Below are 121,896 nucleotides of genomic sequence, written 5' to 3'. Positions count from 1 at the left end.
CTTGAGCCTGAAACTTTGCTTACGGAAGACATACGTGCCACAGAACAGAAGTGGAAGTAGAAATCCAAACTCGTACATGCTACTTTCTACAGATACTAGCGAACCTGGCGGTAGCGAGTCACTTTTTTCCACGAAAACACACGAACGCATACGAATGCACACGAAAGCATGTGAAAGCTGCTATGCGATTGGCAGCGAGCGTTCTACTTATATTGCTGTTATTTTCTTCTATGCGAAAACCTTTTCAAAGAAAAATAAAAACAAAAAAGACTCTGTTACCAGTTTTGATCGCCGAATCGTTCGGACTTCCACTTCTGTTCTGTATACGTGCACTTGCTGTATTTGAACGAAAGGTTATGCCGACTATTTTTGGCGGAGTACAAACGGAAAGCGGCGAGTGGCGGAGCTGTATGAACCTAGAGCTACCGGCACTACTTGGGGAGATTCCCATCGAGCATCTGGCGTAAGTTGGGAGGCTACGGTGGGCGGGTCACTTCGCAAAGATGATGGAAGACTGTGAAGTAAAATCTGTTCTCTTCAAGAAACCCACTGGCACCAGGAGTAACGGGGTCCAATGTGCTAGCTAGATGATTCGACCAGGTTGAAGCCGACCCGGGCGTGTAGAGACGCTTAACAAATTTGCGACGAGTAGCCCACGATCGAGTACAGTGGAAAGGAATTCTGATACTCTAAGAGCCACCCCGGCTCTCTGCTGGCAGATGTAAAGTAAGTAAGCTTGCTTATTCCATTTGGAGTGCCCCAAGGCACTATCCGAGGATCGTTAATTTTCGTACTTTTTGTGAACATTATTGGTTACTGGATCAAATCTGCGAAATTGTTATTTCATGTGAACCAAAAAATCTTCGGAACTATTACTTTCGGTCTCAATCGCGATACTTTTGCAACGTGATATAAATTATCTGTTGCATCGGTACCTCGCAAACGGTATGGAAGTGAATGGATGGAAAAGTCTTAGTTTCGCCAATATTAGAAACGCATTAATGAACTTAAATTAGTTCTGCTCTAAAGACTGTAAACAACAATATATACCGTAAACGATGAACAAAAATACAGTTTATCATACAATTCATCTCTTCCTTACTTCCAAAATGACAGCTACTCATACCGCCTCGTCGTTTTTAATTGCTCTAATCCTAATAAGTCTATTTTCGGGGGCTCTGTCTGCTTGTTTTTAATTTTCTATATGTACAAATTTCCCTATCTATAGTACAAGGACATCACAAATCACTTACCCGCTTGACCGGAGAACCACCAGCACCATCGTCATCATCATCATCATCATCAGCATCGGTGCACCCTTACCGCCCACCGACCCGTACACCCATATGGCGCGTCCGTCGCAGGGTGTGCCGCCGGCCGCACAGGAGCCGCTTGAACGCGTGCCGAAACTCCGGACTGAAGATGGTGTAGATGATCGGATTGAGGGTGGAATTGAAGTAACCTAACCAAAGGCAGACGCTGGTTACGATCGGGCTGATATCGCAACCGGTGCACGTCGGCAGCAGGATGGCGATAATGAAGAACGGCAGCCAGCAGCACACGAAGGCCCCGGTGATGATGGCCAACGTTTTGGCCGCCTTCCGTTCCCGCTTCGAGTCCGTCGCCGCCTGGGATTTTTTCTTCATGATCGACGGTTTGACCGACGAGCAGGAAGCTCCCTGCGACGGGTAGGCCGTGGACATGTCCGCCGTCGGCAGGTCGGCCTCGATCCGGTCCCGCTCGATACCGTTGCCGAAGCTGGCCTTCTCCGGGCTGGTGTTGGCCGACGACACGTTCGTGAAGGCCGTCGTCGTTTCGCTGATCGTCGGCAGCGGGCGGCCGATGACTGCGACCACGGCGGCCGCTATGCCGCCCGAACCGCCGACCACGTTCGCCGTCGGGCCACCGATCGCGTTCGGCTGCGTTGCGTTTACCTTCCAGCGGAAACCAATCGATGTTAGTGCCATACATGAAGCTTTTGCCAAGGGTTCAGGATGGGTCTGAGCAGCCTAATGGGGCACGTATACAATATATACGCACTTAAAGTGGGATGTCACAGGAGGCTTGTTTGTTGTTTGTTTCGTTTTTTTTTTTTGCAAAGTGAGCGAAGTTTGGCGAGTGAGTTGACGGGTGAGTTGGTGGACACAAATGAGTAAGTGAGTGAGTGAGTGAATGATTTACAGTGTAGACAGGACAGTTAGTGAAATAGTTATAACAGTGTGGTGCATAGTGTGGAGTGAAATAAACTTCAGCCAATATGAGAATGAGTGTTCGGTAAATGAGATGAATTGTAAGCATTTTGCATGCTTTCACGTTTATAACACAGATGTCACTACATGCAAGAAATAACACACGAACTAAGTGGGGCGGAATAAATTCCACTATGCAGCAGTTTCCATATAAACAATATTTACAGCAGTAGAAACAAAAATGAAATTAATATCAAGTACAGCTTTTGAAAGCGAAATAATTCAATAAATTAAATTTATACAATGAATCCTAGGTTCACCGGTAAGTAAAATATTAATTCACAGCTCAAGTTTCATTACAAAGCCATAACGAGATGAGATAACGAAATTAGTTTTATATTCATTTTAAAACCATTGTTCAAAATAACTATTCAATAACAAAATATGATATCATAAATAATACTGACGGTGTAATACAGTTTTGTTTCGGCGCCCTGCTCGAGCAGAGTGGGCACGGATGCCTTGGAAACATATGTGTGACACATCGGGACACCATATTTTCACTCATTTCGAACAGCATCCAGCTCCGGTGGGTGTGCAGAGCATTGCATTACGTTACGACGATGGCGCGGCTTCCAGCAGCCGGTGAGTGGTAAAATATGATTTATGCGTGTTTTATATTCAATGATCGGGCTTTAATGGTCTCCCGAGGCTCGGCTGTACAGAACATTCACAGCACAGGAAATGAATACTTTTTTTTACGAGCAGAGCTACCGACCGGATATGGGCGGGTGGTCGGAAAAACAGCTACAGAACGACTCGTTCACATTGTTTACTGGCGCGGTGCATTTCATTTAGGTATGAAGAAGTGATGATGGATGTGTGTAAAACATTTTCACACTTCCCCCAGCCAGTAGTGTGGCGCGGGGCGTTAGCCTAGAATGTTCGAGTGCTGCGCTTGATTACTGGCCAACCAGCTGGAAATTTTCTGAATTGGTTTTAGCAATTGATTAACCAGAGGGAAAATGTGGAAATGAAATTGCACTCATTGTTTGTGTTTTTTTTGATGAGTAATCCAAGCATGGACTAATTTCACATTTTCAAGTTTTTATGACCGTGGAATGTATTGTTCAAAAATAAAAATTTAAGTGACACTTATAAAAAGCGGATCATAAAGTTATTCAAAGCAACATCTGTTGTTAAAATAAAAAAAAATTGCCCATAGCATTATTTATGGATGGATACTAACAGCCGTTTTTTGACAAGAGTAATGTCAAACCGGTTGAAATCATTTTCAAGAACGAGCAAAGCTCAATTTGATTATTCTATTTATATAACCTTCAAAGGAAAAATGTTCGAAATACACCTACAAGAGGAAAAAGCAACACGAAACAGTATTTATATTATTTGTCAGTATCGTTGACGACAGAGTGTTAAAGTTTATCTGAACAGCAAATTAATACCATAGATTTGCTGCCCATTTTCACGTACATTTACTTTACACGCACATGAACTTCGCATTCAGTACTAGTAAACAGTGACTGTGAATTGAAAAAAAGTAAAAAGTGAACCAACTTGAATAATTCATTCTCAAACTGCTGAAAGCTATAATTATGACGACAATGTTTTCCGACCATCGAATATAGCAAGGAAAATAAAAATAGGAGAAAAAAAATCACCAAAGAAACAACGAGAATCACTTAAAGAAAATTGCCCTGGGGACGCGCTTCCGCAAAAAAAAAGTTTACAGGAAGCTCTTTCTCGAGATGATAGATTCTAATATAATAAGCTCTACGGTAATGGAGAAGGAAATTGGGGAGAAAATTCGGTAAGTGAGCAAATAGAAAAAGGGAACTCCCGCCTGTTCGGTTTCCGCATTCTGTCGATGGTAAGTTTATTATTTCGGAAAGGGATTTGGGGCTCTAATTTTGTTAATTCGATGTAGGTAACTACAACTTGAGAAAATATTTCCAGCATTGTAATGGAAAATAAACCACTCACAACCTGTCTGTCGTGTCATCCAGGATGGATGGGACTCTCCGAGAACGAGATTCGGCTGGCATAAAATCTAATTGAATTCGTCCAAATTTTGCACCAAAACGTTGCACGGCTAGGTGACTTTCGTTTCAGTACATTTTCCCCCAAATTTAGCACCCATTTTGACCGTGGTGCTGTGCAGCTGCTTTTCGTTGTTTTGTCATACAAACTTCTTCCTGACCGAGCAGCCAGCCAGTCAGCGCCAGCGGAGGCTCCTCATTTAAATCTAATTTGGACCGCTGCGCTGCCGGTTGCGTAGAGCAAACGACTTTTTTCGCTTCATGCCACATTAAACCATAATTGTAGTCCATCATCACCGTAACAACCGGTACGGGTGGTGGTGGCCGCAGAATGTCCGTAACATTTTTGACATTTCGGCCATTTTTTCCTAGTACCGCCTCCTTAGGCGCGTTTTCAGCGAGCCACGGTTTGCGATGATGAAGTGATCCATTTTATTACGGCAAAAAGTAACTTCTTTCACTTGCTTGTAATTCTCAGGATTTTTTTTCAGAGCAAAACCCGAGATTCAAGCGAACGATTTTGTTCCTGTCTCGCCATTGGCTCGACCGGGCGGCAGAGGCTAACCTGTCAAACGGCAGATTATTACGTAACGAGCTTGGAATATTTTGATGCCAGGTTGAGCGGAAGGAAAATTTAATAACTTTGTTGGTTTGTTTGACAATAAAATCCACGGAAAACGTAATTGGAAAAGAACAATAAAGATTTCGTTACAATCGTTGTCATGTCCCACTGATCCGGCTGCTGCGCCATGCTACGTACCTACCATAATCGTCATCGTTTCCATAACTGCGCGCAATTTTCACCTCTAAGCATTTTATTGGTCGCTTTATAATAACTGCCTATCGACCTAAAACGGTGCGATTATTTTGGTTGCTCCCCGAGGGGTAACACCGTTTGTGTTTTGAATATTTTCATATACTCCGTGACATTTTTCACTAAACCACACCGATTGATGTACGCCATAGTAATTGCCCGAAGGGCCCTCTTTTAGGAACTTAACATTGAATAACGCAATTTTTAAGCACGTTTCTAAATCCGCAGGTAAAAATTGTTCCAATTTTGACACAACGAACATTGGAGCCCACTCCTGACATACACACACGCCTGCACGTGTAGGTTTACTTTCTTTGGACTCGACAAACGAGTGGGTATTCCCAGATCGTTGATCTTCAAAGAAGCAGCAGCAGCAGCAGCAGCAAATGGCCGTAAATAATCCTGCTCTAAGCTTATGTTCAACAATGTTACCCGCCTTTCCTGGTGTTGAGACACAAACACGCAGGTAAAGTGACAGCATAATCCATCTAACAGTGTGCACAATGGTGGTTCGGTATTATAATTGAACAAGGATAAATTTCTAGCATCTACGGATTAACTTCCAGACGGTTGGTTCGTTCAAATATGGTGTGCCACTATATAATAAAGGACGTTTCTTGCGGTGCGTCGGCTAAAAATAAAACGGATACTTTTTATTTCAATCAAAATGCCAAATGAAATGTTCATAAAGGATTTTAAAATAATTCAAAAATATACATGTTGGCCCTATTATTAAACCTAAAAGCTGTCCTTATCACTACTGAAGACGGCAAGCTAAAATTAACTAAATCAACTTATCTATAACTTAGACTATTCTTGCGAATTAGGTTATAGCTGCCACTTACAGTAACAGCACCAGCATCGTACAGCGCTGGTACCGAATACTGATCAGAAAACCTTAACGACTGAGATTATAAGTAAAGGGAACTTAACGTGAGTCTTTAAAAACTAAATATTATTAATTTAAAGGTCAATTAAAAACTTACAGCCTAAGACAAATGAATCAGTAAAATTGCATTTGTTATATATGCACCGTAGGAAAATTATATTCACCTGTTACTGGAATGTTTGTTTTATTTACCCCCGGTCGGAGAATAATAATTTTGGAAGTCCTTTCCCGTTGAAACCCACTTTTCAACAAACTCTCAAATAATAGTTTTTTATAATTTGAAGCTGTACACATAATAGTTTTTTTTATTATTCATAATAAATTTCATGTTTCGAAAATTGTAATTATTGGTTTCTACCTTTTTGCAGCCCTTTTGTTTTAAAAATTAGTAATGTAATATGAACACAAAATAATTGTGATTAGTGACGTATAAATTAGTCACAATGGTAACTCGTAAAAAATTTACATTGAATTTTGTAGTAGAAACAATGCGTCTACTACAGTTTTTATTGTGGACATTGAAATTCATGGTAAATTTATTGTAAGTGTCCCAAATTCAAAATTTATTCACATTTTTGTTTCTTGTTTTATGGAACAGAATTGGCCACAATAACAAATTTCGTCACAAATTTAATGCCTTTTTTAAATGTATTTTTTTTGCTTAAAAAATTACCATCAAAAGATGATAACACTTATGGTAAATGAAAATTTTTGTTTGCCCAAAAAATTGATTTTTTAATGTTAAGATACTAAAAAACCATCATTTTTTTGGTAGAATCTCCCAAAACCATGAAAATTATGGTAGACTTTTAGACTTTGGTTGGTAGACTACAATAAGTTTGATGGTTTGGTTACCTTTTTCGACGATAATTTTTTTTACTATATTTTGTATCCTGCTGTTACAATATTTGTTATCTTCGTGTTATTATTTTTTTCCGAGAAGACATTTTCAATTTCTTTATAGACTTATTATCGAAAGTGTTATATATAGTGAACTAAGAAATTTATTATACATCGCAAAAAGGCACATAATGCTATTAAAAATAAAACAATTTTGAAATTTTTTAATTAGTCCTCACTTTCCATCAAGTCAGGAACCTCAATCCGACATCCACAACAGTTCAATTGCTTTTATGTAATGTATTCTTAAGCTTTTTGTGCTAACATAATAACTGCTATATATCAAAATTGTTTGATTTTGACGAATCTATTTGACAATCTACGAAAACTAGGCCAAATTTAAGTGCAAATTTTAGTCCAAATTTCTGTTCAAATTCTAGCCCAAATTCCAGTCCAGATTCCAAACGAAATTCCAGTCCAATTCCAGTCCAAATCCTAATAAACTTTTCCGTTCAAGTACGAATCCAAATTGCAGTTTAAATCCAAATCAAATTTCCAATCCAAATTCTAAAGTAAATTTCAATCACAGCTTGAATTCAAATTCCTGTTTTAATTTCAGTTTGAATTCTAATCCAAATTCCAGTCCAGATTCTGTTCCAAATTCCAGTCCAAATTCCATTCCAGCTTCTAATCCAAATATCCGTCCACCCGAATAAAAATGTATAGCAAAAAAACATTAAATTTCACTGTTACAAACATTGAAAAACTTCGAAAAACCACATTGAAACAGTGAAAATCTTTGTAAAAGTTACACTGAAGTTACCATGAATATCACTGTTTTCACAGTAAATTTTAATGGAAACCGCCAATTTTACAGCGAATAAGGGGGTGATTAAGTGATGTAACACTAAATTTTTCGGCTTTTTCCCATACAAATAAAAACCAAAAACAGTAAAATTTGTGGTACATTCACTATAAGTTTTACACTGTTTTACAACGAAGTTACAATGAAATTTAAGATAAGTTCTGCAAAAAAATTGTAGGCTTTCGGATTATTAGGACAAAATAAAACCGGCTGATTAATTACGGTATTTCATGTTTTTGAAAAGGTATGATGACAATGAATTTGATAGGCTTCGAACTATTATGATTTTCGAGCCGCATTCATCGCTCATATTAGGAAAGTATTAGAGGTCAGTACACCTACTTAAACAAATTCCGCTTTTTCCCATTTACGCCTTATCTCTATCTGTTAGATCCTATCGACTCTTTATTTCATTACTGTCTTCTATCGTTCCCTCTGTCAATTGTAAACACCCTTATTCTTTTTTTCGTTCGAACATTCATTCGAAAGTTAAACCGATTCGTATTCTTGTTTTCGTTCGAATCAATTCGAACGTTCGAACGCCCCCTTCCTTTTGCTCATACGAATATGAGAATACTGCTTCCCGATTCGTTCGAAGCAAACTATTCGTACGAATGCAGGATCCGGCTGTAAACAAGAATAAAGGTGAACATCTACCGTTATAAAAACTTAATTATATGCCTGACACCTCATTCGATGTCAAGACGTACACAACGAGGTTGGTCTATTCCATAGGAACGGAGTCTATCCCCGAACACCCGCGTTAAGAATCGCGGCTAATATGTTGACAGACGAACAAATAAGTCGCAAGCGCCTGCAAAGTGTCGTCGTCCCGTCAGTAAAACGAATTAGATTAAACTTCTGGCTCGTCGGTTTCTACAGTAGACGGAGGAAGAGACACAATTTGTGTCTACAAATAACTCAACCTGTCAAGGATTGGACCTTAGATAGATTATTTCCTGCTTCGAAACAATTTGCATTGTTGCCGAATTATATGAAAAATTTTCCAAGAACGGTACAGTGAAGTTACAGCATAAAGTGTTGGAAACAGTAAAATTCATTGTAATCGTAAAGTTTTTACATTAATATGAAAAATTTTCTAAGAACGGTACAGTGAAGTTACAGCATAATGTGTTGTAAACAGTAAAATTCATAGTAACCGTAATGTTTTTACATTAATATTCGTTATGCATTTCTACCCGGGCAATTACAGTCTAAAATGTTATTCAAATTATAGTGTAAATTCCAGTCTACATATGAGGGGTCAGTCCCGTCGTAGTGATTAGCATTCACGGCTCTCACGCCGAGGACCCGGGTTCAAATCCCAACTCCGCAGAAGTCACGAATGACCCAAGCTGGTTAAAGTGACTATAATCTAACAAAAAAAGTCTACATATCAGTCCATATTGCAGTCCAAATTTCAATCCCAATCCTAGTACAAATTAGACATACCAAATCCAAATTCCAGTCTAAACTCGAATCCAAATTCAATTCCTAATTTCAGTCTTAATTCTAGTTCAAAATTCAATCTAAATTTCAGTACATAATTCAATCCGAATTCCAGTCAAAATTCCAATTCCGATTTCAGCCGAAACAGCGAAGCAAAGCAATGCGAAGGTGCTGCATGCTGTTGTCGTAACTTGACCGTCTGTTTTTTTATTCGACAGACTTCGTAACTGGATGTTAGAGTACAGGATCATTGCGGGGCAAGTGAAGCATTGAATGACTTTAACGATCTTTCCGTGATTCTAACATACATCGTCTAGACCAGCGTCGTACTTCGGGCCAAATGGGAGTTCTTCCGCCGGAATTTAAGTCCAAAATCCATAAGGGGTTCCAATACCAATTTCGGTCCAAATTCTAGTCCAAATTTCAGTCCCAATTCCAGTTCGAATTCTTGTACAGTTTTAGTCCAAATTCCAGTCCAATGGCAGCCCAAATTTCAGTCCAAATTCCAGTCCAAATTTCAGTCTAAATTTGAGTTCAAATTCCATTCCGAGTTTATATCCAATCATAAGCCCAATTTGCAGTGCAAATTTCTGTACATATTTTAGTTTGAAGTCCAATCCTAAGTCCAGCTTAAATTTCAGACTAAATTGCAGTCTGATTTCCAGTCCAGATTTTAGTTTAAAATTCAATATAAATTTTAGTGCAAATTACTCTCCAAATTTTAATCCAAATTCCAGTCCCAAGTTTACTTCACATTTCAATCCTAATTCCGGCCCAAATTCCTTCCAAATTTTAAGTCCGAATTCCAGTGCGAATTTTTGTCCAAATTTCTGTTTGAATTACTGTCTAAATTTCAGTCCAAATTCCTAAATATGAGTCTAAATTTGAGTTCAAATTACAGTCCCAATTCTTATACAATTTTTAATTCAAATTCCAGTACAATTGCAGTCAAATAACTGCAAATTTAAGTTCAAATTCCGGCCCAAATACCAGTCCGAATTTCAGACCAAATTTCAGTGTAAATATGAATTCAAATCACCAGTCCGAGTTCATATCCAATTGTTAGTCCAAATTGGATTCGAAATGCCTGTCCATATTCTAGTTTAAAATCCAATCCTAAGTCCAAATTTCAGAATAAATTCCAGTCTGATTTCCAGTCCATATTTCAGTTTAATATTCAACCCAAATTTTTGTCCATATTCCAGTCCGAATTTCTGTTCAAATTACAGTCTAAATGTTAACCCAAATTTTAGTTCAAATTCCAGACAGAATTTCTCTCCAATTTTTAGTCCAATTTCCAGTGGAAGTTTCAGTCCAAATTACAGCCCAAATTCCAATGCAAATCTGAACACAAGTACAAATTTCCGGTTACATTTTTGTCCAAAAGCTAATCCGAACTCTTGGCCAAATTTCAGTCCAAATATTAGTTCAAATTCTGTCCTAGCTTCGGCTGGAGATATACTAAAATTGGAAAGATACAGAATAGATTTGCATGGCCCCTGCGCAAGGATTAGTCCAAATTTCAGGCCGAATTTCTGTCCAAATTCTAGACCGCTTTTCAGTCCAAATTCTAGTCCAAAGTTTAGTCAAATTTTGGTTTAAATTCCAGCGCGAATTCCTGTTCAGTTTTAAGATTCAGGTCCTGTTCAGGTCCAGGTCCAGGTTCAGGTCCAGGTCCAGGTCCAGGTCCAGGTCCAGGTCCAGGTCCAGGTCCAGGTCCAGGTCCAGGTCCAGGTCCAGGTCCAGGTCCAGGTCCAGGTCCAGGTCCAGGTCCAGGTCCAGGTCCAGGTCCAGGTCCAGGTCCAGGTCCAGGTCCAGGTCCAGGTCCAGGTCCAGGTCCAGGTCCAGGTCCAGGTCCAGGTCCAGGTCCAGGTCCAGGTCCAGGTCCAGGTCCAGGTCCAGGTCCAGGTCCAGGTCCAGGTCCAGGTCCAGGTCCAGGTCCAGGTCCAGGTCCAGGTCCAGGTCCAGGTCCAGGTCCAGGTCCAGGTCCAGGTCCAGGTCCAGGTCCAGGTCCAGGTCCAGGTCCAGGTCCAGGTCCAGGTCCAGGTCCAGGTCCAGGTCCAGGTCCAGGTCCAGGTCCAGGTCCAGGTCCAGGTCCAGGTCCAGGTCCAGGTCCAGGTCCAGGTCCAGGTCCAGGTCCAGGTCCAGGTCCAGGTCCAGGTCCAGGTCCAGGTCCAGGTCCAGGTCCAGGTCCAGGTCCAGGTCCAGGTCCAGGTCCAGGTCCAGGTCCAGGTCCAGGTCCAGGTCCAGGTCCAGGTCCAGGTCCAGGTCCAGGTCCAGGTCCAGGTCCAGGTCCAGGTCCAGGTCCAGGTCCAGGTCCAGGTCCAGGTCCAGGTCCAGGTCCAGGTCCAGGTCCAGGTCCAGGTCCAGGTCCAGGTCCAGGTCCAGGTCCAGGTCCAGGTCCAGGTCCAGGTCCAGGTCCAGGTCCAGGTCCAGGTCCAGGTCCAGGTCCAGGTCCAGGTCCAGGTCCAGGTCCAGGTCCAGGTCCAGGTCCAGGTCCAGGTCCAGGTCCAGGTCCAGGTCCAGGTCCAGGTCCAGGTCCAGGTCCAGGTCCAGGTCCAGGTCCAGGTCCAGGTCCAGGTCCAGGTCCAGGTCCAGGTCCAGGTCCAGGTCCAGGTCCAGGTCCAGGTCCAGGTCCAGGTCCAGGTCCAGGTCCAGGTCCAGGTCCAGGTCCAGGTCCAGGTCCAGGTCCAGGTCCAGGTCCAGGTCCAGGTCCAGGTCCAGGTCCAGGTCCAGGTCCAGGTCCAGGTCCAGGTCCAGGTCCAGGTCCAGGTCCAGGTCCAGGTCCAGGTCCAGGTCCAGGTCCAGGTCCAGGTCCAGGTCCAGGTCCAGGTCCAGGTCCAGGTCCAGGTCCAGGTCCAGGTCCAGGTCCAGGTCCAGGTCCAGGTCCAGGTCCAGGTCCAGGTCCAGGTCCAGGTCCAGGTCCAGGTCCAGGTCCAGGTCCAGGTCCAGGTCCAGGTCCAGGTCCAGGTCCAGGTCCAGGTCCAGGTCCAGGTCCAGGTCCAGGTCCAGGTCCAGGTCCAGGTCCAGGTCCAGGTCCAGGTCCAGGTCCAGGTCCAGGTCCAGGTCCAGGTCCAGGTCCAGGTCCAGGTCCAGGTCCAGGTCCAGGTCCAGGTCCAGGTCCAGGTCCAGGTCCAGGTCCAGGTCCAGGTCCAGGTCCAGGTCCAGGTCCAGGTCCAGGTCCAGGTCCAGGTCCAGGTCCAGGTCCAGGTCCAGGTCCAGGTCCAGGTCCAGGTCCAGGTCCAGGTCCAGGTCCAGGTCCAGGTCCAGGTCCAGGTCCAGGTCCAGGTCCAGGTCCAGGTCCAGGTCCAGGTCCAGGTCCAGGTCCAGGTCCAGGTCCAGGTCCAGGTCCAGGTCCAGGTCCAGGTCCAGGTCCAGGTCCAGGTCCAGGTCCAGGTCCAGGTCCAGGTCCAGGTCCAGGTCCAGGTCCAGGTCCAGGTCCAGGTCCAGGTCCAAGTCCAAGTCCACGTCCAAGTCCAAGTCCAAGTCCAAGTCCAAGTCCAAGTCCAAGTCCAAGTCCAAGTCCAAGTCCAAGTCCAAGTCCAAGTCCAAGTCCAAGTCCAAGTCCAAGTCCAAGTCCAAGTCCAAAGACGGACACCCGAAGGTAGGGAAAGACGGACACAAAGATTCCGTATTCATTTTGCCTAACAACGATTTAAATTGCAAATACTTGCATATTATACATGTAAAAGTATCCAGAAGTCATTTAACAGTTGGAATAGGCCAACTTTTAGAAACGATTAATTCATCACCAATTAAAATATTGAAGATTATAAAAGGGAACCATTTTATTTCCTCGCTCAAAGGGGGAATTGGGTAAGGGGTTTTTCCAAGCCAATTCTTTCCTAAATACATGATGAAATATGTTAATCTTTCTTAATACTGATAATTCGTCGGCGCGTGACACCTTTTCGCGAGTGTCCGTCTTTCCCATATCAAGTGTCCGTCTTTCCCGCCCATGCGCAGAAACTCTGATTTATACATAATGTTTATAATATTAAAAAAAGTATAAATTTTGGAAGAAATTTTCTAGTACACGCTGTAACTTTATTAGACAGAGACTTAAAGTTTCAGTTTGTATGAAAATTGCAATCAATACAGTTATATTTGAGTAGATATTGACTCTTGACCTTAAGGTGTCCGTCTTTACCGCCCTTCCCCTAGATAATAACTAAATGCAGCAAGCATGAACTTCATGCAAGAGAATATAGAATATCAGCGCCCTGTGATATTGTAACAAACTGATATTCACGTTTGAGCAGTGAAAATCAATAAAAAAAATTTGAATAACATCGAGTTATTCAAATATTTTTTGTTGACAAAATGGTGTATTGACGATTGAAAATTTAGTAAATTTAGATTCAGACATATGAACATCGAAATTGGTTTACTAACATAAACAAAGTTGTCGGCAAATAGCATTTTCCGAAAACATATAATTGAAATTTATGAAATTCCTCTTCCAAGCACTATTTAGGTAGAAATAACGTAGCGTTGGTATAATTCCATTACCAAGTTCCCACTGTATCGCACAACAAGTAATGAAATAAAGTATCAGCTCGACTTTCGCGAAAGAAACGTATCCTTGCCAGTCGAAACAAGCAACGTCATCGTGCCGTGCCGAAGCAACTAGCAACAAAAAGGTAAAGCTTTCTAATTGAAAGCCTTGTTGATGATAATGAATGAGCAGCAAATTTTATGAATTCCCGGCCCAGCCTTGAGATTTGCCTCGCGATGCGATGCAACGAGTGTGTGTGTGTGAGTGTGGGTGTCTTCATTTTCGGATGAATTTGCGCAGCATCCGTGAAGTCAACCTTTCCATTAGGCCCGGGAAGCAACGAATCGAAGGTGTAGGATTTTACTTCGCGCTACAGAGTGTTACACCGGGAGATCCACGATCCGAGATAGGATTGTATAGAATAGTTGAAATTTTTTTCAGCAGAATCCTTCGTTTCGTCGCTATCTTCGCTTGGAAATCTCGGTGGTGGCTACCTGCACGTAGTGTAATCACTAGCTGGGCGCGCTAGTCTTCGCGTTGTTTTGTAAGGGACAATCAGCTTTATAGGAGGTATTAATTGGACGGAAGCAATTTCGCTTTTGTTTCCCACCGGAGGGTGAAGCAGCTGATTGCAATCAGGCCACGAGGATTAAAGAGCTATCGTAGAGGCTTTGTAAAGATGGGTGGGAGAAAATGTTTCAGAAAATGTTGGAATAAATTTGTTTTTTTTTTAAACACAGGTTCAAGTTATCAAATGGTTATCAAATTAACATCTCGAAACAGAAAACAACTTGAAACAGAAACACAATCGACTTCGAGAATTGATCAGCAAACACATTTCCATTATTAGCTCGTCACAGTAAATTCAATTACTTTCAATCGCACGTGAGTGTGACACTTCCCACAAATCGCAATCTCTGTGTTTGCTAGTTTACTAGGTACGTACATACTACATAGGTATGTATTTGTTTGTTGATTGCTGGCTGGGCTGCTGGTTAGTGCAAGACTAAGTACCGGCGGTTGTTGCAACTGACACTCACCGTCAGGTCAGGATCCTCTCTCGGTGCAGCTTCATCAATCAAGCTTGTCTGTCCTTCCCACCTTGACGCATATTTGTTTTGACACCCTGCCCAGTGTTGATTTATCGTCTTCCTCCAGGTTGAGCACTTGCGTGTCAGCGTAAATGAGTAAGTGTATCATCATGTACTAAACGTGTCTAGGATCTATCTATGGAAGGTATAGGAACAGCGCTGCTGCTGCGGAAATGAATCCTCCAGTCTAGTGAGTCGGAAAATTTCTATTCAACTATAGCAGACAACGGCAAAGCACCATCCTCCATTATTGGAGTTCACTTTCGATTGCAAGACAGAAGGCATTAATCTAAATCGAAGGTGTGGTTGGAGAATTGATATAACACGTAATGGCACAAACGCAGAAATAAGCTCTTTCTGGGTTAATGGAAATTCATGACCGAGGAAGTGTGTCACAGCGTTTAACACCGTTTGCCATTAGACAAACTATCGTTAATTGCGAACTGAAGCGAAGGATATTTACGGTGCCGTTTATTTTAATTGAAGTTGTCGTCATCCAATAGCATAATCGTCGGTTTATCGCACTAACGCGAACTGCTAGCTAGCAGAATAATACGAACAAAGTAATAACTCCAATTAATTCTGTTTGTCGCATTCTAGCTGTGTGCTCCTCCTATCCTGGAGCGAAGAAACATACGTTTCAACAGTTGCAAATGGAGTGACCTTTCGACTTTCCAGCTCACAAGGGTCAACCATCACACGTACAAGTGCGCACCATTAAACCATCGTACGAACGTTATATTCCATTTAGATCGAAAATTGAAAGTCAAACCTCAACTAATTGCTAATTGAAAGCAGAGAAGATACCGATCTGCAGATAGCATGCAGTCGGTGCTAACAACAGCCAGTGCACGGACATTGTTTCCTGCATTCCAGTTCGATGAAGGGAAATGCAAGGATGAAACCACGGAGGAGCATGGATATTCTAACGTTTACTAGGTAGTTAGTTGGTTTGTTGGTCGGTTCGTAGGCTGACTGGCTAGCTGGCTGGTTGGCGAAGAGCCGTTTGCCTGCTACTGGCCAGTTTCAATTTCGCTCGCTTGCAAACCGTTGTTTGTTCGTAAGAGGATTAGGCAATCGAGGCGACAAAGCATGAAATTGATGCATTCGGAATTCATTTTGAATGAAATATCCGCCTTTGTAATAGTGTGTAGGCGAAAGGCGGCTTATTGGTATGATTCGTACCGATTTAGAGAGAGAGAGAGAGACAGAGAGCTGCAGGAGTACATACTGGATATGGGTTTTATAAGTTTTCACTTGGTTGAATTGAACCAGATATGCACAACCGAGTTGGAAGAAGTGGACTGCATCATGCATAGGTTGAAAGTTCACTCTGAGCAACTGATGACTTAATCTTCCTGTTGTGCAGATTATTTGTGGTTATTTGATTGCATTTGCATAAACTGTCTTCATTGTGAACTCTCTGTATCGGAATTCCACAGTTTTAATAAAATTTAGATGTGCATAGCAAGTTGATATTTTTATTAGCATTTTAGATGTGTTGCTTGAAATACCTGGTTCTGGTCGTGAAGTTGTTAAATATATTCTCGTCTTCACTTCCTCTAACCAATGTTGCTGAACGAACTGCTGCGTTTGTTGGCAGTGCTGCGGTCGATATGCGTGGACATCTGATAATGGAGTAAGTGAGCGACGGTTTGTGACCGCTTCGACCGGGGTGAGAATCGTTGTCATGTCCTCGAATTTAAGTTGTCGTTGACACAGAAACCGAATGAGTGACATCTTTGCAGACTTCACGGCAGCTTTCCAGAGGCCACCGAAGTTAGGCGTACGCGATGGGATGAACTTCCACACGATGTAATGCCGGGAAGTTTTATTGTTTTTTTATCTCTGCCAACTAATCATTCAACTAGTTATATAGCTCTCGACGACGGTTGCTGATACTCTGGAAGGCCGTTAACTCGACGAGATACGAAGCGTCGCAAAATGCCTAAGAAAGTGACAATAGTGAGATCTCCTAATGCTTATTGGTGGATCTTCTGATAATACGAGGTGAACGGTCTTTGAGCTAAATCACACGAAACTGGCGAAGTAGGTTTCTGTAATGTTGCTTTACGATGTACGGGCTCTAGGTAGATCGCGCCACAAATCAACTCCGGTGACAGCGAATCTATCAGTGAGAGTTGTACGAGACTGTGTGGTTTAACAAGATAGTTCTGAAGCTGAGACTAGGTTGCTTCGGAAGCAGCAAATACAAATGCCAAATGTTCTCAATTCCATTTGAACACCAACTGAACGTGCATCGTCCTCGAAAGCGCACATTCATCGAGTGCGGGGTCTAACCCGAAGTCTACGGCCTCTTCCTGGTTCTCTGCTGATAAAAATCTACGGTATTATTTCGTCGGGCATTCTGGCCACGTACCCAGCCCACCGCAGCTTGCCGGCCTGGATACTTGATACAGCTGCGTCTGCACCACATTCCATTTTCTATATTGCCACTAAGTATTGATCACAGAATTTTACACTTAAAAACCCAAAGTAGCGTCAATCAGCTTCCTTTAGCGTCCACGAGTCATCTCCGTAAAGGGCTACCGGAAGGATTAGTGTTCTGTAGAGCAACAGTTTTGTGTGCACATGTCACGAACGCACCACTCTAGAGCACAGTAGTGTAGTTGAAGCGATTGATATATGACTAAAACAAGTCGTAAATACATTATTTCAACTAAATGTGGTAGAATTGTGCTACTTGGACAAGATATATGAATTCCCTAACAACTTCATATCGTTCCGCATCCAGTTCCACCTCGGCACCAACACCACTTGAACTCCCACGTTCCCTGCCTGGAACTATGTACTTCGTTTTAGCGGTGTTATTGGTAAGTCCCAATCTAGTTGCTTCTCGCCGCCAATCTTGCCGTATAAAAGGCCTAACGTCATCCGTGAAACCAAGAAGCATGTGAGATTTCATGATGATAATAGTAATTGGTTTCGTCGAAAAACCATTTCCTAGCAATATCTGCCACAGCTCACTTTGTTGACTGAATCGTACGCCGCCTTAAAGTCCGGAAACAGATAATAAGTCTGCCACTTATACTGCCGTAACTAGTCTAGTAACTGACGCAGGGCAAATGAGGCCATCCAACCACTCCTCCGGCATTTGTTCTTCACCCAGATCCTGACGATGATCCGGTGAATTTCTTCACACAGCCGCTCGCTCCCTGCTTTTAGTAGTTCACCCGAGATACCCACCAGCCATACCGTTTTGCATCAATGAGCTGACCTTCACCTCCTCTTGCGTTGGTGGTTGCACAGCTTGACCAGCGCTCGCAATTCTTATTCTGTTCCTACTGATCTCCATGTTTATCTCTCTTTTTAACACGGTCTGGAAGTGCCCCTTCCACCTGGGTGCAATTGCCGTTTTGTCAGTAAACAGGTTGCCAGCACCACCATTGCACATTGCAGGCATGGAAAAATACCTCGCCATTTTGTAGAAAGTTGGTTACCGTCATCCGGGGCGAGATTGTGCCAAAAAAGCACATATTTTTGTTCTTTAGCTCAGTATACACACAATTTAGGAACTAAGTTGATTTCAAACCTGTCAATATATACTAAATTGTTCAATTAACAACTACCGTAGAGATGGTTTAGTTACAATGAAACCTAATTTTACTGGAAGTGCATGAACTTTGGCACAATCTCACCTGTTCAAGGGGGTGACATTGTGCCAAACACATAAAGTTAGGCTAAAACCCTAAACAATGAACATTAGCATGTTTATAAACAATACACATAAATATCAGTATAAAGTAGTTCAGATGGGGCCGTCCATGAACTAAGTGGACTATTAGGGGCAGGGGGTCGGCCAAAAACAACGCATCATACAAAAGGTATGAACGAAAATAACCCGTAGAGGTCTGAAATAACTAAAAATGAGTTCGTAGTCAATTGACAGCCTTTATATAGCCAGTAGCGTTTCTAGGGTTAACAAGGGGGAGATATATGTAGGGGTGTATCCTAAGGGGGCATACCTATTTGATCATTTAACAAAAGTATCCATTACTTCGTTCGAAAACCCGCGGCCGCAGAACATATAGCCTTCCCCACCCTCCTCCCCCTCCTTAAAACTGGCAGTTTATACACTAATCTCAAGTTTTTAGTCTTGACCTTGGAATGAGGTCATACATATATTAATATTTTTTTGAAACGATGGTTCTACAATTGATGAAGGGGCGGTAGGGGAAAGAAATGGAAAATTTTTTGGTGAAGGAGGAGGGGGAAGAGCGGAAAGGAAAGGGGGGGGGGGGTAGCTATGCTTGACAAGTAGTCATTTTGACTCCTACCTTTTGTCCAATGCTGGAAGGTGCATGAGTCGAATCAAGCTGTAATCTGAGATTACAACCGGATTCGAACTCACAACACCCTCCAGGGCATGTGGTTCGCTGGTACTTGTACCTTTGAACCATAGAGGCGCTGGACAAAAGGAGACCGCTTGTTGTCAAGTATAGCTACCAATACCCCCCTCCCCTTTCCTTTCCGCTCTTCCCCCTCCTCCTTCACCAAAAAATTTTCCATTTCTTTCCCCTACCGTCCCTTCATCAATTGTAGAACCATCGTTTCAAAAAAATAGTTTATACACGGTATAATATATTCGTCTTATATTAGAGTGTTTATTCAAAGTATCTGAAATTTCCAGAGAAAAAGTAAAAATTAGTTTAAATTATTTAGCAGACCTATGGCTGTTTGCTCCAAAATGGATGATGCAATCTAATCTGTCAAAATATTGTGCTCAATAGTAAAGAATGTGAGTGTGCTGGTGTATACTGACGTATTTTTGTTGTGTATGTGAAATCCACAATTTGGATCGATCATTATGGCTTGGCACAATCTCATCCCCGTGAAGCTCGAAAAGTACAAAGTTTCGAAAAATATTATTTTCGTAATCAAAACTTATCCAACGCGTAATAACCTTTCAATACATTGTAAATGATTAGTTTATATACCTTCAAGATAACAAGATGATGCGATTTCTTGTTTAGGTTGGTTTATGCGGGACATTTTTTACAATCGTTATTTCCGCGTATTTTTGATCGCGAACTTTGAAACCCTGTTTAGGCTAAATAGTTTGCTAATATTATCTGTGTTCCATTCTAAGTTATGAATAAATATGTTATGTTCATCATCATTTTGAATTTAGGTCACCAGTTTCTATAGATATAATAAATTTTCACAAATAAACATTTTTGGTTTTTGGCACAATCTCACCCCGGATGGCGGTAATCTTTTGACATTTTAGGAGTGAATGCTGAGGGGGAGTTGGATATTTGTTTTCATTCGTGCCTGGTGAAGCGTAATAAACTGAGCTACTTTTAAGCATAAAATAGCCTCATTTCAAACTTTGCCCACAGATAATCAGACAGGACTCTTGCGTTAATTCCATCGTCCATGCAAAGACGCTCATTTTTGAAAAAGCATGTGTCGCTACATGGCAGCTCTCGAGTGTTACTTCGAGTGTTCAGTTTAAAATCCTACAGATGGTACAAATGTTGTTTTGCAATATATGTACATGGCAGAGGATCTAACAAACTTTACAAGCAAAATACACGGTGTTAGGTAGCTTGGTGCAAATATTTTAGGGGCGAAAGAGGACCACATTTGACGATAATAGTCCTTCTACGCATATGGTCAAATCTCAATCATTACAGAGTTATTAAAGATTTTTAGTTTTCAGTGCGATTTGTCGTTTACAGTGCACCCCTGTTAATTTGAACGATTGCTCATGCAAACTAACGGGGTTAGTTTTTAATTTGAACATCTGGCATCCCTAAGAATCCCCCCTTCATAAGCAAACGATGCTATGTTGATCATGACATTTGAACCATTTTTAATTTGCACGTCATGCAAACCAACGAGGTTCAAATAAAAAGGTTTCAGATTGAAAACGATAAAACGAAGGGGGGGTCCACGGTATTAGCTCTAGTACAAAATGTTTGCTAACTAGCTCAGTTCTGTTGCTTTCATTCAAAAGCTGAGAAAATTTTGTTTAGTAGTTTTTTAGAAACAAGAAACCTTGAAATAAGTGTTTATCAAGGCGTTTTCATAAATTTTTCCTAAAAATCGAGATAAAGTTGATTGGTTTTATCTTCCAATTTAAAGCGCTGGTACCGTTCTATAATTCGTTCTTTGACGTGAAAGACCTATCTCATTTAGTTTCGTTGAAATTTAATTTTAATCGTATCGTTTTGGGTGTTGAATTGCTATATATGAAAATGGCACGAGTTCATATATTGGGAGCTTTGCCCAAAGTTAAACGCGGTCTAAAGGAAACACCGCACTAGAACTGCTGCCGGTATGTTGTAAACAAACGTGTTGTTCACATAACTGTGTAACCAAAAGCAACTAAAACTTTATGTTTTTCGTGTAAGCGATCCGGCAACTATGAAAGAGCATTTCATTTTGAGTTGCGCGGTGAATAACTTTCAATGAAACTCACAATATCACGCATAGCACACTAGATCACCGCGTGCGACAGACACGGCATGATGCGTATGAAAAACAACAACGAATTAGACTTATCGAATCTCTCTAGGACGTTTATGACAACGTATCAAAATTATTGCAGTATTAAAATGAATTCTCCGGTAGAACTCGCGGCCATTCACCTTCGCTATGGCTTCACTAATTGTGTAGTAACGACTGGCCGGCAGGACCATGGTTGTTGCTGTAGTTATTTTTTATATGCATCTGACCGTGTCCGTCGCACGCGGTGATCTAGTGTGCTATGCGTGAAAAGTTAAAGCCGGAAGGTTTTCATGGGCAGTAGTTTTCAATACAAAATTTTCGCAACTTTCGAATGAAAGTAACAGAATTGAGCTAGCTAGCGTAGTTTTTGTACTAGAGCTAATTTAAGGCAAACAGAACCGAAAACTAAAAATGTTTAATTACTCTGTAACGATTAAGGTATGACCATATGCGTAGAAGGATTTTTTCTTCTACTATGGTCCTCTATCCTCCCTGAAATATTTGCACCGAGCTACCTAATACCCTGTATATTTTCAAGAAAACAAAGCTGGCAGGCTGATTTAGTTTTTTATCTTAACAAGCTTTATTCTTTATAGCTTTCTCGAACAAAGCAAACAGCTTCGTTAGATTATAGCGACTTGAGCTTATAACCACAGACTAACAGACGTAACACTGAAGCTGCATTCCTTCACTAATAAAAATGATCATTTCAAATGTTCACTTAAGCCAAGACTCAAACAACAGTCGCTGCGCGAGAACGCCGCTCGCTTGCGCTGGCGCTGTTGTCAGATAATATCCAAGTAAATTTATAGCATTGCTAAATTTATAGCAAGCTGCTTTGCGTAGCGCGAGGACTGCACCAGGTGATGCTGGTATTTTTTTAGGGGTGTCATTGAAACGATGTTTTGTTATAAAATTTGTTCGAAGTGTTACGCCTGTTAGTCTGTGTAACCTTTCTTTAAAAGAGGTTAAAGTTAAGCGATTGTTGGTATTGAAAACCATCTTAAAAGTATAATAAAACTTAAATTACTCGGGCAAACCTCCAACATTTTGGAAGTAAAAGCTGAGGGATGCTGCGCGTGTCCGGGGGGACTTACATGTTTCCGCTCGAGCCTGTTGATGTGAAATTAACTGGGGTACTTTTTGGCACAAAATAGCCTCATTTCATCATGTGTTTCATCGTTTGGAAACTTTGCTCACAGACAATCAGGATTTTTTTTCTAGGTGCCGTGTCAGTGCGCCAGTGCTTATCCCTTTCAGAAACTAAAATTTGTCTTGAAACTGCCAGGACAAAAATTCGACGAAAAAAGTCATTTTGTTCAGATTTTTTTCTCGGACTCCCAGGCTATACCTAATTAAAGGAAAGAAACCTCTCTTTTCAAGCATAACTGCCGAGTTTTCCTGTCGATCCTTGTTAGTAAAACAAACCATGCGAAATGCCGAGGTTTTCATCATTAATGAATGTTTTTCCTTTTGAAGTTTATTTTAGTTTTGAAACATTTGGCAATCAAATTGTTTTGTTTCAGGGTTATGTACACAGTAACTCAGCATTGTAAAAATAGACGACGTAGGTCCCTTGTGTACGTTAAGTTTATAGAGCTAAACATGTTTTCATTAAATTGAATTGAAAATCGGACATTCCAAACACGGTATAAAAAGAAAGTAATACGAAAGCACCGTTTTAAGTTATTAGTATAATATCAAAAATCACTACGGATTATTGAATATTTATCTAGTAAAAGCGGCAAAGTCTCGCCACTTAGGGATTGGCGGTGGCGTCCTCTGAGAGTTGAAAGTAGGTTGAAATTATATAATTTTTCATTCTTTCACTGGGTGCAAAGTTTCTCCATTTTTTTCTTTCGTTCTATTATCTTTCGCTTTTACCAGTCAGTGTTGAAAATGTTCTTAGAATGAACCGGGATTATAATTTCTTCTCAACCGAAGCAAGCTGAAAGGCATTATATACGATTCGTATAATACGAGTTCTTGTTTTCTCGTCCTGTCGCCCTATCGGTCGGGTGGCCGACTTACAACAGAGTGCACCCTTTCATTCTTTCGTCGGTCGACATCCTCGAAGTCGTCTATATCGTTTTACATGGATGGAAAACAGTTTGCGATGATGACCCGCTTTCGTTCGAGTCAATCGGTTTAATTTTCTTCCCGAGATTGTGTTCTTCCCTTCTGTTGGGAATGATATAGAAGGTACGATATGGACGCAATTTAAGTAAAGGTTTTTTTTTCTTCTTCTGAAAGCTTCGGTGCTGCAAGATAGAAGAGCATGATAAATGAGCGCTTTATTGAAGCTGTTCCGTATCGGATGAATGGCGTTTGCCCAAAAGGTAAGGGAGTTCAAAATGAACGGAGAAAGCACTGTTTGATGGAACAAATTGTTTTTAATGAGGGCAATCTTGCCTTCTTTGAGTTAGGGATGTTAAGGATAAGCTAAAGACCTAGGTTAGTAGATAGTTTCGTCTTTAGTTTCGATGCGATTAGCTGTGCAAATAAAGGAAATATTTACGACAGATCCTAATGTACATAACTTTAAAAAAGAAAAAAGGCAAATGCTCCAATGTAGAACGTACCCCACAGTGGTAGTGTAAACTGTGGAAGAACTATCCGATTAAGCTCCTGGCAATCCCCTATGGACAGTACTTTGGAAAGTTTTCTAATTCCATTGTTCTCACAATGCAGTTTGGTTTGTGTTAAATCCCGTCGCTGACGTGGCGCAGGAGGGTCGGGTTGGGTCGGAAAAAGTTACAGACTGTGGCAGATCCTGGCGCAAAATACCTACTACACTTTGCTGGAAGGGTCATCACTTATTCCGCACGGAAGTCACACAATGCTTACTCGTTAGCAGCGGATGATGAACAGGCAGCGGCTCTCGGTGCAAATGTGTATGTTTAGCTGGAAATGATAATTTCCAGAACTTCTGGAGCTCGCACATTTCTGTGCGCTTCCGGCAGTACCACGTTTAACGCCAACAGCTGATTTGCCTGGATTTGTTTCAAATTTCGGCACGTACGTCAGTCAGCAATGTAACAAATTTTAACTTCCCGCTGTGATAGATGAAACCAATCTCGTACGTAGTAATTTGTTTGAGTTTTACTCAAACTATGCATTGAAATTCCTCAAAATGTTGGGAAACAGATTATTTTTGGGTGAAATATTTACCTACTACAGTGGTGCAGTGTGGGTCGTGTGGTCAAGTGTCACTACGGTGTCGGGTGATTTAAACCCTACTTTTCTACCAACCAACATTCGAACTAGAACTTGTTTTTAGTGTGACTGATGGGTGCTGCTGTGTATTACAATCAACTTCTGTGAGTTCCACAAACTAAAAGCAGTTCACGTCCATTACTGTGATTTCCAGCACCACTTACGTACACACAAACATACAGTGATTACTGTTTGGTTTCTGACAAATGCAAAGAGCTACTTTGCATTGACAAAAGACACGTATGAGTGTGAGGGGGCTGCTGCTGCCGGGCGGAGGAGGAATAAACACAAATGTTAAGGAAATGGCAGAGGAAACGAAAACCGGAACCGTAAGGAGGATCACGTGAATATTCAACGAAAATACTTACTAAAGGTTTTGGTATCAATTGCACAATTGTTTTGCCCTGTTTTTGTACGAAATGATAAAAAAGTAGATGAGAAAGATATAGTTTCGAAACGGTTGAACGCCGATAACAACTACAAAGAACTGTGTAAGATAAAAGAAACATTATTGCTAAGTTAGTTAAAACCATTTGTACAATGACAATTATGATATCTGAAAACAAAAAAAAAAAAAAAAAAGAACAGGACATGCGAGAAAGAAAATTTAACAACGAGCTAACGACACGACTAAGTATGATTCAGTTAGAAGTTTTAATTCAAAATGAGATAATGGTGGAACCAGCAAAACGGGGAACAAAAAGAAAAAAACTAGTCACAGCGGAAAACTTTGTTGCCAATTCGGAGTTTATTCTTTCCTCAATCCGCGCGATGTGCACGTGGACGTGGAAGAAAAACACAAAAACGGCTACGTACAAATAATCATTAGATAGGAAAAAAACCGAGGTGGTAAGTTTTCCGCTGAAACAGAAATTTAACTCGCTTGATTGTTGGAATTAGTTTTTGTGCCGTAACGGGAAAAAGATGCATTTAGTGGGAAAAGTTAAATGACAGCAAAAAAAATGCTACACTTTCATCGACGGGAAAGGATAAGTTTGAAGAGAAGTACAATAAAACTCGACAATGAGCACGACATTCGGAAGCGAAATTGTAGAGCAGAAAAAGTAGTAGCAGAAGAAAAACACCGGGCTTTGACTGTGGTGCGCGCTCTGCTAGCAGGCGACACTTCGGCTTGGTTTTGGGGGGAAATGCGAACAGACGGATCATGATACGGGGAAACGAGGGCGGGGGGTGAGGATAGTTACCTGCTGCCGTCGCCGTATCCTTTTCCGGGCCGCTAGAAATATCCGCCAGTAGAGGAACAGTATCACCAGCAGCGGCACGTAGAAGCTAGATGCGGTGGCAAATATCTGATAACCGACGTCCTGCGACACGATGCACTGCAGATCCTGGTAGACGCGGGATTCCCACTCGGGATCCTTCCAGCCGAGCAGCGGCGCAATGGAAACCAGCACCGACAGGGTCCAGATGACGATGATCATGTACCCGATCCGTCGGGCCGTCCGCTGGTGGGCATAGTCGATGTCCGTCACGGCCCAGTACCTGTGTGGGTGGAAGGTGTGAACAAAGATAACAATCAGACACGAGTTTATGGCAGCATTTAGATTCAAATAGTTTGCAGTCGACTTAAAACAGAGGAAAGCGAATTTTGTTTATTTGCTTCAGCATGAAATTCCTTCCGTTCGTTTCCGTTCACAAAAACAGCATATTATTTTGTACGAATAAACATGGTACCATGTAAACTACACTTCAAAGAATGTTTGCCCAACTGAAGAGAACCAGTAAAGTCGAAAATTCCGTGTTACCCATCTCTTAGTATCAGGATAGCAATAAATATTCTGTCCTGATGGCACATGCTATCGATACACCGAACCACATTGGAGGACCCTTCAGACTTTCCAATTTTGCTGAGGTAGTGCTAGTTGGTGTACTTTTGGTTGCTATCTCATCGGCACATCCTAGAAAAGCCTGCTAGTAGCTTCAAGTAGCTTCGGCATTGAAAAGAGGATGTTTAATGTTTCAAAACTAGGTACAGGTTTTTTTCCTTTCAGATTCCCTATTGAAAGGCTGTTCAACTAACGAGACCAAAATCGGAACGAAACGGATCGAATTTCCAGCCGAAGCTGAAAGCTTCGGTTTAAAGAGTGCACGCCGATCTTAATCATCGAACCGACCGACCGGCCGCCCGACAGGATAAAAATCATTCAAAGCAAAAACATATTCACTCGCTTCGCTTTAGTATATCGCATGACGATTTGCATGTGCTTCCTCATTTTACTCGGAAAACTCGTTCAAAAATCGTACGTACATTCAATTCAATATAAATGCAAATCCGACGAGTTTGCCGAGTGTCAATTGCAGCGATCGCACACCATCTTGCTGCTGATGCAGAGGCAGGTACACGTACAGGTACCTACAATGCACACGATTTGCATCGTGCACTATCTGACTGCGGGCATACCTGCATGCTCGGTCGGTAGGAAAGCCAATATATTGTGCAATCGAAATTCGGTAGCACCGCACAAGTGCATGTAGATGTCACAGCTCTTCCGAAAAGGTTCGAAATTAGTTGACCGAATCTCATTTCCTGTTGGTTTTTGATATGTCCTTTATTTAGCAGCTGTTTGCCAATCAAGAGGAATGTTTCGGTCAATGTTCGTTTAAACATTATTAGGTATTGGTCCTGTAAAAGTAAGGGTATGTGAAATCCTCTTTCTATTTTTGGAGCGTAAATTCTAGCTTTTATTTGATGGAAAAAGGTAACAAGAAACATGAAAGCATTGGCTCGAGATATAAGCTAAGTCGGGGTAACGTAAGATCTCATAAAAACCTTCTGTAGCTACGTAGCAAAGTTGCCTTGAGTTCGCTGCATAGAGCGCTAAGCAGCTTCAAAGAAAACTGTCAAAAATTTATAAATTAGCGCTTTAAGTTCTATTTTTATACTTTTCTATTTTCTACCTCCGCCTCCTTCTAACTTCTGAATAGTTGGTTCATGCGATTAACATAGACCATACAAAAAAATTCTATCTAGCACCTACCGCTGCTGGATTTGAATCCGGGCGTTCCGCGTTGCAAGCCTATTCTGATGCATTGCGCCATCTCTGACGCCGCTAGTGAGTTGTTTTTTAGAGTAAGTTAGTTTCGGCGCTGTGGTAAATGAGAAATTAGCACATCGAGTAAAATCGATGTAAATCGCATATTCTAGCAACGGAGCAATGGTATGCATCTAAGACACCGAAAGGAAGTACTCGAGTTCAAATCCCCCCGAGATTTGGTTGGTTGCTGCTGGTGTGTGGTAAGTTACAATTACTTAATATTTATAAAATCAGAGGCGAATGCTAAAATATGCAAAGCCTCTATAAAAAAAATTATAAAAAAATATTCTTCTGATGATCTTTCATTAAATTAATTAATTGATTTTGGTTATCACTATTAACCGAAATTAAATGTCTTAGTTTAAATGGGAAATGTTATGAATCTACAAAACAGGAAGAACTGGGAAAATTCACCCAATCTTTTTTATTACCTTTGTTATACTATAACAAAGGTTTAAAAATTGGTCGAAAAACACGAAGTTGACACATATACCAATCGATAAGGTACGACGAATTGAGCAATGTGTGTGTGTGTGTGTGAGTGTGTGTGTGTGTGTGTGTGTGTGTGTGTGTGTGTGTGTGTGTGTGTGTGTGTGTGTGTGTGTGTGTGTGTGTGTGTGTGTGTGTGTGTGTGTGTGTGTGTGTGTGTATGTGTCTATGTCACGCTTGACTTTAGTCGTCTGTTTCTCGGAGATGGCTGAACCGATTCGTTTGCCGGACAAAAATTACGTGACATGATTTTCTCCGGAATCGCTTAACCGATTTCAACAATTTTAGTATCAAATGAAGGCTCTTGCTACTGCAAATTTTTTGTGGAGAGTTTTATCGCAAACAATCAAGCGGTTCAAAAGTTATGCTTAAAAATGTGCTTTTTCAAGGTGTCAATTAGTCGAACGTATCTCAGAGATGGCCAAACCGATTTATGCGCTATTAGTCTCATTTGGTATGTAATATAGCCTCATAGAATGCTATTGATTTGTTTTTTGATTGGATGTTTAATTTGAAAGTTATGAAAGTTATGAGCAGTCGTGTACAGCATAAAAAAATTTACAATTATTTATACCGTATTTAACCAGATAATTAATCAGATTTCAATTATTTTAGTATCAAACAGGAGGCCTTAATGCTGTGAACATATCTGCTAAATATTAATAGAATTGGCCTTACCAGTCAAAAGTTATTTGAAAAACATTGATGAAATTATTTAAGCAAACTTTACTGACATGAACCAAACAGAAAAAAACGCGATCATGTGCTCTAGCGTAAAAATGCTTAATTTTCCAGGTGGTGTGTCTTTGGAAAAGTTTATTTAAAAAATCTAGCGCAACTTTTTACACTATTAGGGTAACCGTAAATCTACCTATTAGGGCGATACAAATTTTTGTTTTTTTAAATGCTCCCAAAAAAGTACAATGTCTCCACAAAAGTTATAGAACACAGTAAAATAAGTAACTTTGCTGTACATAGTAACTATCTATCTCTTACTGGTTGCGAAGTGCAACGATTTTTTAAAAAATGCAGCGAAAATTAAAAAGTTGAGATATCGAAAAGCGGTTACGTCAGAATTTATTTAGATAAGTAATTTTTACAAATCAAAAATAAATCACTCAAATCGATCCTCTAAGATACTGCGATACACGCACAGTCGCTGAAAACATATGATTTCGAGGAGAGCGCGTTTAAACTATTGTATAGCACTGCTTTTCCCTGATCCAACAGTTTTACTGTAAATTCTCAACGAGACCACGTACCGAAAAATACTATGGGCTCAACATTTCTAAAGATAAAAGCCTTCTGAAAATGCAAAACAAACAAGTTTTTCGATTTTCCAGTGAGGGTGAGGGTCCCCCTTCAGTTTCTGAATTCAGCTAAAGTACAACATATGACATCTTTAAGTACTCAAAATTGCAAAAGTAGCTCATTTGTTGACATATAAAGTGTCCAGGGTTACATTGGCCACAGCTGGACACATTCTAGGAACGTGCCGAATACATCCAGGAAAACGGACAGTTGCTCACTTAAACCAAACCCCAGAATGTCACCCCGCTATTAACTCAAAATAACAAATTATACAAAAAAAAAGGAAGACATTTTTTGATTGCTTTGGAATATTATACAAATTTATCAGTATATTACATAGACATGCATATGTATTGATGATAACTATCATAGTGTAATCAAAAAGTTGAGTTCCGAAGGCGTGTCGAATTCTAACTCAAATGACAAATGAGATGGTATAACAAAGGTTCCTTTCACCACTAGGTGGATTAAATCGGGTTTTTTAAGTTTCTTTTTGAGCTGAACAGTGTTCCATATAGCGACTTAAGCGAACTTTCTAGTTCTGTTAGAAGTAGCTTTGTATTCCCTTCGAAGTTTAATCGTCAAATACGAACTTGAATGTACGGTTAATTACTTAAAAATTAAGCTGAATAGAGTTCTATTCACGATCATTTTGTTGGCTGAAAAAGCCAAAAAATCCCCTTTTATAGGAACTTTTGGTTACTTGGGACTGTGTTTGTCTTTCAAACAGTCAGTGTTATGTTACTGTTATTGTGTGACTAGTGAAAATTGATTAAATTTACGCAATATTACATCAGTGTGATAACAATATGATTGAAATTTTGCGTTAATATTGGAAGTTACCTAGATTCTGCTATGGTATGCTGAAGTATATTAGGACTGCAGGCAGAACTATTTTTATCAGGATCCATACTTTACTCTTGTCAAGCTGCAGCTACTAAAACTGCAGGAAGAGAAAGCCTTTAAGGGGAAACCGAAAGTGGCTCAAAGATGGCTGGATAAATGGCTACCATTCGAAGCATGTATTGTTTTGCGCCTTAAAAATGTATCTGTATTGGCAGAGCACGCTTTCGCCACGGAATCAGTGCTTCCAGTGCTGTTTTAATTTCCTAAAACTTGTCATTCCATTTATCGATCTGCTATATATCAACAAACGTTCAGCAAAACATAATTGCTAATGGAAAATAAATTTAACTGAACATATCGATCATTACGTGTTCATAAAAGTGACCAATGTATAATTTGGAATTAGTTAATAGATATTTGGTTACGCATATATTTCGTTGAACTAGCGATTTCCGAAAAAGCAGCAACACAGTATCAAACTTTCGTCACATCAATGAGCTTTTAAAGAGCTTTCAACTTTTGCCGCATCGATGAGCTTCGAATGAAGTAAACAAACAAAACGCAAACGCAGGAATCAAAAACGCAATCCGATGCAAGCGGATTAATTAAACATCCTAGTGATCCTACGCATTATTCAGTTGCTGCTGTTAATTTTGATTGAATCGGAATGCTTTGATAAAGAAAACAAACCCTTTTTCGGGATGTTTGTAGTCAGTGCGGTTGGCTGCGGATCAGCTGTTTATGTTTGCAAGCTCCGCTATTTGACCAATACTAATGCAATATTCAAATAAACGTTTAGGTTTTTAACGAACACATGAGATGTACAGTACAGTGTTTGTCGCACTAACACAATAACGTTAGCCACTTTCGGTTCCGCCTTAAGCGTCGGCTTATGACAGAGCAGAAGGAGACGGAGAAGCATAAACTATTTCAGGACAAAAAGTACTGGATCCTGGAAGAACTAGCTAGTACTAAAGGATCTAGTCCGTGCTCCAGCAGCAGTTTCTCAAGCAACTGCGTAGAAAACTAGGAGTCTCTGGGACATTCACTGCTTAATTCTGCCGTGGATATACAGCCTTGTAAGATAATGATGGTTCAGCAAATGCGGAACCATCATTTGTTCCATCGCCGCTGCTTAACCGAGAGTCGCACCAGTGAAGTTCACGTCGATCCCTAGAATGGAACTAGCTGCTACATCGAGAAATTCTGGGTTGGAGTCCCAGTGCCACGAACTAAACCCAATATATTTTTAGCCGCAGATCGAAACTTGCCCAGTATTCAGTCTTACATTGTTCGCCCCAAACGCTCCTCTGCTTTAATAAAAAAAAATAGCTGCTACAGTTCTTGGGGCTTTTAGCTCGCACCGTTGAAGAAACACTGTCTTGCTGAATCTGCAGAAAAGTATACTGGTTAGATTCCAGAGATGTTCTCTGCCTGATCTACTCTGACCCTCGTTTGCTACAGTTCATACCTGGGCCATCGAATTAGTGAGACCGTCGAGATTTCAGAACCACGTGAATGGGTGATGGGAGCCAAGCACGTTGAACTACATCGACGATGCCAATAAGTGAAGCAGCTTACCAGATATATCCTCCGATCATCCATGGTTCAAAGGAGCCGACTTTCTCTGGGGTGTGGAAGAAAATTTGCCACCAATACCAACCATGCATGAGTGGGTCAACCGATAACGAACTGCGCCCATAATTTCTGGATCATTTCATGCATTGTCGGAACCTGTCATCGATGTTAGCAACTACTTAAGCAGGCAGAGACTTGTCAAAATTACTGCACTTCTTCATCGCTTCGTTTATAACTGTCGCCTCAAGCACGCCATGATAATATTTCGCACGGGACCACTTACAGCCAGTGACCTGCTCATGGCAGAGCACTCGTTTATACGGCTCGCACTTTCGTTGCTTTCCAGAAAATTCGAAATTCGGATTAAAGAACAAGTACCGTTCTGAAAACAAGCTCGCACCAGCACCACTTTTCTAATAGCACACTACCACCACCAAAACCATGAAATCGGTATAAACGAAATACGGCAGAAGTACCACATCGCCTAGTCCGCCGTTCATGGCAGATCTTCCACCATCTCGCCTCGCTGCCTTCTCACGATTGTTCACTCATACGAGAGCGGACTACTTCGGGTCGATCGAGGTCGTCGTAGGGCGAAGAATCGAAAAGCGTTGGGAAATGTTAGCCACCTGCCTGACGGTGCGAGCAATCCACATTGAGGTTGTGTATTCGCTAAGCACAAGTTCAGGCATCATGGCGATCCGCAATTTCACTGCTACCCAAAAGATATACAGTGACCGGGGCGCAAACTTCGTGGTTGCAAATCGTGAGCTGGGGCAGCTCAAGGAAGCCATCAATCAACGCACCAATGTCGCTGCCATGGGCGGTAGCTGGGAGCGACTCATCCGCACCGCTAAAAATAACCTCATGGCAGTCTGCTCCACGAGATGGTCATCTGATGAGGTCCTTCGCAACCTGCCATCGGAAATAGAAAATACTGTCAACACACGTGCCGATGGATGAGGACTCGGGCACTGACGCCGAATGATTTTTTACTCGGTTCGTCTTACAGCTCGAAACCTCTTAGTATTCTCGATGACAGTTGTGCCATCGTCCGACAGAATTGATGCACGTCGCAGGTTCTAGCGAACCAGTTTTGGAAACGCTGGGTATCGAACTACCTGTCAGAACTTACTCGCCGAACTAAGAGATTTTGTCACTCAAAACCGATTGCTGTGAGCGACATAGTTGTCATTACCGATAATAGCATGCCCCGTAACTGCCGAAGGGGAAGATCATCAGTACTAAGTTCAGCAAGTAATGCATCGCAGCATGCGAAGATCTTACGATTTCAATAATATAGCTCTAAGACAGCGTTTCCCAAATGGGGGTTCGCGAACCCCCGGGGGTACGCCAAAATTTCAATTCGCTGCAGAGTAGTATAGGGAATTTCGCCAAGGGGTTCGCGAACCAAAATAGGTTGGGAACCGCTGCTCTAAGATGTTTTACATACAAGAGTCATAGTCTGAAACTGAAACAAATAGTTTTTATGCTCACATTGGGTTTTATCTGAATAAAAATATTAGCTTCATTGTGCTGATTCTAAAGATGAGCAAAGTAGCTCTTTTGTGTGAGTGGCTCTGAACCGTCCACTATCTGCCGCGAATCGATTCAAATGAGAGGCACGTTGATATCGCGACGAGCAATCGAATCGAGCATTCGAATCAAGCTGTCCAGTCGAGTTAAACTGTCAAATCGAGCAGTTAAATCGAGTATTGTGGTCGAGTAGTTACAAATTGAGCATTCGGGTCGAGCAGCCGATTCGATTAATCGAATCGAGTAGTCGAGTCGAGCAGTTCAGTCAAGCGGTTAAAGCAGTTAAAGCGGTTAAAGCAGTTGAGTCGAGTAGTTGAATCGAGCAGTTGAGTCGAACAGTTGAATCGAGTAGTCTAGTCGAGCAGTTGAGTCGAGTAGTTGAATCAAGCAGTCCAGCTGAGCAGTCCAGTCGAACAACCAAGTCGAGTAGTCTAGTCGACCAGTCTAGTCGAGCAGTCTAGTCGACCAGTCCAGTCGAGCAGTCTAGTCGACCAGTCCAGTCGAGCAGTCTAGTCGACCAGTCCAGTCGAGCAGTTTAGCAGTCGACCAGTGAGGCGACTGAGAATAGAACCCATTACTATGAAAGCATGACGAGCTGTCAGGGGCCTGTTTTTAGTTATCGATAAGCCTCTTATGACGTCCTGTCAGAGACATGGTTTTGGCTACAGACAAACCTCTTATATATAGATTAGTTGAGCCCGAATCTTACGATACGGAAAATATAAATGTCTGTTCAGGATTCAGAAAACTGCGGATACATTCCATTGGCCAGTGGTGGCGTAGACGTTCTTTGTATTAGTTCTTTGAGTTCTTATATTGCATAATATAGCTCTAAGATGTTGTATATAAAAGGGTCATAGCCGGAAACTGAAACAATTAGTTTTTTGGTCGAATTGGATTTTATTTAACTGAATAAAAATATCTCCACTGTGCTGATTCTATAGGTGGGCAATATGGCTCTTTTGTGTGAGTGGCTCTGAACCATCTGCCGCAAACCGATTCATATGGTCGGTGGTAAATCAGACCGGACCAGGGGTGACATTCCGATTCTCGTTTCGAGTGATTTTGGTTCGAGACGCCCATTTGTTTAACGTGGTCGAAGCGAACCAAAGTTACTCGCAACGAGATGCGCAATGTCACCCCAGGTCGTGCAGTCGAGTGGAACCGTCAAGTCGAACAGACTAATCGAGCAGTTGAATCAAGCTGTGCAGTCAAGCAATCCGGTCGAGCAATCGAGTCGAGCAGCTGAATCGAGTGGTCGAGTCGAGTAGTCAAGTCGAGCAGTGAAACCGAGCAGTCATCGAGTAGTTTAATCGAGGTGTTAAGTCGAGCTGTCTAGTCGAGCAGTTGAATCGAGTAGTCTAGTCGAGCAGTCGAATCGAATAGTTTAGTCAAGCAGTCGGGTCAAGCGGTTAAGTCGAACAGTTGAGTCGAGTAGTCCTGTCAAACAGTTTATTCGAGCAGTTGAGTCGAGTAGTCCAGTTGAGCAGTTGAGTCGTGTAGTTCAGTCGAGCAGATAAGTCAAGCTGTCGAATCAAACAAAAGTCAAGCAGTTGAGTCGAGCAGTGAAATCGAACAGTCTAGTCGACCAGTTAAATCAAGCTGTCCAGTCAAGCAATCGAGCAGTTGAGTCGTGCAGTCGAGTTGGGCAGTTGAACCGAGCGGTCCAGTCGAGCAGTTTAATCGATCAGTTAAGTTGAATAGTCCAGTCGAGCAGCTAAATCGAGTAACCTAGTCGAGCAGTTAAGTCTAACAGTTGAGTTTAGCAGCTCAATCAAGTAGTCCAGTCGAGCAATTGAATCGAGCAGTTAAGTCGAGCTGTCGAATCAAACAGTTAAGTCAAGCAGTTGAGTCGAGCAGTCGGGTTGAGTGGTTAAGTCGAGCAGTCTAGTTGAGCTGTTGAATCAAGCTGTCCGTTGAGTCTAGCAATCGAATCGAGTAGTCTAATCGAGCAGTTGAATCGAGTAATTGGGTTGAGCAGTTGAGTCGAGTAGCCGATTCGAATAGTCAAATAGAGTAGTTGAGTCAAGCAGTTCATTCGAGCAGTCGAGTCGAGCAGGTGAGTTGAGTAGTCCAGTCGAGTAGTGCAATCAATCAGTTGAGTAGAGCGTCGAATCGTGCAGTTAAGTCGAGCAGTCGGGTCAAGTAGTAAGTCAAGCAAATGTGTCAAGCAGTCGAATCGAGTAGTTAAGTCGAGTAGTCCACTCGAGAAGTTAAATCGAGCTGTTCAGTCAACCAGTCAAGTCGATCTGTCCAATCAAGCAGTTGAGTCGAGCAGTCGAATCGAACATTTCAGTCGAACAGTTCAGTTAAGCAGTCCAGTCAAGCAATTAAACCGAGCAGTCTAATCGACCAGTCCAGTCGAGCAGTCTAGTCAACTAGTTGAGCAATCGAGCAGTCCAGCAGTCGACCAGTGAGGTGACTGAGAATACAACCCATTACTACTACAGCATGACGTCCTTTCAGGGACCTGTTTTTAATTACCGATAAGCCTCTTATGACGTCCTGTCAGAGACCTGGTTTTCGGTACAGACATAAGCCTCTTATATAAATAAATTCTAGTGCTATCTCTAATTTGCAATCCCAACTTAACCCATTATGACCCAGCGTATGATATATCATACCTCGTCTTCAAAACCTGTTTACTGCTGAATTTCAATAGTTAGCATTGTTAATATATCACTACAAGAGAGATAAGACATCAATCAGATGTGTTTGTGATATAATTTGTCAGTTTTTGTCATTTCATCTGTATTTTCAGCAGTGCAAAGTTGTGACAAATGGCGGAAAAAAAGTTGAAAAAATGGCGAAAAAATTTTTGTCTCCAAAACGCATGGAAAAGTCTACATTTAGTGACGAAACATTACCTGACATGTAAATTAGTATTTATATGTAAATTCTATCACAAAATTCGGTAAGAAATCTGGAAAAAACTTTGTAATTTGTTTGTTTGAAACAGAGCCTATAAAATATTTAACCTGCGATATTTTGGCCTTGAAAGCATTCCAAATGATGATTTTGCGTTTCCCGATACATTCGAGCCATAATATAATAGATTACAGAGTTTCACTTCATTTGGTCCAAATTTAGGTATACCCGGGTCATAATGGGTTAAATTTCCTAAGTAGTTTCATTTAGGTAGGCCACGATACCGAGTCTCGTGATGGGGCTACCATCTTTAGTTCCGAATCATCATGTCTCTTTATTCAGCCGCCCGCTCTGGATCAAACGCTATCGTAAGCCGCTCCTAACCTGGAATACAACCGCGTACATGGTTGAGGAATCATCAAGCCATCAAGAGCCGTTTCTGACATGGGAATAGACGCTCAAGGCTGGCAAGCCGATTTCTCGTTACTCTCTCAACATCCGCACGAGTTCCTCTTTCCCTGTCGGTATACGACCTTAGTTTTCATCGTGGTTGGTTACCTGAACCCCGCCAGGATTGCTCGTATTCCGGCCGATACCATGAGGAGGTAGGTGCGATTGCTAAATTGGAAAAACTCGATGTCAGTAACAGTGAGTTTTGATGGTTCAATTCCTATCTCGTAGGTCGTAAACTGATTGTGACAGTTAAAGGTGTTCAATCAAATGCATTTCGGGACACGCCTGGAATCCCATGGGGTAGTAATTTGGGACCGTTGTTCTTCAGGTCAACCACGTTCCTAAAGATCCTCGTTGATCCTACGCCGACGATCTGAAGATTTTCTAGGGGATTCGATTGAAGGTTGATGCAATATGCCTTTAACGAGAGCTTGACACCTTTATGGATTGGTGCAACTTGAGCTGTTCTTAAAACGCCGACTTAAACGCCCGTCCAACCCAGTCGAGGCTACGTAGGCTACGTTAACCATAGTCGCCCCGACGTCGATAGAAGTTGAGTCTTCCTGCTTTCGGATTCAAGTAGGCACCCATGGTTTGGTGACGTTATACCGTCTGACGTGTCTTTAAGTTCTAGTGGCGTCACCTTTTTGCCGTATTCGAAACATACCCTGCTCACGCAAAGTACGCGTATCAATTTATTATCAAAATGTGTGGGGATTGCGATCAAAAGTAGATAACTTTTTCATTGCAGTGGCGGAATAGAACTCTGGCAGGATTGTTTTCACTATAACGTGTCTCGGTTAGAAATTTTGGTTGATTGTAATCAATCGGGTTTCGTTTGAAATTTTTCCGCACATACACTTCCGGTTAGATAGTTTGTAATTGAATCCTTTGCGCTAAACTGCAAGGTATAGAGGCTGATCGTCTAGAGACTCATAGAAAGCATTTGGACATTTCCTAAAATCAGTACAAAGTGCAACCCTAAGTACTCGTTTTACAATCAGAATCAGCAACTCTCAAACACCTTATCCTTAGCTTTGCTTCAAATATTCATCCTCCATCTACAGCTCCTGAAGTCCACATTTGACTATTGTTCACTAAAAGCCCCTGTCATTTGCTAAGCTAATGACCATAACAACCCTCATCAGTTTTATCATTAATCCACAAACTTTTCAACTACTACAAAAGTCACATCTATCCAGAATGTCGTTTTTTTCCATCTCAAATTTGCCCTTTTCTCAGCCACAAAACTCGTTAGTGGAAAATCACTCACCCGCTCACCAAGCGCTCAAAGTTTCAGCTTCCATCAAGCTTGCTGTTGTTTTAGGTACCATTTTGCAGCAGCAGCTGCTGCTGCTATCGGGCCGTGAAAATACATTTTCATCTTTTATCGGCATCACCTGAGCTGACTGTAGCGGCCCAGTCAGAGAGCTCGAAGGAAAGACAGTAGCAGTACAATAAATTGAGTTAGTTCTTTCTGACACGGAAAGCTTTTAGAAATGATTAATTAAATTCCGCTGCAAGAGCTTAAGCCATAAAGCTGAACACCGGATGCTGCCTAGTTCTCCCGGGACGGGGGCAGATGCGGTTCCTTCCATCAGCAGCAAGCAAGTATGAAGCAACTTTTATATTTTCAGCACGGTTAGTTGCTTTTTACAGTTTGTTTGCTACCCCTTGGAATGTGAAGAAGCAGAGTTCTCATTTTGTCGGTTGCTGTTTTTCTGAGTAAACCGTCCGGCCCCATCCGGCCACGAGTGACATTTGACGCTCGCTCTAATTCAATGTCCTTGTGCTTACGAAATTAGAGAAAAGTTTGTTTTCGGCCAGACTTTTTGCCTGAGTCAAATCATCTAGTACATTTGCTGGATTACAAACGTATTATTTAGTTGGATCAGTTCAGCTGTTCAATTTATCTGAATTTGAAAGATTTCACCAGCAAGGGAAAAGTTTTCCAAATACAAATCTAATTATGTTGATACAGGAAATACTGTTGTCAACATCAGGAATAGCCAAGATACTCCAAAGGAATAATTAAATTCGACGGAAGTTCCTTCTGCATTTCAGCATCCAGGCTCAGTACCACAGTAGCAACGGTCTGGCACTGACTGGTTCCAACGGGTTCCTGCTTGGCTTCGAGGCGGCAGCCGAAGGAATAAAATCGAACCGTACGGTACGTACAACTATCGACGGAAGAATGCGAAAAGTTTTCCTGTTTGCTAGCGTTATTATAGTTGCCGCTTCCTGTCGTCCCGGCGCGTAAGGCACTCGTCCGGGTTGCTCCGGGTTCTGACCGAGGCCGAACTTTATTCTTCTGGAGACGACTTTGTGCTCGTGTGCTTCGAAGCACCATGGCAATGACAGTCCATGCGGCGGAATCAGCTTCCCGGGATTACTTCCGGAACAAAGTTAACCGGTTTTGCATAGTTAAGCTTGATTGGAAATTGTTCCAGCACCAGCAGAGCAGTACGGAGAGGGTGGAGCTAATACAAGCTGCAACGGAATGCATGCGGAAAAATTGCGGTATGCTTCGGAATGAATCATTGCTGGCTGTCAAGTTCGATGATTGTTTTTATTTTCAGTAAAATTTGCTGATTAAATCGTTCTATTGGAATCCTTTATGATAAATATCTTTGTATTGTGGCATAAAGTTTTATTTTCAAACGAAAGTAAAATTGCGTGAAACATAATACCACTGTGTTCAGCGAGTAAATTGCAGGTGAATTCGATAAAATATTCTTCTGTTCAATTGTTATTCATACTTGATGATTATTGCTATCGGCTGCAATAAAAAGTGATGTCATGCGAAATGTGCATAATTTTAACATTGCGGTAGGGCTGTATTTAATTACTCGTGTAACTTTAGAGGCTTGTCTTGTAATTACATGTGTCCTAGCAAATGGAGACAACAAGCTAACTATATTAATTGTGACACTTAACAAGAATGCTTTCAAGCAGAATTAGCAAAGCACATTTCCCTAGACGCGTTCATTGCAACTTGAATACAAATCCTGTTCCATGTTCTGTCAACCAGATACAGTTAATACGTACAATGACAAACACACCGGCAAATAACCAACGCTGTACTGAATAAAACACATTTCAGATTCTGTTTTGCATTCGATTCAGAAACGCTGTTGTGTTGCAAATGTTGGAACCAGAGGCACGCACAATGTTTCCATTTGCCGGATGTTGATTTTTTGTTATGCTACGTCAGTCACAGTTGATAGTGCTGTGCGCAACGAATGACATTCGGAGGAACTCCTAGTTGTTGCTGACTATGTAACAAGTTTTTATTTCTGTCGTAAGAATATCAATTCGTTCTAGATCTAGAGATTCTTTTAGACCGATGCCTGTTTCGTACAGAATAATTATAGAAATTTAGAATAGATGAGAGGATAAGGGGTCACCTGATTCTTTCATACGTATTGCATTGTCATCGGCAGTCTCTTCACAACTTTTTAAAAGTCATTAATAAATGTCATTTTTGTAGATTCAACTCATTGAATTCATTTGGATTGGACATGGAATTGGATTTCGATTGAATTTGGATGTGACTTAGATTGGATTTGGATTGGATTTGAATTGGATTTTTATTGGACTAGGATTGGATCAGGATTGGACTTGGATTGAATTTGGATTAGGATTGGATTTAGATTTGGATTTAGATTCGATTTGGATTGAATTAGTATTGGATTTTGATTAGATTTGGATTGGATTTAGATTGGATTTGGACTGGATTTGGATTGGATTTGGATTGGATTTGGATTGGATTTAGATTTGGATCGGATTTCGATTAGATCTGGATTGGATTTGGATTGAATTTAGGTTTGGATTGGATTTGGATTGAATTTGCAATGAATTTGGATTGGATTTCGATTGGATCTGGATTGGATTTGGATTAAATTTGGATTGGATTTGAATTGGATTTTGATTAAATTTGGATTAGGTTTATAAATCCAATCCAAATCCAGTCCAAATTCAATTGAAATCCAATCCAAATCCAATCGAAATCCAATCCAAATCCTTTACAAATTCAATCCAAATCCATTCCAAATCCAACCCAAATGAACCCAAATCTCATCGAAATCCAATCCAAATCCACCCTATGGATTGGATTTGGGTTGGATTTGGAATGGATTTGAAAAGGATTTGGAATGGATTTGGATTGGATTTGTAATGGATTTGGATTGGATTTGTAATGGATTTGGATTGGTTTTGGATTTGGATTGGATTTCGATTGTATCTGGATAGGATTTGAATTGAATTTGGATTGAATCTGGATTGGTTTTGAATTGGATTTGGATTGGATTTAGATTGGATTTGGTTGGATTTTATTGGATTTGGATTGGATTTGGATTAGATTTGTAATGGATTTGGATATGGATTTGGACTGGATTTCGATTGGATCTGGATTGGATTTGGATTGGATTTTATTTGGATTTGGAATGGATTTGGATTAGGTTTAGATTAGATTTTTATTGGACTAGGATTGGATCAGGATTGGACTTGAATTGAATTTGGATTAGGATTGGATTTAGATTTGGATTTGGATTTAGATTGGATTTGGATTGAATTAGTATTGGATTTTGATTAGATTTGGATTGGATTTGGACTAGATTTGGATTGGATTTGGATTGGATTTGGATTGGATTTGGGTTGGATTTAGATTTAAATTGGATTTGGAATGGATTTGGATTTGGATTTGGTTTGGATTTGGATTGGATTTGGATTGGATTTGGATTGGATTTGGATTGGATTTGGATTGGATTTGGATTGGATTTGGATTGGATTTGGATAGGATTTGGATTGGATTTGGATTGGATTTGGATTGGATTTGGATTGGATTTGGATTGGATTTGGATTGGATTTGGATTGGATTTGGATTGGATTTGGATTGGATTTGGATTGGATTTGGATTGGATTTGGATTGGATTTGGATTGGATTTGGATTGGATTTGGATTGGATTTGGATTGGATTTGGATTGGATTTGGATTGGATTTGGATTGGATTTGGATTGGATTTGGATTGGATTGGATTGGATTGGATTGGATTGGATTGGATTTGGATTGAATTTAGATTGGATTTGGATTGGATTTAGATTTGGATCGGATTTCGATTAGATCTGGATTGGATTTGGATTGAATTTAGGTTTGGATTGGATTTTGATTGAATTTGTAATGGATTTGGATTGCGATTGGATCTGGATTGGATTTGGATTGGATTTTGATTAAATTTGAATTGGATTTGAATTGGATTTTGATTAAATTTGGATTAGTTTTGGATTGGATTTATAAATCCCATCCAAATCCAATCCAAATTTAATCGAAATCCAATTCAAATCCAATCCAAATCCATTACAAATTCAATCCAAATCCATTCCAAATCCAACCCAAATGGATCCAAATCTCATCGAAATCCAATCCCAATCCACCCTATGGATTGGATTTAGGTTGGATTTGGAATGGATTTCGATTAAATGGATTTGGAATGGATTTGGATATGGATTTATAATGGATTTGAATTGGATTTGTAATGGATTAGTAATGGATTTGGATTGAATTTGAATTTGGATTGGATTTCGATTGGATCTGGATTGGATTTGGATTGGATTTGGATTGAATCTGGATTGGCTTTGAATTGGATTTGGATTGGATTTGGATTAGATTTGTAATGGATTTGGATTTGGATTTGGATTTGGACTAGATTTCGATTGGATCTGGATTGGATTTGGATTGGATTTGAATTGGATTTGGAATGGATTTAGAATGGATTTGGAATGGATTTGGATTGGGTTTGGATTGGATTTGGAATAGTTTTGGATTGGATTTGGATTGGATTCCGATTGGATCTGGATTTGGATTCGATTTCGATTAGATCTGGAGTAGATTTGGATTGGATTTGGATTTGGATTGGATTTGGATTGGATTTGGAATGGATTTGGAATGGATTTGGATTGGAATTGGATTGGATTTGGATTTGGAATGGATTTGGTTTAGATTTAGATTGGATTTGCATTGGACTTGGATTGAATTTGGATCGGATTTCGGTTAGATATGGGTTGGATTTGGATTGCACTTAGGTTTAGATTGGATTTGGATTTGATTTAGAATGGATTTGGATCGGATTTCGATTAGATCTGGATTGGATTTGGATTGGATTTAGGTTTGGATTGGATTTGGATTGGATTTATAATGGATTTGGATTGGATTTGGATTGAATTTGGATTGGATCTGGATTGGATTTGGATTAGATTTGGATTGAATTTGGATTAGATTTGGATTGGATTTGAATTGGATTTGAATTGGATTTAGTAACGATTTGGATTGGATTTGGATAGGATTTGAATTGGATTTGGATGAGATTTGAATTAGAATTAGAGTTAATTAAATTGATTAGATTTAAATTTGATTTGATTTAGATTTGAGTTTGATTTAAGTGAAAGATGGATTTGGATTGGATTGCATAAGGCTTGGATCACGATTGAACTAGGATTAGATTTAAATTGGATTTATGTCGGATTTGGATTGGTTTTGATTAAATTTGATTTGGATTGTATTTGATTTCGATTTCGATTGGACTCATTTTGATTATTAGTTGACCTACGTGATTATTCTATTTTTAATTTTATCTCTACGTCTTAATGTTGTTATGGATATATACCCTCTTAATATGCCATGCTATGTATAATACCAAAGGATGAATGTAAAACATGAACACAATTTCGATATCACAGCATACCAGAACATCGAAACTTAATCGAGTTGATCTGAAGCAAATTATAAAAAATTTCCGATATCAGCTTCGCGCGATAAAGCATTGGTACTGTCCGGATCGAAATCCAACCTACCTGTCCAGTGCGATTGCTACCAGATGCAGTATGGACGCGGTGCAGCACAGCACGTCACTGGAGGTCCACATGTCGCACAGATCCGCTCCCAGTCGCCACTCGTTCGATACCTCGTACACGGCTCCGAGTGGCATCACCAGACAGGCCACCAGCAGATCCGCCACGGCCAACGATAATATCAAGTGGTTGGCAACGCTTTGCAGGTTCCGTTCCAGCAGAATCGCCGCTATAACAAAAACATTTCCTACAATAGAGGGAGAGAGGAAGAGAAATTCGGTTTTAGAAACAGATGGTATTATCGTTGCACGGAATAAATGTGGATTTTAAGCTCTCCGCTTGCATTCTATTCTTCCAAACTAATTTAATGATGTATCAAACACATTGCTTATGCCAGCTGAATAGATCCGTCGCGTTCCCAAATGGATTGAAAAACTATGTAAACAACCGCAATCGGCTGTCATCGAACAACATCGGAAAAGGATCTGGTCTGGCATCGTTTCACGCCAAAGCGACACATTTTCCTGCGCGCGTGCTTTGATTGATTACCGTCCAATTTAAATTCACAAAGTCTGCCGTTCGGATTTTGGGCAAAACCGAGAGCCATCCATCTTTGTCGTCGGTTCGCTTGTCCCATACGGCCGGCTGGGTTGGTCGTCCGTCCGTCCCGCCGGTCGGTTTGGAACTACATACCTATACCTACTTAGTACAGTGTTGATGATGACGGTGTTGATCTAATGTGAGTGTGCTGTGCTCGTGCTGGATGGAGCCGAAATTAATCAAAACATTAACCAGCCTGGCAGTAATTTATCTACTGTGTCGAGAATGCGACGAGCAGACCAGACCGGACGGATGGACAAGGACAAACCGGTGTGGTGCCGTCACAGACGGGACAGTTTATTTGATGACTTTATTATCACCGAAAACAGCAGCCCCAATACTGACGGATGAAGTCGTTGTGCTATGATGAATCGACCGGTTACAGAGAAAAACAGTGCCGGTATTGAATTGGTACCCAGTTGGTTGGTAAATATATTCACGGAAGTCGGCACATCGATCCGGAACGACTTTAATTTAGGGTAGAGAATCTATTTTAAGCAGTCTAAGCGGATCACTGATTGTTTTACCTTATTATAAGCGTTGGGTTGACTAAGTAGGGAATATCAGCACTCCAATCTTCTTGTTAATTTTAGTTCTTCAAGTTGTTAATAATGGAAGTCACTATTGAAGTGCCGAAACTAATTTTAATCAGGCGGAATACATTTTGATCACCATGGTGCCTTCTTAAGCAGTCTTGAATTATACTAATGCATAGCAAACTCAATAAGGAAAAAATAATTATGGACATATGAACCACTTTTTCACCATTGGAAATTTCAGTAAATTTAAGCGTGTAGGGTGCTATATCTCTGCATATTAGCGTTGGTAAGAGGAAATGCTTATTAACTTAGGGACTATTGGTTCGTTTAATTATGCCTAATTATTTTTATACATTATCCATCTAGCTTCCTCCATCTACTAACAACAATTCCTTTTCCGAAATACTTGTGAAGATGCAGAGGATTCCCTGGTCTTTAGTAGCAACAAGTACAAGTAGAGTAACATTCCTTCCCATCCCACCAGGACCCGCATTCGGACGTGGCTGGCGTCGGTATTGATCAGCATGCAGGGACCTGATAAGGATGCACAATGAGGAATAGCATGCTGTCCCAAGTCGCAGTGCTTTTTCCAGCCATCATTTTGCAATTTTCATCGGTCCTGGTCAATAACGGAGTAGCAGCTATGCTATGATTATGCTTCTGCTGATTGGAAATTTCAGTTATTAATTATTATTATTCTTCATTTAAGAGGTTTTCAGCCTGCGACTTTGGTCTGTATACATATCGAAATTTGCCAGTTCACCCAATCAAGCATTCTTCGCGACAGACACTTTCTCCCTTTCCAAAAAAGACAGTTAATACAGTGTTTGTGTGAATTGCGTCTACTGTCACTGGCGTACTTAGACTCAGGCACACTGGGGCACGTGCCTCATCTTATCTATGAAATTTAATCTAAAACAAAATAATTTTTATAACTTAGCAGTCAGCTTACGAATTTACCTAATTCAAAAATTCATATCTCATGAACCAAACAACGTGCCACCCGAGCCAAAAAGTTCTGATACCTGAAACAATGTAGAGCATACCGTTTTTTCATGAAAATGTCAGTAAATTTTCTGAGCATATTCACAGATGGATTACCGATGGGCTTACTTTGAAGGGTGATCTTCTGCTGCTCTCTGGAAAAAGAAGCAAAAAAAGTAAAGCGAGACAGAAGGAGAAAAAACCGAAAAAGCGCGGAGGAAAACGGGATAAACATTGGACAAACGAGATAGAAAAAGAAGAAAAACGCGAGAGAGAAAAAACATAAATAATGGCATGAAAAGAAAGAAAAACGAAACAGAATGGGAGGGAAACTAAAATAAGTGGAAAAGAAGAAAACGGGAAAGAAAAGCAGGGAAAACGAGGCAATAAACAAGGAGGCTGGACAGAAAAAGATGAAGGACGGAAGAAAAAAGAAGAAAAACAAGAGAATAGAAGGAGTAGTCATAAAGAAAACGAAGAAAAGGAGAAAAAATAAGGATAACCCGAACACAAAAGAAGAAAAAACGGGACTAAAAATGGAGAACAAACCGGACAACAAATGGTCGGTGATAAATCAGACCGGACCAAGTCACAAAATTTAAAAAAAAAATGAGTTACTGACTGCAAACGATTAAGAAATTTCTAAGCTACAAACTATTTCTTCTACAAACAGCCAGAGCTATGAGAATGATTGATAGCTATAAACCATACAGAGCCGCAAACTTTGAACGTGTTTTTCTCGAAATCAGAGTTTTGTCACTTGGTTCGGTCTGACTTAACACCGACCAAATGGAGAACAAACGGGATCGAAAAGAAAACAGATTATGGGAAAAAGAGTAAGAGTAAGACGGAAAACAAAAACAAAGGAAAACGACGAAAACAAAGACACTATGAAAAAGGAGCTAAAAAGCTATAAAAGACGAAAATCGAGACCAGAAAATGAAAAAAGGTCGAAACGGGACAGGAAACGAAGAGAAATAGTGCATAGAAAGAGGACACTGCGGATAGAAAAAAGGAAAAACGAATGAGAAAAAGAAGCAAAAATGAGATGAAAAAAGAAATATGGAACAATAAACAAGAGCAAACAAAGAGGAAACCAAGATAAACCATAAAAGGAAACCGATTGAGGAAACAAAGAAAACGAGAAAAAGTGGTTTTACGAGATATAGAAGTAGAAATATAGTAAAAACGGGAGAAAAAGGCAAAGCCTTGGGCTTAAACGTCCTTTCTAAGACTCGACCCTTCTTTATCGCCGGCAATTAGAGTTACAGGGTTAGTGCGAAAGTCCTACTGACTCTATCTAGCAGCATCGTCTAGCCGAGAATCGAATATACGATGACTGGCTTGCTAGACCAGCATCGAACCTCGACACCAGCTAAGCGGTTAATAACGAGAATATTAGACAGAAAAAGAGGAAAAGCGATGGAGTTTCTGGTGCGAAGAATGATAAATTTGATGACACACTCTTTCGGTTGGTACCCAAATGTTTTTACAATTACCGTCAGTGGGGGAGCGTATGTGTAGGGTACTGTCGTTATCGTCGGGCCACTGCTATGGTCGGGCCATCACGATTTTACAGTTTTAGTAACTCATGATATCTATGATACAACCATTGTAAAACTTCTTACTGTGATAGCTAACTTTTCACAATATTGTGAGTTTCAATCGTGTATTCAAAACACCCGTACAGATTTCGGTTACTAAATATTACAAAAAATGTTCTCCAGGCGCAATGAACTTTTCTTCAAGAAATGATTCATGAAATGCAATTATCGAGATAAATTTTGAAAATGTATGATGTGTGTTGTGCTGCACATGAAGACTATAGAAAAATCCCCTTCAGTGAGGTGTTTGGGAAGGCTAAGGTGAAATACTAGAAAAGCGCTATTTGTAAAGGTCGGGCCACTTGAGTAGTCATGGTTGGGCCACCATAATTTTAAGCGCAGAAGCGCAATAATCGCTAGAGAAAGTCAGTAACGTAAAATGTGATGAAATAAAGCAAAATTAATACGATAAAAATCTAGATCTTCTTTGTTTTTTTTTTTTCATTGTAGTTGTACGTTTCGGAAAAGGCGATTGTAGCAATATTAATTTTACAATATCGCCAAAATTTTGCAAAAATGCAATTAAAAATAGGGTATTTGTACCTATATGAGCCGTTGTTCACGGAATCCATTCTTTTCTTGTCTCTATATAGAATTTCAATACGTATGTCTTAGATTTTCTGCGGTGGCTCAACCTGTACAACATGGCCCGACTATGACAACATTTTTTGTCTTCACGTAAATGCCTATAACTTTTTTATTTTTCAAGCAATCAGTTCAAAACTTTCCGGAAATATACATTATTCTTAGACCTTTGCAACGATGTATTTAGATTTCAAAAATTTCTTTTGAAACGAAAGTTATGGGCGAATTTTAAAGCGTGGCCCAACCACGATGACACTCCCCTACGTGTATGAAATGGTTAAAACTGGAGGGACAAAATTAGATATGAGACTTTCTAATATAAGGGCGGTAGTAGTTTGATTGCAAAATCATTTGGCTACCAACCAATAGAGTTTGGGTTGCACATATCGAAATTTCCCAGTTTCATCTAATTTATCATTCTTCGCACCAGAAATTCCTTCACTTTACAAAACATAGTTTACATTAGACCGCGACAAAAAAAGAAAGACAGTAAAAACGGACTAAACGAAAAAGAAGACATGGAACGAACAAAAACAAAAACAAAAACGAGAGATAAAAAGGAAAACCGTAGGGGAGACGCGAAAAATGAGACAAAACAAAATAAACGGAACAGAAAAGACGGGAAAACGAGGCATCAAAAAGTGCAAAAACGAATTAGACAAAGCCGATGAACGAGAAACAAAGGAAATAAAAAGAATCAGAGTAAGACGAAAACTGGAGATGGAAAAAATTATGAAAAAAGCGAAAAGACGGAAAAAGAGAAAGAAAGTTTCAAAAAACGAGTGAAAAGATGTGGGAAAAGTGAACCGGAAATAAGAAAAAATGCGACACGAAAAGAAGAAAAACGGGACAGAAAAAAAAGAAAAATGGAAAGTATGTAAGAGCAAAAACCAAGAAAGCGGACGGTAGAACTAAAAATGGAAAACGACACTGAAATAAACGGAAAAGAGGTAAAACGAATGAGAGAATAAGAAGAAAAATGTCAGTTCTAATTAAAACTTTCCCGTTTAATCTCGTATCCATGTCTGGTGTGGAGTTAAACTTCAAGTTCAAATTCAAGTCTAATGTAATGTCCAATACCAAGTTCAATATCATGTTCTATTGCATATCCGATTTTTGGTCCGATTTCAAGTGTAATTTAATTCCAATTTTAGGTTCAATTTTCGGACAATTTTAAGCTATGATTCTAAATCAAATTTTAATTCTTATTTCAACATTAATTGCAAGTCTAATTCAATTTCAATTACAAATAAAAACATCAAATTCTGGTTAAATTGCGATTTCACGTCTAATTCCAAGTAAAACTGCCACTCCAGGTATTTCTAAACGGAGTTCCAGTTTTAATTTTAAGTCCAATTTCTAGTTCAATATAAACTAATGTCTCAAGCGCAAAGTCCGATTTCAAGTCCAATTTCAATTCTAATTTATAGTCTAGTTCCAAGCCTAATTTCTAGTCCAATGTCAATTTTGTTTTTAAATATAATTGCACCCGAAAGTCTGGAATTTTCACTAGATACACTAGTATCTATGATTAAGCGAATCAAGATGATGTTCTTATCAAAATGTTCTGAAAATACGAACAAAATAAAATTTTCAATTTTTGTTACTAGTCAAGTTGCGGAAGTACAACTTGTAGACTCTTGATCAGCTTGTGGACTTTAAGGCGGCGTACGAATCAGTAAAACGAAATGAGCTGTGGCAGATAATGCTAGAGTTATGCTTTTCCGACGAAACTAATTACGCTGATTCGTGTGTCGCTGAATGGTACGCTCGTGACGTGTGACAAGGATGTAAGCCGTGAAGGGAAAAGACGAATTTCAGCCGCGGATTCTATGGATTACGTAGCCAGCTGAAATCCTGTAGTTTTTCAAATTCGCACAAAACTGGCGTTCTACAGAATTCAAATCCACTCGGTGGCCTTCTACGGACATGAATCATGGACGCTTAAGTAAGTTGATTGACGAGTACCTGGGAACTTGGTACTTGGCGCTTGGCAATGGAAAATGGAGTGTGGTGCAGACGCATGAACCACGAGCTGTATCACGTATACAAATATCTTGATATAATGAAGGTAGTACAATGTGACAGGCTGCGGCGGGCTGGGCACGTGGCCAGAATGCCCGACGAGAGAGTGGCCAACACTATTTTCAGCAGAGAACCAGAAAGAGCCTGTAGACTTAGGGGCAGTCCCCGTACTCGATGAATGTGCGCTGTCGAGAATGACGAGAAATACATTCAGTTGGTGTTCGAGGGGATTAGAGAACGGCAGCCCTGGACCGGCAGTACTGGAGGACCATAATTCGTTCGGTGCAGGATCGATAACGGACCGTCGCCACTAAAGTATGTAAAATTTCAACTGATTAAAATAGGCGACCCCTGATTTATCGGTTGCTTACCCTACTTGTTTACTATAACCAACTATAATTCTTGATATATCGGTTTGAGTCGCATTCTAGTTTAAATATTAAATCTGCCGATTTCCAATGTATTTTTTGAGTCACATCAAGAGTTGACCATACGATATTTTCAGTTAAATTGTACAACATTATATTGCAAAACAAATTACCTTGAAATATAGAGAATTCTGAAAAGCAAGACCTATCGAAATTTAAGTTTTGTTTTTCATTTCTCATTAAATGCCTTCTAGGGCTTACATATTTCAATGGAGTCACTTGGTTATCTTCACTCTCTGTTTCTTCAGCACGGAAAATTGGTTCGAAAATTTAATTTTGTGTCGTCATGTGCCACATGGAACATGCCTCGGAATCTGCTAAATCTGTTTACTCATGACCATGTGTGTGCCTATGGTACGAATCTCGATGATTACTACCTAGATTTCCGGGTAAGCGAAGTAACGTCTACCCACCAGCAATATGTCTTCAGCAGCAGCTTGCTGCCGAGCACAAGCAAATCGAGCCATCAATATCCGTAGCTCGTCTTACGTGACACGTATCCTTTCCCAGCATATCATTCTCGATTCTCGAAAGAGGCAATAATACACAGTATCAAGCTTCACTTACGATAGTCGACAGGAAAATTATTCCATGCCAGCACAGGCTGTTATCATAACGAAAACGACACACGCATCCGTACGGTACGGCTTATACGTTACGGAACCAGACTTGACTGAACAATTTGTGACTGTCCCGGACTAACCGGTGCGTGGTAAGCTGTCACGATGGAACGCAACTTCTGGCGCTCTCCTCAGGTCCGGCGGACCTGATGGACGGTTACGTTGAGCGTGAGAAAATAGTAGCCACTAAAAACGTGCTGCAAACAGGGCACGTCTCGTGCCTTGCTGTGCGAGACAATCTTTTTTTGGTTTGGTTTTTATTGGTCCTGTTATCATCAGCGCCCATCGGACCAACAACGATATCGAATATTAGCCGCACCACACTGTGATGAGCAAACTCATAACGGTTTTTGTTTTCTCATATAACGGGTTGTTTCGTGTGCCAGCCCTCGTGGCAATGTTTATATATTTTTTGCGATTTTCCCTTACGTATGTGAGGCCCGAGTGAGGGTGATAATTTTATGCACCCGCCGTGTATGTAAACGTGCCTTGTGTTTATCATTTTCGCGACAGTAACGAATGCGAGAAAGGGCCCAGCGCACCGAGCATGACAAATGGTGCTAATAATCATAAACAACCACAGCAGCATACTGTTGGATTGGGAAATTTATTGCTACGCAAGGTGCTTTTAAGGATCCTCGGTGACTTCGGGGTTTCCTTTCCTCCGCCCGACCGAGCGTGGGGCTCTTGTTCAGATATGGAATGTGACGCACTTCGGAGTGTTCGACTAAATGGATGCCATTTGTTAAGCTTTTCCCCGGCGTGGAAAATACAAGGCTCATTCGATTCCGAGTGTATCTCTTAGAAATTTACTTATCATGATAAGTGGTGTTGACTATTCAGCTGGGAATAAAAGTATTATCAGCACGGGGTGGGGAGTAAATTTATGCTTCGATAAGTTTTTAATGATGTATGTGAACATACTAACTTGTAGCATTGTGAAGTTTGGATGGAATTGGCTATTATTTTTCCTGTCCTCATCGTTCCGAAAGAAAACATTAAACTACATTGTCCAACTGCCGAAAGTGAAAAACAGGGAAAGTGAAAGTCATTTTGCGAATCCGGTGAATGTGTGCTGCCTGTCTGGTCTGGTACAAACAGACAAAAAGTAAATATCTGCGGCACTTCCGATAAGACCCACGTCCGAGAGAGCGAAGATTGATGGCCGCCATAGGCGGCAGGCTTCGACAGTTAAACGATCCAATCATCCCTTTGCTACCGGCTGGCGTGCCAACAAAGCAGTGCCATGGACATTGATGGAAAGTAGTAATTGATTTTTCGATCTGAATGAAGGAACAAAATTATAACAGAATCATTTTCGAGCAATGGGCCCTGCAGGTTTTCGCAGAAACATCGAGGCGCTAAAATTATGAAGATTTTGACAAAATCAGCTTGGCAAGTTTTCTAGTTGTTAAATTAATAAATAAAACTTTTTGAAATTCACTACGTTAAGCATTACGAATTTAGTTTTACATGCCAGACTTCGACTGCTGTAGGTATGAGTTCTCACCGAGTTAACCCACGCATTTACTGAATGTTCAGAATTTTCTCCTCCGAAAATTACTGGCTGTCCAATCCATGCTTCAGAAGCAGCCGATGTGAATTTATTTTCATAGTTTTAAAACAGAGCTTCATCACGGGCAGTCGCACATGATGCTACTGACAACGGCGCTGGCTGGTTGTCTGGGGAGAAAACAAAATTAGCACAGCACAGCATAATTTGCTGTGCAGTGTTTTTTGCCAGAGGGACTGCGAGAGGGCCGCTGAGATGTAAAACGAAAAAAAAGTAATGCCATCAAAACAAAGCATTTTGTTTTTCATTTCCGTTTTCGCTTCGGGGAAATCAGGGCAGCTAAAAATGACTCAATGAATGCAAAACTTCACCAGCAGACTTTCGTTCCATTTTTCGTTTTTGAACTGCACGCTGAAAACCAACGGCGAGTGGATGACTGGACGTTTGTTTTTAATTTATCCACCAGCAGCACCTTATTTGTCTGAAGTCAACATTTCATTATGAAAGTTATTTTATAGTCTGGAAATGTCTTACAGCCACAAAAAAAAATCTTCATAAAAATAAATTAATTCCGATTCACAATGCGCTCGATTTGTTTATACTGCATGTAACAATTGGAAATCTTGGAATCAATCTTTATTATATTCACCTGTGGGATATGGTTAAGGTCGTATATCGACCGTGAAAGAGGCACCCTTGCGAACGCTGAGTGTATCAACGAGAAATAGTCTTGTCAGCCTTCCTCAATCAATTGCGCGGTAGTATTCGAGATTAGGAGCGACTCACGACAGCGTCTGATCCGGAGCGGGCGTCTGCATTAAGAAATGTGTTGTCTCGGCACTACATCTAAGATGGCAACCCCATCACGAGACTCGGTATCGTGGCTCTAGTAAGACAACCTATCTAAATCTTAAACTACAACGAAAAATCAAGAAAATTCGACTCGGAACATTCGACGACAAAATGAGAGGATGTGTATGTTGAGGATAGGAGAACCGTACCTTGAACTACACCATTATAAACGTGCGCCGTTCACACGAAAGTAGACCCGGCGACAAGAAAGAAGTTGGAGGGAACGGGCGGCAGCTATTCGCCACGGGACATTAAGATCATCTTTGAGGATATAAACTTCTTTGCCGATCGAAGCGATAGATCCGTGATCGGGCCCCATGGACCTAGGAAATGTGCCAGAAAGAGTATTTGTAGAAAATACTTATTCCATTTCTTTGAAAACATTATTCGGATGAAAAAACGCTAAAATGTTCCAAGGGAGTCAAAATGTACCATACTATCTGTAGCCCGAGTGCCTCGCCACGCGTCGAATTGAGAACGAATTAGAGATACTTAAACTAATCTCCAAAAATTCGACGAAAATACACTTTTTTGCTGTGATAATGTAGATTCACTATAACGGAGATAACCGGAATGTATGACCAATGCCTAAATGCACCGCTAACGTTAGAAATCCTATGAAATGTGATTACGTTACTAATGCTTGTCGTAACTGCATTCTGCTATAATTTGTTTGAGTCTTCGCTAACATTTATATAATAATTTGCCTCTGTCAACTGTGATGATGGGGTTTTAACCAGTCCGCTGACATATGTACATTGTTGTATTACTAATATTGTTATGTTTCTTTTCCTGGCCCCCAGCAAACCTGGAGAATTCTTAAGGTGCTCACACCAGCTGTAGTCTAGGTGCACACATATTAGTTTCAACTTCGTGCAAAGCATTGAACAGTGAGAAAAGCTTCTTACTACGGAAACATGGCGTCCTGCCAGGGGTCCAGGGACAATAAGGCGCTTATAGTATTAGAGGAGAATTCATGGTCGGCTAACACCCTCGCACAGTAGCCAAAAGTGTGAAAAGTGGAACATTTTTCCTAGTATCTTTTGTTTTCATTTTATCATTATTGGTCTTCAGCAATTTTGTGCTAAGAAAAGAGAAAAGCTAAGTTCAGCACTCGATAAAGATAGAAATTTTATTTCTTCAGCAAAGTTACTTGTTTTTACAATATTTACAACTTTGCCGAAGAAACTATGTCTATATTTCCTAATAAAAAAAAGATTTTTTTCTTATTTTCGTAATAGTAAGCGACGACTAACTTTTGACAGTTTTAGATTAAGGGGGATTCATACGAAAAAAAGTGCTGGAGACCATAAATGATAAAATGAAAACAAAAGATACTAGGAAAAATGTTCCACTTTTCGTTCTTTTGGACTACTGTGCCTCGGCTGTGTGTGAGCGCCACGAACCAAACTGGTAAAAGAAAATGTTGGGCTCGGCGCTCGACCTGAATGACCCGCCAACATTTTGTTCACTTCCAACCCAACAAATGCGTACATGTATGGGGGCCTTCGGATTATACCATATGTGCCAAAAGACCGGATTCGGACAAATCTGCCTAAGTGCCGTGTCGTGCCAAAAAAACGTTTCAAAGAACGAATTGGAGAACGGTACCAGAGCTTTAGATTGGTGAATAAAAACAATCAATTTTATCACACCTTTTTTGGAGAAATTCGATAAAAATGCCTAGAGAAAAGCTTTTTACTTCTAAACACTTTCTAAATTTCATGAAGTAGGAGGTTTAAGACCTATTTTTAGTAGAAAATTTACTCAGCATTCAGATGAAAGTAACGATATTGAGCTAGCTAGCATAGTTTTTATACTAAAGCTCATTGGATAATTTCTAGGACTTGGGAAGAGGACAAACTACCGGAGGAGTAGATGAAAGGTGCAGTCTGTCCCATCTACAAACAGGGCGACCGGCTCCATTGTTGCTATTACCACTCCCCAATAGCAAGAGAATTCGTAGGGCAGTATCAGGCGGGCTTTATGGGGTCCCGTGCTACTACAAAAATTTTTACACTCCGACAAATCCTCCAGAAATGTCGAAAGAGTACAACGTGCCCACGCATCATATATTTGTGGATTTCAGAACAGCATGCGATATAGTTGAACGTGAACAGCTAAGGCAGATAATACACGAGTACGGTTTTCCGGACAAACTAACGCAGCTGATCATTTTATTTCAAAGCTGATCAAAGCTACTCTGGAGCGAGTGAGGTGCTACGTGCGCGTTTCGCGGACATTCTCGAGTCCTTTCGAAACGCGCAGAGGGTTGCGGCAAGAGGATGGATTGTCCTGTATGTTATTCAATATCGCTATTGAAGGTGTGATCCGGCGAGCGGGCATCGAAACGAGAGGAACGGTCTAACCAACTCCTAGCCTTCGCAGACGACCTCGACGTCATTACTAGAAACCTTAGGACGGCGGAGGCAATCTACGCCAGACGAAAAACGTAGGCCAGGAGGATAGGGTAACAAATCCATGCCTCGAAAACCAAATATATGGTAGGAAGAGGCTCCAGAGAAAGCAACATTTATCTCTCACGGACAATGGCTATTGATGGCGATGAACTGGAAGTGGTTGATGAGTTCGTATATTTAGGATCTCTGGTCATCGCCGACAATAATACGAGTAAGGAGATCCAACGACTCATTCAAGCTGGAAATCGAGCCTAATCGAGCATACGCCGCTGCACAAAGCTGACGATGTACAAAACGCTAATCAGACCGGTAGTTCTCTACAGACATGAGACAGTAACTTTGCTTACGGAAGACATACGTGCACTAGCCGTATTTGAACGAAAGGTGCTGCGGACTGTTTTTAGCGGAGTACAAACGGAAAGCGGAGAGTGGGGGAGCCGTATGAATCACGAGATACAGGCACGTCAGCTACAGGATACAGGTATGGGAAGATTCCTGTCGTACACCTGGTCAAAGTTGGAAGACTACAGTGGGCCGGCCTCGTCGCAAGGATGCCGGACGAGTATGCAGTGAAATCCGTTCTCTTCAAGAAACCCCCCGGCACCAGAAGTAGAGGGGCCCAACGTGTTAGTTGGCTCGACCAGGTTGAAGCCGACTTGTGTGTCGAGATGCGCAACGAATTGGCGACGAGCAGCCCAGGACCGAGTACAACGGAGAGGAATTCGGCAAGAGCCACCCCGGCTCTCGCCTGGTAAAGTAAGTAAGTGTATAAGGTTTTTTTCGTCAAATGTGGTCCTCTACGTAGCATACCACTCTAGGCAGCTCCCAGCAACTGTACCGATATCTGAGGCTACACCGGGACGCAATAATCCGGTATTATAGTATCCCTCGACCTCCGCACTGCGGTAAAGCCATTCCTGCCGTCGAACAACAGTCGTCTCGGTCCTGCGTGTGGATGGAACAGATCCCCTTCCTTCCGATCCAATCCTTCCGATAATGCAGTCCCTGTTTCCAGCTCTGTACCCGACCCGCAGCAGAACTTCTCCAATCCGCTGCTGATTTACTACCAAAATGTGTGTGGACTTTAAATCAAAAACCGATGTTTTTTGCTGCTGTGAGAGATTCGCACTTCGATATAATCGTTTGAATGGAAACCGGGCTTGACGAGAAGATTCATTGGCAACAGCTATTCAGGAGCGCAATTTCCTTCATTAATAGATAATTCCGTGGCAGTGATATGTTGATATGATCACCATATCTAATAAACTGAGCTGCTCCTCCGACACATCCCCGATTTACGAAACACGTGAGCAAGTATGGGCAAATGTCCTAGAGACCGATCATTCTCGAAGCTTTGGTAATAATCTGTTTACTTCGGATCCGTAAGGACGACGTAAGGAGTAATAGCGAACACAACGATTCGACTGGAAATGTTTATTCTCATATAGCGTGAATGACTTAACGCTGCTCTTCGGTGATTACAGCTAGTCCGGTTTAGTTTGGAATGTTCCAGTAAACGGTTGCCCCAGGATCGACTACCAACATTGTCACGCTTCCGCAGCTTGTACTGTGCTTTTAGACGGTTTCTGTTTCCATGGATTGACACGAATTAACTCAAAAATAATCACTTGTTTGATCTGACTCTCGCGAATGACACATCTCAGCGTTACGGGACACATTTCACAACCATTTCTGTTGTATAAATTGGTTACTGTTGATACAAGATTTATGACAAATAGGGTACGGGAGGGTATTCCCATCACGCTACTAATTTCGGCATACATTACCTTTTTTGGCTACACTTTCCCAAATAAAAACTTTGCCGCTATATAACAATACTGAAACGAATGTAGCACTCATAGGCTTTAATGTGGTATAACTATTTTCATAAAAATGTAAGTAGTTTGCTTAGTTTTATTCAATAAACATCAAAACTACTGTTTTCCACTAGCACGTAACCAGGCTGAAAAAACTAGCAGCAATCGCTTACGCGGATCCGCTCTTGATGATGGTTTGGAAAACACACAATTATGACCACGTTTACTTATTCTAGAAACTAAACAGCTGTGAATATGTTATCACAGAACAATTCTACTTCTTTTTATCACGGAAGAACACAAAAATTCCCCTCTGATATAAAAATATAAATCAATTTTCATTCACTAACCATTAGCAGCATTTTGTTTTTAATTTCAGCGTATGGTGCGTTATTTACACTACTACCAATACATGTGCTGACATATCTGGTATTTGAGTGACAACTGGCGCTAGTGTATATGAACGATTCAGTGATACACTAGCGCCAGTAGCAAGCTGTTGTCACTGCAAAACGAATTATCTGCAATGAGCCCGGAATGTAGGCAATAGCGAGAAGTTATCCATCGGTCTCTCTTTTCTTGTCTCTTTTGATCTGTTTTTGAAAAGCATTTAAGGTGAAATTAGTCATCATCGATCCTGCCAATTTCAAAAGCAGTTCTTTTGCTTGAAACAAAAATTCTGTTTATGAAAATACTAGCTGACCCGACAAACTTCGTATTGCCACAAATTAACCTGTGTTGTACATAAATCATGAATCTCGGATGATCTTTATCACTTCTCGAGTTTTGCAAGTCCCCCAGTGGGCGGCGCTTCCGACGGCAAGTCACCGGCAACACTCGCGACCGGCTCGTCCTGAATGATCTAGTGTTACTATAGATAGTTTTTGTGGTCTTGTTATTGATTAATGTTTTATGGAAGAGTCTCGAATTTCTCGAGTTGGATTAGTTTTTGAGTTTCGCCAAAATTTCTGTTTTATTTGTATGAGAGTCCATATCCCCCTACCACAGGGGTGAGAGGTCTCTAACTATCATAAAATAAATTCAAGACTCAAAAATCTCCTACATGCTAAATTTGGTTCCATTTGCTTGATTAGTACTCAAATTATAAGGAAATTTGTATTTCATTTGTATGGAAGCCCACCCTCTTAAAAGGGAAAGGGGTCGTAATACACCACAGAAAAAAAATTCTGCCATTTAAAACTCTCACATGCCAAATTTGGTTCCATTTACTTGATTAGTTCTAAAGTTATGAGCAAATTTGTATTTCGTTTGAATGGGAGCCCCCCCCCCCCCTCCTAAAAAGGTAAGAAGTCCTAATTCATCATGGGAAAAATGGTTGCCTCCAAAAACACCCACATGCCAAATGTTGTTCTATTTGCTTGATTAGTTCTCGAGTTAGGAGGAAATTTGTATTTCATTTGTACAGGAGCCCTCCCTCTTAGAGTGGGGAGGGGTCCTAATTCACCGTAGAAAATTTTCTTGCCCTCGAAAACCTTCACATGCCAAAGTTGGTTCCATTTGCTTGATTAGTTCTCGAGTTATGGGGAAATTTGTATTTCATTTGTATTGGAGCCCCCCCTCCTAATGTGGGAAGAGGTCCTAATTCATCACAGAAAAAATTCTTGCCTCCAAAAACACCCACATGCCAAATTTGGTTCTATTTGCTTGATTAGTTCTCGAGTTATGAGGAAATTTGTATTTCATTTGTATAGGAGCCCCCCCTCCTAAAGTGGGGAGAGGTTCTTATTCATCATAGAAAACATTCTTGCCTCCAAAAACACCTACATGCCAAATTTGGTTCCATTTGCTGGATTAGCTCTCGAGTTATAAGGAAATTTGTATTTCGTTTGTATAGGAGCCCCCCCCCCTCTTAAAGTGGGGAGGGGTCCCAATTCATCATAGAAAAAAATTTTGTCTTCAAAAACACACACATGCCAAATTTGGTTCCATTTGCTTGATTAGTTCTCGAGTTATGGGGAAATTTGTATTTCATTTGTATTGGAGCCCCCCCTCCTAATGTGGGAAGAGGTCCTAATTCATCACAGAAAAAATTCTTGCCTCCAAAAACACCCACATGCCAAATTTGGTTCTATTTGCTTGATTAGTTCTCGAGTTATGAGGAAATTGGTATGGAAACCCCCCCTCTTAAAGGAGAGAGGAGTTATAATTCCCCTTATAAAGAGGGGAGGGGTCTCAAATTACCCTAGAATAAATTCTTGTCACCGAAAACACCCACATGCCAAATTTGGTTCTATTTGCTTAATTAGTTCTCGAATTATGCAGAAATTTGTGTTTCATTTGTATGGGAGCCCCCCCTCTTAGTGGGGGGAGGGGTCTCTAACCATCACTAAAACCTTTCCTGGCCCTAAAAACCTCTACATGCAAATTTTCACGCCGATTGGTTCAGTAGTTTTTGATTCTATAAGGAACACAAAACAGACAGACAGACAGACAGACAGACAGACAGACAGACAGAAATCCTTCTTTATAGGTATAGATATTCGCTGTATTCAGATTGGCAAGAAGAATGCAGTATTTACATTTTTATAAACAGATTCCCGCTTTTAGGCCAAAAAACTGCTTCTGAAATTGGGCTTTCCGACGAAAAGTCAATGACAGCTAGTTTCCCGTTAAATGCTGTGCTGGCTATTTCGGCCTGTCGGATTTAAAAAACACAGACACAGACAGCGACTTCATCATTTCTCGCGACTATAACTCAAATTCAGTAGCGTTTTATTAAACCCAAAATACACGCCGATTTTCAGTAAATATTATTCTATCAACTGGTATAAAAATCTTGTCTCGAATAAATATAGTTTCAACGTAGTTCCTGAATATTGTTCAGGCTACCGCATAATGGGCTGGAAATACCCACCCGTACCCTATGTAGCAAAATAGGTAACAAAAGGGAACTTTATTTTCCACTTGTGTGCCAAGTGGTGGTGAAATGGAAACTGATATGTGCAGTAGGGATAGTGTCCCGTAACGTTGAAATGTGCCCAATGATCTTGCCGTACAGCTTTGCTCGATTAACCCATTATGACCCGGGTATACCTAAATTTGGACCAAATGAAGTGAAACTTTGTAATCTATTATATTATGGCTCGAATGTGTCGGGAAACGCAAAATCGTCATTTGGAATGCTTTCAAGGCCAAAATATCGCAGGTTAAATATTTTATAGGCTCAGTTTCAAACCAACAAATTACAAAGTTTTTTACAGATTTCTTATCGAATTTTGTGATAGACTTTACATATAAATACTAACATGTCAGGTAATGTTTCGTCACTAAATGTAGACTTTTTCATGCGTTTTGGAGACAAAAATTTTTTCGCTATTTTTTCAACTTTTTTTCCGCCATTTGTCACAACTTTGCACTGTTGAAAATACAGATGAAATGACAAAAACTGACAAATTATATCACACACACATCAGATTGAAGTCTTATCTCTCTTGTAGTGATATATTAACAATGCTAACTGTTGAAATTCAGCAGTAAACAGGTTTTAAAGACGAGGTATGATATATCATACGCTGGGTCATAATGGGTTAACGAGGCGGCTAAACATATTATCACGCTCGATGCCAATCACTCCGCTCTTGACATTACATGCAGTTTCCCGATCTTTATTGTGTTTGAGAATGTTATCGACGGCAACGATTTAGTTTTCCACAGAAAAGATTTTGTAATTTTGCGCAGGTTGACTGGCAATTAATTTTATTCACGATGGATACGTATTTCGCCTATGACTTGCAGGCTTCATCAGTGTCTGTTTTTGAGTTCAGTATTCCACTAAGATGCTCTAAAAACTTCAGTAAAGCCTTGCTATTTTCCAATATTGCAAATCGAGCTAGAAGCCAACGATGCTTCCTCTTACGTGAGCGAGTATGAGAAGAAGCATAGCATTCAACGTTTATGCCACTCACGCAAGCGTAAGACATACAGCCACCATTGCTGTGTGCAGATATTCTGCTATATGCACACTCGCGTACGCACATAGCCTACTCACGAGTCTAACAACTAGTGAGCAACCAGCTGCTCGTGAGGGCCAGTGGCGCACTAGGAAACAGATTTTGCATTATTTTTTCTTTTCTTCTTCCTCTTCACCGTCGATTCTCTACTCACAGGTGAACGAGACCTTACGAGTGATCGGTATCAGCAGCTCAGGCTGCAATGACAAATCAGAGCGACGACCGTGGCTGTTAGCTAAACACACACTCGCAAAAACTCGTCACAGTGCTGGAATAAACAAGAGCGAAAGTACGAAAGAGATGCTTATGCCGGCGTGTTCGTTAGAAAGAGTACGCGCATATGAGAAAATTAGCCACTGATGTTGCCACCGCTGTTTCGAGCCTAAGACCGTCCTATGTATAATCAGTATATTCTACGAATGCATGCACAGCTTTGCAGAAATCCGAGGAAGTTTAGCTTATTTGTTAACCCTAAGAAAAAAGAAGGCCGGCTGTAGTTTTGTTTCTGAACAACCCTAACACCAATACTGCGCGCGATAAATGCATCCTTTTGGAAACGCACTTCAGGCAAGCTTTTAATCGTTTTCCTGCTTTTTTGGAACAGATTGCCACTGTTGTTAGAAACACTCTTAACGAGGTCGTTAATCTCAGTATTTTTCATGTATCTCCAAAAATTGTCGAAACTGCCATCGAAAAACTAAACTATTCGTTAGAGGCCGGGCCCAGGTATTGCATATTATGTCCTGAAAAAGCATTCTACTGTTTTCGCTGGACCTCTTCTAGTGTTCGATGCTTCCATTCAGCAGTATAAGTTCTCTACCGTATGGAAAGATTCAGTTATGTTCCCCGGTTTTCCCAAAACATTCAGTCTCTACGAATTTCGTTGATTTCGTCGCGTTCTACCTGCGCAATATGAATGAAAAAGTGCATATTGATGCAGTGTACATGGACCTGAAAGCAGTGTTTGATCGGGTGGATCACGGTACCCTCCTTGTAAGGTTTGAGAAACTGGGAGTTTCTGCACCGTTCTGGAAGCGACTACACTCGCACCTAACACACCATAGGCTAAGTGTGAAGATCAGGTTCGAGTTTGCCCACTCGTTCTGCAACCTTTCTGGCGTACCACAGGGGAACAGCCTTGGACCAATGCTCTTTTCTTGTTTTGGTCATAAACTAGCAGCTCTCCTGTCATCTGACTGTCGGTTTTTCTTTATGCTGACGTTGTAAAAATCTTAACGGTATATAAAACGGACTCTGGGTGCATTGAGGTGCAACGCCTAGTGGACAATTTATTTTTTAAATCGCAAAAGAGTTTCGTGACTGTTTTCGATCATTGTACTATTCTCTTGTAAGGTCTGTTTTGGAGTTCAGATCCGCGATCTGGTAACTTCATTAACAAATTTAGATTGCTAGAATCCTTCTAGTCAGAAAATGCGCGATAGCTGAGTAAGTTGTTCAGACAGTAGCTAAATATTGATTAGCTCCGAGTAACGGACACATCTAAGAAAAAAGCACCTGTACGGTACAAGATAGTTTTCGTCCCGACTTCCATGGATGACTATTTCCGTCAAGAAACATTCAACCGGTCTTTGACGAAGGTTGAAGAAAGCATTGAAATGTGTTTTATCTTCGTCTACAACACTGTCTCTACGTTGCTAGAAGACGGTCCATGCACGTGAAATACAGATAACAGAGGAGAGTTTCGAGAGCATAGCAACGATTGGTGTCAAGAAGTTTGTGAGCTTTATTTTTTTAAATTGGAGATTACATCAAAATATAGATGTCAAAAGTTGCTCTATTGTGGAAATAATCTTTCTGCTCGTCTGAATTATTAAGTCTTTTCCAGGGAAAATGCGTGCAAAGTTTTATCTAGCTAAACCGAGGATGGTTGAATCTGATAGTTACGTTATGTGGCGTGGAGTTCCTTCCTGAAGGGTGTTACACAAACTTTCAGCACTATCAGTGCCCTTGATAAAGCAGATTTCGTAAAAGTTAAATATTTAACAGTGTCGACCGATCTATTATATTATTTCTAGATTATGCAACGCAGATGACTATAATGTGTAATCCACTATATGAACTAAATATAATCTACTTTATTTATGTTCAATAACCGGCTATCGGTTTTCGCTCCTGAAAGGCAAATCACAATGCAATCACTACCAACCACCCACCCGACACACAGCATCGACACCAGACGCTCGCCTAGCCTGGCAGAACTTTTTAAACACCGCAGTGAGACATCATGCTTTTTGATCCAATTAAAATGCAAGCTCCATCCTTATGAATCACACAATTGCTTGCCTCTCCTGACTGATGGTCTCTACGGAACGTGATCAGAGTAGGAAATGTTTTCCTCGAGGCCAATGCCCGGGGATACTCAGAAGAAGCCATGCTGGCTTGCTGGGTGAGGGCGAGAAAAGAAGTTATCTTGGTACTTATTTCATGATTCCAAGTTGGATAATCGAACGGAAGTGAGAGTGATTTCAATTGGATAAAAAAGCAATAAAAAACACAGAAGTCAATTTCCGGACACTCAGGACGTGCTGCGGCAAAGTATCACTTTCTCGTAGGTACCGGCGTCTCAATCGAGATCAAATGAAATTCCTGAAATGTGAAAATTAAATCTACCGGGCGGGCGGGCAGGCCGATACGGTTCCGAAGAAATTTCTTTGATGAAAATCCGGATTTCCAGGAGCAGAAGCTTAGCAGGAGTAGGAAAAGTTGTTTTTGGGAGGTGAACGTCCGAAACATTAGAACGATATTACAAGCAAGATAAAGCTGAGAAGTTTATTTCTATAGCCTTCTCACAGATAAATATGAAGCTGAAAAAAAAACTTCTTTTGAAGCATTTTTTTTTATTTTTTGAGTAGCCTTATGATTATTGCTCTTCAACTGGAAGATATTTTCACAGTAGCAATTGTAAAAGTCAACTGTTTGACAATGACTCGGCTCTGTTTCAATTTTAAGAAAAACAATCGACAAAGTCCTTAGGTAGGAAACAAACTGCACCGGCACTTGTTTCGACTGTAGTTTTTGTTTTTCGCCGAGAGCACTTGGATTTCAATTTCACCAGCAAACGACGACGAGTGTCGCGCAATTTGCATTCCCAGCAGAGTCTTATTCTTTCCGTACAATTGAAGCACGGTCCTTACGGTCGGTGTTTTCATAGGAACGTGACAACAACGGTCGAAGCAGAGAGCATTTCCACCGAGGGACAAAAATAAAAATAACTAAATTTGTACTCACCTATAACCGTAGCTAAAATAACAATTCCCAAAACAATGGCCGTCGCTATCACCCGTATCAGATAGATGGTGGTCTCGGCATCGTCGTCCATTCCGCCACTGTCCTCCGTTCCCGACAGTAGCGTGTCCCGATCCGACCCATTGACGTATCTACTGCTGATGGTGGCATTGATCAGTGCAGAACTACTACTACTACTACTACTACCACTGTAATTGAGCAAAAAGCAGTTGGTGCAATTCCACAGTGCCATCAACTCGTCCTCTTCCAGCAGGTTCGGAAGGGAACCAAAAGTCAGTCGAGAACTGCCAGTCGCACCAAAACCCCCATCGCTGCTACCGCCGCTGCTACTAGAAACGTTTGAATTAATGCCGAACTCGTTTGTATAGTTTGAGAGCAGAGACTGACTGCTAGATCCTACGGGGGTACTACTGAAGTTGGAGAATATCCCGTTGAACAACTCGCCACTACTAGAACTACTTGCACTGCCATTGTTCTCGTAGATGAAGTCATCCAAAGAGCTACTACTGCTACTAGTGCCACCATAATCTACTTCACTCTCACTACTGGCCCCACCGAAGCGGTTGGAACCTCTCCCGATGAATCCACCAACCGTCTTCGTCACGTCGCGGTTGGCCGCAGATGGTGCCCAGGTTGTCGTCGACACCGTCGATTGAACCGTACTAGGGCTGGTTCCACCACGACCAGAAAAGCGATGTATTTTTTCTGTCACCGTCCTGACTGACGACGGCCAAGGCCGCGCCGGCCATGAGAAAGCTCTCTCTGTCAACCGGCCCATAACGGTGGCCATAAATCGCGCACTTTCGCACTATTCTACTTCTTGAATTTCGAAAACCTTTTGCACATTTTATATATTTTTTTTTCTTTTCAACTATCGTCGCACTGGCAAATTGTAGCTCCACAGTTGCCGCATAGTGCACACGTGTGCACTTCGCCCAGCGGGCGGTAGGGGTGGTGCTGGGTGGAGGCAAATAAATTTTAAACCCTCGTTTCACTCAGCACACTGTCACGGTTTGCACCTGAACCGACAAGCTCCCGATTGTCAACCGTTCTCCATTTTGGACTGCCAAAACGATGACGCACATCGACGGACACTCTGAATTCACCCGCCTCCCGGCGACGACGGGAGGTGTGAATGTTGTTTTTTCTTTATATTCAAATTTGATTTGTTTTCGCCCGTTTCGTCCCGTTGGTCGTCGTTGGTAGGATGACGCCTAATTGAATTTGACAGCGACCGACCGACCGACCGACGTCGTGTCTGCCGTGAATTAGAACGCGGGAATCCTGGCTCGCCCGGTTCGCGGCTCGGCTGACGATTGATCTGGAAAGGTAAACAAATTGGAAATTACTTTTAGTGAAGCGAACTCTACTCTGTAAATTGCGGACGACTGGAGCGCGCGCTGTTTGTCGTACTCTCTAACTGTTCGGGTTCCAGATTAGTTGAGTTGGGAAAAAAAGTGTTGGATTGATGTTGGTCGGGCAGTTTGATTATCGCATCATAAAATAATTTCGTTTTGACCAACCTTGGTTGGGTTGTTTATTTGAAATACGCGAAAAAAACACTGAATGCGAGATGAAGGGAAATATGTTTTTCGTTTTGGTTGAAGATGATATTTTGCAAGGAAGAATAGAAGCAATGTAGAACGTTGTAAATTTAAGAATATATATTAAAACTGTTATGTCTTATGCTACAAAAATGTTATTATATATTCTCAAAAGAATAAGCATGGGCATGGAATATCGCCGCCCGAGTGTTCTTACTACGTTATATTGTCCAGGATTAATAAAAATTGCGGAGAGTGGCGCAGGCGTATGAATCACGAGCTACAAGCACTGCTTGGAGTGATTCCCTTCGTACACCTGGCGAATGTTGGGAGACTACGTTGGGCCGGCCACGTCGTAAGAATGCCGGACGACTGTGCAGTGAAATCCGTTCTCTTCAAGAATCCCACCGGATCAGGAATAGAGGGTCCCTACGTGCTAGATGGCTCGACCAGGTTGAAGCCGCCTTGCGTTTGCCGAGACGCACAACGAATTGGCGACGAGTAGCCCAGGACCGAGTACAATGGAGAGGAATTCTTGATACGGAAAGAGTCACCCCGGTTCTCAGCTGGTAAGTAAGTAAGTACACTGATGGTGGTACATCGCAAAATTTGCCGAAGACTTGACGCCAGCGTGCTGCCGTTTCTACCGCACCGACAGAGTAGATAATCTCTAACTTCTGTGCGGCAGTATCAAGAGGCAGCCACACAAAAACCATATTGTCGCTGAGTAAATGTGTCAAGAATGGTCAAATTGGAAGAGCGAAACTAAACTAGATAATAGACTACCCAGTAGAAGGACGCAGCGGTGGTGTATTAGTATCATACTTGAGCGGCAATCGAGGTTTGAATGGTTCAATTCGCCTATTACTAATGAGCCACATACATTTACGATACGTAGCATCGCTGAATATACGAATATCGTGTGCAACGCAAAAGTACGGAATAAGAGCTTCTGCTGCTTCTAAAGCAACTAACAGTCTAACACTATTTTAAACTGTTCTCTTTTCGTGGTGATATTAATTTGAATACTTTCCGGGGTCCCAACCCAGTTAGCTTCGAGGTACGATGTTGGTCTAACAAGCCAGTCGTCGTATGTTCCAATCTCGGCTAGGCGGTGCTTGCTAGATAGAGTCAGTACGGTCGTTGCACCGGCCCCGTAATTTTCCTGTACTCTAACAGCCGGCTGCGAAGTCTGTCGATAAAGAAGGGTAATGTCTAAAGACGGTGTAAACCCAAGGCTTTGCTTTTTTTTCGGCGTTCCCGAGCATCCTATATCCGCTAACTCGGCCACATTCAATGTTCAATATTCAATTTTTGTACGAATTTCGAAGTTCACAATGAGGTTATGTTCGTGATAAAATTCAAAGCCGATGGATGCATTACCGGCGAGGCACGCGAATAGTGTACGTTCAAGCGCGATTTTTATCGATTCAAATATTTTTTTTTGCTAATTCTCCAACCGCTGCATTCAATGTAAAATCAGCAAAATAATTACGAAAGAATCAAGTAAAGGAAAATAGATGGCATTTTTTACATCGTCAGCTTTGTGCGATGTCGTATGCTTCTTGTAAACGTATCGAGCAGAGGGAAATGTAGATCCGACTTCCTACTTAAAAGCGTAAATCCTTACACGCATTGGAAAGTGAGGAAGTGTCTAATGCAAAGCATGATTAATTGTATGAACTGGAAAGTTTTCGATATACCTAGACCAAATATATATCGGGTGATGGCAGGTGGTGTTCGTCCCCAAGTTCTTTCGGGTGGTTCCCGACTGTTTTACTAATTAAAGTACCTTCTTCTTCTTCAGCAGCATAGAGCCGGGGTGGCTCGTGCTGTTTCAAGCACTCGTTTCCATTCAACTCGGTCCTGGGCCACTCGTCGCCAATTGCCTAGTCGTCCCAGTAGTCGCAAATCGCTTTCGGCCTGGTCGAGCCATCGTGCACGTTGGGCCCCCCTGTTCCTGGTGCCGGTGGGGTTGTTGAAGAGGACTATTTTCGTCGCACTGTCGTCCGGCATCCTTACGACGTGTCCGACCCACCGTAGCCTGCTAACTTTCGCTAGATGTACGATGGGAGTCTCCCCAAGCAGTGCCTGTAGCTCGTGATTCATACGCCTCCGCCACTCTCCGCTTTCAGTTTGTACTCCGCCAAATATCGTCCGCAGCACTTTCCGCTCAAACACGGCAAGGGCGCGTATGTCCTCCGTAAGCAGCGTCTCGGCTTCAAGTCCATAAAGAACTACCGGTCTAATAATGGTTTTGTACATTGTTAGCTTCGTGCGGCGGCGTATGCTTCCTGATCGTAGCGTTTTACGAAGGGCAAAGTAGGCCCGATTTCCCGCTTGGATGCGCCGCTGGATCTCCTTACTAGTGTTGTTGTCCGCGGTCACCAGCGATCCCAAATACGCGAGCTCTTCTACCACTTCTAGTTCGTCGCCGTCAACAGTTACCGTCCGTGGGAGGCGCACATTTGTTTCCTTTGAGCCTCTTCCTTTCATGTATTTGGTCTTCGACGCATTTATTTTTAGCCCAATTCTCCTAGACTCCGCTTTCAGTCTGGCGTAGATTGCCTCCGCCGTCACAAAGTTCCTGGCAATGATATCGAAGTCATCTGCAAAGCCTAGAAGTTGGCTACTCTTGGTAAAAATCGTGCCTCTCGTTTCGAAGGGACTCGAGAGTGTCCCAGAGACGCGTACGAAACACATCACTCGATCCAATGTAGCTCTGATTAGTCGCGTCAGTTTATTCGGAAAACCGTGTTCGTGCATTATCTGCCATAGCTTGTTTCGACCGACTGTATCGTATGCTGTTTTGAAATCAATAAAGATGTGATGCGTGGGCACGTTGTACTCCCGACATTTCTGCAAGATCTGTTGCATAGTAAAAATTTGGTCCGTAGTTGCGCGTGCCCCCATGAAACCCGCCTGATAATTCCCTACGAAACCTCGTGCTATCGGTGCCAATAAAACTATGAGCTCCACCAGAACTTTCTGATGACCGCTATAAATCTGCTTCCTGACCAAGTGGCCCACTCCTCAGAATGTTTTCATAACCGCTATAAGAATCAGGTTATAAACTCAAGTAGTCGTATCACGCTCTGCCAAAAGCAGCAATAAAACCGAGTAAGCTTTCGCTGCTTGACAGCCATCGCCATAATTTAAAAAAGCTTTTCGCTTTTTGCTTTTCGCTTTTCTAGCAAACGCCAGATAAGTTCGCTAGCTTTGTCAACTTGAAAATATATCCGTGAGCAGAAAAGTTTTAGATTTACTGACAGATCAACGATCTGGTTTATAGCGACCAGAATAAAATATCCCATAGAATATTTATTAAATTTTAAGCAATATCATTGGTTTGCCCCATGTGCGCAAATAATTTCATCGTGCATTTTGATGTGATAGGTCGATAAAATCAGCGCGCCACTGAAATGTTGCAATTTTCGAAAATTGGTTGTTTTAACAAATTGAAAATATTCAGTTAGTCAATCTCAATTTCTAGCTAAATCATTTTAGTTGCTTCCTCTGACAGGAAAACCGATTGATAATAACCTTCTTTCTGCAAAACACTTTGCTTTGATGAATTGTTGTTTGCGAGCAAAAACAAAACACTAAAATATGGCAATATGGCATCACATAAAAAAATGATTTTGGTGTTGAACTTTGGTGTTCTTCATAATAGCAGCAAAAAAACTGTTTGGTTAGGGTGTTACCGTTTTAATAGCTCTATAAAACTAACAGATTTATTGCGGTTTGACAAGTAACCGCTATAAGATCAATTTTGATTGGTGCGCCATTTTGTGTTGCTACGCCACATTTATGGTAAGTTTATAGAAGATCTGGTGCAGCCAACAAGTTTTAACGTGGTAATAAAAGCAACCACAATAAATTTGCTTTATTAACAGTTTTATTATGGTTTTCTAGCTAGCTATAAGTGTGTTTGGACTCGAATCCTCTTGGTATTGCGCAATATCACAATAAACCCAGAGGTAATAATTAATACCGCAATAAAACCCTTATAAAATACAAGTAAAACCAAGTGGCTTTAGAATTGTTACTTGGGTATGACATTGGTCATGAAAACCACTATACGAACGTAACGGGTGACAACTAAAATTTTGGAATTTTTTTCTCAAGCTGTCAAAAAAAGACAAAGATACATGAAGAAGATCTGATCTACCGAAATTAAAGATATATTATCCATTGTTGAAAAAAAATCAGTGTATATTTGAAAACGGTCCGTAATCGGCTGTTCGGCGAAGCTTTCATTTGACGTCGAAACAAGAGCGTTGTACGGCCGTCATGTCAACTTTGCGAATGCATCTCTTGATTCCACCAATCACTTTTTTGCAATTCGTGGTTCTCTAGTTATGTTTGTACACCAACGAACTTAAAATCCCGAAGAAATCTTCGATTGGGCGCACTGAGACAGATTTTTCGGGTCGTTGTTTTTGAGTGCAAATGGGATCGAATGGGTATTCAGGAATGATTGTGTTTTTGTTGGCGTAATGCGACAAGGCTCTATCCGGCCAAAACACGTATTGTCCATCTGCATGATGTTTTTGTAGAAACGGGATCAAAATTTTCTTCAAACATTTCTCTTGGGCACATCTTAATTGATAGAACCAGAACAACAAACCAGAAGGTTTGTTGTTGAAGACACGAGAAAGTGAACGATGTCCTTCTGCGTCCATAATTTTGGCTGGTCTTCCACTACCTTGCTTGCGAATAGTTGTTGGTAAACAATCGAAGCCGCAACATATTCGCTTTTTAAATGTTTTAAATGTACTTTTTGCCGAGATTTCTGTTGCAGTTCGTAGAAGTGTACAACGCGCTTTCGAAATGCTTCTTGTTTCGACGTCATTTTAAGCAAAATGAGGCAACCATAAACAAAACAAAAAATATTGACAAAAAGAGGCGAGAGAGAGCTAACACATACATACATTTTTCTCTGAGCTCATTTGTTGTGGAGTATAGGAGCCTCAAAAAAATCCAAAATTTTAGTTGTCACCCGTTAATAAAACTTGGAATTGTTACTTGGGTTGCTCACTTTCTAAAATAATTCGCTCATCGAATCTGAACCGAATTTAGGAGTTTTTTACACGCTTATCGATCTTGGGCTGCCACACTCCAATCGCCTCTGGCACCCGCTGACCTGACATCCTATTCAACAGTGCTCATCCAATGGGTACGGGAACTGCCTCGAAGTCGGCGGTATCTGACGGATTTTCTCCTAAATATTGTTTTCGCTGCTCTCACCCGGCATTCTTTCTACGCGTACATCCCACTGTATCCTGCCGTGTTTTATTCGCTTCATAATATTCGCATTGTTGTCTACTGGTAAATTTTGTGGTTCATGCACCTAAGTCACACTCCTTCTTCTAATATGCTACCAAAAATTGATCTAGGCGGTCGCTTTCTGTCAACGTCCACGCTCCGTGATCTTAGAGTACCACCGGCAGATCTAGCATCTTACAGAGCGCGGCGGAGTTGCAGGTCGTAGCTACGTTATCCGTAGAAGGCCCTGTTGGCAGCTGCTCTCCACCTTTTTACTTCACGGGATACATCGTGGTCACAAATCACTAACGAACCAAAGTAAATAAATTCGTCGACCACTTCAAAAGCATCTCCATCTGTTACCACCGCAGTTCCAATACCGTAAGGGCTACCAAGCTCTCTACCAGCCACCATACACTGTGTTTTAGTAAAATTTATGATAAGCCCTATCCTCGCAGCTAACCCGCTTAAGATGCGTGTACGCCTCTTCCATAGCGCTACGGTTTACACCAATGATATCGATGCCATCCACGAACCTTGGGAGCATGTGAGATTTCGTGATGATGGTACCGCTTCTCTGTATGCCTCCCCATCGAATAATCAGTTTTGTCGGAAATCCATGTTCAACCATAATCCGCCACAGTTCATTTCGTTTAACTGAATCGTACGCTGCCTTGAAGTCTATAAACAAATGGTAAGTTTGCAAAATGAATTCCCGGAATTTATCGATAATTTGTCGCAAGGTGAATATTTGGTCCCTCTCGGAAACAAAGGTTTCCTGCAATGGCATCAGTCTATGAAACAGGATGCGAGAGAGAATTTAGTATGCAGGATTGAGGCGAGTCCCGATACTTGCTGCATTCGAGTCGGTGTCCCTTTTTGTAAATAGGGCATATGAGACCTCCCAACTAGTTCGTAGCTAGTTGCTCCTCAGTCCGTACCTTCGGTATAACCTGATGAATTGCACAATACAGCCGTACGCTACCGATTTTCAAAAGTTCATCACGGATACCGTCCTTTCCAGCTGCTTTGCCGTTTTCAGCTCTCCAGCTGCATTTTTAAACACGGGGATCAGCAGAACCAGGATAAGAATTGTGAGCGATGGTCAAACTGTGGAGCTACCAACACAGGAAGAGGTTAACAAGGCAATCAGTGAGCAGAAAAAAACGCCAAGGACGGTATACTGGTTGAATTTCTAAAAGCGAGGAGTTAACGGCTATACAAAGCAATCCACTTGATCATTGTCAGGATCTGGGAGGAAGAACAAATGTCGGTGGATGGGTTGGATGGTCTCATTTGCGCTAGTTTCTAAAAAGGACATCGACTCAAGTGTAAAAACTATCGAGGCATTATCATTGCCCAATTCTGCCTACAAGATGCTCTACCGTATCCTGTTCTGATGATGATAGTTATATTAAGCACCTTTTAACATAGAGTCATTCGGGTCCAGTATCCTGTTCTGTAGACTGAGACCGTCGGCCTTCGTCGGCGAGTACCAAACTGGTTTTCGTGAGGGTCGCTCCACAACGGATCAGATGGTTACCCTAACTAGACAAGTTCCGGGAGTAGAACTTGCAGACGCATCATCTCTTTGGGGACTTTAAGACGGTGTGCGATTCAGTCTAACGAAATGAGCTGTGGCAGATAATGCTAGAACATGGTTTACCGGCGAAACTAGTAACGCTGATTAACGCGACTCTGAATGGGTCAAAATCATGTATCAAAATAGCGGGTGGCATCTCAGTTGCTTTCGTGACGTTGCGTGGACTGAAGCAAGGAGACTCTCTAACCTGCTATTCAACACTGCCTTAAAAGGTGCACTACGAAGAGTAAACGTGGAAAAAACGGGACTTTAATCACGAAATGTCACATCCTTCTTGGTTTTGCAGATGATGTCGATATCATCGGAATCGACCGTAGAACAGTGGACGCGGCCTTCAGGTCTTTCAAACGGGAAGCAGCGAGATTGAGAGTTACCATTAACACTGCCAAAACGAAGTTAATGGTTCCCGGCAGGGCACGTGGGAGTCCAAACGGTGTTGGTGCCAAGGTTGAGCTGGATGGGGAACGATATGAAGTAGTAGATGAATTTATATACCTTGGTATACTTATAATATGCGACCGCGCAGTGAAACGACGAATTCCAGACGCAAATCAGGCTTTCTACGGATTACGTAGCCAGCGCATAAAACTTGTGCTTTATAGAATCACTAATCCTTCCGATTGCGATCTATACTTGGTGGCAAAATGGAAAAACGGAGCATGAATCACGAGCTGTGCTGATATAGTAAAGGGTAGTACGATGTGGCAAGCTGCGGTGGGCTGTGCACGTAGCCAGAATGCCCGACGAAAGAGTAGCCAAAACTATTTTCAGCAGAGAACCAGTAAGAGGTCGTAGTGGGAGATGCCGTAGTCGACGACGACGCACGATCAACTGGTGTTCGAGAGGATTGGAGAACGGCCATAATTCGTCCGGCGCAGGATCGATGACGGACCGCTGCCAATAAAGTAAAGTAAAAGTAAGTGTGGTTTTTGACATGTGTTTAGCGTCCGATTGGGAGTAGGTTCTCTCCGGTAACTCTATTAATCTTCAGCTGCTCGATTTCTTACCGTATTTCCACGAGATCGACATTGAATGACGCTACTATCGTTCTTAGACACTGTCAGATTAACTTTTGTTTCATCTCCTATTTGTCCCTGTACATATTTGTCACAATGCAGTGGCGTTTGTCAACAAAAATAAAGTCGAATATTCGAACACCTACAGGGTACCATCTTGAAAAAATAATTGCACTAGTATAAACCCGCTCTTGTTTCAAAATTTATCGAACACCGCAAGCTGAAATCTGATCAGAAAACACATAAACTTCAGCTCAAACTGGCACTCAAGTGTGAACCGACAAAGTTACTCGGGCACAATGGGAGGCAAATTTTGCGGTTTAATTAAATTCTGCACCTAACCCTCATCACAGCCTTTATTGTCGTCACTGTCGTCGTCGTCGTCGTCGTCCTCACCGCTGCGCTGCTGTTGTCGACTTCTACCGCAGGCCTACAATGCAATGATATTTTGAAACACTCGCCACCAGCCAGCACCCGTCAGTAGAGCTGTGAAACAGGACTACCTATTCCTACTAGCAATTAGGCTTCGGCTCGACAAATGATGCATCATACGAGACGGCAATTTGCTTGCTTGCTTTGCTACCATCAGAGTTGTCGTCATCGTCGGTCGGTGACAATATGTGGCTGTCAGAGGAGTGAGTGTCCACCGGAATTTAATTCTGGGTAATAGAAATTTTCGGCACCACCCGGATCCATCATCAAACATCCGGCCGAAACTAATTTGCAGACGACGCAAAATGAAGGGTATGTGCTCAACTAGAATTACAGCTACACCTGCTTCTGCGGTTTCTTACCATATGGTTACGGTACTAGGAATGTGATTTAGCTCAAAACAGAGGTAAAATATTATTGTTTTTATGCATTACGTTTTCTCTAGTTTACTTTGATGATAATGTATATACTTTTACGTCACTGGAGATGGAACTTTGTTGATTGTTGTTGTCCGTAAGTCAGAATTTCTCTTGGTAAATGACGTAATATCACGACAACTGCTTGCACAAAGTTTGGCTATGTTCTCTTAAGGAAATGATTTTGCTGAAAAATATATACGAATCGCATAATAACCTAGAAAATCGGCTAACATGAGACAACTAAGTAAAAACAACTTTTATAGTTCTATTTTTGCTCAAAAATTCAATACTGTTTTAACAAAGTGTATACCATAAATTTTTACTGAAAAACTTACAAATACAAATATCCAGGATAAATAATAGTTGTAAGAAGCGATTTTTTTCAACTTTTGTGATGAAAATCTGTTCATCAAGCAGATGTATTAAAAGTACACTCTTATATTGATAATTTTTCACAAAAGTAATCATGTAAATCTTGGTTAGACACTTCTGGTTGTACCAAAAAAATATACCAAAAGGCAATTTGCTAAATTCCATCCGATTCTAACTTTTACAGCAATATCGTCATAGTTATTGCCACCCATAGCACAACCGTCCGATCCTCACCGTTGCATTTCCATCCTGGTCCGGGAAGATTTAAAACAAATGTCAGCCCCCGTGCGGAGCGTGGTTTTCCTGACGGTCAGAGTTGCGTGTCATACATCATGTGTGTTGGATACCAACATTTTTGGTGACACTCGGTCAGCTTCAGTTAACACCATCACTTGCTGTGGACTCGATTTGTTGTCGCCTACGATGAATTAATCAATTTGGCCAAAACTGCGAAGCAAGGACCGTGCACACAGACACAACACACTGGCACGGACGTACCCGGTATTCCCCGAGGTACGGCAACGTTTAGAATTCAATCAAGCATAAATTTGATACCCGCACGAATAACTGTGACAACCGGTCTCCGGTGGGAGCAACGCAAAGGACGCAATTTTCCGCCGCTGTTGGTGTTTGATCAATTCACTCGTCTCGTTGGTTGGTTGGCGGCGAGCCTTTCGTGGATTAGCTCGAAAGGACGTGTGCGACCGGATGTTAACCGGACGTCCGCAGCAAAGAGAGAGAGAGAGACAGAGAGCATAATTTTACGGATGTGGCCTGATTTCTAGGTCAAGCTGACGTCAGCTGGTTGTACTCGTACGATTTCGAAGGGACCTCAATCGGATGAATGTCGAGCTTGCGCGATTAACATACAAATGCAAATTTCACTAACGTGCGTCAATGGTCAGCTGAACTTGAATGGTACCGCATATGGTGTGTGACAGATTTTGCGGTAACTGGCTAGTTAAAATACAATTAAAATCTCGTGGGCGTAAAGATTTCAGTTGATTCCCAAATCTGTTTTACAATAATCGTTGTAAAGAAGACACATGGAAATATTTCTATATTTGTTAAGATTTCTTAACCATAACAAATTACAATTTACGCTATGCTTTCCTCGAGAGTTTACTCGAGACAAACCGAACGGACAAGGGGCGATAATCGGATTTTTGGTAAAAAAAAAATTTAACTCGAAGTAAAAACAACTGACACTAGATGAATATTAGATGCTTGCTTTGAGAACCATCCTTCCGTGGTGGATGTTTCATCCATTCAGTGAGCCGAACGAAGAGCCTACTTCAAAGAAAACAAAAACAGACCAAAGCTGGAGCTTTGCGAAAAACCTGGATTTTCATGAACGTTTTGAAGGGATTTAGTTTAACGTTCATATTGCTTCTGCAGATGAATCAATTCTAGGGGGCACACAAAAGAACTCTGATTCTCATAACCTTCCTTAATGTAGCGCTATTCAGCAGAGTAGTCGCGAATTAACTTGTGGTTGTGATAAGAAAAATCATAAATTCAATTATTTCTAATATTTTAGGGCCACCCCAACATCACCATGGTTGAGAAATGCAAGTCACCGCCATCAGGGGGTGCGTTTCTATCTATCACTTTGCATAAAATGGTGCTCAAACGAACCAAATCCGTCCGTTTGTCTGTTGGTCCGTCCAGTTGCCACTGTTGGGTGGATTAGAGCCCCGGGAATTAGTTTGAGATTAATTACTTAGACTAAAATTGTCTCTGCTGCGCTGTCCAGACCAGACCAAATCTCCATTTTGTCTGCGTAGGTAGCTCCGGACGGGACGGCACCGTCTTTCCGGGTACCGAAAATGAGTAAATTAATTAACTGCCTGAAGGCGTGACCTAGTTGTTGTTGATGGGAACGCCTAATCCCCGGGTATTACTTCCCGGTGCCTTCTTCCAGCTTGCAGCATGGCTAGCAAGCAAGCAAGCTATAAACTCCATCTGGAATACCCCGAACAGGGCTGTAAAGTGTAATTCTTGTCGGGTGAATTAATCCACAATGTAATGACAAAAGCAATCAAACTATAGTGTTGTAAAAATGAGAGGATTCAACATGCCAAACAAGACAATTTATCGTAAAACCGTAAGCCCTTCCTATGGGTAGCGGAACCTAGCTTTCCGCTACATAACACACAGGGATCCAATGGATTGTGCACGGTGTTATTTATCTGTGGCATTCACAATTTCAATCGACACATCATCACTCAATGCTTTTCCGCCGGAATGCGGCCTGCGGCCAGACTGGCATGTCAACGCGGTTGATTTTATTGGAAGGTATTTTATCGATTCGTCACATATCATCATCATCATCATCAGTATCGGTTTTATCTGCAGCGCCAAGGCCACCAAACAACATAGAGCGTCAGGTGTAGAAATGTTTACCTTTGTGTGTTATGCTGAGGTTGATTCAATTCCCCTGTTTTAGATGGTTTGCTGCAAACCTATGCATACGTAGGTGTGGGGAAAACAGCGCACTGTTTGATACAATGGAAACGTGTTGGTTAGTCCACTCATAATTTCTATCTACATTATTGTGATTTAAATTAAAATTATTTGAGAAAAGCTAAAGTCCTAAAATTTCGAACACCTGATATTGCGGTGGCTGAATGCCGTCTACAACGTGCTCCTCCAGATTCTGATACGTCGTAACAAGAGAATTCGTAGGACAGTATCGTGGATTTCAGGGCAGCATACGATACAGTCGAGCGCGAACAGATATGGCAGATAATGCCATAACGGTTTTCCGAACAAACTGACGCTACCCTGTGGTAAGGCTGTGCGACATTTCACGAAATTCCGTATTTACCGAAATCGAACGGTAGCGGAAAGTAATGAAAAAATTTTTAGAATGGAAGGGAAGAGCGGAAAGGTGAGGGGGGAGGGGAGTTACTGGTAGTTACGCTTAACAAGTAGTCGTTTTGACTCCTCTAGGTATATCTTTTGTCCAATGCTGGAAGGTGCATGGGTCGAACCAAGCTATAATATGAGATTATAACCGGATTCGAACCCATAACACCCGCCAGGGCGTGGCTCGCTGGTACTCATGTACCTTTGAACTACAGAGGAGCTGGACAAAAGAGACTGCACAACCCCCTTATTAAGCTAGCGACGTATTTGGTTGGATTATTTATAGACACAAATTTTGCCTCTTCCTCCGTATACTGTAGAAACCACTGACCGAGAAGTTTAATTTAACTTGTTTTTACTGGCAGGACAACGACACTATGCAAACCCCTGGCGACTTACAAGGTACTGCGCGTGACGCTGTTCGTCTGTCAGCGTGTTAGCCGCGATTCTCAGCGCGGGTTTTCGGGGACAGACTCTGTTCCTATGGGATAGACCAACGTGTTTTTTAGTCTTGACCTTGAAATGCGGTCGGGCATATAGGGTATGTTGTTGCTTCGTCGTAATTGCCTATTCCCGTCCTATCCAACACAAATTATTGAAAATATTAGCGATTTTTATGACACATAATGCAAAATTATCATACGCGATCAATCAAAGTGAGCTGAGATTTATTTAAATGCTATTTTTCATTAAAGAATTCATAGCACTCAAAGTTCCTAGGTTTTTTCGTGCGACGAGGAAAAAAAAGTCAACTAATCGTTTCAAGTTCCGTCATTCATAAATGAAAATAACTCACGCAACGCCATGTCGTTATTCTGCAGCCGGGAAAACTTGCATGACCTGCAGAAATTTTGCAGATTAACATTTGTCATGTCGTCCTACACCAATACATGCGCGCTAGCTTCGTAAACATTATTGTGATTTTTAGTTTGGACGATGAAAAATTTTGATGGACGGATTTTGAAATGGTACGACGAATTTCAGATATAAAATCAGTTGCGTAATTTGAATAAAATGCTTCAAAAATCGCTTTTTAGTGAGTTCAAAGGGCACGGATCGGAAGATAAGTATGTTTGAGTCAAATCAGCAGCAAAACTTTTGGAGTATTCATTAAATCCACCTAAGAAATGATGAAAATTAGAGTAGCTATCCTTACTACGACGGGAATTAGAAATAAACCTTAAATTAATATTTTTGAAACGGTGGTTCCTTTCCTCCTTCCTCCTTCCTTTCTCAGATTATAGCTTGGTTCGACCCATGCGTCTTCCAGCATTGGACAAAAGGTAGGAGTCACAACGACTACTTGTTAAACGTAGTTACCAGTAACCCCTCCTCCTCCCCCTCACCTTTCCGTTCTTTCCCCTCCATTCTAAAAAAAATTTTATTACTTTTCCCAACCGTGCCTTCATCAATTATAGAACCACCGTTTATCAGCATTTTTTGTATTGTAACCGTGCGTTACAGGATCTTCTGTTTTTTTAATATGTGCTTAAATGTTTGTTTACTTTCACGTTTCTAGGGTTATTGTTAGTAGGGTTAGTTAAATGTTAAAAATTGTTAAAATAGGTTAGTTAGGTTAGTAAAACAAATAAATAAGTAAAATATTGTCAACACACTAAAACATTAAACACGTGACACAGTGGGTACAAGTGGGTGGTGCAACGACAGTCACCACTGGGAGATTATAACAGAAAAGCTGACGGGGAGAAAACTGGTATACGATGATATGTCACTATGGAAACTGCGCGAAATATGCGGCCATTAGCGGTTATAATTACCGCGAAAAAGCTTCTTGGTGGCTTGAGCAACCTCCATTGCTCAGATATAATCTGGTGCTCGTGTGCTAAACAGCTAAACATAAAAATTAAGGTAAAAGTGCTAGTGAGTGAAGTGAGTGGCTTAGAATTTATTCAGGTAATTGTCCTGCAAAGACAACGGAACCTTTGTCCGTAATTGTCTTATTACGAGGAGTAATTGTCTCCTGATATCGCCCTCACAGGACCTTTTATATCCACGCTTTTATTTGTACAACTTTGTACAACCGTTGAGACGGTTTGAGGAAAGGTCAGCACACGATCGGCCTAGCGAGCCCTGGATGCTCGCTACGTCTAACCCGTAAAGGACCAGCGGCAGTCCTCTGGCCTTGGGCCATAATTATTAAGGAGGACATTCCTCTCTCGGCACGGTCATTCCGGTATCGTCCTGGGCCTGTCGATCTCCGTCAAAGAGGGAAGACCAGAACGAGCGGACTAGCACCGGCCAGCAGCGTCACCTTAACCCTAGCGGCGTCGTCAGCAGTGACTGCGAAGCCAGCAGTTAGCAGCGTGCGCAGAGCGTCCCCCAGCCTCCCCCGAACAGTGAGTCAGTAACAGAAAGCAGCGGAAAACTCGACCAGCAGCAGTAGCGTCAGCGGTACGTACCGGTTTTTCACCCATCACCCACACCCACACACACATACACACCCACAATAGAAAAATCAATAAAAAAATAGTTCAATAGTTCCTTTCTTTCAAATCCTCCAAACCAAATTATCACAATAGCCCAAGCCAAGCAAGGTGAAAGTCGACTGCACGTTTGTTCGCGAAGCCCCTCTGATTACCCAGTAGTAAGCCGATCCTGGGACCATAGTCACAGGGTCTCTTGCTACTGAGCTTTCCCGGTACAGACAGTAGAGACACACCAAGGTACCAGTTACACATGGCGCCCAACTACAACACACGAAAGGTAATCAGAGGACTCGAGTAGAATAAAAAAATCAGTCGATTTTTTCCCTAGGCGGCAGGAGAGTACACAACCAACATAAAGTGATTGTGTAGGATCCTAAAGCTACCACCAATAAAATCGGTATTTCTGTACACTACTTACTGTTTAAATACTTACAATAGACTCTGACCATTCTGTTTAGATCGCGGTTGAGTGCGAAGCAATAGTGAAATGCACTGATAAAGCTGTTGAAAATTTAAATTACTAAAAGAGTAGCAACGGATTTAGCAAAATTCGGATATAGCAGCGAAAATAGCTGCACTTCAGTGGAAAGGTCCTGAATAAATAAATAACTAGGTACACAGACACAAAATTAACAAAATTTTATTTTTATTATATGTACATCATTTTTCGATTTAATTGATTCTCTACGGCAATTATAATTTGGTATATATTTATTTAACTATTAACATTTAAGATGAATTCTGAGTTTGAGTTGCAATATCGTTCAATGAATGTGGAGCATCTGCTCGCAGATGAGATTGAACACGAGTTGTTAATAAGACAGGTTGCGTTTAAGACTGGTGAATCCATCGATGCAAAGAAACGGAAATTGAGGAACAAGTTGAGAGAGCAACGTGAAACTAATGTTGTCACGCTTGCGTGTTTCGAAAACCCCGCGGAGTGTGAAGACGAGCAAAATCGCGTAGATGGAAAACTTGCTAAAATTCGTGACCAGCTAGAAAACAGGAAACCCAAGAAAGCAGAACTTCCCGTACTGAAAACTAGACTGATCCATCTGTTATTCAGACTGAACAGATTGAAAAAGAACTTTGATACAGCAGGACTGGAATGTATAGCAATGAAAATGTTGAATGATCACTTTAGCTTGTTATCCGTAGATCCGGATGCAAGAAAGCGAACTGAAGAACAGATTAGGGCCGAATTAAGCAACGCTAGTATCAGGGATGTGGAATCTGAACACGAAGAGCCAGACGACAGTGATGACGAAAGCATACTAGAGTCTGTGGCAAAACGAAACAAAAAGAGAAACAAATCAAGGAAAAGGATTTCTAGTACTCCTAAGCTGAGAAGAAAACGGCAAGTGAAAGCGAAATCAACAGAGGAAATTATGAAGAAAATGCTGAAACACGTAGAACAGTATATTGAGTCGAAACTGAGCAGTCTCGATATCAATGATAGAGAAAGTAAGGACAGAAATATAGAATCGAATGATCTAGAAGGAAATAATAAAAAAATGAAAGAAGCGCAGAATAAGAAACCGAAAGTTAGCATAGAAAAACCGAAAAAGCGGAATTACAGAAAAGTGACTAGTAGTTCAAGCGATGATACTTTTTCCGATGATGATAGCGATGAATCGTATGCTCCAAAACGGTCACCACGTTCAGTAGCCGATTGGAGAATGAAATATGATGGTAGAGATGAAGGGAAAAGATTGAATAAGTTTATAACTGAAGTAGAGTTTATGGCAGAAGCAGAGAACATGGGCAAACGAGCGTTGTTCACCGAAGCAATTCATCTCTTTAGCGGAGATGCTAGGACATGGTACATAGAGGGAAAGAGTAACAAAGACTTCCGAAACTGGACAGAGTTAGTCACTGAGTTGAAGCTTGAATTCCAGCCACCTGACATGGACTTTCACTACGAGCAGCAGGCGGCACACCGGTGGCAAAGACGCTCTGAGAAGTTTCAAGAGTACTACAATGCGATGATGGAGATTTTCCACTGCATGGCGGTACAGCCCAGTGAGCAGAGGAAATTCGATATCGTTTTTAGAAACCTACGCTCAGATTACAAAAATGCGTTAGTAATTAAGGGAGTCAGGAATCTTAAATCGCTGAAACATTGGGGACGGAAATTAGATTCCGCTAACATGCCGATGTACAAGAGCAAAGATTCCGATAGACCTACAAAAACAGTACAAGTACACGAAGTCAAACATTTCCCACCGCGAAAGGAAGACCAATTAGATAGAAAACTGTGGGTCAACCAGCCAACAGCTAAGAAGTTTAATTGGCAGCCAAAAGAGGAAATGTCAAAACCGTCTGCACCCAGGAAACCGTACCCAGGGAAGGACAATGATCAGCCACGTTCCAGTAAGGGAGATTTGGAAAATAGAATTGCGAATCATAAGGTTCCAGAAAAACTAGTTTGCTTTAACTGTAGAGGAAAAAACCATCACTTCGAATCCTGTCTAAGGGAGCGAGAAGTCTTCTGTACCGTTTGCGGATTCTATAATTTCAGAACCGAGAATTGTCCGTTTTGTGCAAAAAACGGAAGGAAGTCGGCGTAGAAGGTCGCCGAGGTTCCTTTAAAAATCCTTCAACCGTATTTGTTCCATACTGCTCGGAAGTTAGCGAATTAAAGCTGAGATTGGATGATGATGATAGACCGTTTGCCGAGGTGTCAGTGTTGGGAATAGAATTGATAGGGTTGTTGGACAGTGGAGCGCAGGTGTCTATTCTAGGAGCAGGAAGTGAGAATCTGCTTAAGTCATTAAAGCTAAAACAGTTCAGCACCGAAACAAGATTGTCAACCGCCGGAGGAGATAACTTAGAGGTTACAGGGTACGTAAACCTGCCAATTACGTTTAATGGTAGGACAAAAATTCTTACGACTCTGATTGCACCGAAACTGAACCGTCGGTTAATTCTGGGAATAAATTTCTGGCGTTTATTCAACATTGAACCCACAATTAAAGGTCCTTCGGGAAGTTTAGTAGAGGCACTAGAACTGCGTATTGCCGAGCAGGAGAAGAACGATTTATTAACTACCATGCAGAAGGATCGATTAGAAGAAGTTAAAAAGCAGTTTAAAGTATTTGTGGAAGGAGGAAAATTAGAAACAACACCATTGATATCGCATAAGATTGAATTTATGGAGGAGTTTCAAAACGCCTCTCCTGTCCGGTTGAATCCGTATCCTTGGTCGCCGGAAGTGCAGAGAAATGTCAACGAAGAGCTTGATAAATGGATAGATTCTGGAGTGGTTGAACGGTCAAATAGCGATTGGGCATTGTTAATTGTTCCGGTAATGAAGAAGAGCGAAGGAGAAGATGAAGCGGAAAAGGTCAAAGTCAGGATGTGTCTGGACGCGAGGAAGTTGAATGATAGGACAAGGAAAGATGCCTACCCATTGCCACACCAGGATAGAATACTGGGAAGACTGGGTTCGGCAAAATACCTATCCACCATCGATTTATCTAAGGCGTTTTGGCAAATTCCACTTGACCCTGCCTCACGGAAGTATACAGCCTTCCGAGTGTTTGGTAGAGGGCTTTTCCAATTCACCCGTTTGCCTTTCGGCCTAGTCAATAGCCCGGCTACACTGTCGAGGCTTATGGACCAGGTATTGGGCTACGGAGAATTAGAACCAAACGTGTTTGTGTATCTTGATGACATCGTAGTCGCAAGCAACACGTTTGAGGAACACATTCGTCAGTTGCAGGAAGTGGCAAAGCGTTTAAGGACTGCCAACTTGTCAATTAACGTTGAGAAGTCCAAGTTTTGCGTTCCTGAGCTTCCGTATTTAGGCTTCATTCTCTCAGAACACGGTGTAAGACCAAATCCGTCTAAAGTTGAAGCTATCGTCAACTTTGAGCGACCGTCATCGGTACGTTCGCTAAGGCGCTTCTTAGGCATGGTAAATTATTACCGCCGCTTTATAGAAGACTTTAGCAAAATGACTAGTCCTCTGACGGATTTGCTGAAGGGAAAACCGAAGGTAGTAACGTGGAACGAGACAGCGGAGGAGGCGTTCAATTTGCTTAAAGAAAAGTTAATTACCGCGCCAATCCTGTCCAACCCAAACTTCAATCTTCCGTTCAAAATACAAACAGATGCAAGTGATATAGCCATCGCTGGTGTCCTAACACAGGACCTCGCGGATAAAGAGCATGTTGTAGCGTACTTTTCTCGAAAGCTTACGACGCCTCAGAGGTCCTGGAAAGCAGCTGAAAAAGAGGGATTAGCAGCACTGGAAGCAATCGAGAAGTTTCGTCCATATGTCGAGGGTTCAAGATTTACTCTCGTGACGGACTCGTCGGCTCTTTCGTTCATTATGAATACGAAATGGAAGCCTTCCTCAAAGCTTAGCCGGTGGAGTATCCTTTTGCAGCAATACGATATGCAGATCCAACATCGCAAGGGATCGGAAAATGTTGTTGCCGACGCACTTTCTAGGGCAGTCGAAGCTGTAGAAAAGACTGCAAACAGTTGGTATGCTAACTTGTTTAAAAAAGTCGAAGAGGAACCGGAAAGCTACGCGGACTTTAAATTAGAAGAGGGCAAGCTCTATAAGTTTGTATCCAATCTGTCTGATGCTCTGGATTATTCGTACGAGTGGAAGCTGTGTCTACCGGAAGGATTGCGAAAAACGGTAATGCAGCAGGAGCACGATGATTGTTTGCATCCAGGGTATGAAAAGACCTTGTATCGGCTCAAAACTCGGTATTATTGGCCGAGAATGGCAGCAGATACCAAACGATATGTCCAAGCTTGCGATACATGCAAGCAATGTAAACCGTCGACAGTATCGTCGGTCCCTCCTATGGGAAAACCAAAGATAACTGATCGCCCGTTTCAGATTATAGCTTTGGATTATATTCAAAATTTGCCAAGAAGTCGAACCGGAAATTGCCATTTACTAGTAGTTATGGATTGCTTCTCTAAATGGACAATGCTCATACCGGTGAAGAAGATTGAGGCTAAATTGGTTTGCAGGCTTTTGGAGGATCAATGGATGAGACGTTATGGAACCCCAGAGGTGGTGATTAGCGACAATGCTACCACATTCCAGGGAAAGGAGTTCCAAGCGCTCCTCTCCCAGCGAGGGGTCCAACATTGGCCTAATGCAAGGCACCACAGTCAGGCTAATCCAGTAGAGCGGACCAACCGGACGATAAATGCCTGTCTGAGAACGTACATGCAGACAGACCAACGAGTGTGGGACACTAGAGTAGCAGAAGTTGAGGAAATGATAAACACCACTATCCATGCCTCAACTGGTTACACCCCATACCGTATTCTGTACGGGCATGAGAAAGTTATGAAAGGCGAGGAACATCGTTTGGAGCGTGATGAAGGTGAAAGATCCGTTGAAACGAGGGATCAGTATCGAAGGCAAGTTGGGGGAAATATATTGAGCACGGTCGCCAAGAACTTGCAAAAGAGCAACGAAAAGCATCGTAGAATCTATAATCTTAGACACAAAAAGTTTGCACCAACTTACCGAGTGGGCCAAAGAGTTTATAAGCGGAATTTTCGCCTCTCTTCAGCGGCGGATCATTATAACGCGAAATATGGACCTCTTTTCACCCCATGCACTATCGTTGCCCGACGCGGCTGCAGTTCTTATGAACTGGCCGACGATCAAGGTAAGAATCTCGGGATTTTTTCAGCAAAAGACCTTAAACCTGGCGACGAATAAATTCCTAATACCTAGAAAAAAAGGGAAATGTAAAATACATTATTATCTGTTTGAAGTTGTCTGATAATGAAACAGAAACAACAAACCAATAACAAGCTGCATCGTAACTGCATTATAGTTGCATCATCGATCATCAGAGTTGATTGACCTCTGAACTCTAATGAGATGATCCGTGTGTTCTGCTTATCTCATCGTCTATCTATCTCATGAGATGCATATCATGGGTGATGGATATAGATGATGAATATCCGAGCGGATGAACGCTCCAACGCGGGTGAGAAACTTTACCGAAGTGTAGAGATTTCGCCATGCTAGAAGTTGTTCATAACCTGAAATGAGATGTGACGTCACAAATAAAATTAAGATTATGGAATTCCTTTAGTTAATATTAAACAAACCTACATAATGATGGAATATACAGAACGAATATAAAACATTCCCCTACAAGAAATGTGATCGCTACTTACCTGAAATCTTGAAACCAGAAACCGAATTGTTGCAGGAGTTATTCCTGAAATCCCCAGGTGGCCAACTGGGGGAATGAATCCTGGAACAACAGTTTCAATCAGCCTAACAAAAATATGGACACATAGAATAAAACTTTCCTGGAATCACTAAATCCACTGAATGATTGCATCCAAATTAGAGTTTCTATTCTAAATTATTTAACTGCAAATTATCATAATTCACAAGAACACGTTTTTATTCCGAACGCGATCGCGATTGTAGGTAGACTGAATTGTTTAGTATTTCGTCGATTGTATTGCCCAATCAGAGAATCGATTAAACAGTAAAATGAAATAGCAGAGCCTCACCAATGGTGTTCACAGTGATGCCTAAGCATAGGAGTAAAATCACACGTGACAGATTATGGCAAATTTAAATTAAATTTAGCTTTTAGTTGTTCACGAATTTTAATATGTTTAGTTGCTCACTCAAATGTGATTGAATATTCAATAGCCACGAGTAAATGTAAATGCATGTTGTTTATGAATGGTTAAGTCTATTAAGTTTTTAGAGTAATTAGTGTTTGTAAAAATAAATGTTTAGAATGAATTCCAACATTTATTTTACCGAGGTGAAGGGATAGTGTAACCGTGCGTTACAGGATCTTCTGTTTTTTTAATATGTGCTTAAATGTTTGTTTACTTTCACGTTTCTAGGGTTATTGTTAGTAGGGTTAGTTAAATGTTAAAAATTGTTAAAATAGGTTAGTTAGGTTAGTAAAACAAATAAATAAGTAAAATATTGTCAACACACTAAAACATTAAACACGTGACACAGTGGGTACAAGTGGGTGGTGCAACGACAGTCACCACTGGGAGATTATAACAGAAAAGCTGACGGGGAGAAAACTGGTATACGATGATATGTCACTATGGAAACTGCGCGAAATATGCGGCCATTAGCGGTTATAATTACCGCGAAAAAGCTTCTTGGTGGCTTGAGCAACCTCCATTGCTCAGATATAATCTGGTGCTCGTGTGCTAAACAGCTAAACATAAAAATTAAGGTAAAAGTGCTAGTGAGTGAAGTGAGTGGCTTAGAATTTATTCAGGTAATTGTCCTGCAAAGACAACGGAACCTTTGTCCGTAATTGTCTTATTACGAGGAGTAATTGTCTCCTGATATCGCCCTCACAGGACCTTTTATATCCACGCTTTTATTTGTACAACTTTGTACAACCGTTGAGACGGTTTGAGGAAAGGTCAGCACACGATCGGCCTAGCGAGCCCTGGATGCTCGCTACGTCTAACCCGTAAAGGACCAGCGGCAGTCCTCTGGCCTTGGGCCATAATTATTAAGGAGGACATTCCTCTCTCGGCACGGTCATTCCGGTATCGTCCTGGGCCTGTCGATCTCCGTCAAAGAGGGAAGACCAGAACGAGCGGACTAGCACCGGCCAGCAGCGTCACCTTAACCCTAGCGGCGTCGTCAGCAGTGACTGCGAAGCCAGCAGTTAGCAGCGTGCGCAGAGCGTCCCCCAGCCTCCCCCGAACAGTGAGTCAGTAACAGAAAGCAGCGGAAAACTCGACCAGCAGCAGTAGCGTCAGCGGTACGTACCGGTTTTTCACCCATCACCCACACCCACACACACATACACACCCACAATAGAAAAATCAATAAAAAAATAGTTCAATAGTTCCTTTCTTTCAAATCCTCCAAACCAAATTATCACAATAGCCCAAGCCAAGCAAGGTGAAAGTCGACTGCACGTTTGTTCGCGAAGCCCCTCTGATTACCCAGTAGTAAGCCGATCCTGGGACCATAGTCACAGGGTCTCTTGCTACTGAGCTTTCCCGGTACAGACAGTAGAGACACACCAAGGTACCAGTTACAGTATATTAGCGTCCATGGTTTATGTCCGCGAAGCACCACAGGAAGTATTAGTGTTCTGAGCGCAAGTTTTGTGATAATTTGCAAACTACGGGACTTCAGCTGGCTACGGAATTCGTAGAAAGCTTGATTTGCGGCTGCAATTCGTGGTGTTACTTCGCTGCTTACATCATTGTTACATGTCACGAGCGTACCAAAGTATATGAATTCTTCCACAACTTCTTATCGTTCCCCATCCAGCTCCACATCGGTATCAACACCGTTTGGACCCCAACGTTCCCTGCCAGCAACCATGTACTTCGTTTGGTCGGTATTGATGGTAAGTCCCAATCTCGCTGCTTACCGTTTAAAAGGCCTAAAGACCTCTTCCACTGATCTACTGTGGATTCCTATATCAAAGTCATCTGGAAAACCACCAAGCATGTGAGATTTCATGTAGTTTCCTTTCCACGTTTGTTCAAGCATTATCTGCTACAGCTAATTTCATTTGACTGAACCGTACGCCGCCTTAAAGTCCACGAACAGATGATGAATCGGAAAGTTGTATTCCCGGAACAAGTCTAGTAACTGACGCAGGGTAAACTTCGGATCCGTCGTGGAGCGACCCTCAGGAAAACCAGCTTGATATTCACCGACGAAGGACTCCGATAACGGTCTCAGCGTACAGAACAGGATACGGGAAAGCACCTTATAGGCAGAATTGAGCTAAATAATGCCTCGATAGTTTTTATATTCGAGTCGATGTCCGTTTTTGAATTTGGGCAAATGAGGCCATCCAAGCTTTCTTCCGGCACTTGTTCTTCCTCCCAGATCCTGACAATGATTCGGTGAATCGTTTCACACAGCCGCTTACTCCTCGCTTTGAGAAGTTCAGTTGGAATACCATCCTTTCCAGCAGCCTTACTGTTTTCAGCTCACTGTTTACCTTCTTAATCTCCTCCAGTGTTGGTGGTTCCACAGCTTGTTCCTCGCTCACAATCCCTATCATATTCCTGCTAATCTTCGTGTTTACCTCTACTTTTTTCTGCACCTCTAGTCTCTATCTACATTTCTCTGTTCTGTTATCTAGCCGCAGTGAGCATGCGACTCCTGGCTTAGTTATTTTCAATTGTGACTCTCTGGCATTCGCCATCAAACCATCTGTTACGATGTCTTCCACGCGTCGTGCCTACCAGCTATTCCGTAGTTGTGTCAATAGCACCAGGAGGTTCCTCCACAGCCCACTTATATCTTCCTTCTTTTATTCCTTCAGTTCTGTGATTCGTTGATCAAGCTTTCTGGTGTATTCCTTTGCCGCGCTATCTGCAGTCAACCGCTGGGTGTTAAAACGTAGCGAGCTCTCAGTGCGAGCCTTCGCCGCGTTTTACAACCTTACGCGAATCATACATACGACGAAATAGTGGTTAGAGTCGATATTAGTTCACCGAAAAGACCATACGTGGATGATACCCGAAAAGTGTCGATCGTCAATCAAGATATGATCTGCTAGAGTCTGCATTTGGATGCCTCTGGGTGTGCTTCCAAATATTCAGAATTAAGATGTGGAAAGTAGATACTGCAGATGTCCATTTCTCTGACCTCGGCAAAATTTATAAGCCTCGGACCGTTATCATTGGTCGACAGATGAAGGCTATGTTCTCCAATGAGAGGATTACTCCACAACCTCCTTATTAAGCGTGCGACGTACTTCAAACTCTTCCAACACTGGCAAGTTGAGTTGTTTTTAGACACAAATTGTGCCTTTTCTTCCGTCTATTGTAGTCAAATCATCATGACGCAGAGCAGCAAATGAAACGCTCAAAACGATTAAACGGTTGAGGCAGTCGCTAATGTTACTCGCTTTGAGAATTGCTTCGTCACGCACGTCACATGCACAAATATCCGTTTAACTCTGTTTCCGCTCACTTTTCTATAACGTTTCACTTTCAGGACATCAAATTGGACTAGATTCGATGTTTAAAGATAAGATCGGTTGAAGAAGAGGGGTGAAGGGGTGGATTTACACTCTTGCGTGCTTCCCAAGCACAGATATCAAATTGGTTTACGTAAATAATCTTCGATCTGTTTGGTCGGGCGGAGGGTGAGGGGTTAGTTTTTTTTTTGTAAAAGTAAACCAAACTAATCGGATGGTGTGTTTAACTAACGTCCCTACCTGTGAAGCAAAGTAATTACGAAGTAAGTGTATGAGAAAATTTGACATTGAAACTTTTCGTTAATTTTCATTATTTAGTGATTGAAAATGAAAATTGTATAAAAGCCATATAATTGCTACGTCTATCAAGAATCCAATCATCAGATTTCCATCCATAATTTGCAGAGCTATTTGCGTTCAAAATCTTTCATTTTTCCGCGACGCTCGCGTTTTTTGATTTTTCGGAATTACCCCTGGTATACCTGCTACCTTAGTGAGAAAGGCAGTTTTACGTCAGAAAAACCACCGTTATAAAAAATTTAATAATTTGCCAGTCCTCATTGAAGGTCCAGACAAACACCTCTATTCTTGTTTTCGCACTAGTCGTATTCGTTCGAAAGTATTGCACACTCTTGAATGATTCTACCTGTGAATAGGTCGGATTTAGTAAAAGCTAGGTTGATACTACTCAAATTGCCTATAAAGTGTACAAACTCAGATTATGGGTAGTTTTTAAACCAAAAAATTGGTAGAAGGAACTTAAAAGTGCGTTATTTTTCATAGAGAATAATTCAATTATCGGTATCAAGTAGCCAAAATTGGTTAAAATTTTTACCCAAAGTTCGAGTTTGTACACTTTAAGGGCATTTTGAGTAGTTTCAAAGTAGCTTTAACTAAATCCGACCTATTTACAGACAGAATCATTTAAGAGTGCAGATCCGTATTCCTATTTTTGTACGAACCTGCTAGTGCAATTCGAACTTTCGAACATCCATACGTTTGTACGAACGTGCAACTCCCGTTTTCGTTCGTACGACAACTTTTATTCGAATGTTATACGTCAGTCAAAAGCTGCGGATCGCTAACCAAATAGTTTATTTTTGCCACAAAAAAGTAGCGGTTTTATAGATTTTAACCGGTCATGTAAGTATAAAATGATGAAGTGAAAATTGCACCAGATTCACCAGAGGTTATTTTTAATTGCCTAGGAGAAGGTGGTGTGGTAATAGCGGCCTATGGTAAATGGTAACCAGTCTGCCGGTGAAATAAATATGAAGAAGTTCGCTTCTTTTTGAATAACAGTGGAATTTAATTATATGCCCGACGTCATTGAAGGTTAAGACAAAAATACGAGGTTGGTCTATTCCACGACCATTCGCTTATCAAAGCAGATTCTGTAACCGTGCGACTCCTCGGGAGTACGGAGTTCTAAACTTCTGCGATGCGAACATATTGTCTACGGTACTCTCGAATTTTCCCTCTACTGTATTTCTAAAGAATCTCGAAACCCGTGGTTTGCCACATGGGCTGCAAAATTTTTCACGATCACTTCTAACACTGTTAATATTAGCAACCGAAAGTGATCGAAAACTCGTATTAAGAAGCTGATTGAACTAGACGTAAACAAAACGCTATTGACAAGTAAAGTGGATACAGAATTATTGATTTTCTTATTCCAATAACTCAATTGCATTTTAATCATCGCTCTTCACAGATTGTCATGTTACCGGCTTAATTTGCATGCTGTTTATCATGATTTTCTTGCAGATCTAGTGTGTATTTTTGATTTACCATTTCGCCGCAACGTAACGCTTAAGGTGGAGGAGGTTTATATTTCCCTACGATTCAATGGTTAACAAATGAAATAATAGTAAAATACAGTTGTACGGTTGGGAAATCGTGAAGAAAATAACATCAAATTTTCCAACAACCAAATTTTCCAAAGCAGGGAAGTATCAATTTACTCTTCCTTCACCAAGCACACGTTCGTTTGCAGCTGTTACTGACAATGACCGAACTGATGTCTGTGCTAGAACACTTCGTTTTTTTAGCAAATGTTCTGAAACTGACAAAAATAGGACATGATGTGATATTTAGTATTTTTTTCGATCGACTGGTGTAAACATATTGAAATCAACTATAGGATCTCGCTGAGTCTTTTGGAATAACACCCTGCCTTGCCGTAAGACGTAGGCCAACGTAAGGTGCTAAAACAATATGTAATTCTAAGTCTCAAGTAAAATGAAATGCAGTTTCAGGTATAACATCACATAATTATAAAGTTTTATTGAAACTGCAAAGGGTAAAGGAAGCAGAGATTTTTCAACTAAACTCAACCACCTGTCAACAGAGATGCCACATATAATTCTGTGTTTTTTGTTGGAAAAATCTGACGATCTGTACGGCGAGGAAAAACATTTGTGCAAAAATCTGTCCAATACAAAACAATAAGAGAGAAAGAGATAGATAGTCATTTTGCTGACTATTTCCGTCCCTTTCGCTCGCACGTAAAAGCTCAAAAATCTGTTTGATATGTGTAATTTGGCGAAAATCTGTATTCTATGCATACAGATTCTGTACAGGCGATTTGTTTCAAATATCTGTTAAACACAGAATAATCTGTGCATGTGGCAACCCTGCCTGTCAAGCTGAATTTTACCTATACACTGAGGATATAATTTCGTATTTTGTTTGAAATTATATTCGTAAAACTATATTCGTAGCTGATAAAAATAATTTCATACCATTTAAAAACATTCGTAGGCTCATTGTCTACCGCAAATGCTGTTACAGCACTCGTGCGCTAATTGCACGTCCTCTAACTGCACCGTCTTTTAATGGCACGTTCGCTAGTTGCACAATCGTGCAACTAAAAAACAGTTATCTGTCAAACTACACGTGGGTTTCCAGGTGGTTGCTATAAACAAAAATGCAGCGTTGCCGAATGCAAACTCTCTATCTCTGCATTACGTAGATACATTACAAATAAATTCATGCAAATTTGGCTAAACTTTGACTAATTGAACACATATTCATTAAGCTTTTAGTTCGTTTGTAAAAATTTAGATGTTCTTCCCAAAATTTAGCGTACGTGTGAATGCATGTGAAGAGTTCTTTACAGTGATAACGCATCACGTTTTACAATAAATATTGGCAACTATCGTGCAATTAAAAAACGAAATTCGCTAATCGCATCGCCTCATTCGTGCAATTAGCGAACAAGTGCTGTATTACGAATGGTTCGTATTTTCTACGACAGCACATTCGTAGCTATTTTGCATCAAAACCCTTTTGAAGCATGGTCTGGCATCGTTATTGACGAAAACGGGTTGCGAAGATTGAAAGACGAGAAAATAGGCTTGTACAATTATGACCTGCTTGGTATCGAAGACCCCATTATTAACAAGACTGGCTTCTCTGTTATTTTTCTATGTAAACGCCCTGCGTCAGCATCAGCGACGCTTCTATTTGCGAAGGTGCTAAATTTTGCATGAGTGTTAGTAAGCTCACCAAAGTTTTGTATTGGTGTTTGTTCGACTATGTTGGCATGGCGGTATGAATATTAGCACTCACTCGCACAGATGCATTCAGGGACCACCTTGGTCGGCAGAACGAGTTACCATCAGTGTCTCCCGAATATTGGCAGAGCTGTCAGTCTTCTTATTATGAGGTCTTCGTTGGTATGCAGTAGCTGTGGTTCTGTGGTTTGCGGCGTCGTCGGCTGTTCGTAAAGAAGTACGACAAAACGAGCTCAGTTTGATTCCCGATAAAATCAGCGTTTTTCGGAGATAAAAAAGATTTCGCTATTTTTCGATAGGTGTCTTATCGAAAATCCACCTATCGGAAATTAGTGAAATCTAGTATTATTTTTATCGCGAGCTTTTTCGTACATCCGTAAAATCTACGAATCATTTTGTAAAATGCAATAATTCGTACGAATGTACCTTTGTGCATATGTATGAAACATTTAGGATTCCTTTTGCAACATTCACCAAAAGTATTATAAGCTACGAACTCATTGGAAATTGGAGCTTGATTTCATTCTCAGTCTCAGAACAGCTTTCACGATCGCAAGTTTAGTAATTCTGGCTCCCAATCAACACACACACACACACACACACACACACACACACACAGAACCACTACACAATCCAGAACGGAATTATTCATTACAATTTAAGTGACTAACGACCATTTCAGTCCGGCCCCAATTCGTCCGATGCCAATAATGGCGGCATGGTCCAACGGCGGCTAGTAAAAGAACACCGCACAAAAATGATTCAATGAATAAATAACAAGTTCGATCGAAGGAGCGAAGGCAGCGCAGGCAGAGTGGTAAAGGAAGCTTTACTGAGAAGAAGTTGAAGTGAACCAGCAGTGAATGGGTTTCTCTAGCATCAATGTGCATCCGCGCAGTGCTTCGGTCGGCACGGGCAGGTCCTTTTAAAGTGGTCGTCGATTTTCCGCCATCCGCAATACGCGGAATCGTTGAATGGGGAGAGGGGGGGCTAGCAAGCAAAACGAATAGAAGCAGAGAAAACTCGGCCAAGCCACTTTGGGCTGGCAGAGTGCGAGCTGCGGGTGATTAAAAATTCAATGAGTGTCGGTCATATTAAATTTATTAGTCAATTGAATTTAATAACGATTTTATAAAATTTGCTTTAGTTGCTGGTAATGGAAGCCATTCGGTTTACGGTTCGGTGGGGTGAATTAATTGCGTTGCATTCCCCCGGAAGCTATGCCACGCGCGAGTGTGTGTATTTGCGGCAAAATTTAATAACCTAAGGCTTTCAATAGATCCAGCTATGAAAGCTTTCATTATTAATGCTATATTGAACAGCGCTTATCCGTTAGCTTTGCCGGGAAAGAGAGACACAGCTTCACTCCTGTCCGTCTCCATATGTGTGGAAGAAAAGAAGAAGCTTCAAATGTCAGCAGCCGTTTGTACGAGCGGAAAAGATACTTCGCGTCATCAGCTTCCCGATTCGCTCTGTAGCAAAGCCAACCACATCAGAAGCGCTTTTGCAAAACCGCTTGAGCCCGGCTATCGTTTCTATGTACTTCCATTTCAGAGGCTTGCGACCCCCCATCATTCGGATGATTGACGTGCCACCGCACACGAGAGCTCACGTATCTGTTGCGGTGCGAACCTGTTAGACCACTATGCGATGAGTAATGAGGACCACTGGCGTACCCAGACCCAGGTAGGAGATGGCACATGACATAACATTTTTACAACACGTAAGCCACGTTTTGCTAATTAAATTGATAAAATGTAGCTTCAATTGAGCTTAATTTAAATTAAACCTTATTTTAATTTAATGGAGAGATTTCTGTGTCAACCTCTTTCTTGGCAATATTTTTAACGCTTTTTATCGCAATCTCATTTAAATTATGATTGTTTGGTACATGACAGTAATTTTGTCCTGTGGATTGAGTTTTTTATCCAATTTTTTTTCTAGTACTGGCGGTTTTCCTGCCTTAAAAATAGAAATGTCAAATCAGATTTCTGTTAAGTTTCAAATAAACTTTAGGTGAAACAGTACTGAATCCGAACATGACCGGATCGATGAGACCCATATCCTCACATGGGCGTCATTTTTCCGGCCATGTTGGGATTCGGTACCGTTTCACCTTAAGATCCCCAGTTTGTGCTTCAATATTCGTTTTTTGTTGTTGCGTTATTTTGCACCATTTTGGTGGGATTTTTGTATGCTTTTGTATCACTTTTGAGTAGTATTCACCTCCTATTTGTACAATATTTTTGTCCTTTTAAAACCATCTTTATAGCCTTTTGTGTCACTACTTATATTGATTTCTTGTGCTTAATCTCAGAACACTAAACATCGGGTAAACAAAACAAGACAGGTTTTTGTGTTGTACACTTGTTCGTTTTCGGGAAATTTTAGACCCGCGTCTTTTTTTTACGCTAAAGCTGCACCTTTTTAGTTTGGGTGATGAAAAAATCATCATTTTTGCAAACTCTTGTCTCTTTAAAAATTCATAGCTTTCGATCCACTGAATCAATTTTATTGGTTTTGATTTCAAATGAAAAGTGTTTTCTTGAGCTTCGCAATGAATTTATTGAAGTAATACTGATTTGAGTGATTTTATTTTTTTTTTGCAAGCTGCTTATTTTGTGCATAATATATCAAAAATTGAGAAATAAAAATTATGCATCATATTTTATTAATTTTTTTTATAGAAATAAAGTTGTAGAAAGAAATAGAAGCCATTAATATGCATTTCTACAAGTAGAAATAAAACACCATGCGTGTCCATTGCACTATCGCAACTTTGGTACTAGAAAAAATTGACTGAAATGGAACAAATTCAAAAAACTCCAAGGTATACAGCCCTAAGGGTTGTACGAAAGGGTGACGTAGGACTATATCAGATCATTAGATCAAAGACTAACGTAAACTGCATTTCTGGCATACACAGAACGAAAAAATGAATCTCACATTCGACGTAAATTGAAATCCGATATATTTTTCCATTAAATGCCTAGAACGTTTTTAAAGATATATTTTTACATCAAAGTGAACGTAATAAACAAGCCTTTAAGTGAAATAACACGTAATTTTATATAATTTGCGATGTTCCAATTATGTGCATGTCAGAAGACATAAAATTACAAGAATTTTTTCGAAGTGTGTATGTATGTTTATAAGAATCTGTGAGTGTCATTGTTTAAGTGAATGTTTGAAAGAGAAGAGCGAAATATTCAGATTCAATTCTTCATTGAATGCATCGGTAGCTTTGAAAATACTTGAACGGGGGTTCATAAGCACAACGCCTGCAACCATTGAGACATAGAGATTTCTTTTAAAAATCACTTGTGTGCATCATAAAGGTCGAAATAGTAATAAATGACCAGCCCACACATTATTGCATTAAATATGATTATGCGTAGCTTGACATGTTTCAATAATCTTACATTAACTCGCTTGTGGCCTTTAAAAGGGCCATTGGTTACAAATAACATTGAAGCCAAAGCACGGTCATCGCAAATATGACGTGTCATTCGAATGTCCTTCTCTTCTGACATGAATGGCAACAGGCTGCTTACTGCTTGTTACATAGTAGAAAATATGCATACGCAAAAATTTCTGTTTTATTTGTATGAGAGTCCTTATCCTCCTACCACAGGGGTGAGGGGTCTCAAACTTTCATAAAAGAAATTCATGCCTCCAAAAACCCCACAAGCCAAATTTGGTTCCATTTGTTTGATTGGTTCTCGAGTTACGGGGAAATTTGTATTTTATTTGCATGGGAGCCCCCTTCCTAATGAAATCCTCACCATAGAAAAAATTCCTGCGTTCTGAAACCCTCACATGCCAAATTGGGAGTTTTGAAGAAATTTGTGTTTCATTTGTATGGGAGCCCCTCCTCTTGCGCCCTTCATAAAATTGCTCTCTTACCCCCTCCATAAAATTGCTGGTCATTTTATCTATCCAACGACATACAAATTGTTCAGTTTCGTTCAGTAGTTTGGTAGTTAGTGGCATTTGAAATCTTTCATTCAAATGTTACACTTTTATTGTTGTTTTCACAAAGTGCTACCTAGTCCCAGTATAGCAAAAAAAGACATAGTCCTACGTCAACAAACAGTTCTATGCTATTCATTATAAATGATACCTCAATACATTGCAGTTTTTCAGAACGCAATGCAGCTATAAAAATTAATTTAATCAATTATTTTATTTGCCAAAAATCCAAATGAATCGATAGCTTAAACCTGTGTAACTACTTATCCATAAATATAATCTGATACTTGAGTCACACTGAATAAAGCCATCTTTTCGAGAATAATCGTACCAAACCAATTAATTCATCTAGGGTCGTACCATATAGATCATTCAACAATTATCGTACCGAATCTTTTAACCTTTTATGAGACCGTGGCGTAGAATGAATCCAATCACATGTAGAATAAACTCAATATAAAATATAATGTTCACATACGGTTCGTTCACATTTGTTGAAAAAAAGCTTCAAAAAATTGGTGGTAATATTTTTGCCACTGCCTTATCTAATAAAGGGTTCATTCATCTATGGTCGCACCGAACTATATACAGGTATCATTCAACAATGATCGTACCGAATCTATACCTAATTAAAAATGAATTTCTGTGTGTATGTTCCTTATAGAATCGAAAACTACTGAACCAATCGGCGTGAAAATTTGCATGTAGGGGTTTTTGGGGGCCGGGGAAGGTTAAGAACCCCTACTCCCACTAAGAGGGGGGGCTCCCGTACAAATGAAACACAAATTTCTGCATAACTCGAGAAGTAATCAAGCAACTGAAACCAAATTTGGCATGAGGGGGCTTTTGGATGCAAGAATTTATTCTATGGTGAAGTAGGACCCCTCCCACCTTTAGGAAGGGGGGCTCCCATACAAATGAAATACAAATTCCCTCTTAACTTGAGAACTCATCAAGCAAATGGAACCAAATTTGGCTTGTGGGGGTTTGAGGAGGCAGTAATTTTTTTATGCCGAATTATGACCCCTTCCCCTCTAAGAGGATGGGGGGGGAGGGCTTTCATACAAATGATATACAAATTTTCATCATAACTCGAGAAGTAATCAAGCGAAGGCATCCAAATTTGGCATGTGGGGGTTTTTGGAGGCAATTTTTTCGCCATGGAGAAATATGACCCCTCCTCCTTTCAATAGGGGGGCGGGGCTCCCATATAAATGAAATACAAATTTCCTCTTAACTTGAGAACTAATCTAGCAAATGGAACCAAATTTGGCAAGTGGGAGATTTTGGAGGCAAGAATTTTTTCTATGGTGAATTAGGACTCCTCCCCACATTAGAAGGAGGGGCTCCTATACAAATGAAATACAGACTTCCTCATAAGTCGAGAACTAATCAAGCAAATGAAACCAAATTTGGCATTTGGGGGATTTTGGAGGCATGAATTTATTTGATGATGGTTTGAGACCCCTCACCCCTGTGGTAGGGGGATAAAGACTCTCATACAAATAAAACAGAAGTTTTTTCGTTACTTGAAAACTAATCGAGCTCGAGAAATTTTGAGTCTTCCATAAAACATAACAATCAGTAACAAGACCACCAAAAACTATCAGCATTCCCCCCGCAGAAATCACCTTTGTCTAGGTTTCTTTATTTTCCTAGGTCTAAAAGCCTGGGTACTAATTCCGTTATCGAAATTTGACCTTCTGTTTTTATACGACAGACTTCGCAACCAGCTGTTAGAATAGAGGACAGTGCGGGGTCAGTGGTACGATCCTACTGACTCTAACAGCTTTCATACAAATGATATACAAATTTTCATCATAACTCGAGAAGTAATCAAGCGAAGGGATCCAAATTTGGCATGTGGGGGTTTTTGGAGGCAATTTTTTCGCCATGGAGAAATATGACCCCTCCTCCTTTCAATAGGGGGGCGGGGCTCCCATATAAATGAAATACAAATTTCCTCTTAACTTGAGAACTAATCTAGCAAATGGAACCAAATTTGGCAAGTGGGAGATTTTGGAGGCAAGAATTTTTTCTATGGTGAATTAGGACTCCTCCCCACATTAGAAGGAGGGGCTCCTATACAAATGAAATACAGACTTCCTCATAAGTCGAGAACTAATCAAGCAAATGAAACCAAATTTGGCATTTGGGGGATTTTGGAGGCATGAATTTATTTGATGATGGTTTGAGACCCCTCACCCCTGTGGTAGGGGGATAAAGACTCTCATACAAATAAAACAGAAGTTTTTTCGTTACTTGAAAACTAATCGAGCTCGAGAAATTTTGAGTCTTCCATAAAACATAACAATCAGTAACAAGACCACCAAAAACTATCAGCATTCCCCCCGCAGAAATCACCTTTGTCTAGGTTTCTTTATTTTCCTAGGTCTAAAAGCCTGGGTACTAATTCCGTTATCGAAATTTGACCTTCTGTTTTTATACGACAGACTTCGCAACCAGCTGTTAGAATAGAGGACAGTGCGGGGTCAGTGGTACGATCCTACTGACTCTAACAGCCTCTCCCAGCCGAGATTCGAACATACGACGATTGGCTTATTAGACCAGCGTCTTACCTCGAGGCCAACTGGGACGCATTCCTAGGTCTACTGACCTCTATTACTGTCCTTCAGTTGGGTCCGAATGAGCGATAGCGAGTAAGGTGAGCATCACCCCGAGGATCGAAATGTTATTCTCCACGAAAAGGTTTTCCGTGAAATGGTACCATTCCGCATAAGGTTTTTCACGAAATGGTATTCGGCGAAATGTTATACAATCATGGCGAATATTTAAGTGTTATCCGCTTTATTTTATCTGGTTAAGCAAAGGGGGGGGGGTTGTTTTATACTTTACTGTGAGGAAAAATTCCAAATTTGTGTATTAAACATGCTTTCATAGCTATGTAAGTTTGAGCTCCTCAAAAACTTGCAAAACTCGAGATTGTGACAAAGGTCATCCGAGATTCACGATTTATGTAACTACAACACAGTTTAATTTGTGTCAATACGAAGTTTCCCGAGTAAATGAACATAACAAAAAAAATATCTCAATTAGATAGAAGTAACAGAAATTGTTATATTTTTGATCAGACAAAATAATGAGGCAATCAGAATTATTACAAGTTTTGTTATCATATCAAAATTTGTTATAATATTGTTATAGAGGAATTCCAGCTCAACTAATAAAACGGTTCGTCTCGACTATTTTTGATTTCGAAATTTTGCTAATACATTGAACAATTGTCGGGTCAGCTAGTCATTTAATAATTTTTTTTAATTTAAATTTATTAATTTTTTCTATAATTTTATCATTTTTTGGCATTATTTGCATTTTTTTTAACATTCCTGTATCATTTTTGTGTCATTACTCTGTCAGTTTTTGTGTTATATTTGTGCTATTTGGATCCCTTTTCGTGTCAATTAAAAGATCTATTTTATTTCCCAATCATTTTTTGCACAATTTTGTATAATTTGTACGTGTCTAGGAATCAATTTTTATCATTATTTGCCTCATTTATCTGTCATTACTTTTTTTTGTCAATTTCGTATAAATTTTTATACTTTTGAATTGAGCCTATATGGTGTTCTGCCTTTTAATTATTTTCATATGTGTTTTAGATTCTTGTATTATTCATTATATTATTTACTGTTTTTTTTTTGTGTAATTTTTGTATCATTCATGAATCTTTTTTTGTAACATTTGTAATAATTTTTGTTTCGTTATTGCATCACCTGTTGTATCATTTTTGTCATGTTTGAAAAGTTTTATATCAGTGTTATGTTATTTTGGTGCCATTTTTATGTGATTTTGTTCAATGTTCTTTGATTTAGTTTTACAGTATTCGAAGATTGAGAGGAAGTTTCAATACCATATTGTTTGACTGATTTTAATGAGTTTTTTTTTCACAATAACGCGAAGCACGTATTAATTTTTTTGTATTCTATTTCGCTCTTTAGACATCATTAATAGTGCTTACTTTCCCTTACAGCACCTTGAAATTGATCTATAAAAGAACATAAAATTCAGTACCATCGATTGATGCTCCGAGAGGCTTATACGAAATGAAAAATTCCAAAATTAAGAATTTAGAAAGGATATTAAAGAAAGAAAAGGAAAGTAAAGAATGGATTAGGGATGAAAAAAAAATCGCTTCTAGCGATCAAGATCATAGGAGCGATCAGATTCAGATTCATTGACATCACTACGTGTGAGCGACAAATACTTGGTCGCGATCTGTACAGATTATGATAAATCTCATGCCAGATCATGTTCATTGCATGATTGTGTTGAGAAATATCGAGGGATTCCACGCCAAGTGACGATGAATAACATATTTTTTAATTTATCATTTTTGATTTAGCTGAAACTTTGCATAGCTGTTCTCCTTAAAAAAATGGTGCCATTTTATCATATCAGGTATTTTTTTTAGGATGTCGACTGCTTTTTCAAAAGGGCCTAACCAAAAATGGTGCTAATCCATTAAATATTTTATACTAGCTGACCCGACAAACTTCGTATTGCCACAAATTAACCTGTGTTGTACATAAATAATGAATCTCGGATGATCTTTGTCACTTCTCGAGTTTTGCAAGCCCCCTAGTGGGCGGCGCTTCCGACGGCGGGTCACCGGCAACACTCGCGACCGGCTCGTCCTGAATGATCTAGTGTTACTATAGATAGTTTTTGTGGTCTTGTTATTGATTAATGTTTTATGGAAGAGTCTCGAATTTCTCGAGTTGGATTAGTTTTTGAGTTTCGCAAAAATTTCTGTTTTATTTGTATGAGAGTCCATATCCCCCTACCACAGGGATGAGAGGTCTCTAACTATCGTAAAATAAATTCAAGACTCCAAAATCTCCCACATGCCAAATTTGGTTCCATTTGCTTGATTAGTTCTCAAGTTATAAAGAAATTTGAATTTCATTTGTATGGGAGCTCCCCTCTCAAAAGGGGAAGGGGTCGTAATTCACCATAGAAAAAAAATTCTGCCATCTAAAACTCTCACATGCCAAATTTGGTTCCATTTGCTTGATTAGTTCTAAAGTTATGAGCAAATTTGTATTTCGTTTGAATGGGACCCCCCCCCCTCCTAAAAAGGTAAGAAGTCCTAATTCATCATGGGAAAAATGGTTGCCTCCAAAAACACCCACATGCCAAATATGGTTCCATTTGCTTGATTAGTTCTCGAAGAATGAGGAAATTTGTATTTCATTTGTGTAGAAGCCCCCCCTCTTGAAGTGTGGAAGGATCCTAATTCACCGTAGAAAATATTTTTGCCTCCAAAAACCTCCACATGCCGAATTTGGTTCTATTTGCTTGATTAGTTCTCGAGTTATGGGGAAATTTGTATTTCATTTGTATTGGAGCCCCCCCTCCTAATGTGGGAAGAGGTCCTAATTCATCACAGAAAAAATTCTTGCCTCCAAAAACACCTACACGCCAAATTTGGTTCCATTTGCTGGATTAGTTCTCGAGTTATGAGGAAATTTGTATTTCGTTTGTATAGGACCCCCCCTCCTAAAGTGGGGAGGGGTCCCAATTCATCATTGAAAAAAAAATTGTCTCCAAAAACACACACATGCCAAATTTGGTTCAATTCGCTTGATTAGTTCTCGAGTTATGAGGAAATTTGTATTTCATTTGTACAGGAGCCCCTCCTCTTAAAGTGGGGAGGGGTCCTAATTCACCATAGAAAACATTCTTGCTCTCGAAAACCTTCACATGCCAAATTTGGTTCCATTTGCTTGATTAGTTCTCGAGTTATGAGGAAATTTGTATGGAAGTCCCCCCTCTTAAAGGGGAGAGGAGTTATAATTCCCCTTATAAAGAGGGAGGGGTCTCAATTTACCATAGAATAAATTCTTGTCACCGAAAACACCCACATGCCAAATTTGGTTCTATTTGCTTGATTAGTTCTCGAGTTATGAGGAAATTTGTATTTCATTTGTATAGGAGCCCCCCCTCCTAAAGTGGGGAGAGGTTCTTATTCATCATAGAAAACATTCTTGCCTCCAAAAACACCTACATGCCAAATTTGGTTCCATTTGCTGGATTAGCTCTCAAGTTATAAAGAAATTTGTATTTCGTTTGTATAGGAGCCCCCCCCCCTCTTAAAGTGGGGAGGGGTCCCAATTCATCATAGAAAAAAATTTTGTCTTCAAAAACACACACATGCCAAATTTGGTTCCATTTGCTTGATTAGTTCTCGAGTTATGAGGAAATTGGTATTTCATTTGTACAGGAGCCCCCCCTCTTAAAGTGAGGAGGGGTCCTAATTCAACATAGAAAATTGTCTTGCCCTCGAAAACCTTCACATGCCAAATTTGGTCCCATTTGCTTGATTAGTTCTCGAGTTATGAGGAAATTTGTATGGAAACCCCCCCTCTTAAAGGGGAGAGGAGTTATAATTCCCCTTATAAAGAGGGGAGGGGTCTCAAATTACCCTAGAATAAATTCTTGTCACCGAAAACACCCACATGCCAAATTTGGTTCTATTTGCTTGATTAGTTCTCGAGTTATGCAGAAATTTGTGTTTCATTTGTATGGGAGCCCCCCCTCTTAGTGGAGGGAGGGGTCTCTAACCATCACTAAAACCTTTCCTGGCCCCAAAAACCTCGACATGCAAATTTTCACGCCGATTGGTTCAGTAGTTTTTGATTCTATAAGGAACACAGGACAGACAGACAGAAATCCTTCTTTATAGGTATAGATTGGAAAAATGGTTTATTTGATCGAAATAGTGTCTTCAGCAAAGTTGTAGATAATAAAATTGCCTTCCTAAAAAAATATGTGCACTGTAAAAAAATTTCAAAGTTTTCACTGTACAGTAGGAGGTACTTGATGAGCTAAAACGAAACAAATAATTGAAATATAATATTAGGCTTACCTACTATCAAGTCCTTATGGTTCAGCCGTCTGCCCAAAATCTCAGTTTTGAGATCAGGCATCTCGGAACCACGCGGCATCGCACCTCCTAGCTTAGCTATTAAATAGAGTATTACCGAGTATGGCCGTGTGGAGGCGCTAGGTAAGAGCTTGGACTGGCAAGACTAATACGTTTCCAAAATTATGCAAAAATTCTAAACTGTAAAATAATTTAGAAAAATCCCCAATTGTACTACAAATACAATGTACAACATCAAACTTTACGCAGTTTTTTTGCGATGAAAATATTAAAATGCTATAATCAAGAACAGATTGAAATACGATTCGGCTTAATGAAGGCAATCATTAACGAATAAATGAGCATCGAAAGAACTGATTATTTCCGATTTTTTTGTAACGACCAAAGCGATGATTCAGAATACGAAACCAGCAAACGCAAGCAATAATTCCGCACAAAATGCTCATTAATCCATCACAACCTGATGATTTGCTTCATTCGGCAATTTCTTCCGCCTACCAACCATCTCGAGCTGCGCGTTTATTCCGTTATCTTTACCTTCCAATTTTACGCATCGCTTGATTTGTTTCCTTTTCCGGGGATAGCAAATCCAAACAGAACCTAACTCTGCCTATTCATACCTGTGCTGTGCCCGAGACATTGTAGAAGAATGCAAATTGACCTTAACCGCTATTCCATTGTAGAGCTAACCCACCTCCCATGCCCTTTCCATCAACAGCTCACGTTTCCTCTACACAACAACCGCCGACAGAAGCCGTTGGGATACGCTGTTGGATCGTCGAGGATTAGATTTCCATCCTTCTGCGGTTTCACAGCCAATCAAGCGTAACCTGATTGAAAGCGATTCTTTTTCTGTTGCGAATGATGCCAGCCCAGCCGCCAGGTAGGTAAGCAGGTAGGTGCGCTACCAGGCTGCTCCATCGCGCCTCCGTCTCGTTTGCGTTTGTGCGCTCATCAACGCGCATATCGTAACCGAATCGACCGCAATTCTTTTTAGAGTGTGGAAGAGGAAAAGGTACAGAGGGAAGCAGGCCAGGTTTCAGGGCTTCACCGATTCCGATCCAACACACTTGGTTGGGTAATGGCACACGGTCACAATGGAGCGTATAAACACTGTTTAGCCTTTTCATGCGACGGCAGGTTTAGTGCGAGCACGCGGGGTCCCCTCCGAAAGGCATTGAAACAAATAATGCGTTTGTTTACACTTCACTTGAGAGGTATTGATGTCACTCGCTGGTGGTGTTGAAGTCATACACAGACTTTATTTTATCTTTATTTTTTGTTCTGAATTCCACTGAATGTAATCACAAAAAGTGACTTATAAATATAATGAACATAAAAAATCTAAAATTACCGCTTATTCAACCGAATTGCATCGTAATGAAGGAATAAAATGGAACGAATGGGAACAATCTGCCAGCACCATTGTAAAGCACTTGCCGGAGCCACGTGGCTGCGAGCCAAACGCGAGAGCAAACGACGACGCGAAACAAAGTTAGTGCCGGCAAGTGACGGAGGAAAGCCGAGGCCATCGAATCAATAAAACCGGGAAATCCTAGCTGAAACAGGCGACTGATTGAATAACTCAGTCGTAATCGCAACGGGGAAACTGGTGAGGAAAAACGATAAATTGTAGTTAAAAATTATTGAACGAAAGCCTCCTTTGATTTCAGGTTAGGTAACAGTTTCGTTCAATTTTCTTGATCTTGCATCTTAATTAGTTTTTAACATTGTGATGCACAATCCTCTGATGTAACCCTGCGTTGCATCAAATTATTGTAAAAGCAAATCGCGCCTCCGGTGTAGGTACAGAGTGCATACCCATCCACTGCAAAGCAGCTTAGTGCAGTTCAACGCCTCACCATGGAATCCTAAGCCGCCGCTTGATTGACGTCTCTTTCAAAATGGAACTGGAGGCGCCGCGTGGTTAGTGGCCGGCACGGGAACGGTAAGTTATATGAATATTGATATATTTCATGGGTGCGTCAACTCTCCTGACAAGAAACGACGACGACGACGACGACGACGGTCCCAGGAAACGTGTACCTATACATGTCGGCATGTACGTACGGTATGAATCATATGATCAATTCCTAAAGCGGGTCCGACTACCGCACCCCGCGCCACTGCCATCGGCAGGAAAACGAGCTGTTGCTTCGATCCCTCGAGTGAGAGTGAGTGAGTGGAAGCTGCTGCACCTGCCTGCCTGCATCCGAAAGCCCAACCCCAGTCAGTCAACCGGCAGTCAGTCGGTGTGATTGGCAGCATGAAAAGTGTTGAAAGCTTTTACGCTTGTATGCCAAGCTTATTTAAGTCTCTGGTGATTCTTCTGCTTTGTTTTGTACCTGGCTAAATTGGATTGGCAGTGAACCTACACCCCGTTCGTTCCCGTTCGACACGGGAACGTTGTCGTTCTATAGAAAATCCCCGACCGGATACGGAAAATATATGCTTTGATGTCGACCTTAAACTACGGTACGGTTGGCTATTTTGCAGTGCTGCACGGTAATGGCAATTTATTGGTAGCTTTGTTTCGCTGCAATTCATTCCCGGAAAAACAATTTCAAGCTTTTAGTGGCTTGAATTTGAATGAAAATGGATTTTTTTTCTGATTGAAAATGAATAATGAAACTACATTGTTCACAAATATCAATTTTAATAATGCCTCGATGCCTGCAAAAAACAGGAATTCTATAATACTCTTTCTACTGAAGTATTGATTAAAATAACGGAGAATAAGGAAAAGCTATTTTCAACAGACCTTTCATGGTCTCTGTTACTAGGTACTCTGCTGATGTTGAAAATTACTACGACGACAAAACGCCAAATTCTAAATCGCACAGATGTGTTGAGCTCTATTATCAAAATGTGCGAGGCTTCAACTAAGCTAATCTAATCTCACACTAAGGCAGCCAATTCTGCAAGACATCCTAGAAAATGACGATTACTTGAATCAATCATTTGTCTTGTCAACGGCCAGGCCAACTGCGCAACATGTACCACAGGGAGAATTGCAAGGAATCAAGTGGAACCAGAAAAAAGACCTAATTCCATTAAACTCCTTGAAATCAAGGGTAAGGAAGAAAGCGTGGACCTCCCGTTCCAAACGCTTCCCATATACATAGATAATAATTTATTTACAGTCGTTGGGAGTATCTTTGCTAATAAAGGTTAAGTGATACTCCGGACCCTCAGGAATGAACTAATGAACTAAAACCAGAAACCAGGCTGCAATTGGGCAAAAATATAGCTCCTTATTTCGCTCTCTGAAAATAGATTAGTTTGCCAAAAAAAATTAGTTTGAATCATATAATACTTGAAAATAAAGTCATGTGGTTGCTTAAAACTACATTTGTAAAGTTAGGAACTGAAAACTGCACGACCTCACACCTCCTAGCTTGGCTACTCAATGTTATTCAAATTGAAGTATTTCCTGGTATGCCCACGTGGAGGCGCTCGATAGGGAATTGGGATGGCTAGAGCTATGTTGGGCGCTTTTTCCTAGTTGCCTTCCCCATTTCATACCCTATTATCAAAATGTGCGAGGCTTAAGTACCGAAATTGGTTAACTGTTTGTTCTCAGAGGTATATCATAACATTATTATACTCATGGAGTTGCTATACAGGTTGAACACAAGATAATATTTTGTTAGATTTTCGGACGCGAAAATTTTGTTAAAGTAAAATTAAGCAACCAATTTTTGAGTACTAGGTATTATGCTTATAAAGTCTATTCCATTCTTAGCATCACCCTTTGCCCGAACTCTTGCCAGAGCACGGCTCATCTTCCTCGTCGTTTACTGTTGTAATGTTTTTCTTCAGTAGTCCTTAATCGACCCTTTCATCCGAGGGTAGTGAGTGATCGATTTTCAGTCCTTGGCAATCGCATTGACGCCATTGTCGTTGTACCACCATTGTTTTGTTGAATGTGAAGACGCAGCAAAATACAAACCGAATATTAATGTACTATCATAAATATCTTCTAACTAACTGAAAACCGTTCCTAAAGTTTATTAAAATTACAACATGTGCCTGTGTGGGCCTCGCTCTTCCCGAATTTTGCCAGGGGCATGATGAAGTTCTCCCCAAGCAGTGTCTGTAGATCGTGATACATCCACACCCTCCGCTTTCAGTCATCCCCAACAATTACTATTCTATGAAGCTGTAAACATTTGTGTACGAGTTTTAATATAGTAGTCCCAGAAAACTTTTCCAGCTCAACACGCTAAAATTAATTTTGCCATTTGTCCACGACTATTTTTGATTGGAATGAAATTTTCCTGTTATACCATACAAGGATTAATTGTTCATTAAACATATTTTGTTCGCCAAGAATAGCTTTTTTTCATCAAAAAATCATACCTTGAAAACTTTTTTTGATCAAAATGTCGTCAAAGGACAAGTTGTAAGAAATTGAATGTATTTTTAGAAAACAATTACACACATTATGTTTAATGAAAATTAAATCCTTGCGTGGTATTCAACATATCAGCAAAATTTCATTCAAATCAGAAATAGGCTAGGCAAACCGTTTTGCTGTTTGAGCTGGAAATGTTGCATTGTGAAGAACGTGCTGCTCGAGCCACAGATGCTGAAACCTGGAAATGCTCTGTATCGATAGTTTAGACTAAGTCCAGCGCCTCTATGGTTCAAAGGTACAAGTACCAGCGAACCACATGCCCTGGCGGGTGTTGTGGGTTCGAATCCGGTTATAATCTCAGATTATAGCTTGGTTCGACTCATGCACCTTCCAGCATTGGACAAAAGGTAGGAGTCAAAATGACTACTTATCAAGCGTAGCTACCAATAACCCCCCCCCCCCCTCGTTTCCGCTCTTCCCCTCCTTCACCAAAAATTTTCATTTCTTTCCCCTACCGTCCCTTTATCAATTGTAAAACCATCGTTTCAAAAAATATCGATAGTTTAGCCAAACCACTCTGGTTGATTTGTAATAAATTGACCAAAAGTGGTGATAACCGCAGTTTACGAAAATATCGAAATTTATGAAATCTATCGGCTGGATCCCAGCTTTTTGGGATAATTGAGAGCAATGTATACTCTAGTCAGACTGAAAACTATTTTTCTGCGGAACACCTCGAGAACACAGGCCATGCTGACGTCCTAAACATGGATCTGATAGCTAAATTCGGCTGAATTGGTCATGTAGTTCTGTTAGGTTAATTAAACTGCCCAGATATGACTGATGGTATATATGACTAGATCGATGCGATTCAGAATTCTTCGTCTACGACTAGACTCTCATTGAAACCATTCGTTATTGCATCCAGTTTACCGCAGGAGAGTATCTTAGGTCCATTAGTATTTATTATCTGTTTTAACGGCATTTGGGATCGCTGGATCGCTGAATGCAAACTCCGTCTTGACTTCCAACTGCAAAATAGGGTAAGGAACGAGTTAAGCAGTGTCACCTATTTTAATCAGTTGAAAATAAATGAGCCGAAAATGCACTTTTTTATTCATATTTTCAAAATCTTTCGATAGGATCATCTTCACAAACCACTTAACCATACATTTGATTCACACAAACACAATTTACTGGGTTTCCGACAAGAAATATGATGAATTAAAAATTGTTGTCCAAAAACGTACATTTTTCAGCTACTGAAGACAATCGCCACCTCGCTACTAGCGAATCCATCACATTTTTCAGCACTGATTACAACAACTCTAAAAGTCAAGCACTCAATTGTCACATACCATATTATTCACTCTCTTTTTTCTATTATCTAAGGCTTTGTCACTAGCCGAAAGTTTTATCATTTTATAACAAAACTGAAAATAAATTCTGAATTGACGGAACCTGTTCACCGGTAGCAGCAGCTGCAGCAAAACTGATAAACTATCGTGTTGCCAAGACACTGTTTCGGTTCTGGAAATAAGAATTTTAAGTTTGAAATTAACTGAAACCTGCAATGGTGAAAACGTGGTTCAATACTTTCAAGAGAAATGTATGTTCTTAATTAATTTTTCTTTATTAAAAACAACAGAAGACAACTTTTTCAATAATTTTCGAAGATTTTCTCAGTGATTTAATGAAGCAACGATGTGTTTCAATGTTATTTGCTTTGACAACACTGTTCTGAGTCGGACCGTGCGTACTGCTATGTTTACCTCTTTTGTTCTCCCACCATCCTTATGAACAGCGAGTGAGACGTCAAACTCGCAGTTTCTCACAAGTACACTAGAGAATAAAAGAGACGACGAAATACCGTTTCCCGAACGGTGCGGTGAGTGTATGCCCCGATAAACAATTTAGACAGATGGCATTTCGCGCATCTATGCCGATACGCTATGCCGATTACGCATCAGATGCCGATTAGTAGGTCGCGGGTAGGAACGTGAACTTACTGAATATGGGGAAAAGTTCGAGGGATTTTTTACGGGAACGTAAAAAAATTCAGATTTCAGGATTGCTTAAAAAAGCACCTTGAGGGTGAAAATATGTTCGGTCTGATCAAAATTAGATCCACCGCTCCAACTTTTAAAGCGTAAAATCAAAAGTTTAGCACAACAATAGTGTCTTCCAATGGTAACAGCTTGAAGAACTAAAGATAGCAAGAAGATTGGTATGCTTATATCCCCCACTTAGTCAACCCATCGCTTGTAATAAGGTAAAACAATCAGTGACCCGCTTAGACTGCTTAAAACCGGTTCTTTACCCTCGTTTCAATTGCATAGAGTAGAGTGACGAAAGGAACTAGTAAGATGCATAGGACGTTAGTTTAATGATATTTTAACTGACTGCCAACATGTCGTAAGAAAATCAGGGTTTATTTCTAACTCCCGTCGTAGTAAGGAAAGCCACTCTAATTTTCATCATTTCTTAGCGTTTGATTGAAATTTCGCAACTGACTTTATATCTTAAATTCGTCATACCGTTTTAAAAACCGTCCATCAAAGTTTTTCAGCAGAGGTGGGCACGATTCTGCTAATCCGCTAACAGCTAATTGGCTCAGCTAACATTTTGGTTAGCGGTTAGCGTTTTCGCTAATTTTTAAATCCGTTAGCGTTTTTGTTAGCTTCCGCTAAATTTATGTGCCGCTTAATAAACCGCTAACTTTTTTTAGCAAGAGGAAATTTGTTGAGATATATGAAAATTTTCTTTTAATTCAACTATCTAGCTATTATCTCTCAATCGCATAGATCTGGTTTGAAGGATCCCAAAACTTTATAAACTTTTGTACGCGAGCACAGTAAATGTACTCACGGACTAAATCAATATCTAAAAAATTCTAGATCACCTATATTCTCAGAAAACATCAAGAGAAATTTTTGGATTTATTCACTTCACTTACTTCACATACATTACTTCAAAAATTCATAAGTCTTGAACCAAGCACCATTGAAAAAATATTATAAAAATGGAACAAAGTTTTCTCAACAATGCAGCAAAATTGTTATCTGGAAAACAGTTTTCACAAAATTTACCATGGAAGTGAAAAATTCCAAAGCAAGCTTAGAAAAACTATACTCTACCTTATGGAAAATTTCCAAAATATTTTTTATTGTTTCACATACTGACAAATGTGTGTTTGTTGGGGAACAAAATTTCACGATAGTGTTATTTTTTTATTTCTGAGTGATGACCAAAAAAGTCGGATTCCTGAAATATTCATTAACAGAATAAGACGGTGAGTAGAGGTACACGCCCACTGCATTTTCCCAGTTTCCTCTTAGTCAATTTAGTTGGTGTTTGGTAGTTAACAAGCTTATAACGGGCTCTAACAATATACCAAAAGTCAGTTTTGATGATCGATAGATTGCTGAGAAATCGCGGTAGGTGTACAACACCGGCGAATTCTTGTACCATTGCCTTATTTGTACCACTCTGATAATTCATATCCCAGAAACCAAGCATGTAGTAGAGCAAATATTTTTAAACGAAAATGTAATGTGTTTTGGCAATCCAGAAAATATATTATTTGGAAAAATATTTCACAAAATTTTCCAAAATCGATGTTCAAAAAAATATTGCGAAATTTGCGCTTGTTTCTAATCAATTTAGCGGTTAGCGTCAGCTTCCGCTAAATTGTTTATTAATTTAGCGGTTAGCGGTTATCGAAGCTAACGTTATAAATTAGCGGTTTAGCTGTTAGCGAAGCTAAAATTACGGTTAGCGGTGCCCACCTCTGTTTTTCAGCGTCCGAACTAAAAATCACAATAATGTTTACGAAGGTAGCGCGCATGTATTTGTGTAGGACAGCATGACAAATGTTATTCTGCAAAATTTCTGTACGTTATGCAAGTATTCCCGGCTGCAGACTAACAACAATGCCTTGCGTGAGTTATTTTCATTTTATGAATGACGGAAATTGAAACGATTAATCGATATTTTCTTCTTCGTCGCACGAAAAAACGTTGGAAATTTAGCTGCTAGGAATTCTTTAATGAAAAAAGCATTTAAATAGATCTCAGCTCACGTTGATTGGTCCCCTATGAGAGGCAACAAACTAAAATATTAGGAAATAACTAATTTTGCATTGTGTGTCATAAAAATCGCTGATATTTTTAATACACGGTGCTCCCCCAGACCATTATTATAAAAAAAAAATGCTCCATGAAATCGAACCTCACTAGTCGATTCGTGTGGTTGTACTGCATCTCTGGTGAAATTTTCAAAATCCTCCTACGGTGGAAATTTGAGTTATGCCGTAAGTACTAAAAACAATGTAAAACCGGCAAAACACTCATTGCAAACTACGTGTTCAACCATCAGTTCACGAAAAAATCTGTAGAAAATGCTCTACACATTTCAGATACAACAACACAACATTACATGATCTTTACAGCTAAGTCTAATTTGAAAGTTTAAAGGGCGTAAGTGCATTTGGAAGGGCTTGTCGCTCGACCTGCATGACCCGCCAACATTTTATTCGTTTCCAACCCAACATATGCGCACGTGCATGGGGCCTTTAATGCCGATGGAGGTCAAAAAGAGAACAGATTCACTGCACGGTCATCCGGTATTCTTGCGACGTGACCGAGACTAACCCATCGTACTGTCCCAACTTTCGACAAGTGTACTTTAAGAATCATTCCAAGTAGTGCCTGCAGTACATGGTTCATACGCCTACGCCATTCTTCGCTTTCCGTTTTTCGCTTCACCTCCTCCTGATGAAATTCTATTCGTATCAAAACACAACAATCAAAACACAACAACCAAAACACTCAGATGAATGTGGTGGGAAAGTGGCATTGATGATATTAAATTATTTAGAAATTTTTCGGGAGAGATTTTCGAATCTCTTCAGAATCCGCAATCAGCAGATCCATCTTCGATGAAGTAGTAAGGTATGTGGGCGAAGTTTCTGAAGTAACAGGAAAGATGAACCGAACTTTTTCGTTTTTGAAGGTTTATCATTCTAATAATGGGTTTCAAGAAACCGACAATTATTCAAAAGTAATGGCGGTTGACTGTGACAAGTGTAGTGAAGCCCGCACTTGTACGGGCTAGTTTTCTTACACACGCGTACTCGTTCCAATGAACACGCCGGCATAAGCATTCCTTTCGGACTCCCGGACTTGTTTATTCATGCACTGCAACGACTTTTGCGAGTGTGTATTTAGCTAACAGCTACGGTCGTCGCTCTCGCACATCATTGCAGCCTGAGCAATTGATACCGATCATTCGCGAGAACTCGCAATTCCACCCGCGTGTATAATCGAGGGCGTAAGATGAAGAAGAAAACAAAAAGTAATGCCAAATCTGTATCCCAGTGTGCCGCTAGCCCTCACGGGTAGCTGGCTACTCACGTTGTTTGCCTCATGAGTGGTTATGCAGAAAGACGCTTCGAGACTATGCGTTTTCGAGTGTATAGGTAGTAAAACATCTGCGCACAGCAATTCCGGCTGTTTCTCGTTTATTCTGGGGGCGCCATTCTGAGAATTTGCCTGGAGCGACAAATTGGCTAGCGCCGGCCCTGCCCACATTTGCCAACAGGCTTGCGATGTGATGGTTTTTCGCGATTTCTAGGTTCATGAATTCTGCTCGTGGAAATCAGTATTCGGGGAAATGATACATTCTGGAAAATGGATTTCAAGGAATTGGTATATGCGGGGAAATATTTTGCACTAAATCGTTACATTCGGGGAATTGGTGCATTGGAGGAAATGTATTTTGGAAAATTTGGGGAAATAACTTTCGGGAAAATGATTTACGGGGAATTGGTACATTTGGGGCAACCGGTTTTCGGGAAATTGTTAGACAATCCCCTACAGCGGCTTCTAAGTTCAAGAGCTATTTATGTACGTAGCCACCCAGCTTCTGGGTACGATGCTGGCTTAACAAGGCCGGTGCTGCCATAGAGTCAGTAGGATCGTTACACTAGTCCTATAATTGTCCAGTGCTGTAATAACCGGCTGCGGAGTTTGTCGAAGGGTCAATATTTTAAGAGCAGTTATACTCATGGCTTTGCTTAGTTATGTACCTACGTATGAAATAAGTGATGTCTGAGAAAATCGAGAAATTTCTAGGGAAAAGGAGAGCTCAAGTTTTTTGAATATGGTTTACTCTGAAACTCTTCGATCCATTTTGTATGATAACTTTGACAAAATGACCCAGTAACCGGATAAGAATCGTAAGCGATGGTCAAGCTGCGGAGCCACTAACACAGAAGGAGGCTAAGGAGGCAATTAGTGAGCTGAGAAGGTGCACAGGCTGCTGGGAAGGATGGTATCCCGGCAAACTCCTAATAACGGAAAGCGAGTGACTGTGCAGTGGATCACTGTCAGGATCTGGGTGGAAGAAGAAATGTTGGATGAGTGGTTGGATGGTCTCATTTGTCCTATCATTTGAGTGTAAAGTTTATCAAATTATAACGTCATTCAATTCTGCCTACAAGGTGGTCTTCCGTATCCTGTTCTGTCGGCTTAGATGTTCGATTTCCAAACCGGTTTTCGGAAAGGTCACTCCATGAAGGATCAGATTACTTTACTCTACGTCAGCTACTAGACATTGACAAGCTCCGGGAATACAACTTGTAGACTCGTCATCTGTTCGTTGACTTCAAGGCGATGCACAGTTCAGTCAAACGAAATGAGCTATGGCAGATAGTGTTACAATATGGTTTTCGGCTTTTTTAAACAGAGGAAGTAAATAAATTATTGTTCGAAGCAATTCATATCGCACATTTCAACAAACTTCAAGGGCTCGTAATAGACTGCATTATTGTAGTTCTGTTGAATCCTAACGAATTATTTACTTAAAACAGTGGCATATTTTTCAGAATTTTTGGTCGACCACTCCACCGGTAAAGGTATGGAAAATTGCTTCTAGAAGCCGAAATCACCACAAGATTGCTGAATATTTTTTCTACATCACCCTGCTGTATAGCAGAGTTCAAACCAGACTGGAGTCGATCATATATATAGGGAGCCTTCCGGTGCCGGTGGCACCTGCTGTGCATGGTAATAGGCGAATGCAAAATGGATTGACTAGTAAAATGCTGTCAGAGCAAATTCCCTTGCTCCAGCATGGTTTAACACCTTGCTTTTGATGAAAAATTTCAAACAAATGCCAACATGTGGTTTCCAGTCTGTATTTTTGGAAAATTGCAATTAAGATTAGTTCCACTGGAAAGAGCGTAACTTCCAGAGAAGTCAATTAAAACAGCATTTTTATTCTTGTTAGCGGCTTTGGAAAGGGTTGAAATGTAGGCACCTATGCTGTAGATTCAAAAAATTCTCGAACACTCGGTATTCAAACGATTCTCTCTTTCTAGAGTTAGAACATGTTGTTCCTATTCATTCATTTATGAGAGCAAATTCTTTTCATACCCTACTTACTCTTTGATGTAGATTTATGCCGTACTTGCTCGTCGTCGTCGGCGTCGTGAACCAGAGCCTCACCATAGCCATACACTGAACGCTGAACGACATAAATTCCATAGCAGAAGTGGCCTTAACGTATTCAGCAGACTTTGAAGTACAAATACAAACACTGGCTTGGCTCTGGCTCTGGTGAATAGATGGAATAGTCTCGTGCAACGGCTCTATTAACTATGCCGACGATATTTTTCCCTTTTACACCAAGTGCGGGTTGGTTGTCCCACGCCGAGATTAAAAGTCTGAGAATATGTTTTCTAGTTTTTTTATCTGTGTGTGCAAGTTTCACTTTAAAGGAACACAAGAGTCGTACACATAATAGACCTGATAAGTTATGGTCATGTTTGCTCGTCGGAAACTGCTCAAATTTGTTAGAAAGTACTTCCAACTTATTCTTCAGGCGTAAAAAGTATGATGTTCAACAACGAGGCAATTCCAAACAGTACCTGATTTACTTATTACAAATTGCATCATTGTCCTTCCTTACTTGTAAATCATATTCAGCTGTCTTCTGCTGCCTTGCAGCAGAAGGTGTATCTGGAAAATATGATTTACTGGAACTGGGTAGCCCAGTAATGAATGTTTACGACCATCGATAACAAACAGACTGAAATGCTTCCGATACGAATGCCTGAAGCCTGAAACCGCAATGAGTCCTGCTCGCAAGCTTGCTTATCCGATCTGTTTGCTGGCTAGCCAGTTACTACGCGGTAGATTGTAAGTGATCGTAAAAAACTTGCTGATGGTCAGTATACCGTGCGCTGGTCGACCGAGGACACAGGGCAGCACAGCACCGCCGTGACAGGAATTATGACAAAGTTATGCTCAACCGGCTAGAGCTGGCAGTAACCGTGTGGTGGACGGTGAAAAACAGTTACAACCAACGATGGAAACGAGCACTAAAACACTAATGGCCCATCCTGTCCTGGTTTGCTTGGCCATTTGAGCGATATCGATGCCATCTTCTAATTGAATTTTACGAGTTGCAGTGGACCAAATTCATTATTTTTTCTCTTTAGTACAATGTTTAAGTTATTTTGACGTAAATAACCCTTCCCAACTTTGTGTCACATTTCGAAAAAAAAAATGTTCGACGCAAAGACTTTCCAGTCTATAATATGCTCCCGGTTCAGTCGATTGAACTGAAATTTACGATTAATACCGCTCTGGAACGTGACCTATCGTTCGCCCATTCGAGATGATCTGAGCAAAGCTCAGCAAAACCAATATAGACCGGTTAGAGTTTCTGAACTTTTCCGATCACTTTTTGCGCCCTTCAGAATGGAATCGCGGAGCTTGCTGCTAACGACTTGCCTACTTACGGCAAGCTGTTATCTAATCTTGTTTATTTTCAGCTTATGCTGTTCCCGGCGGACTGCAAACAATTCCGCTTTTCTGCTGCTCTAGGTGTACGTGTAATGATAAACCTCCCCCGGGGTAAATCGAAGCTGGTGATACCTACATGTGTGCAGAACAAAAAAGAACTGAAATTGAAAAACCTGTTCCGTTCGACATCCGGCCGAATAGCAACAAACCAAAAAAGACTCTGTAGGTTGTAACGGGAAGTAACGAAGAGATTTTCCCACCAGCCCCGGAAAAACTAGTTTCAGTCGTCGAAGTAAGTCAGTCAGTGTGACCGACTGTGTCGGTCGGCAGTCGAGATAAATATGATGAATGTGGAAAACATTCACGATGATCCTGACCTGATGCTACGACGGTTCCGAGTTTATGTTCTAGAGATGAAAAAACCTATATGTGTGTATGCATACAAAAATTGCAACCGGTCCACCATCAGAGCCACCACTTGGGAAGGAGGAAAGATAAAATGATCGACAATGCTACGTGAGCTCTCATATAAATCGAATTACCTACCGGTTGCTTCCGTCCGACCGACCGGAGCACATGGATATTAATAGTCATAAAACGGGATGTTGTTTACCTGTAAAAAAGAAAAAGAAAAAAATGATTGAGTTTATAAGCACGGAACACTCAGTAGGTAAAGTTAAGAGCAATATGGAGAGCTGATGTAATTTGATTTTGCTTGCAAGCACGACTGGACAGAAAACACTTAAAATTCTTCTGCTCTGCTTGGCCTGAAGGATGATGGTTCGAACTTATCTGGTCATCGTTAGGAGGTGGGTTGGATTTGCTCAAGATTTATACTGAATATCAGAATAATTAATCTAGTATTTAGTTGATTTTGCTGCAGTGCAAAAAGTGAGCTGGTAATAAATTTTCAATACTATAGCTGTATTAAATCATTTGAACTTTAGTCGTGAAGCAACATGGTTTGAGAATCATAATGGTTGCGGTTTGATTCATTTTCTTTTTGTAGGCACGGAGGTGTAGCAGAAAATAATGTCCTGCCACAGAAATAAACCAAAACGCTTTCAAAGTCAACTGGTGACTTACTACCTGTTCGCAAATTTCCAGGCTACGTATTATTCAGTTAAACGAAATGCGTTATGACGGATAATGTTTGAACATGATTTTTCGACGGAACCGACTCGGTTTGTTCAAAGCACGCTACTGGTTCTGGAGTCATATTTCCGGTCGAACGATTGAAACGATCTGGACAAACTAATGCGGCCGGTCAAAGCTACCGTGGAGCGAATGATGTGTTAAGTACGAGTTTCGGAGGTTCTCTTGAATCCCTTCCAATCGTGAAGAAGGTTACGAGAAGGGAATGTACCGTCCTGTATACTATTTAACGTCGCTATTGAAAATGTGATCCAGCGAGTGGAATGATCTTCAGCAAAAGTAGCTTCCTTGAAGTCTCCAGCTTCCGTGAAGCCTCCAGGTTCTTTGGAACTTCCAACTTCCTTAACGCATCTAGCTTCCATGAAGCATCTGGATTATCAGCAACGGCTGCTCTCAAACCGAACAACTGCTCGGTGCCTTCCAACAATCTTTTTGTTGCTAACACCACTATTATGGTACAACTCTAGGACTGTGCCATCCAGCTGAAAATTCGTTATCCAGATTTAATGATGCAAGAATTTAAAGTTCGAGAAGATTCAGCTTAGCTCGTATACATTTGACAGCTTCCAGAAGCTCTGACAGATTTAAACACAGATGCCTTCCCAGTTTCTTGTAAACAGTTCATCAGTCGAAGAGGAATCGTTCAACATTTATATTCAGATAATGCAACTAGCTTTGGCGGTATCAACGGCAGGCTCTATGACTCGTAGTTGTAATTTCAAAACCAAAACCGTGTTAATGGCATTCAAGAATTTTGGCATATGCGCGAAATTTAATACCATATTAAACCATCAAACGCTCACTAGTTTGACGGTTTATGGGCAGTAGCGGTGAAAACTGTCAAAGCTCGTCTCAAATAGAACGCTGGTAATGTGTGATCAACATTTGAAGAAGCTATCCTTGAAAGACGTTAAGGCCACCCGTTGAACTAAAAAAAATAAATATTTTTGTTCTAATCGATCACAAAATCTTTTACGCGTCGACCCCAATAATTATACAGTACGAAGTGCCTCCCGGAAGGTGCCGCCTTCACCGAGAAGTATCACGCAAAGGAGGATATGGAACTTTTGGTCGGACCAAGCCTTAGTCCAATATACCAAGAGGTCACTGAAGGAGAGGGACCGGCTGTAAATAAACGTTTTATTGTAGACAATCAACCAGCTCAACGTCCTCCAGCTGCGACCGATAGAAAATTTTTGGGTGAACCTCAAACGAAGGATCTATTTCAATAATTTCGTCACCAAAACGGAAAATCAAGTGATTGCTAGGTCCGCGAAGAGCTGAAGAACATGTCGATTTCCTTCTTTTCATCGGCCATGGTCTAGGTTCTCGGCTAAGGGTCAGCTTCCGTAAAGCGGTTTAGCGTCCATTTTCATTCCGAAATTGTTGGAGTAGATCCTCCATTCAAGGTTGCAAACGGTTGCTACATGAGGAGTAAAGAGCAACATTCACCTTTCACGGACAGTAACTATTAACGGGGATGATCGTTACGGTGTTGATGAGTTCATTTATTTAGGATATCTGCTCATTACCGACAACAACATGAGTGACATGTTTCAAGTTGTCTTCCGCAATACGTTTCAATCAAGAAGCATACGCCGCTGCATGAAACTGACGATGTACAACACGTTCAGTAGACACTGCTAATCCTCTACGGACTTGAGGCAGTAACCATGCTTGCTAAGATTGGGATCCTACGGTGAGCTAGACACAACGTAAGATTGCCGGACAACAGTGCGAGTCCGTTTTAAGACTCTGAGGCTTCTAAGACTAGGAATAGACGCACTCAAAGTGCTAGATGATTCCACCAGATTGGAGCTGTGAGCTGTGAGTGTTGAGACGCTCAACAAGTAACCCAGAATCGAGTGAAGAGGAGACAAGTTCTTGATGCGGCACAAGCCATCCTAGCTCTAAACTGTTGGAGCAGAATAATAATAATAAGTAATCCAATCTTCCGTAATTTTTCTTGGTTTCGGCAGCAACACGAACACCGACTCAGTAGCTTCTATCAGTGTAGGATACGGTTGAGTTTCATAGCGCTCTTATTGCGGGTTTCATGACTTAATTTGGTCATAAATCATCCATTGGACCCTGTTTCGGCGATAGTCCCTCAAAGATTATTTTCAACTTGGTAGAATACTTAGGAGCATTACTATGTTCCGTCACGACTGTATATAAGTTGGTCCAAGGATTAACTTGGGTATGTTGAAATAGATCATTAATTACATCGTTTTTTTTCTGTTCCATTTTCCACTGATTGAGTCGCTTCACTTGCATTTTCAGCCTGTAGAGTGTTCTCCAATGTTCTATTGTGTAGGCTAACACTATAGACGGAGTCCATTCTCCGCTAGTTCCCAGCTGACTTTAAGAAAGCCGATCCATGACGGGCCAATCCTTTACCTTTGGGCGGTTTCTAGATAAGATCCGACTGCCCAGCTTGTAGACTCGTCATCTAGATTTCAACGCGGCGTATGGTTCAGTCAAGCGAAATGAGCTGTGACAGATGCTGGTTGAACTTACTCTTCCGGAGAAACTGATTAACATGACTCGAATGACGCTGGATAGTGCCAAATTCAGTATTAGAACAGGTTTCGTGAGGTTAGATTGACTGAAGCAAGACTTGCTATGTATTCAACATTACCTTGGAAGATACAGTA

At 40.9% G+C, this 121,896-nt stretch overlaps 1 protein-coding gene and 1 pseudogene across 1 annotated transcript; one reads left to right on the top strand and one right to left on the bottom strand.

Annotated features, from left to right (window-relative positions):
• Positions 1-1,319: 1,319 nt before the first annotated feature.
• LOC128735166 (5-hydroxytryptamine receptor-like) lies at positions 1,320-65,370 on the bottom strand. The gene is made up of 4 exons (XM_053829661.1): positions 64,575-65,370; positions 43,371-43,614; positions 25,591-25,888; positions 1,320-1,934 (listed from the first exon to the last, which is right to left on the bottom strand). The coding sequence occupies exons 1-4, from the start codon at positions 65,368-65,370 to the stop codon at positions 1,320-1,322; spliced, it is 1,953 nt and encodes a 650-aa protein (XP_053685636.1).
• On the top strand, positions 10,543-10,640 carry LOC128739026 (U6 spliceosomal RNA; annotated as a pseudogene).
• Positions 65,371-121,896: the final 56,526 nt, after the last annotated feature.

Source organism: Sabethes cyaneus, chromosome 2 (genome assembly GCF_943734655.1).
Source record: "Sabethes cyaneus chromosome 2, idSabCyanKW18_F2, whole genome shotgun sequence".
NCBI lineage: Eukaryota > Metazoa > Arthropoda > Insecta > Diptera > Culicidae > Sabethes > Sabethes cyaneus.
Note: the sequence above shows the minus strand (reverse complement) of the source record. Positions and strands in the feature narration are given on the sequence as shown.

Bases quoted from the DNA above. Each gene is read 5' to 3' on its own strand.
- LOC128735166 (XM_053829661.1), bottom strand. From the start codon at position 65,370: ATGGGCCGGTTGACAGAGAGAGCTTTCTCATGGCCGGCGCGGCCTTGG. The intron at 43,615-64,574 runs GTGAGTACAAAT...CCTCTATTGTAG, and splicing joins TATTTTAGCTACGGTTATAG to GAAATGTTTTTGTTATAGCG. The intron at 25,889-43,370 runs GTAGGTTGGATT...CCACCCACACAG, and splicing joins GTAGCAATCGCACTGGACAG to GTACTGGGCCGTGACGGACA.